The 144,179-nt window shown below is 43.8% G+C and overlaps 1 protein-coding gene across 2 annotated transcripts; it reads left to right on the top strand.

The window, feature by feature from the left end:
- The first annotated feature begins 57,309 nt into the window (after positions 1-57,309).
- Positions 57,310-125,347, top strand: LOC146867563 (spondin-1-like). 2 transcript variants are annotated; one of them, XR_014961788.1, is made up of 5 exons: positions 57,310-57,704; positions 96,498-96,712; positions 96,808-97,321; positions 106,663-107,691; positions 123,202-123,750. XR_014961788.1 is itself a non-coding variant. In XM_085606317.1 (5 exons), exons 1-5 carry the CDS (start codon positions 57,512-57,514, stop codon positions 123,252-123,254), a joined length of 1,980 nt encoding a protein of 659 aa, XP_085462443.1. In that variant the 5' UTR covers positions 57,310-57,511; the 3' UTR covers positions 123,255-125,347. The 2 variants fall into 2 exon arrangements, 1 of the variants encoding a protein (XP_085462443.1); XM_085606317.1 differs by having other exon boundaries at positions 96,808-97,297; positions 123,202-125,347.
- The last annotated feature ends 18,832 nt before the right edge of the window (positions 125,348-144,179 follow it).

Genomic DNA, 144,179 nt, shown 5'->3' with positions numbered 1-144,179 from the left:
TTTTATGAAAAAGGGAATGAGTAGGTGATATGATAGATTCTGTTTTGATACAGCCTTCTTCAAATTGTAAGATAACAATTTGCATGGAGTTTCCAGGATTTAATTTTGTCTTTAAGAAGATATGAATTAGCAATTTCTGTTGAGTTTTTGTTAAAAGTAAACAGAAATTAAATAAAAAATAACAGTTCGAGGGTTAAGACCAGGAGTTTCCTTTTCAATAAATGAGGCAGTTGCAAAGTTTTCAAAGCGTTCAGTGAAATTTGCATCTAAAAGAAGGAAATTGTTAAATCTCCATCTCTTGTTCCCAGGGATATGAGGAATAAGGTCTAAATCTAATGTAAATGGGGCATGATCAGAGATTCATTATAGAGCTAATTTCAGATTGTAAAATATGTTGTGCAAGGGGTTGTGAAACAAATAAATAATCAACTCTAGATTGGGAAAAATGAGCAGGCAAAAATAAGTATATTCTTGTAGAATAAGATTACAAATTCTCCAAGCATCAATTCACACTCTTTGAGGAATAGTAGAAGTAAACTTTGAGTCTGTGGGTAAGGGATAAACTTGGTCTTAGACTTATGGTCAACAAAGGGATCCATAACCATGTTGCAGTCACCCTCAAAAATAAGATAATTTTCTGTAAGATTTATTAGTGTGTGTGAGAAGTTGGCCTGGCATATGCTGTCTCCTAGTTATAGGGGACACCTTACACCAGTCCAATTCGACTCTTATTGATGATAGGTTTAAGACAACCTTTAAAGAAAGCTATCCTAGTGGTAGCTGTGGAGAGCAGCCTTCAGGCTAAGTCTTAAAGGAGTGTTAGGCTTATTGTTTTACCATAGATAACCTCTTGAATGACCAAATGAAAGAGTAGCCCACACAGGTATATATATAAAATATATGTATTTCTTCTAGACAGAATCCCACAGTCTCTTTATGAGGCTAGTGGCAAAGTTACAATTCAAACAAGCATTTATAAACACAATAAATAGCACTGGAATCACAGGGCCCCAGGGGGGACCAAACCATATATTAAAAAAGTGGTATAAGAACCACGACAATTCTACAGACAATGCTCAGACAGATTACCAAGGCCTGCTATAGGGGTGACCTATGAGAGTATATGTGTTGTAATGGGGTGGGATATAGGGTACCTATATCCCTGTAAGGGGTGCTAGCACCACCTTACCCAGACTACAGTAGTGGTCTGGTGGTGTCAGTTTGTATGGCTGTCCCAGGGTGGCACAATAAGTGCTGCAGCCCTGGTAGGCCTACTGAGGGACCCATGCCCTGGGTACCTAGGGTACCATCTACAAGGGACTGCCAGGGTATCCTCAGTATCCAATTGGCTTGTACCTAGGGTACTCACATCGTTTTATGGAGAAAGCAGATAGGCTGGGGTCCTGGATAGCAGGATCCCAGCCAGACTAGTCAAAAACCACTCAAATACCAGGCAAAAAGTTGGGGGCAACCATTAGTCAGATTCCACCTTCCTACAGTGTGGATAAAATTTCAGGCCACAAAGATCTATCTAACTGTGCGGGCACATAGATATTCGAAATTGCTGCAGGTATTCTGTTAATAGTGAGGGAAACAGCAATCCATCTGCCCAGAGAGTCTGACTCTTGAGAAATAATTTGAATGTCTAGGTTTTTATTACAGAGAATAGCTACCCCATTCCATTTTTTTGCACTGGAGAAGAAAAAATATGTCCAATCCATTGCTTTTTAAGCCTAACAATTTCTGTTTCTTCTAAATGAGTCTCTGGCAACAAAAGAATATCACCTGTTACTTTAGAACGGTATGTTAATACTCTTTGATGTTTTATAGGAGAAACTGAACCTTTGATATTCCAATAAATTATTCTTAAAGTTATTTAAGATGTATAGAGAAATCTATAACACAATGTATATAATAACAGTGCTTAAAAATGAACAATGCAGATGCAATAAGGATGTTGAAACAGATAGTAATAATGCAAAAAAATATAAGGATAGTATAAGAAAAATTAGAGGAAATAGAAAGGAAAAAGGTGAAATGGAAAAATAGTTGAAGGTGAAGAAATAGAAGGAATCAAGACATAGTGACAAACAAACTACATAGATTAACAAAAAGAAACATACCTATACAACAAACAAATACTTGAGGGCCGTGGAACCACAAAAAGGGATGACATAACCAAAATTCCAAAGCAGTCAACATAGGAGAGAAGACCAGAACCATAAAGCGCAATAAATAAATTCTTCTAGACACAAGGAACATGCCTAAAACGGAGAAAAACAAACATATTAACACTCATTTGGTAAACATAGCATATATAACATGACAGCTGTTAAGGGAAAGAATAATAACAACTTGATGGAACAGGTATAATAAAATAGCAATTAACAAAATTCAGGCGAATCAAGTAGCGCATAACCTGGAAATGTCCATTTCCTCTCCTCTGCAACTATCAATACATTTCTGGAAAAGTAGAGGATCTTCATAAGTATCAGTCTTATTTTTCTATCACTTTGAATAAACAAGGCTGGAAAAGGCAGACTCTAGCATTGAGAGAGCTTAAAGCCGGTCGCATATCGAGACATTTGTTTTACCTTCCCCCCGTAGATTTGGCAAAGTCTTTTGCAAAGACCAGATTGGATCCAGACCATGAAATATGACCTCTGGCTTTAGCAGCTTTAATGATTTTGGGAAGATCCAGATATTCTAAAAAATAATTGATTAATCCTCTGGGTTTTTGTGAAGATGAAGGCAAGTGGGAAGGATGACCAAGTCTGTGTGCCCTTGGTATATTCTAGAAAGGTGAGAAAGGTAGAAGTAAAACTTTGGGAAGATAGGATTGGAAAAACAATGCAGGATCTGAGCTCTCCAATCCTTCAACCAGGCCACATATGCGTAGATTATTTGGTCTACAGCATGCTTTTTAATTATGCTACTTCAAAGTGTAACATTTTAACAGTCAGCGCAGACACTTCGAGAACCTCCGTCCTCCATTCCACCTGAATATCTCTGTGCTCCACATGTGACCATTTATCATGTAGAATTTGAAGTTGTTTGTTAGTTCCCCCAATGTATGGCTCAAACCCCCATATTTCCTCAAGGAGCAAGTCCATTGATATTGCAGTAGCAGATTTTCCAGGCGATGGAGGATCCTCCGTAACTCTCTTATTAGCAGAAATATTAGAGGATGCAGCTGGCTTGGATGGCAGTTTGATAGTAGCGGATGAGCAAGAGCTCAGCAAACTGGAGGAAGAAGAGGTAGAATTCTGACCTGCACCCCCTGTTTCCTCCATGTCTGCCATAACAGAAAACACATTTGTGGAGGTGGCTTTATTAATAGCTTTATTAACCAGAGGTGTATTGATGGTGAGCTGAATATTTCTGGATCTACCCATATAGAATTAATCAAATCAGTTAATTAAGCAAATGAAAACAGCATTGCAGTTAAGTTAGAAGGGAAATATGGACTTCTTGAAAAGGTGTTAAAAAATCCCAATATTTTGACACAAGAACTGCCTTTTATATAAGAATGACACACTTTTGAACCTTCCTTGAGGATTAAATAAGTACCTTTGTCTATGTCAGGCAGTAATGACCTCTAAAAACTGACACACTACACTGTGAGGAGAAAAGTAAACCAAACAAAATGGCGGGTGTGACCCTTTCTTCAGTGCCTGCCGAGATTCAGTACCAGAAAATCATTAAAAAAACGAACGCTCCTGAAAACAAACCTGCGGATCCTAGAGCTGCTTTGTTGTCATTGCTGCTTTATAGAAAGGGGAACGTGTCCATTCAAAGGCACTTCGGCCCGTTTTCCTGCCGCGACCGCCACGGAGCTCAGAAAGTGGCAGTCATCCCAGAATGGCGCCAAGCCACTCCCCCCCTCCCCCCGAGCTCTAATCCTAACGTTCCCACTAGACTCTATTGTTTGATGATGGCAAGTCATTTCATCTCTTTGGGGTTTGTTGAGAGGTGGAAGGTAACAGGCCATCTGATAAAAAATGCTTATGGTACCTCTGCATAGCTCTCCATTCCCAAACCTCAATTAGAAGTGGGGAAGTACTGTGTTTGTGACAGCAGAGTCGCAGTTGTCTCTGCCATATGAAACACTGGCATAGGCTCTGGACCACCTGTTGGCATGTGTCAGAAGGCCTGCCCTGGTTAGGGTTGGCCTTGCTATAGCAATTGTATTACATGTGTATAGCGCTTTATACTCATTGCAAGGTGCAGAAGCACATTGCTACTAGGCCTGGGCAGAGTTCGCGGAGTTCCGCTACGCAGAACTCTCCAAAGAAACCCAAAAACTTTTTTGCACCACGCAGGGTCTGCAAGAGACGGAGTGCATTATGCTGCGCTGTGCGCATGGATTTTTAGCTCCGGGTGTTTGTTTCGCGCTGTAAAATCCACACAAACGTAACCACGCGGAGCGCAAGAGGGTTTGCTTGGTTGCACATTTTGCTGGTATCATTGTTTCTCTGAGTCCAGTCTGGGACAAAAATATGTTCTGATCTGCTATGGTTACCAACTGTGAAGACAGTTGTTTTATTAGGATTGCCCAGAGAGGTGTGCACTTCATCCAAGACCTGATCTGAATACAGTTGGCCATTGAGGTGCACAATTGTGATAGTTTCTGTGTTTTTTTCCTGGAAATAGCCTAGCACTATAAATTCTAGTTGAGAGTGCAGTGTTTTATTCTATGCTTATCTAAGAATGTAGCTTGCATACAGTGCAGACCTTTGCCTTGAACAGCTCGGTCGGCAATGAAAAATGCCTTTGAGGCAGAGTTTGGATATTGGGAGTCAGTGCATGAAGCACTAGTGTCATGTGTTCCCTTGTATGGAGGTTTAGTAACAGTCTTGCTGCAGTGTTGTGGATCATATGCAATTTGCAAAGTAAGAAGCAGGGAGTTCCCAGATACAGGCAGGCAGTGTCTCGGTGTATGAAGGGTGAGGGAAGGTGTGCTGCGGTTTCCATATAGTGTAGAAGGCCATCCTTGTGGCTTCTCTCACATGTGGGATCAGGATCGTGTTGGTTGGAATCTATAGCCACACACACATTTATCGCCTCAGTTGATGAGATTGTTGGAGTATTCATTTCCTTGGGCCTGATGATGCTGGCTGGTAGTTATCCCATATCTTTTCGACAATCAGTTTTTGCAATTCACTTTTTACTATGGATTTGTCTGTCTGGTTAGTCGCTAATGGATTATTAAACAAATCTCTTCTGCTGATTAGATAAAGATCTTTTCTAATGTGAGTTAGCCAATAAACCCTGTCCAATTTAATGCAGTCAGTAATTACAACTTGTGTCATGGCTGCTTCTGGCCTGGACCACACCAATAACCATAATAGGGTATGTGCCAACCTCAATGTGTCTCCTTGATATTGGACGAGAAAGTAAAAGACACACAAATGATGAACAGAATACGGAGCAAATCAAACATCCACCCCCAGTCAAGAGATCTGGGTTAAATTCATTATTCTTTTGCTCACCATGTCACCTCAGTTTAGACCCAGTCATATGCAAATCAGTCTTGACCCTGCTCCTTTTGGGAAGAGTCCAGCCCAAACAGTCAAGTTAGGTCTTCCCTGGACCAGAAGCAAGCATCCTGGGACCCGTTTCGGGCTATCACTCTTCATCAGCAAGGCTAGCTTGAATCCAGTGGAACAGTGAGCCTGGGACCTATGTCTGGGCATACACGGTGCACGTAGGGCGAGAAAGCAAGAGACACACAAATGATGGACAGAATGTGGAACATATCAAACATTCACCCCCAGTCAAGAGATCTGGGTTAAATTCATCGTTCTTTTGCTCACAATGCCATCCCAGTTTAAACCCAGCCATATGCAAATCATTCTTGACCCTGCTCCTCAGGGGAACAAACAGCCTGGACTGCCAAGTCAGGTCCTCCCTGAATCAGAAACAAGCCTCCACAGACCGGTTTTGGGATATCACCCATCATCAGCCAGGCTAGCTTGAATCCAGTGGCATAATGAGCCTGGGACCCACTTCTGGGCATACCCGGTGCAATTAGGGCGATAAAGCAAAAGACACACAAATGATGGACGGATTGCATAACAAACCGAACATTCACCCCCCCCCCCCCCCCCCCCGTCAAGAGATCTGAGTTAAATCCATCGTTCCTTTGCTCACAATGCCACCCCAGTTTAGACCCAGCCATATGTAAATCAGTCTTGACCCTACTCCTATGGGAACAGTCCAGTCCAAACTACCAGACCAGGTCCTCCCTGGATCAGAAGCAAGCATCCTGGGACCAGTATCAGGGTATCACCTAAAATGTTAGATTTTCCTTGTAAAGGTCTACATGGACCCCATCTGGGCCAGATACCTTCCTGCTCGAGCACCTGCTCATGGCTGAGGTGACATCCTTACCAGTGATTGCTAGCTGCTCAGAATCCTCCAGGCTGGCTATGCCACTTATGGGTCTGCTCTCACTACAGACTGGTTCGTCAAGTCATAAAGGCTGATAAAGAGGCTAACGCACAAATGTTCGGGAATATTTACGTCAGTAGTAGCGGAGATCATTAGTAAGTAGTAAACACTCCACCAAATTCAGAAAATTCTGGCAATCAGTAATCCTAATATCTCTTTTCAAACTGCATTTTTTTTAAAAAACCTTATTTTTCCACTCACTCTTCCTGGTTCCCCCACGCCTTTACTGAGATCCCTGATGTAAGTATTTAGCAAGAGACTTGTAAGCAAATTAAATGTTCCAATCAGTTGTAAGTCAATTTTACCATGTTTTAGGTAGTGAGCACAAGCACTTTAGCATTGGCTAGCAAAGGTAAAGTGCACGGAGTCCTAATGCCACCAAAACCGAATTCAGAAAATATGAAGGGTAAAGGCAAAAGGTTTGGGACAAGAAACAAAATTTAATTAATGCACGGTGTGTATATTGAAAATTGTCAATTAATCTTAATTTTATTGGCTTTTCATATGTCTGATATTCAACCCATTTCATTGTAGGCTGCTTGTTTGTTTGTGCATTTATGTCATTCATTGACCTGCACCATCCTGGGATTTACTGTTCGTCCTGCAAGCCTTGCAGAGTCTACCTTTTGAGTCATGACATAAAGTGACCTTAATTTTCTTTCATAACTTCCACAAAAGTTGTATTTTTTGTTGTGATTTGTTCTGGGAGGAGAATTGGCGACATTGGAGACATTTTGATTTACAAACTTTTTCTATGTTTTTTTCCCCGAACAACTGTTTTGAGACCTAGACCAGCCTTAAATGCTAAAGTTCCACCCACTTTGGATTGTACGCTGGATCTGGTATTACCAAGTTTTCCCATGTCACACTTCTGCAGCAGACACTTGCCTTCAGAATCACAACAGTCACAGAGCATTATCCAGCTCTTTGGCTAAGATGGCTTCTTTCAGGAAAGTGGACTTTTTGTTTTGGGCCATCAGATTAGAAATTTCGACCTTCTAATGCAAATTTGAGTTGATGGTTGAAACAAGCAATCATAATCTTTCATGAGAAGATAGGGAAAGATCTCTCAAACCCAGGTCAAGGTAGATCAACCAAAGGAATGTTAACATCATGAGAAGGAAGTTTCAATAAGCAACACCACATGCATGGGATCTATCATCTGAATTCGGTACATGTGTTTTGGATTCAGAAAATGTTCACTGATAACATATTTATTTTCATAAATAAAGCACAAACTGTTGCAACTATATTGTGTGTTGGCATGGGTATTTCGACTGTTTTGTCTCATGGTCGCCATATGCCTTCTGCTTGGGTGCAGGCTCAAAAGGTATGGATTGTGATGAGGAAGACAGGCAAGGAGGTAATGGCCGATAGACGTACCTGTAATCTTCATTAACCAGAGTCTTGGTTGTCCTCGTCATAGTCTAAATTTCCCACCTTCCCATCCCAGTGTTGGTTTTCATTCGGTCCCCAACTGACTGTTTTTTGTTGGCAGTGCAGGAAGAGGTGTGGGATGGCTTCATCCTTTTTTAGGCCAGGCATGGTTTCTACCTAAAGGAGCAGCCATATTGGAAGATGGGATGTTTGAAGTTTTGATAGGTGGACAGAGTCTGAAGAAAGTGACAAATTGTTCAAAAGGCACAGAATGTGACAAGAAAGACCTGAACTTGGACTCATGAAGACTAATCCTTTTGACAGCATGACCATGGTTAGAAGCATAGAACGCATACAGGCTTTTTTCTGTCAATATTTACATTGTGACAGAAAAGCACATGTTTGGATCAACCCATTAATTAACCTGCCATCAGCTAATTAATTGCAGCTTATTACTTGCCCACAGAATCGTAGCCTTATTTGAGAAATATTTTTCTTTCTATGTTGATGGAGCATAGCATTCTGCTGGACAGTCACTTAACAGCAAACGGCAAACCTCCAGGGGTTAAATATGCGCAGCGAGATAAGTTCTCAGCAGGAAGGAGCTTGGAGGCATGCAGAGATAGCACAGCTCATTAGTAGTCTCTTCACAAGCTCATTCGTTTTCATTAGTTGTACCACTATTACATATTGTTGGCCTATTATCTGTTCCATAATTACCCCTCTGTTACCATATTAATCACTCTCTCAGCTCAGCATTGTCCCCTAACAGCCACTAATTGCTCTCTAGTTAGATCCCTGCAGTCAAATTACCCACTGAAAGGAGAGAGTGGTGCAGCGGAGAGTAGCAAACCCATCAGAAGAACAGGCTGGACCCAAATGGAACGAACACTTGTGGGAAGGAGGGGAATAGAAGATCAACATACTTATGGGAAGGAGTGACTGTGGTAGATGAGAGCAAGAACTGCATGGGAAATAGGGGCTTAAGAAACCAAAGTTCCAATGGGCAGAATAGATTTGGTTCCTAGTGGATTAAAATACCAATGAGAAGCAGACACTGGTGCTTAAGGGATCAAAGCACCAATAGAAAGGGGAGAATGGCTCATAAGGGAACAAATGACCAATATTAAGGAGCGACTGTGGCCTAAGGGATCAACGCACCATGTGTGATAAACTACAAATGGGAAGAAGAGACTAGAGCCTAGGGGAACAAAGCACTTTCTGCCAGAGAAACTTGCGTATGAGGGTTCAAAGCACCCATGAGGAGTACAAACTGAAGCCTACAAGATCAAATCACCTTGGGGAAAGAGACGGTGGACCTAGGGGAACACATCACTCTTGGTAACAAGAGACTGGCACCTAGGGAAATCAAAGCACCAAGAGTAAGGAAAGAGTTTATCCTAGGGGATCAAATCACCCATGAAAAGTAGAGACTGGAGCCTTAGGTATCAAAGCAACCACAGGAAAGGAAGACTAGAGACTAGGGGCCATATGTAGGAAGCCAAATTGCGATCGCAAATGCTGAAATTCGCAGAATTTCAGCGTTTGCGATCGCATTTTGGGCAGTGTGCTATGTAGCACACAAAAACCCACACGCAAAATAAGGAATTGCAAAATTTGAGATTCCTTATTTTGCAAATGCATTTAAGGATTCCCAAATTGCGATTCCTTAAATGCAATGTAGGAAGCACCCAAGTTGTGCGATTTTGGCTTAAGGAATCGCAAATTACCACCAACTTCAGGTTGGTGGTAATTTGCGATTTCTTTGAAAAATGCCCTTTTTTGTATTTTTCAAAGTGCCATGTGGCGCACATACATTCCCTTAGCGCATGTATGTGCGCCACATGTGCACACATGTTTATTTCAGGGGTGCAAAAGGGTGTCCTATTGACACCCTTGCAACCTTGAAATTGCATTCTCAATTTGCGATTCTCTAATTGAGAATCGCAAATTGAGAATGTCTTTCTATTCATTCCTATGGGTATTCCTTATTTGCGAATCTCAATTTGCAATTCGCAAATAAGGAATAGGTGGGATTCGCAAAATATTTTGCTAATCCTACCTACATTGCATTTTGCGATTCTCTAATTGCGATTCCCTAAAAATCGAAAATTGAGAATCGCAAAACACGTTATACCTACATATGGCCCTAGGTGATCTAAGCACTCAGGTTAAGAGACTGGAACCTAGGCAATCAAAGAACCAACGGGAAGGAGAGACTGGAGCCTAGGGGCTCAAAGCACCCAAGTAAGGTAGGGATGGGTGCCCAGCAGAATTATACTGGTAGGGGCACCATACTTCGAATCTCTCAATGGGATAGGGGCAGGAGCACTTACGCTGTCACAGAGGTGTGAACCGCTTGCAGTAGGCCAGAACCTACCTCCTCTTTGAGTGGGTGAGATAAAACTACATATCAACTTGTCAGATTTTTAAAGGCAATAAAAACTTAAATCCAAACAGAGCGTGCAGCTAAACCTCGCCATGCTCCCTCCACATGCTCCTACACCCCTTGACTGCCAGCCTAGGTGTGTGAGTGCAAGCTGAGCAGCATTCCTCCAGGTAAGAGGCAGATTCTGTGCCGCCGACTCCTGCTTTTTGTCAAAAGTGACATGAGATCACCGTGAAATATTTACTGTAAGAAATTCATAGCATAATGCGATTGTTCAAAGGTCAATATTTCACTTTGGAATGTGTTTCTTGTCGCCTGTTTTTCTCTCTAGGGTTAAATCTCTCTTGTTATAAGTTATAATTTCCTCTTAAACCCTGTCAGAGTGAGCTGTTGCACATGATAGCCTGAGAATTCTCCCAGCAAGGTGCGTGGAGCTTTTCTGTGTTTGTTACCGTGTTCCCACTGAAATGCAATGCACCATGTACTTACTATAAGTGAGTGTTTAGCCTTCAGGCACTCAGGAAACCAGAGTGGTAGTGGTTTTCAGTAAATTAGGACGGGCCGTGACGCCTCTGGCTATGTAAATACAAGCGCGAGAGCTTCCTTTCTGTAAACCTCTGTTATAAACAGTGAACACGCTCGGCTCTTAAAAGCACATCAGCAGGGGCTCGACGGAGAGGGGGGTGAGAAGGCCGGGCTGCCTTTCCATTCGTTGTTTAGCCCGCATTAGCTCTGGGAGTTTCACAGATGGGTCATCACCTGGCAGCGTCAACTTCTGAGACCATCTCAAAGTCAATGCTCTCTGATGGAACACTTTGTGAAGTCTGAAATCGAAAGGGACTGTTTTCCTTTGTGCTTTTGGTGTTTTATTTAACTTGGTGTGTGACAGAACCCTGTACAGCGGGCCACGGTGCAAGCAGGGGTTACTGGGCCCAACCATTGGGGTTTGAGGTCTTTTACTCCTGAAGTCCCAGGGCCCGACCCTAAGGATCCTGAGCAAGTGAGTCCACTAACCCTTCAGCAGTTGACTCTCAGGGTTAGCGTGGTTCGCGCAGTGGAAGGCTCCCTGGGGCGGGAGGGTGGGGGTATACATACAAGGGGTGAACACAAGCTCACAACTCAAAAAAGTTCCAGCGGGGCCCGACTGACCTGAATTTAGTCTTACACACATCTGCAGAGTTTGTGCATCCTAAGTTTGTGAGAGTGCCCTTTCTGCGGGCGCTGGAGCGGGAGCAGCTAGTTTAGGGGAGTTCAGGGCATGTGGGCCACGCCGGCTGCTCTTGATGATCCCTGAGTTCTTCACACACGGTTGTGCAACTGCATTGACCGGATGTTCCTTGTGGATTCGCCTGTTAAGGTACGTCTTTGTTCCATCCCACAGGAAGGGCGGCTGGAGGGGAGCAGTGTGAAGGTCCTGATACTGATCCCTCATCTTGGTACAGGTGCGTAGGGGTTCCAACGGTGGCCTCACTCCTCCTGTGACAATCCTGCTCAGGTCACACTTCTTGATAGTCTCAGTGACTCCCTCTGGCATATGGGGCTCGCCAACATTTTCCTGCACAGGGGCAATGACCCGATCGCTGCAGCAGCCATCTCCCCACACCTTATAAAGGGAGTCCACTCTACAGGATTCCCCACTGGACTTTGCTCCTTTCAAAGCACTCCTCTTCCTCACAGGGCACACTGGTCTTAGCAAGCAGGCAGGAGCTGGTGCTCGAGGCTTCAGGGCAGACGGTCTAGATTCCCTGGGCGATGTACCCTCATACAGCAGGGAGACTAGCAGGCCTTGACCCCCAGTCCTGGTCACAGGCAGAAGGTCTGCAGAGCTTGTCCTCCTTGCACAGCCTGACAGGCTGCTTGACAGTTGACCATTTTTGGGGTCTTAATCTCCCCTTCTCATAGTCCATTTCCAGAAACAAAATGTAATTTTGAGTCAGAGTCTTTGAAGTTTATGTTGGGGATCTGTTTACCTTTAAATTGCCCACTCCACTGCCCTCTCTTCCTCTTGAAAGCAGTCTGTCACAGCAGAACCTACTTCAAAGCTCCTAGCCCCACAGCACAGGCCACAGGAGTGACTTTAGTTCACACCTGGATGTAAGCCACAGTGATATGTGCATCAAAAGGTTAGCCGAGGGCCACTGTCTGATTCTTTATGAATCTTATATCAGCCCTATCTACTTCCTGAGATGTGCCCGGACACCTTCCTTGTGACCTCTTTCTGAATCAAAGAGCACACTTTGAAGTGTGCTGGGGAAGCCTGACACCCCTTTTCCAGTGTGTTCCACCCAGCTTACCGGAATGCAGCAATACACAAATCTGTCTGGGGGGATTCTTCTGCCTCCTCTCCTCATGGTTCACCACGTAAGCCTGGGTCTCCCAAAATGGAACAGAGAGTCTGCCATGTATTGGCCTTTCACAGGTACACATACACCCTGCACATGTATTCAATAAAAACGCACTGCCCAGCACTGTATCCTCCATGTATTGTACCACTCACAGGCGAGGGCGGAGGCCATGCCCCTCTGTGAGGCCACACCCCCCGACGCCGCCTCTCCACCCCCATAAATAATGTGCTTCTTTCAGACGCGCAGCGGACGAGCGCAGCGGGCGCGCCGATGGAAGGCGCCCTAAAGGAAAGCCCGTCTGCGCCCATCCGCGCCAGACCGGGCATCAGGGCTTGTCACGCTGGCCATTCCATCTCATACTCTTCTCAGTCTCTCAGAGAGCTACAGTATCTTGCCCCCCTGTTATCTCCTAACACCAACCGCCGTATTCATATAGCCGGCCTTATGCACCCCGCTCTACACTCCCCATGTGCACGCACACCACCAATCAACCCATCCAGGAACACAACGCCCATCAGGTTGTCATATTTGAACACCCGCTCGCTAGTAAAGCACTATGCAGATATTTTCATCCTGTTAACTGACAGCAGCCCCGACATACTCCTGCTCACGGAAACATGGTTAACATCAGAGTCTCTCCCAGACATTCTGGCGGCCCTCCCCCCCGATTATAATATTCTTCATGCCGACCGTCCCGGCGACTGGCCCGGGGGTGGGGTGGCAGCCATCATATCCAAACGTCTGAAATCACTCTCCTCTTTTTCCCTTCCACTTCCTGAGGTGGATAACTTACTCATCAGCTTGGAGACTGTTACCGGTGTCCTTACCTTCCTCCTCCTGTACCGGCCCCCACACTCTATGCCATCTTTCCCAACCACCCTGAGCGAACAACTTTCCAATCTACTCACGCAGCACCCCAGTTTCGCCCTTTTCGGCGACCTAAACTATTGGTTTAATTATACTAACGCTGGTCCCCATGCTACAGAGCTCTTCGAGACTCTCAAGAGCTTGAACCTCAATCAACAGGTTACCCAACCCACACACACCAAGGGCCACATTCTGGACCAGATTTGGACCTACAATCTGGCTCTGACCCAGCCAGCCATATCCCCCTGTGTCTGGTCAGACCATTACTTGGTAGACACTACCATCACTGTCGTCGGCCAAACTCTTGCTCCTTTGATGGCTGGCGGCTCCTCTCGAAAATGGAATACACACGACTCTCAGGGCTTCCTCACCACTCTGGCGAACACCCGCCCAGTCCTCAATCCCTCTGACAACGTCGAATGAATAGAACACGACATTGGTTCCTGGCTGAAGTCGGCCAGTGACCTCTTTGCCCTCCTGATCAAATTCCTCCGCACTAGGCATCACAACTCCCACAGGTGGTTTTCTGATGACCTTAAACAGCAAAAACTAAAAATACGCCAGTTGGAGCGTACCTGGAGACGTGATTATTCCAACACAGCCAGGCAGTCTTACATGTCTGCGCGCAGAGTATACAAAGCCGCCATCACCCTAGCTAAAAGGGAACACTTTTCCAACAGGATTTCGTCTGCGCCCAATAAATCTAAGGAGGTATTCAAAGTGATGAACGAGCTCACCACTGACGATAGAACCCTCCCCGCCCAGACCCCTACTCAAGAGGCATGTGACACCCTCAACCTCTTTTTTGTGGAAAAGATCACAAAAATCAAAAACTCTATACCTCCCCTACCCCAGTTATACCCATTGGACACCTTCACCCACAATACCTTTACCTTGTCCACTTTCCCCACCCTGAACCCCATCTCATTAGCGGAACTCGCCACTCGCGTGAAATCCGGCTCCCCTAACGATTGCTGTCCGCCATCTGTTCTGCGGAGTATCTGCATCAATCTACCTGACTGTATTCTTCCCCTGCTGAATGGCTCACTCAGCAGCGGCATCGTCCCTAGCTCTCTCAAGGAGGCGATTCTTGTGCCCCTCCTCAAGAAACCTGGCGCCGACCCCCTGGAACCGTCGAACTATCGCCCCATTTCCCTCCTTCCCTATTTTTCGAAATTAATGGAGGCCCACGTCACCCGATGTCTGTCAAATTTTATTGAATCCTCCTGTCACCTCAAACCCAACCAAGCCGGCTTCAGACCTGCCCACTCCACTGAGGCCGTCATTTTGGCAGTCCTGGACACACTTAGGAGGAATGCGGACGCGGGGTCTCCCCAAGCCCTCGTGCTCCTGGATCTGTCGGCCGCGTTCGACACGGTGGACCATAACATTCTTCTCCACCGTGTCGGACAGGCAGGCATCCAGGGTCCTGCTCTCAAGTGGATTGAGTCCTTCCTAACAGGCAGAACTCAGGCTGTTTGTCTAGGCCCCTACACTGCAGCAAAAACCCCCACGACCTGTGGAGTCCCCCAGGGCTCCTCCCTCTCACCGCTTCTATTCAACTTATATCTCCAGCCCTTGATCCACTCTCTCCAGAAATGGGACATCATCGTTTATAACTACGCCGATGACTTACAGCTTATCCTCCCGCTCAATTCACCCCTTGCCATCAAAACTTTTCACGCAGTTATGATCCATATCCAGCATTGGATGAACCAAAACCAACTGAAGTTAAACCCCGGGAAAACCGAGCTCCTCCTTCCTGGACTCAGTCATGCCCATTGGGGCCCGCAGTTCTGGCCCGCGGAGCTCGGCCCCCCCCAGTCCCGGTCAAATCAGTGAAAAGTCTGGGAGTGATTATTGACGCCGAACTGTCCCTTAAAACCCAAGTGGGTGCGGTAATCTCACCCTGCATGTACCAGCTCCGGAAAATTCGCAAAGTCCGCCATCTACTTCCGTCCGCCGCACTTACCCAAGTTGTCATCGCACTTGTGCTTTCCCGGCTGGACTTCTCCAACTCCCTCTACTACGGTCTCCCACAATCCCTGTTACACCGCCTTCAGGTAGTCCAGAACCAAGCGGCCCGACTCATTCACGAAACCCCCAGATGGCAATCGGCCAAACCTTTACTTCACCGATTACACTGGCTCCCAATAGGCCAAAGGGCAGCTTTTAAAGTGGCCTGCCCCACATTCAAGGCCCTTTACTGTCCCGGCCCTGCATTTCTCAAATCTTTAATTACTCCTCATCAACCAACGCACAATCTTCGATCAGCCCACCGTCATCTACTGGTCACCCCCAAAGCCAAAACCAAGAAATTCGGTGGCCGCCGTTTCTCCCACCTGGCTCCAGGGCTTTGAAATCTCCTCCCCCTTTCCATCAAATCCACCCCCTCTCTCCTTAACTTCAGGAAATTGCTTAAAACCCACCTCTTCCCTCCTCTTGGTTAAAACCTTGCCATTCACGCTTTCTCTTTCACTCACCCTGTCTCAAAGTGCCAGGAAGCCTTCGGTGTCAGTGCGCTCTATAAATTGCACTTAACATAACATAACATAACATAACATAACATAACCTGTATTGCACTCTTTCCAGCCACACATGCACTCAACGCAGGTACACCACTCATACACTGTGCATCACTCCACACCAAACCAATGTGAACCAAGGAGTGAGTAAAGCACACAGCAGCAGAACTTTGAATGAGTAAGCCTGTAGGCCTTACTTCAGTTACACAGGTGGAAAAGGACCTGTTCACTCCTACTGATCACTACACGGTATGCTGCCACCACTGTGCTCATGCTGCTTACCTCCTGGTAGATGCCGCATCCTTTCACCTCTATGAGGGGAGCGCTTTGGGTGCTATTCTCTGTCCAACAAAACCCCAATCCATGAGCCAAACCTTTGTCATGGTGCACATGCCTGATCCGTGCTCTCCAATGATAACAAAAATCAGCATTAGGGACCCAGATATCAGTTCTGTTGGTGCACTCAGGACAGGGGTGCACACCCGTTTTAATATTGAGGACTTTTTCCTCTGAACAGTGCAGCTGTCAAGTGGCCAATGTTATGTGGTACATTTTTAGATAATCTTGTATTTTTGACCAGTAGCATTATGCTTACTTCATAATGTTGAAAGTAAAGCTAGATATCCCAAAATGCGACATGTTGTGGTGGAAGGTGTCATACCTGGTGAGGGGATACTTAGCCCTTAAAACCATATGTGTCTTCTCGTGTTTGACCTAAAAAAACATGCTGAACCTCTTGAAAAACATTCGGAATAAATGCATAAATAACAGCAATGGCAAGAACCACAGCAACAATAACTATGAGGATGATGATGGTGTGCAAGGGCTGGGATACGTGATTGCCAGCCTCCTTTTTGGACTAGGGTCAAAACGTATACAAGGATCTGAACGGCTGAAGAGTGCCAGAAAGCTGGCAGAACACCTGCTGGATCAAGGGGATACTATACTGCATCCCCTCAGAGGGGCATCGTCTCTAAGAGTCACCAGTGAAAGGAGCTATGCCGTTATGGGTTGCTGAGCTCTGCTAGAAGTGCTTCTCAACTCTGTCATGGAGATGGAAGCCTACTACTAGAGAAGGGACTACCAACAGTGTAGCCCTGAGGGATGGAAAGCTGTCCTGGAGAGGAGATCCCAGCCCTGTGGCCTTCTGTCTGAGCAAGCTGTGCAGAGGGCACAAGGAATATGCCTGCAAATAATATCACTCAAAATCCTATTGGAGGACCAACCTGTCAAGAAACTGTAATAATCTCTTCCATTCTTGAAAAACTCAGTCTGTACCCCTGGTTGCCCCTAACAGGATCTTGATTTTTCTTGGTCCTAATATACCTGTCCTGGGATCGCGTGGTGGTGTTGCCAGTGAAGCTGTAAGCTTTCAACTTGGCAAACAGTATTCAAAACTGCCCAGGAGTTGCTGAGACATTTGGACTTAGAGCTTTACCCCTTGGGAGCCTTTGTGTGCCTTCTTGTGAGCAGCATTTAAGGAAATAAAATGCTAACTCTTTACTTGCCTGGTTTGCCACATGAACCCCCGTCAAAGCTCGTAGGCAGGGGTGGTTTATTGTGAAAGCCTGTTGCTTAAAACATGATGCAGTAAGCCTTGACTATGAAATCCTTTGGTCAAAGCCAAAAGACAATGGCTTATTGGCTGCAGCAGCCTGTTGGCAATGTCTACAAATGGTGGCTCATTATGAAAATCTTTTGTCACAGTCAATAGGTAGATATCTATTTATTGTCTAAAGTCTGTGTTGCATTGCATGTTGTTTCTCAATGTTGATTTTACATTTTCACACGCAGTATTTTGCCATGTGTAGAATTAATAAATTCTTGCTTATAATACAAAAGGGCAGGCTGAATTGATAGTGAATGTTATTGTTTCTGCTGAGTTGTGACCATCTAACTCACCCCTCCCCCATGAGGAAACCTTGGGCTTCTCTGCCTAGTTACTGTGAGGGTGAAGTGCTAAAGGGTTGCTTTCTGCTCAGTTTTGGATCCAACATTAAGTTTGTCCTCGGACACCAGAGGCAAAAGGCTCCAACTAGCACACTCGAATCACAGGAACCCCTCAGTGCCCTTTTCCCACAATTATTGCAAGTAAATCAGTCACATTTTATCTACTTTTCTAGATAAGATTTTGAACATGTTTACCATTTTCCTTTCTAAAGTATTTTAACTTTCATTTTCTTTAAATGGGACATTTACAGCTCAATTGAATGACTCTGTGGCAAAATCAGGTCTCCCTCACATTATTTTAAGTTGTCCATAGGTAAGAGAGGACTTTATTTTGATAGGCTTTCTGCTTTCTTCCTTGAAGATTCAGAAGGCAGGGAAAGATTTGTAAAATAGAGTGAAAATTGATCGAGATTGACCCAGCAATCATGGGGACGAATCAAGTGTGAGGGACACGATAAATCTGTGTTGTTTCTCCAACTGCTTAACTGCAAATCCAGGAGATAAATATTGAGGGCTTTATTATGAGTCTGGCGGTCCACGGACCACCAGACTCGTGGGGCACAGTGGTGGCGGTCTTCCGACCCCCCCATTGCGACCAGGGTGGTCAGGCCACCCTGGGACCCCCGCTAGGGATCAGAGATCTTTGGTGGTGGCGCAGTGGAATTGAGGCCGCAATATGCTTGGCGGGGCCGCTGCAGCTCCGCCAAGCATATTAAGAGTTTCCTCACTACCACACTTTTCATGGCGGTGCAACCCCCATGAAAAGTGTGGTGGTGAGGAAACAAAGGGAGCCCTACAGGGCCCCCTTTTGCCACACGCCATGTGGATGCACACAGGGGACACACACCATGTGCCCCCTGTGTGCAGGTACTGCCTTTGATGTTCCCATTGCAGTACCTATTTTATAGGCACCACCCTGGGAAAGCCAAAGAACCACCCGCCAGGCAGGAGAAAATTATTGATCTGGCGGGCGGTTCCTACATGGTTTGGCAGTGAAGGAGTGGGCGGTCCCTCTCCCTTACTGCCAAACTATTAATAAGGCCCTTAGCTAAGTGACAAACTTTGTATAGTGTCTCCCTCCTGCCTAAAACCAGTAAAAAGGGAACATATCCATACTACAATTACAATAATTTCTAAAACTTCATAAGAGGACAAGCAATAAAACACCTTTATAATGACAAACAGTTACAGCTAAAAGATGAGCTGCATGTGACACTACAAGTTGTGCATATATGTTGAAATGTCCCCAAGGGTGTACCAAAAGCTTAGGGGGCCTCCAGCAAACATTGCTTATGGGGCCCTTTCTATACCCGTACGGTGGCAGTTGCCACCCACTCTGTAGAAGTACTTCTCCTCTGCCTCCCACATTCACTGGGCATCAGCAGGAGTTTATGTGCATACGTTTAGCAGAGAGAACACTTAACTACGTGTGATAAAAATGCTTTGCATCAGCACACATTAAAAACCAAGTTGTGATTATATAGCTATACTAATAATTATTATTTTTAGTTACAAAATTGGATTTTAGAGGCTGACTGTATGTGCCTGCCACCAATGCTTAAATAAATGATCCCTCCTCTAGAAAAAAGGGTTCGTTGGGGTATCTTTGTAAGAGATGTGCTGGTGCAAATGGAATTGATCCACCAAAAGGTGAATACTAAGGGGCGTCATTTATAGTTTTGGTAGAGCGAGCTGCCTCGTCATAAATTGTTGGAACTTCAGCTGTGCCAAACTGGTGATGGCCCTGCCAATTTAAGACCCAATTCTGAGTGCTCTGGTGAAGCACCTGGTAACTCAGTCTCCCAGAGTTACTGATACCAGGGGTAACGAAAAAGCTGAGGACTGAGCTAGCAGATAGGGCCCAGGGTGTAATTATTGTTTTTCGTGAAACAAACTTATAAAGTTCAATAAGGGATTTCCATTAAGTGTGAGATGTGATGTTTCTCGTTCAATGCATCTGCGTAGATTTACATAATTCCGACGTATCAGCATCACACTTTAATGTACACAAATATAATATCAGCCAACCAATGTTTTTGATATTAGAAACAGTGGAATCCAAAAGACATGGCTTTGGATCAATAAAAAACGAAAACAAAAAGGGCTTAAAAATAAGGCATCTCGCAAGTTTTTGGGAAAGAGGTCCACAAAGAAAACAGTATTAACTATGCCCAGCAAGTTCAGCTCATAAGAATCCTAAACTGAGGTTTGTGCCACATTAAGGGGAGGCAATAACTAGAAACCCCAGCCCACTGGGAAGCTTTTTAAACACAAGCATGGAAATTATCCAACAGTAAAGTAGTTCATTTACAGGACTAATATAGATGAAAGACCCCATCGCAGCATTACAAGAACTATTATATATTGGGTAATATATGAATGTCCTCCATTTTTATTCCAACTATGAATCATTTTCTATTATTCACATGATAAGCCTCACACTCATACATATCAACATGACTGCGTATAGTAAAAAAAAAAACAGCTAACATAGATAAGGGATTGGTTTTTCTGTCACAGCGAGATGCATATTTAGATGGAGCCAGAGTAAGTGTCTTCACTCAATGGAGATGGAGAAATTGATATATCTTTGGGCTCATAATAATGTTCTAATTTAACATTTTAATTCCTTATCTTGACCTTCAGGGCAAGCATACACCATCCCATTTCTAGACTTGTGTTAGAAATGGGCGTCTCTAGTTGGCAGTACACCTGTCCAAATAGGAACCTCTATTCTAATCAGAGTAAGGAGATTACACAGTTAAGAAAACCCCTTCTCGCCCCCTTGGTAGCTTGGCATGAGCAGTCAGCCTTATCTCAGAGGCAATAAAACATTTGTACAAACACACACAGTAACACACTGAAAACACTACAAAAGGACACCAGTTTAGAAAAATAACCAACATTTATCTGAATAAAACAAGATGAAAACAACAAACATCCAACATACACAAGTCAATATATCACTTTTAAAAGGTTCTAAAAAGTTCGGTCTATAGGAAACTATAAATGTCTTACTTTTATCACAAAGTACCTGGGATGCGCCAAAATCAAAAACGAAAACAGGCGGAGGGGAGGTGTGGCTCGGGAAAAGCAAAGTGATGTCTCTGTTCCTTACTCCCATTAGAAGTGATGCATCGGTTTCTTACTGCCAGGGGAAGTGATGCGTTGGTTCCTTACCACCAGGACAGGTGATGCATCTGTTCCTTACTGTGAGGAGAGGTGATGCCTCGATCTTTCAAGCGGCGGCCTCGGTTCCTTACTGCTGGGCAATGTCGATGAAGAACTTGGCACACAGGGACGATGCGTTGAAAATCTGGATGTGCTTGGTTGATGCAGCGGAACAGGCACTGCGTTGATTTCCCAGTCGTGAAGCAGGTGATGTGTTGCTTTCGTCAGCATCGGAGTCGGAACGCGCACCACGGACGTCAGTGACACGGTGCTCGGGACTCGAGTTGCGGCACTCTTTCAGCTGCTAGGCAGGCGATGCTTTGATTCTTCGGCAACACCACAGCGATGAGATGGTTTTTCAACCGCACGGCGGTGCTGCGTCAGAAAAACAGGTGCTGAGAGTCGATGTATGTATTTTCTTGGTTCTTAGAAGCAAAATCACCTCCAAGGGCTCAGAAATTGAATTTGTACCACTTGGCAGGTCTGAACTCCCAGCAGAGGAATTCAGGGGCTGAAAATGAAGTCTTTGATGGCTCTGAGACTTCTTAAGAGGGGGAAAGCACACACAAGCCCATGGAGAACCTTGGAAGCAGGATATAGAGAGCAAAGACCATTTCTTCCACTCCCAGGACTGAAACAGCAAGCAGCAGGCCAGCACAACAAAGCAACAAGCAGAGTGGCAGTTCCCATCCTACAGCTTCCAGCTCTTCTTCCTGGCAGACTGTCCTCTTAATCTAGAAGTATTCTGATTTTGGAGTGTCAGAGGTCCAATACTTATACCCCTTTCTGCCTTTAAAGTAGGCAAACTTCAAAGGAAAGTCTTTGTAGTGCACAAGACCCTGCCTTTACATGACCTGGCTCCGACACACTGCAAGGGGGTAGAGACAGCTTTGTGTGAGGACAGGCACAGCCCTATTCAGGTGTCAGTGACAACTCCTTCCACCACTCTAGCTCAGTAAGACCAATCAGCCTGATGATCAGGCTATGCAGGGCACACCTCAGCTCACTTTGTGTGACTGTCTAGAGTGAATGCACAAACTGTCACCCTCCCTCAGACGTGTATTCCACAGACAGGTAGAGGCACAGAATGGTAAAGCAAGAAAATACCCACTTTCTAAAAGTGGCATTTTCAAACACGCAATTTAAAAAACAACTTCACCAAAATATATATTTTTAAATTGTGAGTTCAGGGACCCCAAACTCCAAATCTCTATATCTTCCCATTCAGAAGTTACACTCGTAAGAGGGTACAAGGCAGCTCCAATGATAACCTATGGGAGAGATAGTCCTTGCAGAAGTAAATATCCTACCATTTAAATACACTGTACCCTGCCCATGGGGCTTCTTTGGGCCTACCTTAGGGGTGCCTTAGATGCAGTAAAAGGGAAGGTTTGGGCCTGGCAAGTGGGTGCACTTGCCAGATCAAAATGGCAGCTCAAAACTGCACACTCAGACACTGCAGTGGCAGGTCTCAGACATGGGTGTATGGCTACTCATGTGGGTGGCATAGTCAGTGCTACAGGCCCACTAGCAGCATTTGATTTACAGGCCCTGGACACACACAGTGCACTTTGCTAGGGACTTACCAGTAAACAAAATATGCCAATCATGGATAACCAATTACAGATTCTATTTCACACAGGGAGTACTTGCAATTTACCACTGGTCAGCAGTGGTAAAGTGCCCAGAGTTCTAAAACCAGCAAAAACGAAATGCAGCACACAGTCAAAAACAGGAGGTCAGAAGAAAAAAAAGACAGGGGAAAAACACGCCAAAGATACCCGGTCTAACTACTGATAACTTTAAGTTGTTTCCATTTTATACCAGGGATAGGATATCGCACAGGTCCATTTACGAGAAGTAACTATATAATAAGGAATTAAAAAAGATAGACAAAGAAAAGAACCAGGAGTCCCCTCAATAGTGAATCAGACATGAGGCAAGACATATAGTCACTGCATATGTTAAATAGTTTTCATGATGTCACAGCAATGCATTATAATGACTTTAACTAAATTGTGAATATGTATGCATTTAACTAAAGTTGGGTTTGATATATTTCTTGGTATAGGTTCTGTTTTAGTCCACAGAAAATCATGAAAAGTTACCCACTGAAGAAGGGCTTTGAGTATGCATTGAGTAGACAATAATAAGGGCTACGTGGCATGTAAGTGGAATCCTGGGGTGGACAATTTGCGTCCGTCTGAGAATTCCATTCCATGACAGTTGCTGTGTGTCCCCTCTACAGATAAGAGCTAACTGTACGAGCTCAATAAAATACTGTATTATTACCCACCTGTTGTCAGGAGATACTTATTTACAATACTGGTGATGACCAACTAACGGAAATTGGAGCAGTGAAGGTTGGATCATCTCTGAGGAGAAGAAGACCAATCATAAAGCATAGAGAGTCAATGGAAACTGAGGCCATCAGGTTTGGATTGCTACAGGGTAAAAGATGATCTTGGCTTGCATGACACCTAAACTTATCTTGATACTGAGAACATAAATGTGCACTTTGCACACATCTAGGAAATGACACTGAAGCTGAGAAAAATTGATGAACAGTAGGATTGCCTGATATCATTAACAGAGATGTCATGACAACTAACAAGAAGCTTAGCATTTCTATTGATTTCATTGCAGAGTGCCATAACAAACTTGACATTGGTGCACATTGTTTATGCAGTTACATGCCTGAAACTTTCAGTATAAGTGCCTAACATTATAAAGAACATTTATTAGAAGAATTTCTTTTATTTTAAAGATTTTTAGAAATAGTTCACATGTTGCTACTTTTTTAGATTTTGGTAGTAGGCCACCATTAAAGTTGAACATTTCTGTGCAATAATCACTGATAATCTTATAAAATGCTCATATATGATATGTTTGATTTATTTTGTAATGTTTGAACTTAATTTAGAGTTAATTTCACAAAATAAGAGATGCTAACTCAACAGTGCCTTTAAATAGATTTTTCCTTATGCTGCATTATTGCATAGCCTTGTGCAATGGACTTGATGCGTTTTTCTTCACATGTTGCTTTATTTGTCCCTCTTCATGAGACATTCCTTAAGTGACAAAGACTTTCTTACAAGCCATCTTTGTGCATGAATGGTGGGAACTCAAACGTTGGACTATATCCATGGAGAGCAACAAAGTAAATAACCTCTTTGTCAACTGACCTGTGAGTACAGAAGAGACAGTTGATTCTCATGCTGGAGTATTGATTTGTACCTGGAAAGCCAGAAGATTGATCACATGATGATCAGACCACTGTGGACCGACCATTGATGTCATAGTGACAGATATGTATTATAAAAACTGCCTTTACTTGGAGGAGGCAACTGCTTTATTCCCACTTTCCTTGCCTCCTGCCTACCTGCCAGACTTACTTTTATGCCCATTACCTTCTGCCCTTGCTGATTAACTTGTCTGTTGGACATTTTGGAGCAGTTTGGTGAGAAGACAGACTTTATCTTTCCTGATTTATGCTCCATTTCCACTTGCCCATGTCCATGGACTTTTTCCCCTAATGGACTTTAACTTGATCCCTTTACCCATGCTAAGAGAACTCTTGTGAACCATCCTGCTACCTTTGTTGGTGGTATAAATTATTGATTCTAAACCATCCTCTTTATGGATAGATTTATTTGACTAGATGTGTGGTTTTATATTTCAAACTGTTATGTTTATGACCGAGATTCTTAAAATGTTACTTACATGCATTGATTTTGGATCTTCAATACAATAATAAAATTATCTATATTTGTCTGCCTTACTGTGTATAATGTTCTTCCTGCAGAAACTGTGCTTATTTTAAATGTGTAACAGAGATAGTCATAGATTATTTTCAGAACATCAGGTTCTTTGGCTCTGGTTCAGTCTAGTCACAGCAGAGCTTTTGATTTGCATGATTCTTGTCAGACTAAACTCCTTTAGGAGGTTGGATCTACCATTTGCAATACTTTATTTTTACAGCATGGTTTTGAGAGTAATATAGTTGAACCTGATCACCACTTTGTGAGTTGTGTACCAATTAATGGTCCTCATTGGGTTGCTGACAGTTGGACATCCTGATTTCTCGCCTTTCACTACAACATAGAAAGGTCCATCGCCTCTGAGGTGAAGTATTGAATCTGAGTGAAAATCCTACCCATATGGCCCCAGTAGGAGTGTTAAAGTTAATTTCGAAATGTATTGCAACAGGGTTATCTTAGGAGCAAATATAACCAGAGTGGATTAGGTTAGGGTCATCTCAGGAGCAGAGATGACCAGCTGCAAACAGCTATATAGGCTACTTCAACAAATCGTAGGCCAGGCTGTGGTGGAGGAAGGCACTATTTTGAAAGTAGGAACGCTCGCACAATGGCATACACACACATTTAATTAAGCCTGACATCTGCATCAGAGCTCTAGGTTACGCTGACACCCAAGAACAGTTTTCTATATGTAATGTTTGGACGCTGTGTTATGTTACATGCATACCACCATTTTGGAAGGATTATAGCCAGAACATTTCAGTGATACACACACTGATTATCACAACACAACGGGCAAAGAAAGAAACTGTGTACCAAAATACTGTTTATTTGAGTCATCTGCAGTAAGCAGACCACCATTCAAAACTTGCAACAAATTGAAATAATTAGGACTCATATAGGTATTGTGAATTTCAGTGCATGTGACCATGGCGGCAATGCACAAACCATAAGACAATAAGCTAATGCACACACCATATTAAATGCATTCAAATTTATATGGTGCACATTATTCACAAAATGTAGTATTTACTTAAAATAAAGGAAAAATGGAAGGTGCCCCATTACCATTTTTGCAATATCCAGGAAATCCAACTTTGCAATGTTCTCAATGGTTTGAAGGCTTTTAAGCTTATGCTGAAGCTGTATAAGGTAAAGTTTACATTGACAAATGAAAGTTACCAATGCTTAAACATTGTCTGATTGCAGAAGGTCTCAGGCTTTCGAAGGATTTATCTCTTTTATTGCTGAATGATGAGTATGAAGAATTAGATCCATTTGATACTCCAGTAAAGCAACTGGAATTCAATTTTCAAAAGAAAATAAATTACATTTTTTCTAGGCATATGTTTTTGAGGTGGAGGCAATTACCCAATAAATCGGGCATTCGTATATCAATGAACTGAGAGTATTCGCAGCCAAATGTGAATTTCAGGCTTTTCAGAATCAAATGATTCTAAACATGTTGTCTTAATATACAACAAAGAATGGAAGGTTACAGCAAAAACAATTATCAGTTGATGACGTCACACTAGATGTGGCTATATCCCTAGCACACCAATTTGAGGAGATGGCCGTAGGCAGAAACGTTTCAGCACATAAAGAAAATGCTAATATTCAGGTGGTTAAGTCACAGAAAGGGCATAAACAAATGAGAGAAAAGTAGAACAGGATCATTGCAGCAATGATGACGAAGAAACTATGTAGGGAAAATATATTTGTTTTGATTCAGGGTAATTTTGCTGTTGGTAAGTCATGTACAGCAATAGGTTAATCTTATAGAGTGTGTAGGTCAAGTGATAACTATGCCTGAATGCCCATATGCCCTTAGATGCAGGAGTAGAAATAAGGGATACAGGGGTGTCAAGAAAAGTAGATATAGTTATAAATATGACAGTAATCAAATCAGGGTGGTATATCCTAATGATAAGAGAGTAGCGGAAGTATATGTTTGAGAAATCTTTGAAGTTGGAAAACGGATGCTCCTGTCTGTACAATAATTTTTTTTCGGTAAGTCATATCAATAATCACAGACTCTGGAGCTAGATATACATTACCTAGTGATGAACTATTGCAAAAAAAGTCCTTATACATCTAAAACCTCCTGCTATAAGATTGGTAGTATATTGCAATAACCAATTGATTATAGTTGGGCTATTTTACAACCTCATTAGAATTTAAGGGAAGGGAAAGACAATGGAACACAAAGTGTTTTTTTTGAGAGAAGGCTCATGTTTACTGGGATGGCCACGGTAGTGGGAACTGATGATTTAATTGAATACTGATCACCGTGATCAGGTATTGAGTTACAGCGACCTTATTGCTGATGCACATTTTGATAGGGTGGAGGAGCAATTGAACAGAATATCTCCAAGAGTGTTTTCAACCACGTTGAGTATATTGGAAGGTTTTCCCGCAGAATTATGTTGTGTGTGGACCGAAAAAAGTGAATGTGTGTAGACTGGACCCCGTTAGCTGACATTGAGGGAATGTCTCTAAAGGTGCCACTATTTCCACCACACTAGTTCTCATGTCTGCCTATCATCAGGTCGTTCTTCATGAAGATTCCAAGCCACTCAAATGTTTCATCAGTCCAGGAGGTACTCATAGATACAAAAGAATGCCATTTGGGTTCATTTCAGTTTTTCAATTAACCATACCCAAGCTTTTTAAGGCTCTGGGTTCATTTGACATGAGGTACAAATCAATAATTCTAACTGTTGCTTGCAATATTGAAATCAGGGCTGTATTGCTGCATGCTGCATGAGCAAAGGAAAAAAACCCATTACCAGTAGTGTCTGCATCCGGGCCATTGAGAGGTGCAGAGTTTAACTACTCCACGTTAGAAAAAAGACACATTAGTATGTAGGTGGGGAACTGTTTATTCCCGAACATTTGTGTATGGCACAAAATTTGTGATTAGGTCAGATCATTAACCATTGGTAGAGTCATTTGCTATTTAAGGATGTAGAAATTCTACTTTAAGAGTGGTGAAATGGCAGTATAGATTGCAGGAATTTCACTCCAAAGTAGAATATGTTTCAAGAGTGAGAAATGTATTGCCAGTTTGTTTATCCACATTACCTGTGGTGGAGGTGGCTAATTGTGATGAAGTCATTCAATGTGAAGAAAGGATGGTGTCGGTGAAGTGACTAATGGGTACATTTCTAAGGAAGAATGGGAGTCTACTGTTGCAGGTGATGTTACATTTCATTTATTAGTGAATTAAGTTGGTTCAGGTTGGCCACATAAAATCATTCAGGGGAAGAATTATTACCTTTTTACCACATGTCCAAGGGGGGAATAGAATTGAGAATGTTTGAGAGAAAATATTTTGGTATTGTCATATGTGGGTCATCCTGGCATGAGCTGCATCAAATGGAAAATAATTGTAGCTTTTGGTTGTTAGGTGTATATAGACATGTGGAAAATAGGGTCTGATCATGCCTGGAATGTGCCATAAGTGATAAATCTCAAAGGGTGGTGCAACAACCTAGGGAAGAGTTCTCTAGACCAATAATGTATGGGAAAGATTAGTGTTAGATGTTGCTTGTCTCATGTGCCTTACTGGAATTCCTCACTTTTTGTTTTGATTGATCACTTTTTATAAATGGCTGAAAATTAAAATGGTGGAGCATGTGACTTCTCACGTGTAATAATATGTTTATGCAGGCATTTGAGAAAGTTGGATTTTCCAAATCAATTTTTACCAGTAATGGTGCACAACTGACCTCTATTAAGATGAAATCATTTTTGGTAAGCTATACCAACCATTGATCATTGGTTTGTTATGCCCAAAGCATAGAGAAGTGGATTTATTTTCCTAACGATGATATTCAGTTGGCTGTGGCCAGGATGAAGAATTGCAAAGATTCTAAAAATGGAGTTATCACACCACTCCCAGGAACGTTAGAGATACATCTTCATTTGAAAAGATGATAGACATAGTGGCAAGTTGTAATTTCATACAGTCTTGAATGGTAGATTTCTTAATGAAAACTGTTAGTATTGGAAAAAAACTTGAGAGATAAAGTGGATGTTCAGATCGGCAGAAATGACAACAGATTAAGGCCTCTGAAAAATCAAAAAGGAAAGAAAATTGGAGAGCTACAAATTAGAGATCTTATCAGAGTTAAGAAAGTCAGAAAAAAACATTCTGGATAGTGCAAATTTGCTAGACCGTTGACTGTGGTTAGAGTGGATAGTTATGTGCTGTAACTTCCAGATGAACATTTATGGAATATATGCAAACACATGAGAGTGCCAGGAGTTGTCATTCAAAGACAGGGTGATATTCTTGATATGAGTAATGTAAAATATGGTGTGAGTGAGAGAGTGAATAACAGACACTGTTGTTGATGCCCTGTTGGTGGAATGATTTTGAGATGGAAGAATGTGTTAACAGACTTGTTAATTTATACATCCTTTTGATAGATGCACCATTTATATCTGTGTAATTATCCTGTAGTTACAATATTCCTGCTACTTATTACTTGTAAATGCGTGTTGTGTTCTCAATTATTCTTATATATATGTTTGCTTGCTTCTTTGATGCATTATTTTCATATTACTATTATAGATGGGGTGAGTCGCTTCTTACTGGAATCATGGAGTGCAGAATTCTATGCGCTATGAAGGTTTTCTTCACTCTGGGAATTCTATTCCATGACATTTGATGCGGGTTCCCCCTACCAATAGGAGCTAACTGTATGAGCTCAATGAAATGCTCTATTATTACCCACCTGGGGCCATATTACAGAAATGCCTCGGCGGTGCAATGGGCATGTGTGCTGATAGCACTGTACTCTAAGTGCACCCCTAATGTGCCATCTGGAGGGGGGAAAAGAGGGTCTCATGGACTCCCAGACATCCCCCTACAGGCGGGTGCAGTCACTTATTGTATCCGCCTGCAAAAGAATCTCTAATCTCTCCTCAAAGTACAAGGAGGTTGTCGCCTGCATAGTAAAATAGAAAGTGACTTGAAGCAACCGCACTGTATTTCACTATAATACGCTGCCCAAGGACAGCACGAGTTTGTGGCTGCCCTGAGGGCAGTGCATTCTCTGAAATAGAGTGCACTTTCATTGTTTTCACACAGCGCACCTATTTGAAAATGTGCCTCTCAGCAAACAGAAAAAGTGCGCCCTATGTGTAATAAAGGTCCTGGTGTTTGAAATACTTCTCTGCAATAGTTTCACATATAATGTTTTTATGGATTACAGATTATAAATAAATAAGACATTATGGAAAACTAGTGCTGCATGGATAAGTATTTTTCTATTGAAAAAGGTGGATAGACACAATAGAATTACACGAAACACATTTGTCACAAACCATTGAATGGGTGGTGCATGACTCATTTTAGGATAAGGGCTCCATAACCAGTGAAGCCCACCCAAAGATGCATCCAAAGTAGCGTAAATAAGGTGACAATGAATTAAGTAACAAAAAATGCTGTGTGCCAACAAACGGGTGGTCATTCAAAAATAGTGTCTTCTGTGTTGAGACAGAAAAGTAGTCTATTACTATTTAAAGTGGCACGCCTGAATGCTTTCATCTGAACATGGACTCACCACCTATCTGTAAAGATCAGCTATAAAAGCAAGTTTGTCAGGAGGAGACTTCATCAAGACACCCTTGAATTAGATCTATCTGTCTGAACCTGGACAGATGTGCACTGTCTGTCCCAAAGATTCTGTTGAGACTAGGGTCTTGCAAGAAATTGGAATATTAATTGTGGTGGGTGACTGCCCACCTCAAGGAATAATCACAGCCCCTGTCAGGGTGAACCATTAAAGTCACTAAATTAACCTGAGCCTATAACCCTGGTAGCTATGGCACAGAGCAGACAGGGCAGTATGCAAAGCATTTATGCAGTACCAAAACAGTAATAAAGTTAAAACATTGAGGAATCAAAATCCCAAACCAAATTAGAAAATAAGAGTACATTCTAATAAATAAAATGACACTGAACTGACAAAAATCCAATAAGAGGTACCGGAGATAGGAATTTTTAAAGTTTGAAGTGAAAATAGTGTCAAAAGCACTATGTGCCAATGTGAGTAAACTGGTCGTGGTAGATCGGGACTCAGGCTAGATTTTTGGACTGACCGTGATGGAGTGCAAGCTGGATAAACCAACCAGGTTCAAAGTAGGGGGTTTTACCTCAGGAACTTAGGGGCTCATTATGATGGTGGGTGGACGGGTGCATTCTGGCCTTTTAACAGTGTGGACGGTGCTGCTGGCTGCAGCACCGTCCGCAATGTCAAAAGAGCATGCACAGCATTTCCCTGCACCACGTGGCAGGCAACAAGTGGTGCCTGCAACTTGGTGCATTGAACTGCAGGGGGGTACCATGGGTACCCCTGGTGCACCCCCCAACCCCCTCCCACAGAGGGGGCCCGCAAAGGGCCCCCAAAGCTAGTCTCCGCCTGTCTTTTTGCGGCAGGATGTCTGCAGCAAAAAGACAGGCGGCAGGGCATATCAAAATCCCTATGGCGGTGCCTCCACGGCAGAACCGTGCGGAACCATGGCATATGGGAACCAATGTGATTCCCACCGCCATCCTAATTTGGTGGTGGGTAAATCTCATTCTGATGGCGGGAAGATCGCCACCGCCGGCGGTGGCGGTCCTCTCGCCACCAGAATGAGCCCCTTAGTCTAAAAATGAAAGTTAAAATTCTTCAGTGGAGAAAGGCAGCAGGCTGTGTCTGAGGAGCGTTCCTCGACATCGGATAGCCATTGGATGAGGTCCTGGTGAAACTATTGGTTTACATGAAAAGCTCTGTGAGGGAATATTTGAATTTCATGCTCAGGGATCGTGTTTTCTATGTTTGGACTAAGTCTCTTTTTTAGTGTTAGGAATCCTCCAGCAGCACAAGGCAGCACTCTCTATCAGATGAGGGCTCCACGAGGCCAGATACCTTCTCTCTGAGGTCCCCATGAATCAGATTTGATGTTAAGTAGAAGCTCCAAGCAGGATAAACCTGTTTTTTTCAGCCCAGTGGCAATGCACATTGGGCGGATCTGCTTAGCAAGTCCCAGTCCTCCAGAGGACTTCAAGTCGAAAATGTTTTTACGTCTCAGATTTTTAACGTTGGTAAGAGTAGTTCAGTGAAACACAGCCAAGGGTCCAAGACCCCTAGGATCAGAACTTGGTGGTCCCACCCCCATTGTAATGGCTGGCGGTCGGGGAGCCCGTCGGTCCGTTTGAGGGACTTGTATTCTCTACATAGTGGCTGTGCCTTCCAGGCACCAATGTAGGGATTACAAGGTCCCTTTCCGCCTCCCTTTTCATGGTGGAAAGGTACATTGGGGGCCCTTAGCGGGCCCCCCTTCACCCCTGGCCCTCCGACATGGGCCCTGGCACCCTACTTATCCCTGCATCATGTACCTACCACATAGTGCAGGGATATGAGAAAGGTGTATTATTTGTACTGCAGCAGGTGCTCTAGCCCGCAGCACATGATGCAATACAATATATACACTTTGCAACCGCCTTGAAGGTGGTCGCATTGTAATTATCTTGGCGGGACTGCCGACAGCTAGTCAGATGGTCCCGTCCCCGACATGATGTCCGACCGCCATCATAATGAGGCCCTTAATTTCCAGGCCCTGGGTACATTTCACACCACATACTAGGGAGTTATAGGAAAGTTTAATATATTGTATTGTATTGTAATTGCATTTACATAGCGCTTACTACCCCTGACGAGGCGTTGAAGTGAGGAATAGGAACTTTTTTACTGGTTAGCAGGGGTAAAGTGCACAGACCTCTTAAGCCATCAAAACAGATATGGATCAAATCTGGGGGGACATCAAGCAAAACATGGTCCTTTTCTACAGATCTCAAAAGCTGGAGCATCCATGGCAGGTGTTATCTGACAAGGTATCTTTGAGTCTCCAAATATCATTGGGACAAATGCTTCTAGTCCTTCAGAACATGTGTTTGCTCCTGTATAGAAGGAGGAGCTCTCCAGGGCCTGAATTACATATGAGGCACACTGTCCCTGTTTGCTCTGCCATACACGCTGTGGAGATCAGGACAGTTTGCCCAATTACAAACTGATTTGAGATGTACTCAAGCACAGGCATAATCTCTGACAATTCTTATGTTCAGTGAGGGGAATGCAGTAGTGAAAGTCAGGTCTGCAGTTTCAAGCCACTTCTCTGTCTTTCATTGGTGGCAAACCGGTCTCTCTTTATGGAGGGAAATGTTATCTCACTGCAGTGTGGTGCAGGGGTGTGGGAGTTCCTGTGACTCCTACGTGTGTTCTCAAAGGTGCACAGACATTGAGCCACCTCTGTGTGGCACACAATCGGTGTAACTTCTAACGTTTTTTTATCCCCGCATCTGTAATACAACCTGTGTACAAAGGCAAGGTGTTACATCACATGCATTGGGCTACACCCCAATTCACACAAATAAATATTTACTCAAGATTGTGTAACACAATCCATATTGTAGAATGGACCCAGCAAGCATGTGCAGCCCTCTCAGTAATACCTGACCCTGTTTACATATGACCCTCATGTAGACCTGGTCTTACTGAGCATCAATGGTATGCATTATTTTGTGTTGTTTAAAAATCTAATCTGCCTATTAGAGGTCCTCCATCATGCTTTTATAATCTATGTAAAAAACGAATCACTATTTCTAATTGTCTCAAAGTATATTGTAAAGAAGTCTCTCAATGACAAATCTGTGTTCATCAGTCTTTATATGAATATATAGGATGAACTTCTGCGTTTAATATCCTACCTCATGCTATGGGTGTACTTTAGCTCATACTGCAATAGTAGCCGTTGAGGACTTGTTCTTTGTTCGGTGATTTGTAGTTGTGTACTCCAGAATGAGCCCTGTACCGTATGAGTTTCTAAATTATAATTGTAGGTATCCACTGAGGAATATCTCCATTCAGTTACTCAAATGGGAGCTCAGAGCAATGCTGTATTCTAAGCAGTGCCATTTCAAACATTGGGCCCTATTCATAAAGGTGCATATTCATGTGCAGTTTTACTCATGTGAATATTTACAAATTTACAACAACACCTAGGTGTAAATCTACACTTTTTACACTTTTTTGTTATTTTCACCTAAATATAGACTGACATGTCACATCTCCACTCCCCAGTAGAACCCCCCGCAACAGGATTTACAAGTGTAAATGTGTTACAAGTAACTTGTATAGGTGGAGATAGCTGTTACTAAGGCTAAGATCTCTTTATGGCAATGTATAGGGAATATATTATAGTTAATTAATCATTAAATTGCAATTCATCAAAACATTTTAATCTGAAATATATACACAATTCTTTTTTTATATATTTATTAGTAACCTACTACTAATAAAATGAAATGTTACAGCATATTAACTCATCATCATAATAAATGTATATCAAATAATTATTTTATACACATATTTTATTTTTTAAAGCATACATAATATTTACTAAAGAACAATTTTTTAAAATCCTATTCACAGTAACACTTTTATGTTTATTTAACGTCTTTTTTTGCCAAATGTTATGTGTTGAATTAATTGAAATTGTGTTTTAATTTTGTAACAAAAGTTTAAGAATAATTTAATTTTTATCTTAAATGATTTTATTATTACATTTTACAACAATAAACTAATTATTTAATAACACTTTTTTAAACATTAAAAACAATGTATAGTTTAAAAGTCCAAAAAAAGTTGTGGATTGTAATTGTCTCACTCATTTGTGGGTGGGTGCTTGAGGAAGGTTGTTCCTCTCTAAAATCTACCTTAAATTTGCCTAAATACCTACCATTTTGTCGTAAGTATTTCCCAGTGTCAAGCCACTCTCCATTGTTCCTGCCACATTTATTTAAGTAATGCAGGTGACGGAAATCTCTTCATCAAAAAGATAGGGGAGTCAGAGTGATGTCTCAGCATGTAGGTCTGTGAACTGCATTTTGGAGTGTGTGAGTACTACTACAAGAGTACCATTAAACATACTACAACATGCAGTTTGTGACCTGGGTCCATTATAAATTAGTCAAAGAAAGACAATTAGCAATATGCTCAACAATCAAATTTGCCTTTCTTCTTGTTACAGAATCTTCCAAGTGATGTAAACGTTTTGGCATAATAGATCTGAGAGAGCATTCTAGCGTGTTAGCTTTAATCTGTAATTTTTTTATATGCTGCAAAACCAAGATGTCCAATAATTCTCTATGGATTACTTTGTAAGAAATCACAAGATGGCTGACTGATTGTAATTGTATTTATATAGTGCTTACTACCCCTGACATTGCGTCAAAGCGCTTTTTTTGCAAGTAGCATGCTACTCTGGAACCCAAAAGATTAGTGGTGGATTAGTTTAGGGAAATATGAATATAGTATTAGTATACGGATATACGAGTTAATTTGAGCAGAGGAAATGTGAGTCTGTTAGCTGGATGGAATTGAGTAATGGAAGGATAGAAGAGGGAAGAACACCAGAAGTGTTAATTGGGCTATCATAGTAGTAAGTGGAGGTCTGGGATGAGTAAAGGAGATATGGAGTAGGGAAGAGCTTGTAGAAAGGGATTAGTAAGAAAGAAAATCTGTAGAAAAATGAGGTTTGGGATGAGTCGGAGAGAAAACATGAGGGAGAATTTAGTAAGATTATTTGGGAGATAATAGTAGTAAACTGATATTTGGGGTGAGTCAGGAGGTGTAGAGAAGGGAAGGGTCTATGAAGGGTTATTTTCGGGATCATAGTAGTAGAAAAGGTTTGGGATGAGAGAGAGTGAAGATAGAGGATAAATTGATTGTTAGATTTGATCACTGGGATAGGTAATGTGTGTGGTGGAGTGGCGTGTAAGGATTGGATGGTTGTGTATAGTTGGTAAAAAGAGGAGGTGGGTGTTGGTGTGATGAAAGGCTGAGTACAGGTTTTGTTATGATGAAGGTGGATCTATTAGGAGCAAGTAAAGGATAGAGCTGGTGTTTTGTTTGAACAGGGAGTGTGTGTCTGAGCACATTAAAGTTATGTATAATGTGGCTTTGTGTTTTGTTGGTGATGTGTTAGTGGTATAGGACAGAGATGTGTTTTGTGGGAGAATGCTGGTGCCACAGTTTTGTAGTTGGGGTAGAAATCTGTGTAGGTGTGGTTTTGTAGTGGTTCAATACACAGTGAAATCAGTATGAGGTTTGTTTGTGGTGCATTAGTAGAAAACCTTTGCTGATATTGTGTTTGGATGTTAGCGGATGTAGAGGGCTTAAGGTTGTAGCTTATAAGTGAGCACTGGTCAGCATTTCTGGCCCCAGGCCCGAACAAAACAGGCAACTGCCTTTGTCCTCTCCGTCCAGCCCAAACAGGCAACTGCTCTGGTCCTTTCCGCCCTTAACCTTGGCGCCCGGACTGAGACGCCCGGGGCCCTAAGCTTACAATTGCCATTTTGGCCAATAGAATCCTAGCCCTAACCAATCAGAACCCTAACCCTAAAACTAATGGCAGACCTGGCCCTATTAACCAATCGTCACCCTAGCACTAACAGCCAATCGAAGCCAAAGCCCCAATACCCGAGTCCAATAGGAAACCCTAGTTGCCAATCAGAACCCTAGCCCAAACAGCCTATGTAGCAACTCCTCTGAAAAGAAGAAACACATGCAACAACACTCAGCACTTGTAGACCACTCAGCAGCAAGCTTTTAGTTGACACCCACAAAATTATTACACTACATCCATGTCATTTGAAAACACTAATAAGCACATCAGACCAGAAGTTGAATAGTAGGAAAGTAATTACACTACTAGGACTTTGGGACCTACCCTGCTACTTACCCAAAGCATCAAAGATCATTAAGCTGTGCATTGAGAGAGGTCTACTTTCTATGTATACAGATGGAGAGTGTATACAGGGAAGGACTTCACTCTAAACCCTGTAGGTTGCCCTCCCATGCTAGACGTCACAAGAAAGATTGTATGGGAGGTTGTCCAGCCACTCCTTCATAAAGGCTATACCTTTTATGTGGACAACTACTACACAGGAGCTGTTCCATGACCTGTATAAAGCTGCCACTGCAGCATGCAGTACAGTCCGTTGTCTCCGCAAAGAATTCCCGCAGGAGCTTGTCTCTAAGAAGGTCCAAAAAACCCCAGCGCACCACGTTGCGTTAAAATGAACAGCTCGCAATCACGTTCTGATAGGTGTGATGTGTACGTGCTCAGTACAATTCATGATAACAGCACTTTCCCCATCATGGTTTGGGGTCAGATGGCCGAAGTTCACAAGCCCACCTGTATACTCGATTACAACAAGTAGATAGGTGGAGTGGATGAGAATGATCAGGTTCTTGAGCCATACAATGAGCATCATAAAACTCACAATTGGTATAGGATGCTGTTTACTCACCTCACCCAGATGGCAAAATACAGTGCATCTGTTCTTTTTTCAACAAACCGCTATGGGAAGACTTATGTTTTTCCTTGACTTTCAGTGACAGTCATGGTGGAGGGATCAAGCTGGGTTTGCGAAGTCAGAGACTTTGCTGACTCCACTGTCAGACCTGGCAGGCCGTCCACCACACTGCTGTTATATCAGAGTGGCAGTTTTTCCACCTTACTTAGAATGGATCTATAGCCACTGATTATTTCTTTCCAGTGCTTCCATATGAGACATGGCATACCAGGAGCGAAAATATAACAAGCATTAGTAAAGACAATAAGTCTCACCTTTGGGACCAACTGGCTTTGCCAATGCCTTTTGGTGATGCTCTACAGAGCCTGACTTTTATCTGATGCTGTGCAGCATCGTAAATATAAACAAAAAAATGAAAAGATGTGCAAATGCTGATGGTGGTCACGTCATTCCACCAGTGTGCAAAATCTTTATTGTTGATGAATACATGAGCATGTGTGGGATCCTTTGGGCCATCTGCTATAGGGCTGAAACATGTCGACTAGTAATTATGGTAGTTGGACTTTTATATCCTAAACACCCCTCCCCACTTTTCTTTCATTGAACATTTTAACCTTACCCAAACCACCACAAGTAAAGGGATACCTTGGTAGGCTTGAGGTCATCTTATTATATCCTGAGGACCCTGCTTCACCTTGTCTAAAGTGCTCCCTGAAATACTGTTGCGCCCATCCTGGTTTTTAGGGACCAAAATGAGACCAAATGATGAAGCATGCCACTAATAGAGTGGGTGACGGTCTAACAAAAAGAACAAGCCTTTATCTGAAGGCAGGGTGACTACCAGAGGACGAGAAGAAACCTTGTTATATATCAGGCAGGGGATACTTTTGTGTGTTGAGCTAATTTCGCTGGGGAGAGTGTACTTCCTATATCTCAAAATTCTCTCTTCCCTTGCCTAAAGTAAGTTTTTTTTATCCTTCTCTGCGTTTTTTTCTGTTTGAGCTTTTTGTTGATCCCAACATAAAGTGTGTTACCGTAGTTCAGCTTGCTTGTGACCAGAGCTTGTGTGACAGTTCTCCAGGTGTTGACCGGGAGGCATTTGTAAATCTTGCTCAGCATCTTCAGGGTATGGAAACGTGAAGCAGCGACAGCATTGATGTTGGAGGTCCATTTTTTTCAATCTTGATCAATCTTTTTAACCCCCATAAGCTTGTTCAACTTTGTTGCAGAATAGTGTTATGACTTCTGGGACTGTATCATGAAAGTGTGCATTAGTGCTATGCACAGCTTTGACTGTTTTTATGCGACTGCACTTTTTAAAGTGCATACTTTTAACTCAGAATTTCGTAAAGTTAGTTCATGCACGCCTGACAGCACAGTTCGGAAACCATGAGTGGCAATTGCCTCTCTCTGTTTCTGGAATGTGCTGTCTGCAGCACATACACTAACTCAGAGGAATTCCGAGTTAAATATGTGCACTTTAGAAGGTGTAATCGCTTACGCGTAAAAACAGCCGCTCAGTTAGTCCTGCTCAAATGCACACCTACATGTCAAGGATCCCTAAATACTATGAACCTGATTCAAAGAAGGTCAGAATTACAAGTGAAGACTGCCGGCCAGTATGCCAGCACAGAATGTTAGCTATTACAAGTTAAACTCCTGAGAATGGTCAATAACTGGTGAAGAAGTACTGTGCAGAATTCATGTGGGGTTTCATGCAAACATTTATCACCTGCTTTGATCAGGTGGTAAATGTGTGGGGTGAGTGAGTGATTTGGGCGAGGTAAGAGGGCCAAGAGGGTGGGGGAGTGAAAGAGAAGCATGGTGATTGCAGGGGAGCATTGTATGCGCCCCCCTTGCCATAGAAAATGGTTGGCACCCACCAGTGGATGAAGCATGGCTGATGTTGCTGCCCAAGCCTGTAAAGTGAATTTACTGAACGGCTTCTTCAGCGGGTTAAATCAGGTCTGCTGGTTCAGCACCAGGGAAAGATGAGCATGAAAACTCTAGGCCACTTGTGATCTGATGCAGCAGAATTCCACATAGTAATTCCCCTCCATCTGACACATAATCACGTCACATGGCCACCAGGAAAATGAGATGCTAAGGTAGGCACCTTACATGACTGCTGCATTATTTTTTTCCCTTTTTTACCTGTTTACCTTTTCCATTTTGAACATCTAGTAGGTAAAGCATACTGACGAGCTTTCAGCAAATGTACTGCCGTAAAGAAAGAGAAACGTTTTTGCTCTTAAATTGTCAAAAATGACACTTTGAAAAGACGTCCAAAATTGTGCACAACAGTTGCACAAAGCAGAGCAGACACACTGCAAAGTCCCTTTCACTTACCAATTAGATTCAGCTGAAGCTTTCGGAAAGTCTCTCCAAGTCTTAACTTTAATGGATATAAAGGAAGAGGCAATCAGATATGTAAGAACATCTTGAGCAAGGTAAGGCACTCCCTTGAGAGCCCCAGTAGCAGCTGGCACGGATCGGGAGTGACGGGGAGGGGAAAGGGAGGATCAGGGGATGTAAAAAATGAAAAAACGTACCAGCTTGCCGCCCTCCTGCTCTCTCCCGCATCTCAGTCTCTCCTCTCTAGGGCCGGAACAGGAAGTAGCCAGGCTCCCTCCCCTAAGCCAATCACAAAGCTGCAATGCAGCGTTGTGATTGGTCTGAGCACTGTGGATCAGCGCTCAGCCAGGGAATGCGCACCTGGGCATGTTGTCCATGCAGGCTGTAATGCAACCTGCATGGAGAACATGCGAAGTGCGCATGACTGTTTTGGACAGCCCCAGATTATCGACCAAACAGTCATTGCGCACTTGGAGTGGGCAAACCACTCCTCCCCTGCTCTGAGAGCAGAGCAGCCCCGCCCGCCGCACTGAGCGGCACAGTAGGAACAAATACAATGATAATAACCTCGAGTTATTTTCATTGTATTTGTTCTTTCTTTCACTGCTTTGTAGCAGTGGAGCGACGCTCCTCTACAGTAGCGGAGGAGCCACCTGTTCCTTCCTCGAGGGTCTGAATGAGAATTTACTTCTCCTGCCTTTGCCTTTTCTTTTCAGGGGAGAATTGATGTGTCCTATAGTGCATCCTTCATACAGAATAAAATGTGCTGACAGATCTGACAGCAGGGAACACTCCCAATTAGCAAAAGTAATTAACCCTATTAATGTTGTTACTTTATGTGTGCTTGCCGTTGCTTGTGTTATTGATTACCATCTATGGTAGCTCTGATGTCTCCATAACCTAACCAGTTTAACAACCCTGTCAATCATGGCTGTGGAATACTTCTGGAAATGGACACACGTCTGATTCGTATTATGCAAATTACTTTTTGTGTCTGAGCGCATGATTGTCACTTTAAAATGTGGCATAACTGTTCTCTAAATGATGTTCTGTAATGAGATCTCCCAGTGTGGATGTTAAAACTCAGGGTCTGATTTAGACGTTGGCGGGCATGCACTCAGGGACATCTTAAGGATTGTGGAGGCCCTTGGCCAAACGTATTTTGCGGGCCCCTCTTCGGAACAGCTTTGAATTTATGATCCAATTTCAGCTTTTTCATGCCGTTTTTGACCAGGTCACTGACACTGCACAGGAACACTTGTCCAAATTCTAAATGTGTTTATATCTAATATTGAGGAATAATGGCATGTGTTTTCTATATTGTACCACAGCAGCAGCTCATTAATATTACTGCAAATAATATCTGTGACTCCCTCCCATTTCTCATATATGAGGTCCTGTTTTGATCTAAAGGAAACTTTTTTTATGGCTTGAAACATAAACAACATTTCTCTGCAAAATATCTATAATAGACTCTACATATCACTCGCATTAAAAAATAAATTAAGGGAAAACGATATTTAAAACAGTCTGTCTAAGAATTATTCAAGGTCATCAGGGCAAGACTCTCTCCAGAGCAGAGCTGACTCTATCAGGGGGGTCCCCATAAAGGCTGGGGCCCTGGGCCAGAGTGGTTTGGAACTAGGAACAGAAGAGCGCACACTCCTGTAGAATGATCCGTGTAATTGAAAGTAAGAAGGTAGGTGGTGCAGTAGGGTTGATCCTCCTGAGTATGAGGAATGAATGAGCAATCGAAAAAGCACTCTCCTTGGGACAAGAAGAGCATCTCCCTTGTGCACTCAATACAATGTTCGATTCTTTATTCCACTGGTAATAAACAATTTTCTTTTTTGAGACTTTGGGTGCAGTTAATTATTTATTTATCCTTTGTTTTCAAGTTATTCAAGTTACTCTTTAGATATTCATCAATTCCGTTATTATTACATTATAATAACTGTAGTTATCCTGAGATTTCACCGACCTTCTGTCGATATTTCTTAAGCACAGGAGCCGACTATGATAATCACTGTATAGCCCCTGAAGAAGGGCATCTGTGCCCGAAATGCATTGGGCATAAAGATTTGTTTGGTTTACCACTACAGTTATTTGAAAAGAAAGGATAAATAAATAATTGACTGCACCCAAAGTCTCAAAAAAGAAAAGTGTTTCTTACCAATGGAATAAAGAATTGAACATTGTGTTGAGTGCACAAGGGAGACGCTCTTCTTGTCCCAAGGAGAGTGCTTTTTCGATTGCCCTAGGCCAGAGCCCACTTAGCCCATGCCTTTAAACGTCTCTGCGTGCACTCTGCCAAAAAAGTGACAGATATCCCATCTGCTTTATTGCAAATGTGCATCATATCCTAGTGCACTTGTAACAAGGAGGGCGGGATATGCTTCATGTTTGTAACGATGAAGCTGTCCAACAAACTCTAAATTAGGCCCTCAATCTCTAAATACATCCACAGCTGTCATTCTTCATCTTGTGTTCTTCTTTCTGCTCCATCCTTCATCATTATAAAGCATATTCTTTCTACTCTCCCAACACCTATCACCCTGCTAAATCCCTCTCCCGTGAACTTAATTACTCATACATCACCCAGCCATTGACTTGTTCTCACATCCACAACCACACACTCACTCAGATTGGTAACCAAAGAAGAACCCCTGTTATCAAAAAGTCAAGACTTACTGCCTTTGCAACTGAGAGTGTTTTTTATGTGATGGCAAAAAAAAGGTAACTCACTATTAATCAATTTGTCAGTCACAAGACTAATGCAGGCTTAGTTCCCTTGCAGAACAGATCATGCTAGGGCATGCTGCATACGCAAACAACCTCCACCTTCTTGGAAGCCTGCTCTCACCTCAGCACTAGGCCGTCCAGCTTCCCCAGCCCCCATCCCTCCCGTGGCATTCTGTCTGGCTCAGCCCTACTCCAAACCCGCTAAGCTTTTGGCTCACCATTCTCTCAATGACTCGACGCCCTGAAGAGGAGCACGAGCACAGGAGCAGGATTAATGCTAGCGGATATTGCAGTGGCAAAACATCAAACTATGCATAGGACACAGATGGGAGAAGAGGATTGGGATTGAGTGACAGGGAATATGATGACACAGACACTAGGTAATGGGCTGGTAAAGGAGGCACTAATTGGGTCTCAGCCCTGTGGGGAGGCGGGAGACTCAATTAGATGGAGGAGATCAGACAGGAGGTGAGGGGCAAGGGGTCAGAACTCAAGGGAGCAGAACAGGACGTGATAGCACACATTACTAGTCACATTCTGTCAATGTCCATATGTGTCACCAGAGGAACTTGAAATCACACTTCTGACCTGGTACAGCTCCACGCTGAGTGTCAGTAAATGGACTGTCAGCCATTTTACAACAGTTCACCTGGGGTGCCTCCTCGATTATGACGGAGGATCGTCGCCCCTCCTGCTGTGAGTGCAGCAGACACACACGTTAATTAAATAGTGTTAAATACCATTTGATCAATGTGCCCAAGGCTCAGCGCAATGGCAGGGGGGTGGGGCTGATCAGTGCAATTGCACTAGTAATGCAGCCCCCTGCCAGTGCACAGGTCTGATTGGCTGGCTGCCTACAGCCGACCAATGTCACATGCACACTTCAAAGCCTGCAATCCCAAGGCTGAGAAACAGCTGAGGGATTGCAGCCGCAGGCCCCCAGCCTCAAAATGAGCCCTGGGCTAGCCTGCTCCAGCCAATGGCTGGTTTCGCGTTTTAGGCTCGGAAGTTGTTCCCTTTCTGCCCAAGCCGAGGAGAGGGCCAGGGGGAAGGAGACTGCACCCAGAGACTGCAGCAGCAAGGACACAGAAAAGAGCATCAGCTACAGGTAAGTTCTCTATATTTTATTTTTTGTTTATATTGGTGTCTGTTTCGCCCCTCCGCCTCACACTCCGACCCCACACCAGCCGTTAGTTTGGCCCCAATATGCCCTGGAAGTAGGGAAGTTTGAAAATGTTTCTAAGTCCCAATCTGAAAAGGAACTTTGCTGTTTTTCTGAGGAAAAACCTCTTCTCCACTTGGGACAAACCTGAAAGTCAATCTAACGCAGTGAAACTGCCAGTCAGATACTTTTTGCAGTCAGTCCCCTTGAAGTTATGGAGCACTAGAGAAAAAGTTTTAGAAAAGCTCCTGTACTTCTTTAGTGACCAAACAACCACAGGGCTACACTTCCAATGTCCCCAGGACCTCGGGGGGAGAGGGTGGTGCACCTAAAGACTCTCAGGGTGGCAGGCAGAGGACTACAGCTAACACCAGCCCAAACAGGGAGTCTTCAAAGCTGGCATGCACCACTGAAATAACCTTTGGAGCTTTTTATGTTCCTGGAGCCACACAGCGGACCAGCCTTATTATCCCTGGATATCTTTCTGTCCTTGGATTCCAAGTGCAAGGGGGTCCAACCTCTTTGGGCCCTTCTTACAGGTCATAGAGCAGCAAGTTCAGTCTGCTTGGTAAACTTTCACAGTTCCAGCAGTGTTCTGAGGAGAGCTGGGTGAGTGTTCAGCAGTATGTGGTTAGGGGGGACACCCTAAGACTCTCATGGTCCCTCTCTGACCAATGGAGTAATTCTTACCAATGCTGTGTTCATATCAAGAGTGCCCACTGGCAGCTCTAAGTTGCTGTATGTATATGTGGCTTGTATGCACTTCATTGTTTTATCAATCATTAAAAAAAAACTATATTATGTTGATCACAATATAAGCAACAAAAATATAGAGCAGATATGGTGAAGTTCCTCTTTCTCCTAATTAGGGGTAGATACTGACACTCTTATCTGGGGTGTTCCCCTACAAGCTAAACGCCAATTATTGGGTCAATCGAATGAGGCTGAAAAAAGCTTTGTCTGCAAATGCAGGTAGAATCCTATGACACTGTTGAAACCATGATTAAGTAGTGTAACTGTTTTGGTTTGTTTTTAAAATTAATTAAAGTAATAAAATTGTGAAAAAATAAATGAATCCACCCTCACTAAGAAAATCTGATAGGCCTTTTGATTACAAAACGTATGGAGCCTCTCGTGATCAACAAGCGCTACAAAAATGTTCAGTCAAAGAATACCCACTTAAAAATATAAAGAATGTCTGCGAGTTATATTTATTGTTAATATAAAGTTATTATGCTAGATAGCTAAATTCATCATTCTGCATAGGAAATATTGGGCCCGGTTCACAGAACTAACTTAAGACAAAATCCTAAACTTACTACCATTTTGGTATTCACAGAAGGCACTTACTCATTTTGGTATTACCAGAAGGCACTTACTCATTTTGGTATTCACAGAAGGCACTTACTCATCAATGAGTAAGTGCCTTCTGTGAATACCAAAATGGTCGTAAGTTTAGGATTTTGTCTTGTTAGTTCTGTGAATCTGGCCCATTGTTGCGATGTTGACAAGGGATTCTGTGATATTTAAGTGCAACACTCTCCATGTGTGCTCCTGTGATAAGGTGATAAGGGATTGCGTTGTACCTCTGTGCATTTTTTCTTTTGTTGCACGTGTCATAAGAAGCACAGAATGAAATATGTAAAACGGCTACTGTGGGTCATGTGCTACAAGAGCAGTAAACCAGCCTTTACCTACGTACCTGTCGCTCTAGGCTTCCCCATCAGTAGTTTTTGCCATGAAAGGTTTCTTAATGTCTGGGATCCAATGTAAACATTGGAACCAAGATGCTTTAAATCAGAAGGAATAGTTTACATTTGTATATATTTTAATATTGATATCTAGTGCACTAGTGTTTTATTTATTTTCGTTGATTTTTGGATTTGGATTTGTGATACATTTTTAAAATTGATATGAGGTAAAATAAGTGACCAGGAAGAGAGCTATATAATTAAATGTATTTTCATAGGACATTTATAACGGTGAAAAAACAAATAAATCATGAACAATACATATATTTCAAAAGAACTTTCTGCACAACATAGCTTACCTGAAACTCCCAACATAAAAACATATTGTTTCTCGTTGCACCTGTCTCAGATGATCTACCATATATTTTAATATTTGCAGTTGTATATCTTTATTTTTTATCCACTCATATTTTCAGACTTAGCTTTATCAAGTGAAGCGGCAGTACTCAGATGCCCATGTGTACTGTCTGTTACTGTAAATGCTCACAGTAACCAGTTTTCTTAGCACTCGGACACATACACATAACATAATAAGAGCAAACCCCTTCTTTGGGGGTTTGTTGTAGCAGAGCAAAACACTTTGCCAAGTGGGAGCATCCAACGCGGTCTGCATTCAGCAAAGTGAGGTGCCTTCTTTGGAGCCACAACACAGATGCTCCACTGAAGCAACAGACATCCCTGAAAAACCTGATGCACATATCGAAGTTTGGCGGGCTCTCCTCCTTAAGGGGAGTGGAGGCCATGGCGTCCACTGACCTGGTGGGCTGGCAGGCCGGCTGCCAGGGTCTACAGGAGGCCCTCACTTTGAAGGGTGCTAAGATGCAACAGTTGGTGCTAAACTGAAAGATGGGCATTTCTTACAAGAAGGAGAAGAGCAAATCCCATTTAAGTTAATTACAAAGTGAGAAATATTTTTCTTTAGAAGGTCAAAAGCTTCACTTTTAATCCAAAAGTTGCAACATCGTTAAACTTTGATAAAGAATACAGGAGAAACTTATCCAAAAAGCAACATTAGAGGCTTTAGCTTCTGTTCCTGGTCTTTGATCTGAACTGCAACATTTTCTATATTTTGTGGTGCATTGTGTAACTCTAGCAACTTGGCCACTGTGGAGGAATGAAGAGCTGTGATAGTTCAAATTCCAAATGAATGTGCACAAGCTTTAAATAACTCTGCTTCAAACTAGTGGAAAAGTAAAGAGGGCATTTATTAGGGACTCTTCACAAGCCATTGCCATGGATCAGTTTAAGCCAATGTAAGGCGATGCTGATGCACACCGTTTACACATAATGTGACGTCCTACTATCACATTTTCTCACTCTATGGAGTGAAAACCCATGATTTCATACTGCGGCTGTCCTATATTAAATATTTGCTCATTCTTATTATGGCAACGAAAACAAACAGAGCTTCATATGGGGTCAGTCTCCATAATGCATGTAACACAACCCAAAAGATCCTATTCCCCCCAGCCTGAAAAAAACTATGATAAATACCACAGGGTGCCCTCACCACCAACCCACAAACCTTAATCTGTGAGAAATACCATAGTCTGCCACTTGTCTCCATGAGAACTGACCTACTCCTTTTTTATTGAGGGCATATCTTCCTGAACTGATACGCTATTGTTTCTTATTGGTCTCAAAGAACACAAAATCCCTTAAGTTTTCCTTGTCTAAGATTATCACAACCACAAATATAAGCCATTCATCACCTTATATGGAAATGGGAAGGTTGTGATCTAATGACCGAATATCAATCTCCATATCTTTGACACCTTGTTTGATGCCCTGTAGGACCTAAAAGTATCTTTGGTGGCAAGGGATGTTAATGTTGATAATATGCCAGTAATTTTACCAATCTCGATGACTATACCACTAGATCACTCTTCTCTTTCCCCTGTCTCCCAGGATTCAACCACACACCCCTGAGGGAATGAAATCAGAAGGCATACACTGTGGTAGTCCATGGCAGTCTGGACCACAGTTTGGAACAAAGCTAACCCTACAATGATACATATTGAAATATTGCAAAGGACAAAATCCAGAACTCACCCAGTAGCCACCATCACCATTTTCACCACTTGACAGAGCATTCATCTGCAAACAAACCTCCCAATCCAGTCCAGCTGCATCAAAACAAAAGTATATAACCTGGAGGAAGACTTGACCACCCTTTTTGCATGACTTACATGAGAGGCGGAATACATTTAATCAAGCTCTCTTACAGTCTCTTACCACAGACCGCTGAACATATCACTTAACCAATTGCTAAATTGAGCATCTTCAGATCAAAGCCTACCTGGATCACTTGCAGAAGATAATATAAAGTCTGCAAACCATGCTCTCCATCTCTCTCACACAAACATTCTCCTACCTGTAACAGCTCTCAGATCACCACTCCCCTATATTAACCTCTTGTGACACATCTACTTATGAAGAGCCCAACACATACCCACCACAGTGCTCCAGGGCATTCTTCAACAGCATTATTTATATTGCATCCCACACACTCAAATATTTTGAGACCTTAGATCCCACAACACATTCTATTACCACAATCTTCAGAGATAAACACCCAAAGCAAATTCAATGGCCAGTCTGCCCAAGCAATCTTAGAAGAGTCATGTCCTCTCATTTCAGTGACCCATCTCCCATACATCACAGCATGCCCTTCTGAACTGAAGGCTTGCGTTCTCTTATTCAACTTTCATATCTATCCACATCAAAGACTGTGTCGGGGAAATAATTCATGCACGGGGATCTGCTTCTGTTCACCCTCAGAACCACTATCTTTCAACTAGCACACAATATCTTCCACCTCAGAGTTTCAGAAATAAAGAGTGGAGAAGTTGTCTTGATCCACAAAGAAGCATTTGAATGGAATATTATCAGCCCAATAAACTCATCCTTGTTCCAATCTCTCACTGTGGAGATTACAAACACGACACCTACACCTCTGCAGCGGAACATTCTAGATGTCTCACCTGGCAGCAAAAAGATTTTTCTTAATGGTTTCTTCTAAAATAGCACTCATCAAGTACCCTCCTCTTGTGATCACATTGATAGGCTTCACACAGTCAAGCCCCGTGAGTTTAAACCTCAGTTACTTCCTCATCTCCTTCCTGGTCCTATTCCTAACACGAGGATGAGTGGCCCGCCTCTTCCAGACCGGCACCCCATACAAAATATCTCTTTTTTACACTACTCCCCTGAAAAAGGAGCTTTACCTCCCTCCTTTAATGTGCCTTTCGTGGCCCTCAAAAAGGGATCAGTGCACATAACACTCCCATTTTCTAAGGCCATGTACACAAGCGATAGGTTATGGTTTTGCACTGCAACAAATAGGCACAGTTCAGCAGTTGGGCCAAACTTTTTACTTCAGAACTATTGCCTGTAAGTCACTTTCTTTAGATGCAAGGGAGAGTTCTTCCCTTGTATTAGTTCTCTTCTTATGATAAATTATAAATCAGACTAGGATAAGGCCAGCACCTTCCTTCTTCAGGGAGATGTTTACATGTCTTAAATCAACTTTTGGCAGTCACATCCACTCCTTAGTTTTTCCCATAGTTGTTTTTCGGGTTTCCTCTGCATGGAGTCTTAGAACTTGAATCCATACTCCTCTGATTTGGTGCTAATTTTTGTCACTTTTTCCTCTTACACAGAATTCTGCAAGGGTAATGTCTTACTCATAGAAGATTGAGACTACACAGAAGGTTACATTGAGTCCAATGTGTGTTCGCCCTCTAGCTTCCTGCTGTGAATGGTGAGTTCTATTTTTTGTGGCTTCCTTTCAGGGAGTACCTCAACTAATGCCTCTGTTTCTTTGGGGCGCTATTCAAGTGAATACAATTTTCAGGATCATGGTACTCTGGGTAAACTCTTTTTTATTAAACTGTTTTGTTTTTTTAGGAATTATTTGCTTGTGGTGCCAGGAGGATTTGGCCGATTTCTAGAGGCCTGGTTTTTTTTGTCTGCCTCACGAGTTTCTCTCTTGTAGCATTTGACAAGGGTTCCTATTTCATTTTCTCCTCTGTCTTTCTTTCCTTCTTCGTTATTATCACCTGCCCACTCTTTGGGCAAGATAAAGTCCGTTTTGAGCATATTTCTAGTCCTCATAAGATAGTATTGAGCCCAGAATTTGGTCTAATAATTAACGCTTCCTTGCTTGTGGTTGGACATTATTTCCTTCTTTTTATTTCTACCCTTCCACATTATTTTAAACTTGTTTTTACACCTTCAGAAAGTAGTTTGAGTTGGACGACTCTTTCTAAACAGTAGGTCATAATTTTTACGGTATGATATATTATTTTCTATTTCGTTTTCAGAGGGGTCTCAAAATCTCTTTTTTGGCTTTAGAACATTGGATAAATTCTGGAAACTATTTGGATAATTAAGCTGGTCTGCCCTTTCCTGGTATCGTTCTCAAGCCATACACCTTTGTGAGCTCAGTGGCGATGTCTCCATGGTCAGCTTCCACTAAAGTTTTGATTTGGTTGTGGTCTACTGAAAATGTAGTTGCTGTATTATGGCTTTTTGTTTACCATGGACTGCCTTTACTGCCTGTAATGCAGTAACAGAAGCCTGGTATTGCATTTCTTTGATTTTCTGTGTGTCGTATGATCAGAATGGTTGAATGCAGCAAAGGCTTGGGTGTATCTTCATCAGCTGAGGAATGGGACGAGGAAGGAGATAAAGAAGTAATATTTAAATTACTTACCTGTAACCTTCTTTACTCCTATTCTTCCTTCCTTGTTGCAATACTTACCACGCACTGCCCCCCCAGGGGTGAGACTTTGTTGGTGATCATTAACTTTTAGCTTGGTATAAACATGAAGTGTTATGTGCACCAAGCCCTTTTAAAGGGCCACCTAAGGCATGTTAAGGGAGAGTGGTAAAATTCCCTTTTCAAGGGAGCATGGTAAAAAAGAAAGCTTCTGTATGTGGTGCCGGGTTGAGGGAGGCGGGCCTCTCCTCATCATCTAACTACTGGGACGATAAAGGAAGAATCAGAGTGATGAAGATTACTGATAAGTAATCTAAACATTATACCCCAACCTTCAGGACTATATAATTTGCAGCTTTATATTAGTCAAAATAAATAAGCTTGCTAATTCTACTCCTCAATAAGCTATAAAGTTACTGCTAGGCACAGGTCTTAAACATGTCTGCGAGACCACTCCTATCCAGTTCTCCACTTAAATAGTTGTGGAATCCGATATGGGTTTTATTTGGGCAAGGAACTCTTTGCCAGCTCAGGCCAGGGATAGCTTCAGTGGCAGGGATGGCATCGGTGCTAAAGAGACCGTATGCAGGGCTCGGCGGGTTACAGGCTATTCACATGCTGAGAACAAGTAGATTCCAAAGAGACACTGGTTGAAAACCAATGTTGACCTTTCATCAATTTTAAAAGTATAATCTTGTAACGTGAGTGACACCTTACATGTTTACCTATCTGAGATTCTACAGCTCCCTGAGTCTTTTCACTGTTCTTTAACAATAGTTATATTAGCTCAGGAGAGCCCATGCATAACATCTTAAATAGAGGAGTAATAATATTCATGTTTGGAGTGCTCTGTAGAATCATTTTTATAAATATTCTCAACTCTCATACCACCCACACTTTTAGATAAGTTAGGACATTTCAGATCTGGGCTGAATCACTCTGTCTGGTCAGTAAAGATATTTAAAACAAAACTATTTTACTGACCAGACAGAGAGTAACTTAGAGGAAGAGAGGAAGTGACCTTCTATGGTGGTTAGCACTTACTGTCTAATATGCCACAAAAAAAGAACATAATAAGTCCTTGAGCCCAACGTTTTTCATAGGTGCCCATTGCAGCAGACTGCTGAATGTGAAGGTAGTCTAAAGAACAGTATGTTCAAATGTACTTTATTTCATACTTGTTTGTATTGTTAATAAACAGCGCTCCAACAGTCAGGCAATTGTGAAGTAGTGAGTCTGGTTGCTCAATTGGTGCAGCACAGGTCACGAAACGTATACAGAGTCGAAACAGTAACCTTGGCAGAAGAGACGTCTATCGAGCTCTCTGGAGTCCTTTTCAAGGCGAAGAATAAAGCAAAACAGCGAGAATAGGGAATTCCAGAAGGTTTAACCCTGGGAGTGTAGGAAGCCCTCCCACTGACCACTTTAAAACATTTCAAGCATAGGGACAGATGTTTCCAGGAGGCGTTTTGTCAGGTGGCAAAATAGTTGCAGTTAGGAGAGGTACTCCAGTATGCCATTGTCCAGGTCGCTGTGTAACTCCACCTGGAGCAGGCCCTCGCACATGCTACCCCTGCTGCGGCACAAACAACTGTTCATACTTCTGTGCACTCTCCTGACCCCGCTGCCTGCTCCCACCACCTCTGGGCTCGGTGCTTGACCACTGACTGCCTTCTGCAGCTGTTTTGCGCCTCCCTGATAGGCTACCTTAGTTGCTATTCTGAGTAAGTGCCTTCTGTATCACCTTGATTTTGTCACCCGTTTATCTTGGTAAGTGCCTCTTTTTTGCCCGTTTGTCTCTCGAGTAAATGCCTCTCAGGTTACTGCTATTTTGCCCTTATATTTCTTTTTTTACCAATTACCTGTTTGTAACATCTGGTGTTGTATTTCTGTTTGCCAATATATCTTTTTGTCGCCTCTTTGTTCTTCCTCTTGTTGGGCCTTGCCACTCTCACGCCATTTCTTTTCCAGCCACTCTTCTCCTCCACTTCCTGCCTTCCTCACCCTCCGCCTCAGCACTGCTCCCTACTCCTAGGACCTACTTAATCTAAGCCACAGCATGGCCATGAAGGGACACGCACAGCAGGCACACCGCTGCTGCACTAAAAACACACCAAGGGCAAGCCCCGTCAGCGTCTGGACCGCATCCAGCGCCAGGAACCCTGGTTCTTCCACCCCAAGCAGCTATACTACCGCAGACTTCTGAACCCTGAATCTTGGGCGCATCGACAACTGCAACTGCTGCCACACATCTCCATGCACCACCAGAAGACCATTCTCCTGCCAGCACTTCTGTTTCACCTGCTTGACCCCGAACATGGAGAATCTCAACTTCCAACTTCACACAAATGGAAAAAGCACCATCAGAGGCACCCTCATCTACAGACTACCAAAACCATGTCCCAGTTTCGGCAATGCCATCCCTGGCCTCATTGCCCCGATCACCATTGACTCCGAGGACTACATCTTGGTAGGGGATCTCAACTTTCACCTTGATGAACCCAGTGACACCAAACTCAACCGACCTCATGGAAAAAATTAACAACATCGCCCTCAAGCAACTTGTTACCGACCCTACCCACATCGTAGGACACACGCTCGACCCCATCTTCACATCTAGTGACAGACACCCCCCAGCTCCACATGCAGAAACAGGAAACATATATCAAAAGGCCAGTGGAACAACACTCCCACCTTCCAGACACAACATCCAACCCAGAACAGGCTGCAAAGAACATCTCCCTGTGGGTCACAGAATGCGCCGACACAATCGACCTCGCCAAGCCCGCCACATCCAAAAGACCTGCCAGCTGATTCACCGCAGAGCTGAAATACAGCAAATACAACTGCCGGCAATTAGAAAGGATGTGGCACACCAGCAAAGAAACAAGAGACCATACTTCCTTCAAGACAGCACTCAACCAGTATCACTGCCTCCTGAAAGAAACAAAGAAGAATGCCCTAGCAGACCACATAGAAACCACTACAAACCGCAGCAAGGAGCTCTTTGCCATCATGAAGGAGTTCTCTAACTCCACACCCCCGACAACCATGTAACCCCCTCCTGAGATCTGTGTGATGCTGTGGCAGACTTTTTCCACAACAAGATCTCAGTCATCTATGAAAACCTCAAACCTCAACCGCCCACTGCCAACAGCATCAGCCTGCTCACACTCTCGAACACAAACCTGAAACACCTACTCTCCCACTGGGACCCTCTCACAACTCAAGCGACTATCGTCATCATGAACCTCATGTACTCAAGAAGGAAATCAACCAGCAACTCTCCAAACACCTGGAACACAACAACTTCCTGGACCCCTCTCAATCCGGATTCCAAGCCAACTACAGCACCAGACCAGCCCTAATTGCAGCCACTGAGGACATCAGGGCCTTCCTGGACTGCGGCGAAATGGCATCCCTCATCTTCCTTGACCTGCCAGCCACCTTCAACACCATCTCCGATCACATCTTTATCAACAACTCCACCACATTGGAATCCAGGGAGATGCCCTCAAAGTGATCGCCTCGTTCCTCACCGGAATAACCCAGAAAGTCCATCTCTCACCTTTCATCTCGGAACCCAAGAAGATAATCTGCAGCTTCCCCCAGGGATTGTCCCTCCGCCCCACGCTCTTCAACATGTACAAAGCCCCCCTGGTCAACACCGTCAGATTGCACGGATTCAAAATCATCTCCTACACTGACGACACCCAACTCATCCTTTCTCTGTCAGAATACCCCTTCACCACCAGAGCCAACTTCCACAGATGTATGATGAACATCACTGACTGGATGAAGGACAATTGTCTCAAGCTCAACACGTACAAGATGGAAGACCTCATCTTTGGAAACACCTTACCATGGAATGACGCTTGGTGGCCTGCTGAAGTCAGCCCATCCCCGTCCCAACAGACCACCGCCACAACCTTGGCATCATCATGGACGGCAAGCTATCTATGAAGAAACATGTAAACACAGTCTCATTAGCCTGCTTCCACACCCTACGCATGCTCTGTAAGGTCTTCAGGTGGCTCGAGTCAACACCGGAAGGACCGTCACACAGGCCCTAGTTACCAGCAGGCTGGACTACGTAGGAATCTCCTCACACCTCCTGAAGAGTCTACAGACAATACAAAAGAGAGAGGAGAGGAGTTGGCCTAATGGCTAGGGCGCGCGACCTCGGACCTGGGGAACTGTGTTCGAGTCTCAGTAACGACACTAAACCTCCTGTGATTCTGGGCAAATCACTTAATCTCCCCGTGCCTACAAAAAAAAAATGAATGTTATGTAACGTAACTGGTGCTATGTAAAGCGCTCTGATACCTGATTGGATTTGGGTCAAGTTCGCACTATATAAAACTCTGCTAAAAGAAAAAAAAACAACAAAAAAAAACACAGCAGCAAGACTCATCCTCGACCTCCCCAGACGTACCCACATCACACCGTACTTCAAGAAGCTACACTGGCTCCCGATCCAGAAGAGATGCCAGTTCCACATGTTGACCCATGCATACAATGCCCTGCACAACGAAGGACCAGCATACGTCAACAAACACATGACCTTCCACCAACAGACCAGACATCTATGATCTGTCTTCCCCTTCCTCACAGACAGCCCCCAGATCCGCCAAAGCAACAATGGTGGGCGCTCCTTCTCACACCTGCCGGCCAAAACTTGGAACCACTTCCCCCTGCACCTCAGGACCGCCTCATTGCTCGGGGCGTTCAGGAGGGAATTCAAAACCTGGCTATTCGAATTAACAGATCATGACAAACCAGTTAGCAGCTCCAGCACCCTGAGACCCTCACAGGTGATCTTCTGTGCTATACAAATCCCTCACTGACTGATTGAACTCCATGCTTGACCATCAGCTAGCTGAGAGACATCAGGGCAGGCATGATGTGATCCGATCTTCAAAGAGGATGATTGAGGGAGCAAAGGTCAGGGCTTCTTTGAGTTTGCCTGTTATTTGCTAACTTAATATGTGTAACGATAAGTTAAACTGCTATCATGGCAAATTTGTAGCTGGAGGCATAAGGATGGTACACAGGCTGATCAGGGACAGTCACGTCTTCTTCAGATACTTTTGGGGTCCCTATCTTTGTTTCATGGGGCAGACATCTTGTGTTGATTGTTTTATATGAAACATATCTACCTTGAAGGCATTTGTACTTGTTTGGGTATGCAAGCTGAGACGTCTGACTGAGTGTCAGATGGTGTGTGGTATGGCCTCATGGCCTCATTCAGCATGTATGCGGTTGATATTAGTTATATGAGTGTGAGGCAGTGAGTGATTTAGTTTACGGATCATTTCAGTCCTGAAATCGCTGCCACGGAAAAGCAAATGATTACATGGTCTTACCGACAGAGGGCGTGATACTCAGTGACACTAGTATTACAGGCCTGAGAAAAGAGCAAATTGAGATGTGATGTTTATAGTGCGAGAAGATGCTGATTTATGAAAACCCGGTTCATCCATGCCATTCACCAGTGTAGAAAAATCAGGATCGCCTTCTTATTTTTTAAAGCTATCTAGGATTAGGCTGTGGTTTGAGCAAGGCATAATAGAGAACACCTTCACGCATTTCAAGGGACTGTGGCAATAATAATTGGTCAATTATATCTGTCAGGTGAAAGAACTAGGACTGCTGACACTTTCAGCAGCCTTCGGCCTCCCACACACTGTACATAATATGTGGGAGGCCCAACATAACAAACAGTATATTATGTTTGGGGGTGGGGGGCAGTGGATGCTGCAAAGCCTGGGAGTGTGTCCTCTCCATATGGATGTTAAATACATGCCTGCATTGCCCTCTTTGGTGTGACTTTACTAACACCGCATTTCAAAAACAGTATCCTACCAAATTTAGGATAAATTTCAACTCACTTGAAAATTCACGTGACCCTGATCTCAGGCAAATACATTTGCATGGGCCGACCTAGGGGTCTGATTTGCTCCTGCGTGCTATAAAAATAAATATGCGAAATTAAAAATCAGGGGATGCCACTTAGAAAAAGGGTGTGTGGCAATGAGCCGGAAGGCAAAGAATGGATTGTCAAAAATCACAGGAAAAACCAAAAACAGCTCAAATGCAGGTAAATGATGAAGAGAGAAGCTAGAGAACCAAAGGAACAAAAATATATGAAAGGAAGAAATGAGAGCATAGCAATAGCTAGAAACAGACGTGAGGCAGAAGAAGGAGAAGCAGTGAGAGAGACAAGAAGACACAGGTGAGTCGAAGTCACACCGAGAGCACAATGGTCGCCATCCCAGAGAACGAGGAAGGGCAGCAGAAGGCAGCAAAAGGCGGAAGTGACCCACAGGTGAGTCGGAAGAAAATAAAGACAAGATAAGAAACACGACAGTGCACGAGAACTGGAAGCATCGAAATAGAAACTAAGCGCTCTGGAGAACTGCCCTGGAAACATGAAATGAGTATTCTGTTCTCCACACAAGGCCGTTCAGGGCCTCTTCTCAGTTGAAACAATTAGGTACAGTGCGCGCATGCTGTGCCCGTCTGGGCAGAAACAACCTTGAACTGCGAATTTCAATGTAGTCCTTTGTGTTCTGTCACCAAAGGAAAACAGACATGAATGTAAAACGTACATGAAATGTGGTTCCAAAAGTATCCACCTCTAAGTTTTTAAGCTGTTTCTCGAGTGTCGATTGCTTTTGTTAAATTGTTAGTTAATAAGAACTGCTCTGTTAATGCTGAAAAATAACATTCAGCCCTGATAAGCTTCTTGCAAATGAAAAGAACAATTTACACGAGTGGAAAAACATGGACATTTTCTTCAAATCAAAAACACTTTTCTGTTGTGCATTAGGACATATTTTACAGCATAGGTAATTCTGCTTGAAACTGATATTCAAATCCACATACCTTTAAAAAATAGCTGCTCCCTGGGTCACTTCGCTAGGCGAGCCAGGATAATCATATTAAAATGGAACATTAAAGCAATGATCGATATTTTCCCTAAGAGTTAAGGCAACAGTCCAGTAGGTCAGAGGGCATAACAATTTTTGAAGGGAAAATGCAATCAAAACTTGAATAGAAAATATGAAATTCGACGTTTTGAAGGAAGATTATGTGCTTCTTTCAACGGCCCCAGGATGGCTCACCGCCCTTTATTTTAAGGTTTACAGGCAATAGAGACTGTAACCTCCTTGCACATGGCGACGCTACAAGTGAAAAACAGTCTGACATGGGAACTTCCAGAGACATCATGTGCGAGTCTGGCGTTACCCTTTGAAGCCTGACAAACAGCAAGCTTTTCCAAGAAGTGCATGGCTCACTGCCCCATGCAGGAAATTGATTTTTGTCAATTGTTAACTCAGAGGACAACTGGGTGAGCCTTTTAGTGATTGGCCTTTCAGAAAGAGAGAGAACCGCAACCAAAGAGCGCTGGACAGGAAGGCTGAAGACAGGTGAATAATAAAAAGGGACTTAAGTGAGGAAACCAGAGGAAGGATATGTTGGAACATGGCGAGATGAAGTAAGATTAGAAGCAGAAAACATTTGATCAACCTGCCCTGGATTGCAGCTCCTGGAATCGTCACTGATGGCTTCCAAAAGGCTACCAGTAACCCTGATCCTGAGCTTCTGTGTTCCCTTTGTTCACAGTGGCGGCAGCTCTTGTGGTGCGAGTGGACCCGCCAACTTCTCAGTTTCCTTCTCAGCAGAATGGAGCCCCAGCTCCTTCCCCAAGCACTATCCCACCCACAGGCCGCCGGCGCAATGGTCCAGTCTTTTCGGTGAGTTCCTCCTTGTATATCGCGCATTGAAGCGATTATTTGAGTGATTCTTTGTATGTAATTAAATGTAGTATGGAATATCGAGGCGGGAATATCAAGGAGGGAATATTGAGGTCACACAATATTGTGACAAGAATATCGAGGGCCAAAATATCGAGACGGTAAGTGCACAGAGGGAGGAACAGATCTACTATTCTTAATTGTGCCTCTAAGTATCTTGACGATACATATAACTTCAAGGTATGTAGATGCGGAGTTAGGTTTAGAAATTATATACATGCTTACTTGTCTATATTTTGGTCGTCAATATTCTGGTCACAATATTGTGTGACCTCGATATTCCCTCCTCAATATTCCGAAGCCCCACCATGTAATTGTTTGCATTGATACAGTATGAAACAAAGTTTAGTTATACAGGGTGATAGAATTCTGGAACACAGGAAAAAATACTTCTTGCTCAGAACTGTGCATCCAAAGACCACCTGCCCAGTGTTTTATTTGAAAAAGAATAATTGCCAGGGCCCAAAGCTTTGCTCAGAATGCTGCGGCTGGCGCTATTGAATGTCACAGTGTTGAATACCGAGGCTGCATAGTCTTGATTCCAGTTTGTGCCTCTTTAATCCAACATCAGACACTTCCTGTCTCTTTATCGCTCTCTTGCAGGTTCTTTTTCATTCCTGCTTTCTTTCTTTGTCACTGTTTTTCTGTCTTTCTCTTCCTTCTTATTTACTCCTTTTGTGTGTTTCTCTCTTGTTTTGGACCAAAGTTTGAGGAGAAATAAGTGCTGGTCCTCAGACACCAGTGCCAGTAGGTCCCACCTGTAATCAACGGCTCAAGTTAGGCACTGCACCCCCCTCAAGGTTATCATGGACACCGTTTCCAGTCCTGGGTGTTTAGACAATAGCCCTATTGCAATCTTCATTTGCTTCCATTACAAGTGTTTTGTACCCTATTGACTTGTCATACGGTGGACGGTACAAACATCACTTTTGAGACAAAGTATCTCATCTGTCAAACACTATATAAGGTCCTATATTTGTAATGCCCCTTTTTAAAAACAAAAATCCACATTTAAAGTTCAGACAATGTATAAGCAGCATACTATTTATATGCATGATTTAAGTGCAACTGAATGGCAAATAAAATTCATACTGAGGGGTATCCACATTTTGCATAATATAGTTGCTATGGTGGACATTTATAATGCCTTGTGAACACTGGCTGCTTCAGATTGTCTTTTATTAACATTTTAGTTTACTGGCATCTTACGATCAAATGTATAGCTGCTAGCATATGGAGTAAGTTTTTGATAATACCGTTATTGGATTCCTTTTGTCCCTTCTCAGTGCTTAATTTGTAAAATGTTAAGAGGCAAATTGATAAAATTGCAATGCAATGCAGCGCAGCAAGTCACCTTGCTGCGCAGCACTGCACAGCAGCATAGGGAAAGGACAGGAATGCGTCGTATTTATTACAATATGGCATATTCCTATCCTTTCATCACTGCTGGTGCACAATGGGCTGCCTAGCTACAATACACGGATATAGACAGCGGTACGTCGATGGAGCAGTGCCCATGTATTCTCTAGATGAATGCTAGACTTTGAACAACCAGGACAACCAGGATTGTTCTGCGAGGGGCTATATTTACTTAATTTGCATGCACCTTGAAACAGTAGTAACTATCCAGTAGCTTTCTCTCCGATATCGGATAGATAATTTTTAATGGATTTAACTACAAATTGAAATCCCTCATGTAATTTTCTAAGGGTCATTCAACATTCGAATTTACCGTCCTGAAGATGGTCTAACAGATGCCTTCACCATATAGACCGAAACGTCGACAACTACACCTATTTCCCTTGTCAATTACTTTCTTAAAGGATTTGTTTTCTGTTTGAACAGTTACATCTTCCTTCTATACATATTGTTTGGAATAGGTGTCCACACTAGTGACAATGAGGTGTTTGTAACAACTAATCATTTGTAAACCTGAGTCACTGTGTGTTGTTTTATATTGACATATGTATCCGTTTTTTGTACCCTCTGAAAATATTTTTTTTTCATTATAAAATTTGCGTCTTGAAAAATGTACACCCGTGTAGATCATTTGTAGCAGATTTGTTCTAATTGAAATGAGTTAATTCAATTTTTAAATAATCTAATGTGAGCTACTAGATAGAGCTTGCGACCATCTTTTGCATATTGAATGCGGAATTGAGTTTAAGTAAGGAAATCCCTTGAAGGCATATTTACCTGCTAATATATTGATTACCCAAGCCTAAAAGGGTGTATTGGGTTTCCCACTTTTTCTTGTACTAGCTGCAATACAGGCTCCTTTGCACCATGGCGCATGGGTCTCTGTATTGCATGCAGGATTGTTTTTGTGCAGGAAAGGGCACTTTCCTGAGCAAAAACAATCCTGAGAGGCATATTCCTCTGTCTATATGTGCTGCAGAATGCAGCACACACAGAAAGAGTAAGTAATGGTATGCCGCTCCTGAGACTGTGAATCTTTTTGGCGCATTCCCAGGTCTACCAGTGATGGTATATCTGGGAAAGCATCAAAATTCATGGGAGTTTTATGGGAACAGCCACGCAATGCCCATGGAGCACCTTTCTAGGGCAGACTGGCAGAGTAACGCAATGCAGCGATTTGTGCTGCGTTACGTTACTCCAGATTTATGAATCCACTCAGAGCCCCACAAGGTGGCCTTGCGTGGCTTCATAAATGGCCTTTTGGGTTTGCATTGTGCTTGCACCACGTTGTGTGGTGCAAGAATTACGCAATGTAAATATGCCCCTTTGTGCCAGGGCCCAAAGTTTTTTCTCAACAGCCGTCCGCCAGCGCTGCTGAATGTCATAGTTGTAAATAACAAGGCTATCTGGTCCTGATTCCAACTCATGCCTCTTTCATCCACCACCATGCATTTTTGCTCTCTTATTTCTCTCTTGCGGGTTCTTTTTCATCCCTTCTTTTTCCCTTTGTTACAGTCTTCCTTTATTCACTTCATCCATTTTTCTCCCATTTCTGCTTTACTCACTTTTACTCTGGGTCAAACTCCCCCCCAAAAAAATATATTCTGGTCCCCGAAAATAAGTGACGGAGGGCTCCACCTGCAAATACTGGTTTGAATTAAGCGCCACATACACTCAAAGAGTGGATGTACCACTTTGCCCATGGCCATCACGAATTTGCTACTTTCCTTAACCCTTTACATACAAGGAAAGTAGAACATTCTTCCAATCAAGGTGGGAGGCAATTCCATTTTCCTAATTCAGTTACCAGCATTACCCGTTACACTGATGCTTATTATGATGATTTGTATAATTGTTTTCAAGCATTTTCGTAAATAATTGGATTGTGATTAGTAAACTTTTAGCACTTTTGAAACATTTCGGGCAATAACAGCATACAAAAGCTGCCTTTAGAAACAACTCTTGTTTAAGTATGACGAGCAGGGTTAGATAGTGATGCCCCCAGTTGCTGACAACCATGGGCTCACAGATAAGTGGAAACATAGTCTATTTATGCTAACAAAGTCTGTCGTCCTTCATGGTTGTGTGAGCGCTGGTTCTAGATTACCTGTTAAAATGCTGCTAGTTGTTAATTGACGGTGGGTAATCTTTTCTGAGTGACTGCCTCAGTGTTTGTGGCAGTGAGTCCGCATGAATTGCCTTAATCTACCCCAGGCAATGCAAACGTGTGCCGATATGGACAGCTGGACAACACATGCCCTGGTGATGCACTCTGCACAGCTCTGGATACATCCGAGCTACAGTGGCTGGAGTGACACAGGCAAGCTCTGACAGTGGAGCACAAATGCCACAGCTCTTATCTGACTGACACTAGTCCCAGGGCACTAAACTCGCTCTTAGTGCTGGTTTGCACCTCACCCTGCAGATCTACCCTGGCACACTACATGCACTGGTACCTTGGCAGCCTGCACAGACCCCCTATCACCAGACTGGTACTCCTCCTGCACGTGATTCCTCATGCACCGTCCACTGCCCCACCTGTACCATTTCTTGCTTGCACCCTGTACTGCCCCATCCCTTTAATTGTGTGCTGCTCTCTGTTGTACCATGCACGGTGTCTCGCTGTACCCTGTTTTGCTCCCCCTGAATTGCTGCCCCTTTGCCCCCTGCTCTCAGCTTTTCCTTGCACCTTCCGGAGTTGCCTCTAGCATTCACTGTTGATCCACCTACAACCAGTGCTGCTCCTCTTGCATCCTACTCTTGTCCTGATACACTCATTACATTTTTTGCAGTTCGTACCATACCGTTGTACCTTGTATTGATTAACCTGGCACCACGTACTTCTACAAACTTAGAACAATTTGCTGCTCCCTTTCACACCATTTGATGCCCCCGCTGCAGCTTGCACTGTTGTCCATGCACACAGCATTATTCCCTTTGCACCCTGAAGTTTTCTCAATTTACCCACTTTGTGGCTCCCCTTCAGTCCTACGCATGCATCCTAGTAAAAAGGTGCTTACCATGCTTCATAATCATATGAAAGAGAAAGAACAGAGGGTTGAAGCAGTGCATGTTTGAATACCTATTCATCCACCCAGCACCCCTCCCTCCTTCCAGGACCTATTTAATTGAGACCGCAGCATGGCCTCACAGCTGGAGCGCCAAAGGCACGCCAAATGAAAAACTCATCTGCGCCCGTCCATACCTGGACTGGGCCCAGTGCCAGAAATCCTGGATCTCTAACCCTCGCACCTACACCACCACCAAACTTTGTGGCCTCAACACGGGACATCACAACAACAACTGCTGCTGCACAGCGCCCCTTTCTTTCTCCTGCCTACACTGCCTCTCCTCCTGCAGTACCTAAGCTGCTGCCACTGCATCTACCACCCCCCACTGACCAAGCATCACAGCACTCATGCACCAGTACATCTCGGCTGCCTCCTCCTCAACATGCAATCACTCTGCAACCACACCACCGAAATCTAGGACATAATCACCAGACCAGACGATGTCATCTTCTTCACCGAAACCTGGCTCATGGCTGCATCCACTCGCAACATCGCTTCAGCAACACCCAACGGCTACAAGATAGCACACCAGGACCAGGTCATCAAACATGAAGGTGGAATCACCATCATTCACAGAGAGACCATCCGTTGCTCCACCACCACAGACAATGCCACCTCAACGATGGAACCCCTCAGTTTCAAACTCCAAACAGATGGAAAATCTACCATCAGAGGCACACTCACTTACAGACTTCAGACCGGCGTCCCAGCTTTTGCAACGCCATCCCGGACTTCATAGCCCCGCTCGCCAAATTCTCCAAAGACTACATCTTCCTCAGAGATCTTAACTTCCACTGTGAAAACTTCAACAATGCCAACCCCACCAACCTCCTCAAAAGCATGTACCACATCAGACTCACCCAACTGATCAATAGCGCTACTCACATCCCAGGAGACATGCTTGAGCCTATCTTCACTTCGAGCAAGAGTTAAGTTCAGCCACATCTCGAACCTCACTTGGACAGACGACACCATCCACCACTTCAGCATCACCAGCCCCACCACTACCACCCCCCAGCTTTCCAGCACCCCTCACCGCAGCTGGAGCAAAGTATCAGAGAGCCAGTGGTCCAACACCCTCAGCACTTCCCACCCGTAAACGGCATCCAAACTAGATAGGCTGTCAAAAACTATACCACCACGTTCACCAACTGCGCCGACATCATCGCCCCCAAAACACCCAGCAAACACAGGAAATCCACCAAACATGCCAGATGGTACAACAAAGATCTGAGAGCTTCAATATGCGATTGTAAGCAACTAGAAAGGAAATGGCTCACCAGTAAGGATACTGCAGACAGGACCACCTCCAAGATGGCCCTCAACCACTACCACCAACTACTGAGAGAAACCAGAAAGAACACCCTTGCGTAACGCATGGAAGCCAGCTCCAACTCCTGCAAAGAACTCTTATACATTGTTAGAGAGTTCTCCAACCCCACCGCCACCGAAAACAGCATCACCTCATCACAAGAACTTTGTGACACACTGGCAGACTTCTTTCACAGCAAGATCTCCACAATCTACAAAAACTTCGAACCCCACCCCTCCGACTTCTTCCACCATGCACCCACAGAAGCCACTCCTCATCACCTGTACACCAGTTGGGACCAGCTCAGCCCATAGGACACCACAGATATCATGAACTCGGTCCACTCTGGAGACGCCACAAACCCCGATCTACACCACATCTTCAAGCTCAGAAGCAACAGTATCAGCAGTGAGCTCACTACCATCTTCAATGCCTCTCTCATCTCGGCCACTTTCCCCGAAGGATGGAAACAAGCAGAAGTAAAACCCCTTCTCAAGAAACCTACCATCGACCCCAGTGACCTCAGAACCTACTATCCCATCTCCCTGCTCCCCTCCCCCGCCAAAGTCCTGGAAAAGGCCATCAATAACCAACTCACGCAACACCTGGAAAAGAACCATCTTCTCAACACCTCCCTATCTGGATTCAACTCCAACTACAGCATTAAAACTGCCTTGATTGCAGCCACTGACAACATCAGAACCCTCCTCGACTGAGGAGAAACAGCGATTTTGATGCTCTTTGAGCTCTCAGCAGCGTTGAACACTGTATCCCACAACAACCTGATCAAGAGGCTACATCACACCGGGAAACAAGGAAATTCACTCAAGTGGATCACCTCCTTCCTTACTGAAAGAACACAGAGAGTCTGTCTGACACTGTTCACCTCCGAGCCCAAATACATCATTTGCAGCAATCCTCAGGGCTCATTTTTATTCCTGATGAAAAGTGGTCCTCTTCCATGCCTTGCTTTGTGGATGATACAAAGCAACTTGAAGAGGGATCTTCTGCCAACTGGTAACCAATGTAGGGCACTCAAGGCAGCGGAGCTGTGGGGTTGAGATATTGCATGTAAGAGTAGTCTGACAGCAGAGTTCTGAATTTGTTGTAGTCTTTTCATAGTTGATAAAGATGATCCGTGGTAAAGGCCATTGGTGTAATCAAGTTTAGACAGTATAAGAGATATAGGGCTTGGACACTGTGTGTGATTCCTTGGTGGGGGAAATGCGTCACAGAGGTTTCATAGCAATGAAGCTTGATCTTTCTAGTTTAGCCACTTGGGCATTCATTGATAGCTTGGAGTCCATGGTAATTCCAAGGTTTCTTACTTTCTTGGATTCTTTAGGAGATGGTCCCAAATCGTCAATGCAGGCACAGAGTGGATCATAATTTTTCTAATCGCCGCATGTGGGTATTTCAGGTTTGGGCGCATTCAATTTGAGATGGCTCCATGTCATCCACTGATCAATGGCTCAGAGACAACTGCAGATTTTTGAGGTAGCAATGTCTTTGGGAGTTTCCAGTTTAAGAGAAGAATTTGTGTGTCATCTGCGTAGTTATAGCATGCAAGCTGAAATATATTGATTATCGCCGATAATAACTTCATGTAGATGTTGAAAAGCATAGGTAAGATGATACAGCCTTGAGGGACCCCTGCTTTTGTGAAGTGCTGTTTGGATGAGAAAGGGGTAGTATGGGTGACATTTGTTCTGTTTTGAAGGTAGGATGTGATCCAGTTGAGAGCAGTCCCCTCTATGCCGGGTTTGTGGAGCATTTGGATTAGAGTGTCAAGATCAACTGTGTCGAAGGCAGCTGAAACGTCCAAGAGAAGTAGAGCGGTGATCCTGTTCTGGTCTACTGTGTTTTTAAGATCACCTCAGATGTCGATGAGGGCAGATTCTGTGCCTCTTCCTAGATGGAATCATGTTTGGAAGATGGAAAGTTTGGCTTTATGTTCAATGAATTGTGACATCTTGGTGAATGTTGCACTTTCTTTCACTTTGCACAGGAAAGGTCCATTTGCAATTGGTCTGTGGTTACTTGGGTCATGTGGGTCCCAGATTGTTTTCTTTAATAATGGGTTTATGTATGCCTTTTTTAAGTCTTCTGAAAAGACTCCTGTTGTTAAAAAGTTATTGATGGGGAGGAGCCTAGCACGCATCCAAGATGGTCGCGTGAGCACAGGGCTCCCCGGACCCTCGCTGCTCCTCGGAACTTATCCTGACTTTATCCTGACTTGATTGACGGATTCTGGAAGATGAACGTTGGCTGAACCCTAAACTCTTTTCAGAAACCAAATCGGACCTGGGAGACCTGATCTATGGTGGTTTGAACTTTTGAGGCCCAACTGATGGCTGTGCCCGGTGCGAAGGTGAACTGTGGAGCCGGGGCATAGTTGAACAACAACGGCATTGGGGCTGTGCCAGCGGCCGTCTCATCACTTTCGGTTTCACTTTTGGATCTCTGAGTGGCTGGACAGCGGAGTTGCTTTGTGCGGCTGGGTTTTCACTCGGCCTTCGCTTCGTGCCTTTGCCTCCGCCTGAAACCAGTGTGCCCATTGACTTTGATCCTCTCGCACCGCCACATTGCGGTCCCTGGTACGGCTCGTGTCGGCTTCGCCTGTGCCACTTTGACGCTTGCTCGGTGGTCCCCTTCGGCGAGCGTGGTTCCACATGGGAGGCAGAGGGGATCCCGAGAGGCGTAAGACCAAGACATCCCTACGTGGGGGACCGGTCCAGACCAACAACATGGACCGCTACACTCATGGTAAAGGGTCCCCTGAGGCGGCCGGTGTTCTCCCGGATGACGCTGGGGGTGTTCCGTCCGCCCCTCCGGATTTGTCACTGCAGGACATCATGGGCGCCATTAACGGCATCAAGGAGACCATCGCTCAGCAGTACGAGGCCTTGGCCCGTAAAATCGACACGGTGGCCATTGATGTTACGCTAATTCGGGCGGATCTCTCTAAGACCAATGAGAGGGTTCAATCGCTGGATTTGCGGACGTCCACCCTTGGTACGGATGTGTCGGACCTGCAGACTGCTCTCGGTGACCTTAAGTCGGCCAACGACCTGATGGCCCGGCGGCTGGAGGACTTCGAGGGACGGGCTCGACGCAATAACATCCGCGTCATAGGTGTTCCGGAGACCTCCGACGATCGCCCGGTGGATCTTATGGTTGAGGAACTCATCCTCACACAGCTTGCCCCCGCTGGCCTGAGTAAGTTCTTTGCCGTGGAGCGGGCCCATCGAGTCCCGGGCGGTCGGCCGCGACCGGGAGCTCCCCCGAGGCCTATTGTCGCAAAACTTTTTCACTACAGAGACCGAGATGCGATTCTCCAGGCCTCACGGGTACATGGCCCGATCCGATATGAGAACTCATCCGTTAACTTTTTCCCGGACTTCACCCAACTTGTCCAGAAACAGCGGATGGGTTTCCAGGGGGTGAAGCGCCGTCTCCGGGACCTGGGTTTTAAGTACTCGATGCTTTTTCCTGCCAGGCTCCGAGTGGAATACGAAGACCGGACTACCTTTTTTGACTGTCCTGCGGCCGTGGGTGACTGGCTGGATTCTCTGCCGGACCGGGGTGACCGGCCTGGGCCTTCTGGTGGTACCGAGGGTGGCGGGCCTCCTTTGGAGTGACTTTTGGTCCTTGACTTTGATATTTTGTTTTGTTCGGCTGGGTTCTACTTCTTTTGTACATTTTGTTTAATTATGATCTGTGTTGGGGGCGGGCGGGGACGGGTCCCTTTCCTCCTCCGGGGTCTTTTCGTAGAATGGGGTTTTTAGGGCGACAGGCACACTGCAAGTTGGGGTGGTTTTCTGGACCGCAGGGGTGCAGGGTGGGGGAGTTGAATTTGGGGGGGGGGTTGGTGGGTGGGAGGGGTTGTTTGGTTTTGTGTTTTTTGTTTTCAAGGCGAGGTATTGGCTCTGTTTCAGTTTCAGGTGTCGCGCTATTTGATGGGGGACCCTTGATCTACTGGAGGGGATGGGGGGGGACGGGTTGAGACTGATGTCTTGGAACGTCAACGGATTGGGGGATCGTATCAAACGGGGTGTTGTGCTGCAGTATTTGCGTCGTTTGACTCCTGATGTGGTATTCTTACAGGAGACGCATCTGGTTGGTAATGTTTGTCATGCCATGAACAGGGGGGGATACCGACTCGTGGCCCATTCCGGTTTCACCACTGGCTCTAGAGGGGTGGGCATTCTCCTACGATCTTCACTTCCGCTAGAGATCACCAGGGTTGTCCTAGACGATAGAGGGCGCTATGTGGCTCTGACTGGGAGGTGGGAGGGACAGTCCCTTTCCTTGGTTTCGGTTTATGTTCCCCCGGGCCTCCAGAACTCCACTTTCTCAGACTTGGGTCGTATGCTGCTTGAGCTTCCTGACAGTCTTTTGCTTATAGGTGGGGATTTTAATTCGGTTGTTTCGGGTGATTTGGATCGCCACCCGCCCAGGGCCCTCCCTGCTGCCCAGGCGTGGCTCGGCGGCCTCTTGGATACCTTCGGTCTGGTGGATTGTTGGAGGTTAATGCATCCGACACAGTGTCAGTACACATTTCACTCTGGGGCCCATGGGAGTCTCTCCAGATTGAATTATTTTCTTATGCCCGCAGCCCAGACTGCCCGGATTCGAGAGGTAAAGCACTTGGCCCGGGGTATCTCTGATCATTCCCCACTGTGGTTGCTTTTCGACACCGGGATGCGGTCCGCTGGACGGATCGCCCCTATTAACCCTTGGTACTTGCGAGACCCCAAGATTCGTGATAGCCTTGTTAAGTCGATTGATCAGTATTTTCTCGAGAATGAGGGGTCGGTGTTGTCCTCAGTGTCCCTGTGGGAAGCCTTCAAAGCAGTGCTCCGCGGGCATGCCCTATCCCGGATAGTGGAGGCTAAGAGGGTTAAGAATGAGGCAGTGGTGAAGCTGGAGACTGAAATATCGGGGCTGGAGGCGGCTTTGGAGACGGGTGTCACTCAGGATGGGCTTCATGCCCTCAGCTTGAAGCAGTTTGAATATAAGTCTCTTTTCACTGACGCTGCCAAGATCATGTATAGGGAGCAACAGGGTAGGTTGTATGATGCCGGGGACAAGGCGGGTAAACTGATCGCTTGGTTGGATAAGAAGGAGAGAGTGAATCGTGTGGTCCCGGAGCTTCGGGTTTCGGATGGAGTGTGTGTGACTGACCCTGGTGAGATTGTGGAGTGTTTTGCTGACCACCTCCGGGCGGTGTACTCCCCGGTGTCTGATAGAGATGAGGATGACTCTCGTCTCTTGCTGCGGGATATTGCCTTGCCCGGCCTATCCGTCGAGGACCGTGAGCAGATGGATGCCTCCCTGTCTGTCGACGAGATTGCTACCGCGATTCGTTCCCTTCGCTCGGGCAAGGCTATGGGCCCCAACGGACTGCCTATTGAACTGTATAAACTACGCCCGGATAAAATCGCGCCCTTCCTCCGTCGTATGTTTCTGGAGTCGCTCGAGCGGGGTTCCCTTCCCGACGACCAGCGTCTGGCTACCATAGTTGTGATTCCCAAGGATGGTAAGCCACGAGACCGCTGTGCCTCATATAGGCCTATTTCCCTACTAAATGCCGAACCGAAAATCCTTGCCAAGGTCCTCGCTAATCGCTTGCTGAAAGTTATATGTGATTTGATACATCCGGATCAATGTGGCTTTATCCCTCATCGTAATACCGCTCTCAACTTGCGGCGTCTACATGGCGTCCTCGCTAGGGCGGAGTACTTCTCTGAACCGGCCATATTGGTTTCCTTAGACGCCACGATGGCCTTTGATACCATCGAGTGGCCATTCCTTTGGGCCGTATTGGCGAAGTTTGGCTTTGGGGAGGGATTTATTAGTTGGGTGAAGCTCCTCTATGCTGGTCCAATGGCTCAGGTTGTTGTCAATGGGCGGGTTTCTCGGCCCTTCGCCATCGGGAGGGGTACTAGGCAGGGGTGCCCGTTGTCCCCTCTGCTCTTTGCTCTCGCCTTGGAACCGCTCGCTGCCTGGCTCCGCTGGGAGCCCTCGATCAGAGGGATCCGGTGGGCCCCGGGTTTCGAGGATCGGGTCTCGTTGTACGCAGATAATATTCTTCTGTACCTCACCTCGCCGCGGAAGTCGCTCAATGTGCTTTTTGATGTCCTTACTTCCTTCGGGAGAAATTCGGGTTTGATAATTAACTGGTCCAAATCTTGCGTGTATCCTATCTCCGGTGGCCTTCCTCTCTTGCCGCCTCGGCTTCCGATCCAAACATCTCAATCCGGCTTTAAATACTTGGGGGTATACGTTTCGTTGGATCCGGCGGTCCGCTACGAGCAGAATCTCCTGTCTCCCCTCCGGCGTTTGAGGGCGGATACGGCTCGGTGGTGTAAGTTGCCCTTGTCTCCACTTGGTCGCGCAGCACTGTTTAAAAAGATGTCCCTTCCCAGATTTCTTTACGCACTCCAGAACTCCTTCGATACCATTCCGGCGGCCTACTTTAGGGAAGTGGAGAGTTTGCAGAGGAGACTGGTTTGGGACGGTCGTGCGCGTATCGCTTTGGCAAAGCTGACTCTTCCCTGGTATGACGGGGGCATCGCGCTTCCTGACATTAGAAGGTACTATTGGGCCTCCCAGCTGTCTGCCATTAACCATGCTACGTACGCTCCTGGCTCGAACCCGGCATATGAGATGGATAAATTCCTGCTTCCCGGCGGTAACTATAACAGAGCGCTCTACTCTCGATCTGCCGGAAGGACTCTCACGGGCCCTACTAGGATTGCGGTACGTATGTGGAAGGCGGCGAATGTAGCTGTGGGCTGGAGTGAGCGGTTAACGTGTGCTACTCCTCTATTCGCCTCAGAGCGCTTGGGAAGCCTCTGGACAACGAAAGGCTTTGAGCACTGGGATACGATCGGCATTAGCAGAGTGGGGGACCTATGGGTTAAAGGCGCGGTTAAATCCTTCGCGGCGCTTCAGAGCGAGTACGAGCTTAGTGAAAGGGAGTTCTTCCGCTATGCCCAGGTTCGGCACGCCCTACTCTCGGTCTTTGGGGAGGGGACCACGGTCCCTGTTTCTTCGCCTCTCGAGGACCATATACTCGACGGACACGTCCCCGACAGTACTATCTCCCTGATTTATAAAAAACTAATAAATAATCGGGCTGATCTCTTGGTGCGTCTTCGGGAGGCATGGACGGGAGATGGGGTTGAGTTGGACGACGAGGACTGGCAGTCTGCGCTGTCATCCCCTAAGGAGGTTGCCATCCCGGCCCGTCTCCGTCTGGTCCAGCTTAAGATTCTCCATCGTGTCTATGTGACGGGTCCCCGTTTGGTCTCGATGGGGTTTTCTGACGACGGGCTCTGTAAGCGTGGCTGCGGGCTCAGTGCCACCTTTCTCCACATCCTCTGGGAGTGCCGCGAGGTGGCGGAATATTGGCGCCAGGTGCATGATGTTATGAAACGAGTCACTGGGGTCGCTCTGTTGCCGGAGGTGCGCCGATGTGTTCTGAATGTGTGGGAGCCCAATCACTATAATGCGGCCCAGGCTCGGTGGGCGGCCCTTGGGAACATGATCGCAAAGAGAGATATTGCGCAGCTTTGGGGTTCCCAACGGCCTCCCACCGTGTCCGTATGGAAGGAGAACATGGACTGGTGCATGTTCAGGGAGAAGACGGTGTATGTGGCTCGTGGTAAACCGGGGGCGTGGGGTAGAATCTGGGGTCAGTGGAATGTGTATCGAGGGACTATCTGTTCTCCCCCCCTGGTGGATACGTCTGATGTTGCCTTGTCCCCCTGATCCTTGAGGGTTCCTTGCTTAATTTGTTCATCTGAGTATAGATTTGGTTTTCCCGTGGCCCCCCCCTCCCTCTCAGACCCCCTTTTTATTGATCACCCTAGGGTGGTCCTATGTGGAGTTCCTCTGCTGTGGTTAGACGCCCTTTTAATGTTTTTCGCCTTGCTTTTTGTTTTTCTTTACTTTTGTTGATAGTTATGTAAAATAGGGTGTATCCTGACTTCCCTTATGTGCAGCCTGATCTCCTGTCATTTAGCGGAGCCCCTGCGGGCCAGTCATTGTTTTTGAACTGCTTGAACATTTCTGAATACTAGCGGCCGGCCCAGGTGGTTGTAGGCCCGTGCTTGTACCCTTTTTCTCTGCACAATAAAATTTTTACAAAAAAAAAAAGTTATTGATGATTGTTCTGGCCGGTGTGGCAACAGCGGTAGTTAAAAGAATGTTCTTGAAGATTTGTGGTGGACATGGGTCAGAAGGGCAGCCAGCTGGTCTGCTTGTTTTAACAAGGTGCATAAATTCAGATTCTGATAGTTGTTTGAAGGAATGGTGATGCTGCATTAGCCTAACCTTGGAGGGGAGTGGTGGAAAAAGGATAGCTCTGGTGGTTTCCCTTTGTTTTAAATAGGAATCCAACATGTCTGCTTTGGTTGTATTATGATTTGCCAGTTTTCAGTAAATTCTTGAAAAAATGAGATGAGTTCCTTCTGTGCATTTAGGTTTACAAAATTCTGTGCAGTTGAGCCAGCGTTGCTGCAAGTTACTGTGTCACAAGGATATTTGTGAAGGTTTTACAGTACATAGGTGTCCTCCAGTGGTAGCTCCTCTGCTAAGGTGGAGGAGTGTCGCCCCTCTGCTTTTCCCAGTGTAAAAAAGGGAAAATAAAATGATAATAACTTGATGTTATTAGCATTTTATTTGTTCCTGCTGTGGTGTCTTGTAGGGGCGGGGAAGATCTGCTCTGCTCTCAGAGCAGGGGGAGGAGTGGTGGGCACTCTGTGAGTGCACAATAACTTATTGTCTGACCCTCTTGGGCCGGTCAAACAGTAATGCGTGCTGTAATGCAGTCTGGGTGGAGGACATGCCCGTGCTCCCATTCCCTGACGGAGCACCGAACTTTGGCGCTCAGCCCAATCACAACCCTTCATTGCAGCGTTGTGATTGGCTATGGGGAGCCTGGGTGCTTCCTACTCCCTGTTTGCACAGTAGAAGCCAGGAAGAGGACGGAGGAGAGGTGGCGGCCAGCCATCCGACCGGCCGGCAGATAAGTGAATTTGATTTAAACCCTCTCCTCCTCCCCGCCCCACTGCTGCTTCCCGGGAGCAGTCACCACTGGTGTCCTCTTATGATTTGAGCATATTTAGGACATTCCCCAAAATCTCAAAGAATGCACACCTTAATATATGGAAAGCGCATATTATGTGAATACAGCTAATCCTACACCTACAGCATTTCTGTCAGATTGAAATCCGCCTGCTTACTGTTATTTGTAAAAAGGCGCATGCACCTTAAGTTTCTTTTTTCTCATTGTGAAAATGGATCTCCAACTAGAAATCCCACCTTTTGCTATTCCCTCTGTAAATATTGGGATTCTGAGAATTTATCACAGTCCATTAACCCAGTTACTTAATTCTTTAGGCAAGCAAATGGGATAGAAATCTATTGAAATACCCCAAAAACTCTGTTCTTTAAACTATGTGACACATTTTAATCGGTCAAAATTTTCCTGGAACTATCCCTTGGGAACATATCAATTGCTATATTTAAGAATACAGTAATGTAATTAAAATAGTTTGTGCAGCTTATTAGGGGGCAAAATATACATTTTGGTATGATCACCAAAAATTTGGCAATGAAAAGTTAAAGAAAAGAAAAATATAAACACAAGAGGTGTATTTTCAATAGAGAACAGAGGCTCACAAAGAGTAGAACGGTTGGAATACAATTTAAAGAGTGAATAGAAGTGAACAGGTGTCAAGGATAGTGGTCAATACCGCAAGTCCACAATTTCCAACAGACATGAGAGAAATGGAAGACGAAAGATAAAGTAGAACTTTTGGGGGAATATTTCGGTAGGATGTGGCTTGCTGAAAGGAATTAGGAAAGGTGCAGTGCAAAGGGGTAAATGAAAGGTAGCAGCTAAATATTGAAGAGAAACGGTAGGCAGGTGGGATCAGAAAGGTAATTAGAGCATTGGTTAATACAGCAGTGGAATAATATTGGTGGAGAAATACTGCTCTACTTAGTCTGAAGAAGATCAAGACATAACCATGGGAAGGTCAAGTTGAATATGGCACATTAGATTAGGAAAAGAAAGACTACAGGGATTGTTTGAGAGGTTAAGAAATTAGCAGAGGCAGAAGATAGGATGATAGTTTGAGTCGAGGGTTGGACGAAGGAGATCTTTGATAGTTTAAATCAACTGACAAGATAGAGATGAAAGCAAAGGAATGAGAAGCAAGCTTTGCAGAAGTTTGGGAGTCTTTTGAGTGATCTACTTTAAGAAGGAAATTACAACAAGCATTAAGACCTGGGGTTGGGCCTATTGATTCTTCTCTGAATGCATAAAAAAAGAAAAATGAGCAAATGGGTTGGAAAAGTCTAATTCTGATTCCCAATCAACTCAAGTGACAATAGCCTATATTTTACAGCAAGTTCTTGACTTGCTTTGCCACAAACTATAATCATGTAAATATACCCTGCACAAATGGCAGAAGGTGTCACACCATTTGACATCAAGAGTGTGTGTACTCTGCCAGGCTTATATAAATATCAATACCAAAGTAAATTTGGAGCTATTTTTACAATTGATTTTAAAGAACAAGTATGGCCACAGATGGATCTAGATTTCAATAGACAACATTTACTTCATTAAAATATCACAACAGTAAATGAGACTACAGTGGGACCATTTGGGTGAAAGAATTATGGCATCACAATAAAAAGATGGGTTACTGGAAAAATGTAAATACATAGTGAGTCAGAACTCCAAGTACAACATCAAAGCTTTTGCCATTAATTCAATTCAGAAATTAGCAGAATGGCCTTAAACAGCAGATAATAAATTAAGAAGTCCGTTAGTAAATGTTGAGAATATAGGATATATTAATGGACCCTGTAAAGCTAAACATTTTAACCAAAGGCAGACCAACTTTTCTTTTGTTCTTTCGAGGATGTACAGCTATATCATTTGGTCAAGAATGAATTGCAAGATGTCAGATTACAAGCGCTATATTAGATTTGTATATAAAACCTTAGTGTGTTGTAGACTGACAATTATTCTTTTTGTTGACATTTTTCCTTTTATTGATTTCTGATGTAATGATTAAAAAAAATGAAAATGGTTAAATTATTAAAAATGAAAAACTAATGCAAGATTAGAAAATCGGAGTTATTGATTACACTGTAAGAACCTGTTTGGCCAACAGTCTTCAGTGTTAATTAAAATATGGCAACATTGCCACAGAAATAAATATTGGATCAATAAATCATGTATATTCATTTATTTGTGCTATATAATGTACACAGAAATAGCTTTGAAAGTCTTAGAGCACAGTTCATAGGGCAAGACGGGAGTAATAAATAATAATAAAGGAATAGGTTTTTTGGGGACGTTTCACAGATCTGTTAGAAAAGCAGGGGAGGGGAGGGGAGGCGAGGAAGAACAGTGAGTCAGAGAGAAAGAGGTACTTGAAACAAGTTGAATGAGTCACACAAGTTCAGTGAGCATTTACACCAAATTTTCCATTAAGTGACAACGTTTTTGAACTTTCAAACCAATATGTCTCCCATTAATTCAATCAGTGCGGTGTCTTATCTCCCTTATGTATGAATTGTACCACTTCTGAGATTTGCACTCTTATTTGAGAGGTTCTATGTCTGTCGAATGACTATATATTTTTCACACATACTTTAGGTTTGTGCTCTTTTCAATTGTTTTCAGCTTCCTAGTAGTCTAACCAACATACAGACGACCATATAAAATGTGAGCCCGAAACTCAGAGTCTCAAATGTCAAAATCTCTCAAAGCAATCAATGAGCTATGTGTTGCAATGTTAGCAGTTAAGACAAGGGAAATGTCACTTCTGAAATATGCGGAAAGTTCTCAGTTTAGCACCTGTAATACAGCCATTCTCACAAACATGTCACTTAAATCTGGTGACTATTTTTAAAGAAATGCAGCTTTTCTAATACAAAGTTTGGAAATGTCAAGGTCTATTTCCAAATAATCATTACAATTTTGCCAGATTAAGAACAGCAAGTGGTAGACTATTACCTCAATGGATTCCTGGATCATAGAGCCTAATAGTTCTGTTCTTTTGGTGAGTCAGCAGGGGCTAACTATCTCTCCAAACAATAATGATCATAAACTCAATGTTAGAGATTAGCTATCATTCAGTAGGGTGGTAGAAGAAAGAGGCATGAGGTGGACCTGAATTAAGACAAAGGAGCTTTGTTACCAGGTAACACCTGCATTATGCAGCACAGGGGGTGGCCTTGTTAGAAAAAGATGGGCCCGGCCCATAATTATTTGCACATTAAGCACTAGTCAGGCCACATTCTAAATTGCCTTAACAACTGGTTATCAGGTAAATGTGTTTGTTTCCCTGTGGTCCTTCATACTAATCAATTTAAATGAACCCTGCTAAGTTAATGTCACCTTTAACTTAAAAAAGAAGCATTCTTAAATTGACGATTGCCACAGTAAACTGAGAGTAATCTGGTAGCTGATTGTAGTAAGCAGCTAGCAGATTACTCTCAATTGTACAAAAAGGTCCATTTGCTTATGGCCAACCACCATCACTTCCACTAGGCCCCTAAAGTTGTTATCAAACCTTTGCCAGCTTTTGCGAATTTGACAAACTCAGCAAAGTTTAGAAACATGAAACAGAAAACAGAAACCTCTGCAAAGGTCTGAAGCTTGTGTTACAGGGAATAGAGCTAATTTTATTTGTACTGTTATGACCATGGTTGAATCTGGTTTTAAACAACTTTACTGTTGTTGATGGGACTAAGTTTGAGATGATATTAGTTTAGTTATTTTTTCATTCCAGAAGCAGAAAAAATAGTCCAAAATGTAAATGTGTTTTTAATAGTATAGAATTTCTTTGTTAACATTTAAAACACTTATAATCAATGCATGTGGTTTTGCAATCCACTTTTCCAGTTTTGCCGAAGAGCCAAAGACAGTACAGAAGAGTTTGTTTTATCCATTTTGGATTTCACTGCAGCAAAAAATGCTGCAAAAAGGTGAACCCTTATTTTTTTCAGTAAAGCAAAGTATATGTAATGTGACCCAAGAAGTCTCTTAAAGAGGACATCAAGTGTAGAGAAAAACAGTTCACAATACCCACTCCTGCATTGCTAACAATCACTAAAAAGAGGTGTCTGCAGCATGTTCTTCTCTTTGATGATATCAGGTTAGGGTTTAAGATGTAATGATAGCCCCTCTAAAACAAGATAAAATATCTAGCTCATGACAGACCATTTTGATCCAATCACAGAGCCCAATGGACCATCATGAGTTCTCTATAAAATAGTACAAAACGAGAAAAACATGTTCAATATAATAGTTTATTATTCCAATTAACAAACTTTAGTTCACTTTATTCACTCCTGACCACTCCATAATGCTGCTTACATGAAATTATGTCCCTTTTGAGAATGCAACCTTCTCTTACACCTGTAATGATCAGGAAATTCTGTGTACTTCCCCCTTAGGCCCTTAATATACCCGAGCTGTTGTGTCCTTCAGTAAACTTTGCAAAGCTATTAACAAATACTGATCCAATTCCTGCTGCTCCAATACCTGTCATTACAATTCTCTATTAACTAGTTCAAAGGCCGACTTAAGATCAATAAACATCAAATAAAGAAGTACTCCCCTGTCCCTTTCATATTTTGTGCAACTCAAATATAGGCACATGGCCTGAGCAATCATTCCAATGCCCCTCCTAAAGCCTGCTTAGTTGTCCACTAATATTCTTCCAGTTTCAACCAAATCTTGCATACGATTAGAAAGGACTCTTTCATAAATCTTAACCGCACCATCCAATAATGATATTGGAACGTATTTCAAGGGTTCAGTTCTAATAACTTTCTTAAATATATTGGGAAAATTGTTGCCATATGGCATGATCTATGGGTATTTTTAGATCCTTAGACTGCATTTCGAACCCAATTGAGGACTGGGACCCATGATGATAGATTAGCCTTGTAGAGGTCCACAGTTAGTACCTGAGTTTTATTTGAGTTTTGTCGTAGGTTGGCCTCGAATACCCCTGCATTTAAGAGATCTCATCCATCCATTAATATAGAAAATTAAAAAGACATTGTTAGAAAATGTTTAGGTCTACCTCCAGGCATATCAGTGGCATAGAGCATCATAAAGTGGAATACCCACTCATGAGCCTCTATACATGTGCCCTGATTGACCCTGGATTAATTGCACCCCCATGTAATAGCCAAACATTCCAGAATTTTCTCGCTAGCCGCTTGCCTCACCTTTTCCCATATCATATGGAGCATTGCTAAAAACAATTCCTGGATTCCTGGATTGCTTTGTCTTAGACTAATAAAGGTCTAATATGAGGTAATGGTCTCATGCCGCCTCACCAAGGCATGTTGCAATTCCTCCACATTTGTAATCATATCAGTTACCATTTTGGTTATTGCTACTCAAACAATAAGTGCTCTTGGTGGTAGTCAGAAAGGGGGATGTCTTAGCAATAATTTGTTTAAATAAATTTAGCATATTATCGTAATCAGCCTCATCGGGTGCTGTCATCCATTATAGATATATACTAGGCTGGATTGTAGACCTCGTTTTCTGGACACAATAATTATATATTTTCAGGATTCCATCTCACAGCCCTTCTAATGCCTTGCTGGAATATTAAGGAATGCTTTTCATAACATCTTTGTCATGTATAAAATCCTTCAACGTTTTCCCAACAAGAAAAAGTGCAACGAGAGGATATGTTCACTATCTGGGCTACGTACTACAGCATATCCCACACCATTACCCAGGATTCATGTTTACAAAAATGATATTGATGAGAAATAAAACCTTATTTCCTCAGTAAGACATATTTTTCAGGTCATCAGATGGAGTACAGCCATTAAAATGTCTTAATCCACAAGTCAGCATCACAGCCCTAAAACCTTCCCTTAGGGACTTTCTTCACCAACTAAATCTAATAACAGCTTCAAGTACTCTCAATTAGAAGTCTTCCTTGGGAGTATGCTCCCTTGTATGTGACACCCCGAGGAGGTATTAAAATCTCCACAGACAACTATACTGTGCTGTAGTATTATACTACCTTCAGTTTTAATCATTAGAATGAGTTCTTCAAGGGCACTATAGGCTTATCTCTATCCTTCCTCCGGTTGGAACATAAGCATTCAATATGTCCATGTTCCCCTCCATAGGCAATTCACATACAATCTAATAAGAAAAATATTAGTATGCCTACTTGAAACAGCCATAGCACTCCTAAATGTTGACAATTGACACCTAAATCACTAGGCCACCCGGTGGGTGACCCATTTTCTACTTGGTTGCTGGGATATAATAATGAGTGATATAGCCCTCCATGGTCATTTCTGATATGGTCCATGTTTCACGAAAACTGCAAATATCATTCTCCATGATAAATGGTTGCAACTTTGAATCCTGTATTTTGACAGATAAACCAAAAACATTCCGACTGACAATTTTTCAAGGTGTTTGCCCCATCCCTCAGTAGCTTCACTCATATGTCTACTCTTGTTCTCAAATAGATTGACTAAGGATCATTGCTAAACCTTCCCACTGCTTTCTGGAGTAGTAGTCGCCCTGATTGCATTTGTTAGAACCACCGGTAGCCCAAGCCCAAGTATTGTTTCCAGACTGTCAGAATTGGATTGTTGGTTCGGAGTGTTTGAGCCCTTTTCAAGCCACAGCCACAATCCTTGAACCACAAAAGTCACTAAATTAACCTAATCTGAACCCTCTGGTAGTTTGGCACAAAAACAGTCAAGCTTAACTTGGAGAGAGAGTGAACACAAGCACTTTAGCACTGGTTAGCGGGGGTAACGTGCGCAGAGCCCTGAAGCCAACAAAAATGAATTCAGAAAAACAAGAGGGCAGAAGTAAAGAAAAATGGGGTGACCCTGCAGAGAGGGCCAGGTCCAACAAGACCTTCCTTCAGACTAGCCAGGTTAGACTAAGAAATACATTGATGGATTCCCAGTTCAGGTGATAGAACGTGGATAATGGCCCTCTACTGCAGAGGCGCTTGTTGGTTCTATGCCCCTCTAAACTCAGTTGGATTCCTCTGCCACTTGTCTGATCCACGGGGAACCCTTCTCCTCACTTGTGGACCCCATCAGTGAAGCTTCTAACCTTAACTTGCTCACAGATGCATTCCATTAGGTAGTGATGTGGCCTGTTCGGCCCTTGGATCAGACTTTTGTCATCAACCCAAAGAAAATTCGGCCTATAAAGAAAACATCCATCAGAGGCTACTGACAGCTGTGACTGTCAATAGCAAGACCTCAGGCCATCCAGAGTACTCTGAACTCTGCAGTTTCTCAGTGTGGGGGACAACAGCCCCAAGTGTCAGGCACCCTTCTTTCACTCTTCTTTCCACCAGTTCAGTAGTGGTAGCCTTAGACTGGCCAATCAGCCAAGGGTCTGTACCCAGAGGCTGGATAGGTTTCTAGTAAGCCAGCTCTTTCACTACTGGTGGCAACTCATTCCCAGAATGCAGTCAATGGGCGTCTGGAGACTAGCTATGACCCTCCTCAGGGCCACTTCCCCACCCCAGTCTAGGAGTACCAGAGCCATGGGGCAGACAAAGTCCACCTCAAGGCCCTGACTCACCCTACACATCTGTCCTATGTACTGATCTGGCAAAACCAACCTTTCCAACCCTATGGTATGGCTGGCATTGGTATCCCCCAGAACAGTGACAGAGATCCTATTCACTGTGATCAGTTTAAAGTGATGACTCCCCCCTCAGGTATCACAAGCCTACCTTCTGAGTCTATCTCCCAAATAAGGGAGATTGGGGCATATCATACCATCTGCCTTTGGGGAGTACTTCCCCCTATGGCCACATTGGCCACCTCTGTAGAGTTCCCACCAGTGTAGGGTTTCTTAGGACAGACTGAGTTCCCCTGCTTGTGTCCTAACTGGGAATGCTCAAAGCAACAGGGTTGGAAATGGGGCACCCTGGGCCTCTGACCACTAGAACCTCCCTCCTGTTTTTCAGAAGGGACATGGGAACCCTTTTTCCCTACCTTACTATGGGACTTGTCTTTGTCTCCCTGGGCATCCCTCTCATTCTGCTAGGGGGAAACTGAACTGCCATTCTTGGGGGTTACTCCCAGGTACCTTTTTGTGAACCATAGTGCTGAGTCAGTGGTTCGGCTCCTTAGTAAGGTTCACTAGGTGTTGGCTCAGCTCTCGAAAACAGTTGCTCAACATGTGCTCCCTGGCAAAAAATTGTACAGCCCTTGGCAATCCTTCACATGACTGCCCTTCACCCAACCATCCTTTGCCTTACAAAACTAATCCACATAATCCACCCAGGAATGCTGGGGCAGCTTATGGCAGTCCTTAAACCTCTGCCTATACTTTTTGGGGGTAAGCCCCATACTTCCGATAAGGATGTTCTTCATTGGGGGGGTGTTATCCTGTCCCCTTTTTCTAGAGCCAGCAGGGCATTCCTCCCCTCACTATGTATGTGCCTTCAGAGACTGACACCCTAATCCTCTTCATAGACCCTGTGTATCTCCAGGGAACCTCATAGATTTTGAACTACTTATTTATGTCATCCCCACAAACAAAGTTAGGCACCAGATCCTTAGGAATGCAGACCCTCTTGACTCCAGTGGTCACTGTAGGTATGCTGTCACAATTGTTGCTGGACTCTACCTGTTTAGTACTGATGACCAGCTCTGTGAGACTTAGCCTTTGGGCCATTCGCCTTTCATCTATGGCTTTCTTCCTCTCCTCTAGTGCCAGCTTCTTTTCCTCAAGGTCCGTGGGGCCTCCTCTGCTGCCCTTTGTGAAGCAGCCTCCTCCTGGGCTGCTTCTAATCTCAGTTTGGCCAGCTGGAGCCTGGTCTCCCATTCAGCCCTTCTGTCCTCCAGGTCCTCTGTGGACAGACCATTGGAAGACACAAAGCTTCCCATCCTAGCAGGGGGCTCCTCCTCTCCAGGGTGCTGCAGCCCACGAACTGTGCCCAAGTCTTCTTCCTTCTCCTCAAAAGCCTCTTCCGCCTCTTCTGTGTCTAGCAGCTAGTGGCCTCCTCATAAGTCATTTGTGCCTTCTGAAGATCCTCCTTTTTGGAGCTCCTTTTAGCTGGAAACCCCCTCTCCATGCAGAATCCTCTGAGCTCAGCTGTTGTGTAGCTCTCCGGGATGCTGAGCTCAAATTCTATACTTACAGGTAGGGTCTCAGGCACAGACAGTCAGGTAGGATAGGAGTGAATTTGGAAAAAGCAAAAATGGCCAATTAGAGAGAATTTAAAAAGAGGTTGAATCTGGTATCAAATTATTTGTAGTGGGATTTTAGTGTTATACCAATCATGGTATGGCACTGCTTGAACACAAGTACTGAATCCCATCACTGCCACTGATGTGAGAAATTTGGTTGTTGGTTGGGGGGCTGTGAGCCCTTCTAAAGCAACAGCCACAATCCTTTTCTGGCTGAACCACAAAAGTCACTAAATTAACCTATGTGTATCCCTTTGTTAGCTTGGCACACACGCAGTCAGGATTAACTTAGAGGCAATGTGCAAAGTATTTATACAGCACTCAAACAGTAATCAAGTGAAAAAAACAACACAAGAACAATTCCACACCAATTTAGAGAAATTGAGTAAAATGTGATAATTTATTTGCCATAAAAACTACAAAATTCCAATCAGTAGAACCGGAGATATACCATTTCAAAGGTTTAAGGTAAGTCTAGCACTTAAGAGCACAAAGCGCCACTTGCAGGTATCTGGTCATGCAGGAATGGGTAGAAATCACAAATTCAGGCTGACCACGATGGAGATAGGGTCGGGAACAAGGACCAGGCTAGTCTTGAAGAAAAAGTTACCTTTTAAAGTCCAGTGTCGCAATGGGGAGTCTGCAAGGAGCAGGGAGAGCATTGCGGATGGTCGTCGCTGTGGAGTGAAGGGCAGGCCAGGCGTCGCAGCCAGTCTTCTCTGTAGTCACGAATGGTCATTACTGGAGCTTCGCATTGGTGGTCACAAAGGGCTTTTGATGCTATAGCGCAAAGTGCATATCTCATGTTGGTGGTCACTGTAACGTGAAGAGTCGGGTTCACCAGAGCTTAGCATTGGTGGTCAGCTCTGATGGCAAGATCTTAGCACGAATGGGCCCATTCGCGAAGAGCCCAGAACTTTAGGATTTCTCCTTTTCTATTAGGAGGTGCTCAACAGATGCCATCCCAATGGTCCAGTACCTGAGAGGAACATTCTCATGCAGATGCCAGCAGAGCTCAGGCAGGTCCAGGTTCAGACAGGCCTAGTACAGCAAGTCATCGGGGCAGTTGTAGAAAGGATTTTGGAGCCTGTCATGTCATGTAGCACAAAACAGGAGGTCAGTCAACTGACCCTTGTAGTCAATTCAGCCTGGGGTAAAGGATGCATGTCCAATCTTTCTTCTCAGGCAGCATGGCAGACCTCAGGCGGCAGAGTAGCCCTCTGGTAGCAGGGCAGTCCTTCTTCTGTAGCATACACAGGTTCAAGAAGTGTACTGAAGAGTGGGTCTGAGGGAACCCTTTTTATACCTGGTACCAAGTTTGCAGTCGAAGAAATAGCTGGAGTTTACCCCCCCTACCACCACAGCAGAAGTGTCTGGAATTTCCTGTCTCCCTGCCCAGGTCCCAGGTTGTCTGGGGGCACAATAGGCTAAGGTGAAGTCCTTTGTGTGTGAGCTGAGGCAGTGTGAAATGTGACAGGTGACAAGTCCGCCCCCTCGTCAAGTCAGGATGGCCCATCCTGCCAACATCTAGACCCTCCATTGTGTGGCTGTCAGGGAGGAATACACAAAGACCAACTGCCAACTACACCTAGTCATCAAGAATAGGCTGCAGACAACAAATGGTTAGGGCAAGAAAAAGCCAACTTTATATAATTGCTATTTTCGGCATTGTGACTTAATATCCGACTTTACCATTAAAGAGACTTTTACATTACAATTCCTCTGACACCAAACATGACATCTCAACCTGCTCCAAACCATAAGTTATCCATTATTAAATGTAATAAGGTAATCCAATATTATCCTAAGAGAGAGGTGGGCCTTGCAATAGTGAAAAACTAATTAGAGAGTTTTACAGTACCAGGATATGTAAATCCTAAAAGTATGTGTCTAACTTTTTAAATACAACACACCCTACCATATGGGCTGTTTAAGGTTTAAGGCCTATCCTAGTGGTGACCTATGCATTAAAAAGGAAGGTTTTGGCCTGCTAAAAGGTTTCTTTTGCCAGGTTGAAATGGAAGTTTAAAACTGCACACACAGGCTGCCATGGCAGGCCTGAGAGATTTTTTGAAAGGCTATTTAAGTGGGTGGCACAATCAGTGCTACAGGCTCACTAGAGGCATTTAATTTACAAATCCTGGGTACAAATAGTACTACGTTATTAGGGACTTATAAGTATATTAAATGTGCCAGTTGGGTGTAAGCCAATTTTACCATGTATAAAGGAGAGAGCACAATCACTTTAGCAATGGATACCAGTGGTTCAGAGTCGTAAAGACAACAGAAATGAATTCAGCAAAACAGGGGGGATGAAGGAAAAAGTGTGGGGTGACCATGCAGAGCGGGCCTGGCCCATCGCAGAGGAATCATACATGTTTCATCTATCATTTCCTATACCTTCTAGATCAATCATAAACTACGTCTATATTCCTCATGGGCAAAGAAAGTATCATATTTTCCACCCTGGATCACAGGATTCACAAAAATCAAGTTACTTGAAGGTGTGCAATGGTAGTGGCTGGATCAAATAGAAAATATTTAATAGATGTGATCTGTTTAGAGGTAAACTAGTAGATGCATCTGAAAATATCTAGGTTAAATGCAGAAAAGAAGATTCGTAGGTCAGTTCTTCCTCTGAACTGTCACCAACCAGAAAGGACCTTTCAAGGTCTTCCTCGCAGAGCGTTAATTCATTTTGTCTAGATGAATGGAATGACTCTGCCAACAGATTTAAAGTAGCCGATGATAGTGCAGCCACCGTGGTAGGGATCGGGGAGATAATGAAGGTAGAAGAGGAAGAAGAGGTAGGGCAAATGGAATCTGTTATTCTTTCAAACATGTTGTAGCTGGTCATCCAGTGGTGGCTCCTCCGCCATGGCGGAGGAGCTTCGCCCAACTGCCTGGCTCAGAGCCAGTCAATGAAAATTAAATTGATGGCATTGTTTTATTTTTAATCTGCCAGCTCTGAGCCAGCTTGCGAAGGGAGGAGGAGTACTATGTACACTTCTTAAGGGTGCATATGTGTTTGGCCAGCCATCCCCAGCCGTCCAAAACACACATGCACACTTAGGTTTCTCCAGCCCGGCTGCATTGAGCAGCCAGCCTGGAGAAACCCCACAGACTCCCTGGTCTGAGCAGGGCAGCTTTCCTGCCCTTTCAGACCAATCCCCGCACTGCTCTCCCATGAGAGCAGTGCGAGGATTGCAAGGAGTCCGTGACGTGGCCCCAGTGCTTGCTGGGACCAGGAAGGACAATGCCGAGTGCGACGCGGAAGGCAGCTCCAGTTTTTCTTTTTAATTTATTTTTTGTTATAACTCCCCGACCGTGCGACCCCTCCACCCACCCCACCACCTCTTTATTGTGGCAGCCATGAATGTGGTCATCACCTGCTCAGGTTAGGCCCATTCCCATAATCCCATCACTCTTATTATCCGATTTTTCCTGCATACAGTCAAACCTCACCCTGCGCTTCCCTTTCTTGTAGATTCATCTCTGCTTTTCCTTTTTTCCTTTTGATGATGTTATTGTTAGTTAACCCACTTGCAGTAGATTCATTCTTAGAAGAAAATATAGGACACAACTCTACCACTGTAGAGTCAGATAAGGTAGTACTTGAGGATCTCTGCAGGAGGTGCCCAACTCATCTTTTACTGTAGAATTCCCTTCCTGCTCTTTAAATAGTTGTTTCAGTGAGTAGACTGAATCAATCATGTTCTTACTCATTTTGATCCCCTTAGAGCCTTGAGGAAGTCACGGATGTGATGAAACACGTGTTGGCTGTTCTCGTGTTCGGTTACAAGGACAGACTCACGTTACTACTATTCAAGGAATGTTATTCCACCATTACTTGTTTGAATTTGTAGTGTACTCAGTCCTGTTAAATACTGTCATTGAAATGCTTTTAGCTGAATTGGAAAAACATTTGTATGAAATAAATCAAGAAATATTTATATGTACAAATCTTTTCATGTAATAAAGCAGACTTCTATTTCATTAATGCTGCCTTATTAAGGCTATATATTTGCAACTCAAATATTAGGAGTGCCGGGGTATATTTTGTTGTATACTGCTCTTTAAATACTTGTTCAGTGAGTAGACTGCATCACTCATGTTCTTACTCATTTTGATCCCCTTAGATTTCCTGCATTTTTTTCTCTCTGTAATAGAGCTTTTAAGTCTAAGGGCCCGATTCCGATGCGGTTAGGAAGGCCACCTAAAGGCATTTGCTCACCTGAATCATATCGGGAACGTGTCTTTCCAACCGAATCTGAAAGGTTTCCGACTGACCGAGTACAATGTGAGTTAAGCGTTAGTAATATCCCAATCAGAATCCGGCGGCATTCGGAATGACCAAGCTGTACGGAGCAGAATCTTTACGAGCTGCATTTCCGAATGACCGATTACGATGCTGGATTCAGACAGCCTTTCCGAATCGTGCCGTCCGGCTCGAATCAGCAGTCAGATTGAGACTTTGGGGGCCCATAACGGGCCCCCCTGCACCCGGAGCCTTCCCAGTCAGGCTGTGGGGGTACCCATGGGTCCCCCCTTACCAGCCATGCACTGTGCGGCAGGCACCAGGTGGTGCCTGCCACAGGGTATAACGGAGGGCATTAGTATTGATTCTTTAATGCCCAGCTGGATCAATTAACATGCATAGATTAGAAATAAATTCTTAAAGATATCTTTGTCACTCTAATCCCGACTATTGCTTGTAAGGAAAGATGCTTTACTTGATTTGCCACTCCGATTTATTTGCGCACATTGTCAAGAAATAAACCATTATGGTTCCTTGTAAAGTTAAGCACAGGGCAGAGTAGGGGCCTGTTTCAAAGCCTGTTTTGAAATACTAATGTTGCTGAGCACCTACCGTACAATAGCCCTGGTGCACACACGTACACAATGACAGATGCTCTCTCTCTCTCTCTCTCTCTCTCTCTCTCTCTCTCTCTCAAACACACACACACACACACACACACAGCACAACAGCACACTCCCTCTATTTCTCCTCTCATTTTTTTCTCTTTATTACACTCCTATGACAGACAGTCCATTAGTGATTTGTAAATAGGGCAGCACCATTCTCACTTTGTTTACTGAACACTAATGGGCTGTCAAAAACAGTCCTGATCCCCTATATCAGTGCCGGTGAGGTTCACCGGCATGCAACAGCCTAAATCAACCACTACAAATAAGAATGCAAGCACCATGGGTAGCTAGATCCTGGGTAGCCTTCTTAATAAATGGTATCTCTTCCACCGTGGCTACTGTATTCAAGGGTTTTAGCAATACATCATTCGACCTCTTACCTTCATCAACATAGTATCGAATTTTGTTTTGAAATTATTTGATTTATAAGTACCTCTCAGAAGATGCATATGATTATTCTCTCATGTAACTCTAACAGCTGACCATTTCCCCACTAGGTGATTTTGTCAAGGTGGTGGGCTGGTCCCATCAATCTGTATTGCCTTTAGTTATGATTCCTTCATAGTCTCCTTGTTGATCGTTTTTAAAGGTGTTTCCCATCCATGTTTAATATAGACTCCTAATAGTGCCCTGTTCCTAGATATTTCCAATAATAGCTCCAACCCCCCTACCCCGGCGACTCAGGAGTATGATCACCTGAAGACCTGACAGGTTATATTCCACCATTAAGGCATTATACCATGGGTGTTTTAGCTTGGAGTAAATCAACAATATCACTCCTTGACCATTTCCATGTACTTATGTTCATTTTCAGGGCATCCCATGCTACACATTTAGGAGGTTATTTTTTGGCACAAATGTGGCCCAAACTGTTATTATAATAGATAAGAATTAATGCATACAAAGAGGTTAGTGGGGAATTCAAGTAGTTATATCAGGAAAATATAAACTACAAATATAGATTGTTGATCTGATTTTTCTATATTTGGTTGTTCACACAAACAATCAATTCAATTTCATTCATCAATCCATCCATTTACATGTACAAATCAATAAACAGAGGCACTAAATCAGCCAACAAACTGTCACAGTTCAAAGGCTCAAAACAGTCATTTCGAGCCTTTGAGACCATACCCTCTTTATATCCATTTAACTTTTGTCAGTAGGAAAAACTGACTTCAGTGGGTGAGGGTGCAGGGCCATCTCCCAGTTTATCCAGTCTCTATTGTGTAAGAATTAATGTAGTTAACCTTATCTGCATTAGCGTCTTGTGACACCACTCATCACAACTATTATCTGATCTAATATTCCCATTGTTAATATATGACTACAGTGAAGGGCTGGAATTGTAATACTAGCCAATAGCATGAAGGACTGCCCATTATTCGTAACACATTGAACATTATTGTATCTGCCCAGAATTATTTCAGGTACGTAGTTTAACCTTGTATAAATCAATATCAACCGCACAGTAACTAGTCTAGCACTTTTCCCTTCTATGGATATTTTCCATAAGGTCACTTAATCATGGTCATAATCGGTGTTAAAACACACTAGTGTGAATAACTTTGGCATCGGGTATCTGGTATGTTTATACATCTGGCCAATGGTATATAGTGGAGAGTAACGTGAACACACAGTTTTTGCACTGGTCGGGACACATTAATGTCCCTTGCACACGTTTGCCTGGGCAACTCGCTGCAGTTACAAGTTGATGATAATGGCAGGTACAAAGCCCAGGGCAATTTCATTTTCAACTAATCTCTTAATGGGAAGGAATTTTCAAGAAGGCACAAATTATATGGCCACAAATGTTAACATTTAGACACCTGTCTAAATTAGCCCATTAATACATTTTTCCAAAATGACAATTAGTCTTCAATTCTGAACTGAACCCTGTAAATTCCTTTAGGAAATCCTTCTTCCATTTGTCTTTCTGTAGTAATCTCTCTTTCAGTCTGTCTGGAACCTGTGAGGTCACATTCTTTCCCAAACCTTTTTATTCATCATCTTAATGATGCCCAGTTATTTTCTCCTCTTAACATCACTCTCTAGTTCAGCCTGTTAATATACTGTCATTTCTTGTACACGCCAATATGTGTCAGTGCCATTCCTTTCGCTTTTAACTTCCTCTGATCATATCTGTGTGGAGTGTTGAAGAATTGCACTTCCCTAGGGACCAGATGTGGAATATGCCTCTTTTTTAACACCATTAGACTGTGTTCTCCTCAAGGAAGGATGCACTTAGAAATTTCCTTAGTTTTTAATATTATGATCAAGTAATTCCCAACCACCATTTGAGGGTACTCCTGAATGCAACATTATCAATTAATAGACCTGACTATGATTCATATCAATCCCACGTCTGAAGTTATTGCCAGACTGGGCAAGTTCAGTAGATCATCAAATGTTTCCATCCCACCCATTCAAAGTAGATTCTGTATCATTTATTATGGCTAGAAATCTCATGATTGAAAAATAAAAAAATACACAACTCTTCACAATCTGCTCAACACTTTGATCTAGTAAAATACCTAACAGTTGGGGGTTTGGCTTATAGTGATCTTGACCAATAAGGGTTCTCCTAAACCTTCGACCAAAGTGCTGAAGACATCTAAAACAAAAACAACATTGTGAAAAAAAAACACATCAAAGCCATACACAGCAAAACCAATAAAAACAAGAAGATCACCATATAGCCCTGCTTTCATGCAGAGCTAAATAAAAGAGACTAAGAGCAAGATACATAAAGTTAAAAACCTTATTGGAGTAAGACTCAATAAAGCAATTAGTTGGGTAAATAAGCAAGATCTAGCCAAACACAAAGTAATGTTCAAAGTACAAGAATATTTAAGACCTTTCATAGGGAAGAAAATCTCTAGAATCTGAGCAGTTCTGAACTGAATTATGTATGTCCCACTGAGAAAAAATAACCCAAAAGAATTGTGGATCCTTTGAGGGAAAAGACTGAGTATGTGCAGGCACTCCAATAGTGGAAAAAGAATGGACAGATTATCCCTCCAATTTATGTAAGCTAGTAACCACTGTGTAAGTTTATCATCATGTGGGACAACTAAATAAAACCAAACAGTAAGTTTTGATAAGTAGAAATTTAAATTGAACATAGACTCTAGTTCGATCGACAGAACAAATTAGCACAAAATCCTGCAGTAAAATAACTAAGGATCCGGGCGCAGATGGGTTTGGATTTCCTGCTTCCCTCCTACCACGACCTGTTTTGACTTGCTGAACCTTTTTCCAGCCTGTCATTCCTGTATTCCAAGGAGCAACCATCCCAATGTTGGGAAAGGGAGTATCATAATACTGACTCCAAAAAAGAAGGGATCATACAGACCCAAATAATTATAGAATGATAGCTCGTTTGGACTGCCATGATGTTCACCTAACATGAGAGCCCACCATAGTGAAGATGGAGACTGCAGCTATTTAAATACTTTGTATGGCTCTAACGTGCCTTGGTGTGGCATTTAGGTAGTTTTCTGCATTCGCGAAGACAGTCTACTTTGGCAAACACGCATCTCCATGCTACTCATTCAAGTTGGCACTGCAGACTTAACATTTATTCACCCCAAAATAACTGTACTTTGTAAATAAGCAGCTATTCAATTTGATTGATTTTAGTGGTTACATTCTGGTTCATAGCACAGTAAAATGAATATGCAGTATACTCACCTACATACTTATACATTATTCCCTTCACTGTCAAGGTTGGGAACGTCACACCCCGGACTATCAAAAGGTGCTGTGCTTCCTCCGAAATGGCAGATTGCATGCTAATCAAGTGCTAAGTAACAATAATATTAATAACAAACTCATATAGATTATCGACTTTCTTACAGAAATGACTATCTTTCGATTCTACAGTTCTTGCTAAATTATTTCCTTTAGAGGTAACATTTTCACCTTTTTAAACTGCCTCAACAGAGTGCAATAAAGCTCTATTTAAGTTATCCTTTCCCCCAAACATATTGACTCACATACATACCTCCAATATTATGATTTAGCAGTGTTTTGACGCTGGGATTCAATCTGCTTTAATGAAACTCTTATTTGGGGCTGTGCAAAATTTGTGCAAATTGCTTTTATGTAATTACGTGAAATTTCAGAAGGATTATATATAATTATGTGTGATTATGCAAGATGCGAATCGCACATTTGCTGCTAAATGTTAACTCAAAATGTGTCCTCATGTCAATTTGTTATACATATTGTGCTAAAAAGTTGAAGTAAAAAAAAGCATCCTGTAGTATCCAGATACACTCCTACACACGGGGTAAATCTTTAGTAGTACAACAGGGTCCAGGTGAACCGATCAACTGACTTTACATTCAAGTGACAACTCATGAATTCCAAAGCAGAATGAACACACAACCAATCATATATTAGTGGAACCTATACATCGTTGTAGTGCATCATTCATACATAGAAAGGCAAGACAGAGAGACCCTGCAAGATGACAACATGCAGGATGCCACACATCCCGAACAATAGTCACTCATGTTCTGTTTTTCTGTGCATTCACAGCATTATTATTATTTGCCCTATGCAAAATGGCGCAGTGGAGTCATTTGGGAAATTTTGCATAACAAGTGTAACTCAAAATTACACAAATTACATTGGCACAATTTAAATTTCGCCCAAGCCAACTCTTATTCTCGTGTGCTGGATTGATTTGCTTATTATTTGTTTTGGGTATTTGGTGTACTATAAACCTTACAGATACAGACACATTCCTCCAATTCTATGGATGACCATACTTCTTACTGTACCTCAAACAATGATATAAGCTTGAGTGAGTTCAGGATTGTCAGTGACTCTGAACTCAACACAATTCTAGATAACAGAAAACCAGCTTCTCCCTTCACAGATCTGAACCCATCCACTTTAACAAGAATGGTCAGCATCCACATTGCTCCATACTAAACCCACTTAATCAACTAATCCATGGTGAAGTTCCAGAGTGTCTGAAAACAGGATAGGTTACCAATGTTTGAAAAAAACTGATCCTGATCCAGGAGACCTGAACAACTTCTGCCCAATCACCACATTGCGTTTATCTGGCAAACTTCCTTGAAAGTAGTGTCTCTACCTATCTGGAGCAATTCATAGAAGACCACAAACCTACTCTATGACTATGAATCAGGATTTAGACCTGGCGAGTAGAACAGAAAAGCCATGGTACAGATTCTGAACAACACTGTCTGTCTCCTTGGTAAAGGAGACTTCTGCCTACTAGTATTCCTGGACTTCCTGGTCAGTCACAATGTCCTGCTTCACACACTTAAATAAATAATTGGAATAAGCAAAACAGTCTTAAACTGGTTCTACTCCTATCTTGATTACCACTCTCATCAAATGAATTGACCTGCTCCCTATCTGATCCTATTCCTGTATTGCACAAGGTCCCACAATGATCCACACTATCTTCAACCGCCTTCAACCTATACCTTCAATCATTGACAACAATTCTAAAAAACTCCAATCTCTTCTACCATATTTAAGCTGATGATATACAACCATAACTGAAAGCATAATCTCTACAACTGGATCATATCGTAAAAGACATTCAATCCTGGTTATATTTCGACCACTTGAATCTAAACACTCTGAAGACAAAATTCTTCCTCATCGCGCTCCCCTTCCCCCACACAACTTGACTCAGGTTCAGATTGGCTTGACTCTCTCAATGTTCTGAATTGTAAACCAGAAACCATTGACTGCACCAAATCAAAAGAAATCACCCTTCATAGGAATCTGAATCTTTAATACCACGCCTTAGGTTCGGCTGTCTCGGATCGGGAGCAGATCCTTTCAAATGGCAGCCTCTCGGTTATGGAACACTCTACCTCTCGGTCTCAGACAGGTGCATGACCTCCTCACGTTTAGGCGGAAATTAAAGACCTGGCTCTTTCAACCGTAAGTTTTTGGCCAGCTATACGCACGTCGGTGTTTTTCTTTTTGTTAGCTGTAATGAGGTCTCTTGCTTCAGCGCCGGGACACTCCTGGGAGTAGCCGTGCGCTTAATAAGTGCCATATAACATAACATAACATAAACACCTCTAATAGAAATGTTCAATACCATCTCAAACTTCTCAAAAACCATCAAACCTTTAGTTCTACAACCAGACTTTAAATAGTCGTCTCTAGATCAGACTATGCAAAGACGTTACAGGAATCCCCAAAATTCATCTAGTGCCTATGAAAGCCACACTGAATGCAGTAGTTCAATTGGTGGCACGAAGAAAGTGTTTTCTTATCACGCAGGTTCTGATCAGCCTCAAATAACTCCCAATAGAAGCAAGAAGCTTCTTCAAATTAGCCTGTATCATACACAAAGCCCTGCACTGTCGCACACCGAAATATCTAGCACAAAATGAGCCCTATATGGGGGCAGCCATTGTCTTGTAAGTGCTGAATCACTTCTCTTGGAACTACGAAGATTAAAAAAACAAAGAACTATCTCCTGTGCCTTCTTGGAAAAATGGTCCCAAAGTCTGGAACTCAATCCCTCCCCTAAAATACGCACTGATCCCATGTTCGAAACATTCAAGAAATTCTTAAAACATCTGTTAATTGAAACAATAGCTACTAAATTAATCCTCCCTTAAATACTTTTTGTTTAAGTTTTAATGATTCAGCGTTATTTGTTTTCAGTTTGCTGTTCACTGACCAATTTTGCTCGCTTGTTACGACCTTGCCGTTACTATATCTCCTATTGTTCATTGACAAAGCACTTTGAAACTTTTGGGCCTTGTTCACACTATATAGAACTACACATTATTGGCCACTACATGACACAGAATGGATGCTAGCACTTGAATCCCCTCATACTATCTACAGAAATGCACGATTTAGGAACATACAGTTTATGATTCTTCATAGGGCTTATGTCACACCTTCTTGAATAAATTGTATGTGCTCATCAGCTGAACGTGCCTGCCCTAAAAGCTGAGTGCTGTTGGCTGACCGTAGGCACATGCTTTGGGCATGCCCGGATAGTGCCAGAATCTGGAAATCAGTACACGTCCTATTAGCTACCGTTACAGAGCTAACAACACTCAACTCATGGGAAGCTACAGTGCTGGGTATTTTTTCCTATGCGTTGGCGTGCACAACAGCCCCCAACCTTTCTCCAATGATGTCGAGCTATGCTTCGTTGGAGTGAAGCAGAAAGTACTACGCTGCATTGTGAGGAAGCCTGAAAAATAAGAAACCGTCTCATAGCAGCAGCCTGGCACACTATGCTAATACAATTCAGAGAGCATATAGCAGAGTACCCCTCACATCCGTCTACTGCTCCAGTGTCCTCCTCTGATAGAGAATAACAAGGCACATGGTTGATCTGGGCCAACATTAGGATCTGGCCTCACACTACTTACTCATGGCCCCCTAACTAGCACCCCCTCTATTCCCTCATTTGTCTATATATGTTGTTCGCTCGTATATTCCTCTTTCCTCCACCCCTTCCAAGATGGACTTCCCCAAGACAAACCCAACTAGTTAATACCAAATGTTATCTTTTTTTTTTAAGTTTAAAGATGCTCAATGAATCTCTCATTAATGTATGTGGTGCAAAAAAGCTTGTTGTATTATATTACTGCATTCAATATTTTTTTTAAAGCCTCATAAAAATAATTGAACCATAGAACTACAGCTTATTAAATACATATAAATACTGGCTCACAAAGTACTTTACTTGTGGGTACGGTAGGTCAGAGCAATATATTTGCATTGATATTTTACAAAAGTAATAAGCAAGATTATGGACTAGGTCATTTGTTTATATATGGACAGATGTGAGAAAACGGAGGTTTGCACCTGGGTAGACATAGCATATGCAGCAATGTATAGTCAGCCCTTAGTCGCCAAGAGTCAGGTGTAAGGACATGTTTGGCAGCAGTTGCCACCCAACAGTCGTTCAAGGTGCAGCACTATATGTGATGATCAATAAAGAAGAGCATTTTCAATAATTCTCCAAATATCATCAAAGAGGGCTTGAGATGCAGATTGGGGGTTCAGAACTTCAAGCATCTAAGCTGATGACAATGCTTGAATCAAGGTCTGGGATTTCTAGTCTCCTGTGATTTCAATCGAATCCAGATATTTGCCTATTTGCGTACTGGTCAATGGAGCTTTTGGTAATACCCAGTCCTATAGCAAGGCAAGGAGGATACTGGAGTATAACGGTTTCATAGGTCCGGCAGTTCAGTGTGTACTTAATTCAAGCCTCCAGTCACAGTCAGTGCAGGGACTGCAGTCAGGGTGGACTTTTGGAATGGGCCCGGGGTGCCTATCTTCAGAGGGGGCGCAAAGCTCTCTGCTTTGAAGTTCTCCAAACAGCAGCATCCCTTTCACTTGGCTCCAATGATTCAGACTAAACTGCTTTTAATATACATTTTATTTTATTTAACTTGTGCAGATGCTGTTTTGAATGCCCCTTTAACCTATTCGCTTTCTCTCCCATCTCCCTTTCACCAAGTGCCGCCACTCACCAACAACTGGATCCACCACACCAACATCTTGGCACAGCATGATGGCACTAAGCTTTGAGCGAATCAGAGTTGGGAGAGGTGTTGGGATGTTTGTGCTCAGAGGACAGTCACTGGTTTGATGTATTCATCCAGGGACTGACTTGTGAACACAAGATGAGCGCCATGATTCCGCATTTTATTCACCAGCAGAAGCGAGGGCGCCAAATTTCTTTCTGTCCAGGGCGCTATTTGAGCAAGGGCAGCTCTGACTACACCATTGTTGTTACATCGTTCAGTTCTGAATATAGTACAATTTGTAAAATGAGGAGTGTACATTTTGAGATCGCTGCATGTATTGCCTGTCCTCTATGTGTGACAGAATGTATTTAGGGGGTTTGAATGAATCATGAAGAAGAAAGTACTTTCTGAAGAGATCAGACTGACATTGGTGCATTACTATTTACTTGGAGTCACTGGCAGTGCCATCTAGTTCTGAAACATGGAAAGAAAGTTCTTCAGTCTGTAGACCTCACTCTCAGAAGAGACCTTTAGGTGTAGCAGGATAGTGTCAGCTTCCTGGCGTATGCAGATCCCATAGTAAGTGGCAAGAATCGACATTCATAATTGTCTCTATATATACATTAAAGTTAGTGGGGACAGGCTGCTAAATACCCGGGAAAGAGATTGTGTGGCAGCAACCTGAGCATATAGGGTGTGGATTGAAAGGAATTAGAAAAACCTTTTCTCCTAGACCTAAACAAGAAGAAAATATGGAGAAGGGATGACTGCACTAACGGACAGGTGTTATCAATGGATGTTCATATACAGTTGTAGCCGGTGCAGGTAAGAGTGGTCGGGAGGTGGGGTGGGGCGGGGTGGTGAGTCAACTGACGACGATGGAAAATAAAATTATCAAAAAACAAAACCACTTACCTTGCGCTCGCCGCATTGTGAGCACAAGTTAAGTGGTTTTCTTTTTTAAAAGTTGTATTCTCCCTCGGGTCGTCTGTTGACTCACACCCAGCCGCCCGCCCCGCCCCTTCCGCCCCCCTCCCGCTCCTACCTGCACCGGCAGGGACTGGCCATATAGGAATTAAGAATTGCAATATTGTCTTGTATGACCCAAGCTTTTGTGGGAATTTTATGGATTCCAGTTTCTTATTACAAGTTCATATATAACTATCTTGAGTGCCATTGCCGCTTATCGTCAAGATATTTTCAATCAAGAATGACACCTATTTTTGTCTCATAGGTTGCACCCATAAATCAGATTTTGTGCTTTGGGCTAATGGCTCTTTGGTCTCACCTGGTGTCAGGGTGTTTGTTGAAAATGGAAAACCACAGCTGCTGATCGAAGAACTGGAGGTAGTCGAAGACAAAGTATGGAGCTGGTTCCAGGCTGCCAAAATTCCATCTGGAGAAGGAAATACCACCACCATAATAACCATTGACCCATCACACCATTTTGTGAGTACAGACTGGCAGTCACAATTGGTATTTTATTTTTTCACTTTGCACTTTTGTAAAATGTAACACTTATAATGTTTTAATTTTATGCCTAGGTTTCAATCATTGTGAGGATTGTTCCAAGTCCTGATTGGTTTGTTGGTGTGAGTTCTCTTAATTTATGTGAAAACGGCAAATGGAGGACCAGAAAGCTGTTTGACCTCTTTCCATGGGATGCTGGGACAGACAGTGGGTTCACATTTTCATCCCCGAATTTTGAAACCCAACCTCAAGAGGCAGTTTCCCAGATCACAGCCATGACCCCTTCACACCCAGCTAACTCCTTCTATTATCCAAGGATTAAAAAGCTGCCTAGGTTAGGCTTCTTGGAATTCAGTCTTTTAGCTACAGAAACAAACAAAGCAACACAGAATGGAACAGAGAGTCCACCTGTAAACAGTGAACAAATACTTGAAGAATGCATTCTGGATGGAGACGCCACACATCATAAAAATGACACAGAATCAAGGCAACAAAAAGGAAATAACACCGAAGAAGAGTTTGACAGTTCAGAGAGTTCCACGCTAAAGCAACACTGTGGAAAAAGTACTACTCACTTAATTTATTGAGGTGCCACATTATACAATCATGTTATTAAAATATATGTTATTGCTCTGGTAAGATTTAGCTATGCAAATGCTATGTAATGTTTTATTAACTCACTCTGTTGAGTTCAAATGGTGTTAAAACTGAAATCTTTTGAAGTAGCAGAGAGCCTGGTTTGTCATACCTTGAAATCCAATGTGGTTTCTTGAGTTATGTCAATGTTGTTACAATTGTTGAATGTATTTATAGAATGAATGTTCCTGGAACAGGGATTGCACTGATCACCAATGGTCTGTTACAACATATGAAATACGTAAGGTTATTCAGCACACATTCTTGTGGCAATTAACCACTTTGGATGCATTAGTATTTATTAAGTGCCAGATGAGCTGAAGATTGGCGCCCTGGGCCTATTCCAAAAAGTCAGCCCTGGCTGCAGTTTCCTGTACTGACTGTGACTGGAGGCTTGGAGTATATGCACAATGAACTGCAGGACCGTTTTACTCAGTAACCTCCTTGATTTGCTATAGCAATAGGTATCCCCGAACGCCCTCATGGCCAGTTTGCAAATGCAGGAAATATCAAACGTAAATTGATATCTTAAGAGAGTAGAAATCCCTGACCTTGATTTAAGCATTACCAGATGAGGTGGAAATCAACGGAGTACAATACAAAGTAGGGGGTAAGGAATGATGGAGGTTTGTGTTCGAGTGGGGAAGAGGCTCAGTTGCAGTTGGGCTCTGGGGCTGGGATGGCTATGAGTTTCCTTATAATCAGTGGCCAGGGTGATCTGTGAACAGACGTGCTTCTCTCCAATACGCAGAAGCCAAGAATTGCACCAATAATGTGGTAGAACGAGCCTAAGTAGACACATTGGTCATTTCTTGGCACTTGTTGAGTCTGGCAATGTCATGCCTTTGAGTGTTTTGTTGGTCTCCTGAGATGATCAGTTTATGAGACAGATAGGTGGTGGGTTAAAAAACACAGAATGGGTTGAAGATTATGGAAGTTATGAGTGGTAGTTAGTGAAATGTCTTCGAGCACAGTGTCAGGTGGTTACATTTCTTTTGGCCTTTCAAGAGTCAGATGGTGGCATGCAGGACACTCATTATTGAAGAAAGGGGAATATCACTGCCGTCAGAACACTTGAAAAACGAAGTGCCTGGTGGATTATTCTCAGGTCAAAAACCACTAACTGCAATAAGTGTAATGTTGTTGGGCCTGAGAATATTTTTGCACTGAGACAAATGTACAAATCTATCACATCTCAAAAATTATAGTTCAGTAGAATTCGCAGAATCTGGTTCCTTTAACAGCAATGAGATATGATTTAGTTTGTAAATCCTACAACTATGTCAGCAAATGAATGGATGAAGGCATGAGAAGGATAGCAGACCTACATTCCTGCATTCCAAATTGTAAAAGGCACAGGAGCTGTAATCAACCCGGCAAGCAGTGGCAAATTCTTTAGGTCTAGCCCTGGGAAGCTGGTGAGATTACTATAGATAAAAAAACACTTATTTGAAGTATGTGCTAGAAAATAAATAGAAGCAAGTAAACAGAAGTAAAAAGAAAAAAGATCCTGCTGTCTAAATGTTGTGACCAGATGCTTTATTTCAACAAATGTAAAGTAAAAAACAAATTAACCAGTGCATATAACTTTAATAGAACAGTGTGGGTGCTTCCTAGCAAACAGGTGAATTTAGAACAGGTTTTTCCATAAATTAGTGTAAACACCATTTGCTCCTACCTTTCAATTCCGTGTAGGGCACGAAATGACCATCTACAAAGTCAAAAACCCCTTAAACCTGTTTTTTCTTGCTTTGATAGACAACTCTGGACGACTCTAATGGGACTAATTCCATTAGGCACCAACTCTCATCTCTCCTTGAACAATGCACTAAAGGGCTAGGTGTTCTGAAACCTTCAACTGTAGATTCAGTGATCTCCTTCATCTTCTTTACTCTACAACACCTTTCTCATGTTTGCCCATTGCTCTTACTTGTTATTGTTATCTTTATGTAAGTAGCTGCCTAAATAAAACATGGATAGATACAAATTAAATAAATGCTTAAACAAACCTTTAATGAACTGGACACTGTAAAAACTAAAGGGCCTATTTAAAGTTTGGAAGTCAGGGTATCAGTGACAAATGCGATGGAGTACCTTGTCCTCCAAACTCTTAGCCACCCTGCCTCATTTAGTGACAGGCGGGCCATAACTATTGGCTCAGTCAACTGAAAGCTTACTACAATGGCCCAAAAGGGTTGGACCATAGGAGTAAAACCACAACACACCACCAGCAAAAAAAATAACATTGACTCCCACTCCCAAGGAGAAAACTCCCAGGTGTGGGGGTCATTTCTTTTTCAGAAACAAACTCCTACTTTGAGAGTTTGTCTCTAAAAAAGTTTAGTGAACAGCCATCAAAACAAACAGTGGCCATCCACCAAACATTTAGCACCTTGAAGTGAACCGCTGTGATGGTGGTTCCTTTCAAGGGTCACAGATGACACTGGACCGACAGTTACCTCTAATTTTGTCAGATGGATCACCATCAGGATGGCGGAGGAAATGTGCTCCGACATCCTGGTGGACTATATTCCATCCATCATATTATAAATTAGGCCCTCATGTGAATACCCTGCGGGGCGCAGCCCGTCAAAATGAAATATGTGAATGTTGTGGGCATCGATTACCTCCCTGCGGTATGCATAGTGTGGATTTGAGAAAGATATGGGCAAGTGAACGAATGTTGGTGATCTTATGTGGTGGAATCTGTAGACATAATCATTAAGCTAAGTTTGATAAGATATTGAAGTAATCCTGTAAAGAAACAGCTCACTGAGCACTAAGAATTGTCTCTGAAAAACAATGTAATTTCTTCCTGTGAGGAGGAAAGGGCCATATATTATCAGTGTTGGGCAGCATTAGAAAACATTCAAAATAATTATTGCACTATGGGGACAAATACATTGGCAATATCATTAGTTAAGAGGGAAAAATATGCTAATTTCTGAGAACCGGATGGTACCTGACTGCCAGGGGCTATTTATAAGTTAAATGAGTGTTTTCACAAGAATCATAACAACAATTTAACATGAACAACATCTGTGCCAGCAGAGATCCTATATCAGTTCCCCATGTGGTATGGCATATTTCGGGTACAAGAGGTTAGTCTGAGTTTCCACTACGTGATCGCACTGTGCAAGCAGCTTTAGGCTTAACAGCTATCACCAGAGACGATCCCTTACAATTTGTGAGCTATATTCATTTTACTTTTTTAAATACTTACAAATAGTTGTGTCTTCTTTTGATAACTTTTTGCACATCTTACTAGGTCATTTAAACCAGATCATAAGTGCTAGAAGAGGAGCAAATGGTACCTGCAGTTTTTTGTGTGCAGTTGTGCTCATTAGGACATGAGCATACATTTTCATTTTTTTTAGTCTGCATGGGCAGTTAGGCAACTACCTCAAGTTTACAACTGATGGTAATTGCCATGCAAACATGTATGCGGTTAATAATAGCATGCTTGCCCAATATTAATCTCAACTGTCATTTGACATAAAATTGTGATCATCATAGATTGAAGAGAGCCCATAACAAAACAATTCAAAACTTTATCCTGAAGCCCTGGCTGGTACTCAGCATCTTCCAGGCAAGCATCTTCAGCCTAGAAACTTCGTAGTCCGCCGTGTTTTTCGTCTAGGATTAAATAAACTTATTATTTGTCTGAGCAAAAACTGTTGGAATTCTTGCACCCACAGGCACAGATACTGCTATGTACATGTGGAGGTAGGCTGGTCAGTGGCTACCCAGAGGGATACATGATGATGGCCAATCCCCAATGCAGCCGGAAATGGCCCGTCACTTCTCAGACACCTTGCAGCAACATGGCAGCATCCTGAGAGGGTCACTGGCCCGAGAAGATAAAAGACCACATGGCTAATCTCAAAGAGTCTCTTGAGAAAGCCACAGACCCATGTAAGCAGGCTATTTGCTTTATCCCACTCAAAATAATTGCTGGATCCACTGATTCGGTCCTTATTGGTGCTGGAAGTTCCATGAAATAGCCTTTGCATTTCTGTAGTCAAGCACACACCCTGGATAATCAGTGTGATGTCAAGGGCACCCTCTGATCAAAGAAACCAATTAAAACTCAGAGCCTGTCCTATTTTTATATGCATTGCAGTGACAGGTTTATGAAACAAGGTATACTTGAGGCTTATCCCTGGCTCAATCGAGCTCTTATAACCACCACAGCCCGCATTTCATAAATACCCAACGGTCCAAATTCTAATCTGAGTGCCTGTATTGGAATAGCTGGCCTCACTGTGCAATAACTGTGAATAATCTACACCTCCACCTTATCCCAAAAAAGATAGAAGCCTCTGGGATAGATATTCAGCTCAATAAAGAAGGGGTGGAACTTTTGTCTTAGAAACATTCAGTATAAGGAGGAAATAACTAGTACCCCACATGTCTGTAAAGTGATTGAACAACACCTCTGCATTCCTTCATCTTGGATATTAGGTATTTTATGTGTGGACTGTCATGTAAGTTGTGTGAGAGAATCATTCCCAAGTAGAGATATGTTGTGTCTTGTACAGTTTTTCTTCCCCAAAGGCCAGTTATAGGAAAAAAGATTATATCCATCATTAATAAAGAATTAAGAGTTTGGTGGACAAGGTACTCCACCATAAATGTGACTGAGTACCCTGCCTGCCAAAATCATGGTCATTCGGCTCCTTTCTGAATTGGCGGACAGTCAGTTTTTCGATGGCAGTGCCACCATTGGATCCATCATCCGAAAGCTTACTCCGAAGGACCAACAGAGTATGGACCATCAGAATAAGAACATCATACCACCCACCCTATTAACAGCAGATGGCCTGATATCTTTTTCTCAGTCCGTCAGCCCCAGGAAAAACCTGGCGGTCTCAGAAAGATAAAAAATAAAGACCTCACACCCTGAGAGAAAACTCATTATTTGTTCAATTTTTCAGTAACAATCTTTTTTTTTTTTTTTAACACCTTTATTGAAGGGTTGTACGGTACAGTGTGATAAAAACCATCCTATCATATTATACATCGGAACACATGCATAGAACACCTTCCCGTACCAGCATAAACATGGTTATAACTTCCCCCCCCAATAATGTCGATGCAGGCAAGAATCTCATTATGTAGTCCGATATTTGGCAGTCCAGCATATCAACATATGATGCAGTCCACTGTTTACCACAGAATGAACGAGTGCTAAACGTTATGCTATACACAGGTATCCCAGGCATTACAACTCCCCAGTCATACCGCCTCAACTCCACCCCTGACATACATGTTAGGAGGGTTCAAACCTCATTTCCAGTGTCTCCACCCCGGCCCCACAAAGAACTCCCACTCAATTTCCCTCCCGCAAGGTATAGGACCGGGATGTAGACATCGCCTCATTGCCAGTCTCCAGAGCATCCGCACCTTCTACCTCGCTGCCCCCTGCCGCCTGTTCAAGCAGATATGAAGTTAATGGGCCCTAAATGTCTTTCGGACGCGACCTAATGGGTAAAAGTTCTGCGTAGCCGTGCATGTTTTCTTGCCAAGTAGTCATTGAATGAATCCACTCTTTAAACTTGGGAGCACGGCCTCTCCCCCATCGACATGCCACATGCTCTTTTGCTAACAGCAGTCCCATTGCTAGGAATTTTTTGTATCTTGTGATAACCGTTTGTGTCAGTCCCAGGAGGGCTAGGAGTGGGCATGGTAGCACTCGAACACCTATCATGGTCGAGATGCCATCGAACACTTGCGTCCAGTATTCCACCACCGGAGGGCAGCCCCAGGACAGGTGAAAGAAATCTGCCCCTTCCTGCCTACAGCGCACACAAAAATCATTCTCCCTGAGTTTGAACCTGTAAAGTTGAGCAGGAGAATAATATAATCGATGCAAACATTTTAAGTGTATAAGTCGTAGTCTACTGTTGCCTGCATAGGCCTCTGTCTGTGTTCAGCTAAGTTCCCACTATTTCTCTGTCAATGGGATAACCAAATCTCTATGCCACTCAGTTTGGGCTCGAATAGAGTAGGTTAGCTTTGCTTGTTGCGTGTGTTTATATAGGAGAGATATAGCGTGCTGGGGGAGTGTGCTATCTGTAAGAATGCATGAAAAGGAGCTAATGTAATGGGCTCTGCGGGAAAATCCGGGGTCACCGCCTTAACACTTTGGCGGAGCCGCGTATACAGAAATGTATCCATAACAGAGGGCGTGCATGTTCCAAAGAACTGCTCCTTTTAGCGGAACTGCCCGCTATATAATGGTCACCTCACGTGGAGTACTTGAGGCTAGCAAGCAGCTTACGACATATTCCCTAATCCGTGACTCGCAACAAGGGATTTCGCAACAGGGGCATTTTGGGAGAATATAACATAGGATTCCCCAACTTGCGAGCTATTCGATGCCAGGCCAGTATAGTACAGTCCGAGCTCGTTCCCTAACTGCTGTAAAAAGGTAACCTGACGGAGGGGTTGGGGCCATATATCCATCTTCTACCGCCAGATGGGCCATGAAAGGCGGCGGATGGAACCAATAAGTTGCGAAATGGGCCTGTGCACAGTAGTAATAAAATTCAAAATCTCGAACCTCAAACCCCCCCTGGTGATAGGGCAGCATGAGCGTGGTTAGGTTAAGGCGCGCCTGTTTCCCTCCCCATATAAGTCTCGTGAGTTGCGCCCTAAGTGTACTAAAAAAGAAGGTCTCTTTTCAGAAACAAACTTTCACAATCAAAAATGTAGTCACTAGCTGCCTAGTAGGTGGTGGCCGTCTGCCAAAATTGTAGTGCCTTCAGAGCTGCCATGATGCACTTCTTTTAAAGGCAAAGAGATCACCAGTGGACCGGCGGTGATCTGTAACTATGACAGTCTTCTGTCTATCAGGGTTACAGACATAATGTTCTCCACCACCCTGAAGGACAGAGTAAAGATTGCCATACTTTAAATCACACCACAAAACTTTACTTTTTATTAATCTTTAAATATCGATGATTAGAATAATCAAAAAGCCCATCCAGTGCGTTCTGCAGCCCTTCGGGGTTAGATTAAACATAATTAAGTTAATTAGGTTATTGGCATATACTAGAATATGCATGTAATTACTTTCTGTGAATGGAGTGGTGTATTAGTAAGGTCAAACATTCTAGGAGAAGCATAAACGATAGCAATGAGGGTAAAATGCAACCTTGTTCAACCCATTTTGAATGAATGAATAAAATAATATTTGTAAAGCACTATTGCTACCCATAGAGTTTCCTGATGCTAAAGATTCCAATCTATGATAAAGGTGATGGAACTTCCCGACTGCCAAGACATTTGAAAGAAACAGATTTTAATGTATTTCTTGAAAACATTGTAATTGGAGGTGTTGCACATAGGCAGAAGGAAGTAGTTCCAAAGCTTGGATTGAAATGAAAAAGATCTGCTTCTTCATGTAGATAGCCTGATGTTGGGGATTGTCAACTTCTGGCCGGCAGATGATCTCAGATGCTGAATAGGAAGATAGCGCAAAATGTTCTTGATAGAAAGCAGCCCAAATTATGTACTGCTCTCTAGGTAAAGCAGAGGAGCTTTAGAGGTGATACATTTGCACATCAGCAGCAAATGCATAGCTTTAAGATGTGCTTTAATTGAATATCTTCTAGAGATGTTCCGTATGACCTGAGCAGCAGAATTTTGAACTTTCTATAGGTGCTGCAAGTGAGGATTGGAAATGCGTAAGTATAAACAGTTACCTACGTCCGGTCTGGATGAAATAAAAGCCTGGAACACAATTTTCCAGGATAATACTTTGTGAAGTACCCAAAGTGTGTGGAAACAGGTAGTTGTCACACAAGAGATGTGTGTGGAAAAAGAAAGTTGATTATCAAAATAAAAACCAGGATATTTGGCAGAGTTTGTGGATTTTGGAGGGATGCTCCACCTTTTGTGTGTTTGGGTGCTAAGATCCTCCCTTCACCCTTGTGTGTCCCTTGTGTATTTTTGTGGAAGATGGTGATCCTGCTTTCATACCCCATACAGTTCTAGACAATGTTGGCTCATCCAAGATGCCACTACTTAGTACACTTTAGATTCAGTGGAACCCAAATTCTTGGAGATAGCCACTATATGATCTGTGTGTCATCTACGTATGAAATTATGTTAAAGCTAAATGATCTAAGTAAAGGTGCTAAATGGGATTAATAGATATTAAAACGTCTTGGGCTTAAAGAAGAGCCTTGTAGGACCCCACACTACAGAGAAAAGGGGTCTGATTGACTTGGAGGACATTTAATAGTTTGAGTTCTGTCTATCTATTTTGTACTCTTTCGGTTCATACAAGGGTCCCTGATCCTTACATACATTCAAAACATGCCTGGTTTTGTCACAAAGTCAAGGATGCTTTGTATATTTTATCATTGTGTACACACTGCTGAGCCATGCACTCAATTGTACACTCTGTTGGACCATGCTTGCTTCCAATCCAGTGCTGTTTTCCATACTGTCAAACTATACATGCTTCGTTTACAATACATTGTGCAGACACTGCTGAACCATGTGTGCCTCGTATCAAGTCCAAAAGCATGAGTACAAATGCTCACTCATAGACCTTGCCACCTTCTTTTCCAGTGCAGTGGTGCACACACTTATGAGCATCACTTGGGTCCTATAAGTTAAATGAAAGTGCCGTTGTACACACCATGTACACTTTCTATACAGCATAAATGTGCTTGCACACACACTGTGGCATCTTGCTCACATTCTATACACTGAATTTGTTCAAACTGCTGAGTCATACATCCTTCCAGTATGTTCCAACCATGTTTGCTTCATATACATTTTTAATTCCCTGCATATTACCGCACTCTCTTCAGCTGATTTCAAAGGAGACTGATAGTCTTTGCAGGAGAGGAGGGAAAGAGGGAGAGAAATATATGAACCGCAAGATAGCGTTGTGATCTTTTCCAAGGTTGCAGATATATTGTTTTAACTCAGTGCATATCAAATTGCAAAATGTCACTTTGCATATAAATATTAAGTATATATGGCGGGCCTAAATTGACAATAAGGGACGTAATAAATGTTAATCATTCTCTTCAGCTCTAAAACATGCATCTTCGATGTAGATGTTTATTTATTCATATATTACCTGTGCATCCATTGATTCCCATGCTTCCACCTCTCCTTCTAGCCATCTCATCATACATCCATTCCTTCATTGTACAATCAGATATTTATCTTGGTGTTTCTGCCATCATATGTACAAAGTGACCCTTTGTTATTCTATATGGCGCTGCTGTCGCAGAGGTATAATAAAAATGTTATCATCTTTTTTTAAGGCCAAACAACCACGCCTCTAGACTGTGAAGTGTCCCAGTGGTCGTCGTGGGGACTTTGTAGCCATTTCTGTGGAAATGGCAGCAGACAAAGAACACGATATATCACCCTTAAACCCGCTAATGGTGGAGACCCATGTCCCACACTCATGGAAAAGGAGCCATGTCAGGAGGCCCCCTGCCCGACTGACTCACCCACCACCAGCGAAAGGCCTAGTACAACACCAGCGCCAAGCAAGAAGATCACCACGCCTCTAGACTGTGAAGTGTCCCAGTGGTCGTTATGGGGACTTTGCAGCCATTTCTGTGGCAATGGTGTCAGACAAAGAACAAGATATATCACCCTTCAACCCGCTAATGGTGGAGACCCGTGTCCCACACTCATGGAAAAGGAGCCCTGTCACGTGGCCCCCTGCTCTACTGACTCACCTGCCACTAGCGAGAGGCCTAGTACAACACCGGTGCCAAGCAAGAACATAACCACGCCTCTAGACTGTGAAGTGTCCCAGTGGTCGTCGTGGGGACTTTGCAGCCATTTCTGTGGCAATGGTGTCAGACAAAGAACAAGGTATATCACCTTTCAACCTGCTAATGATAGAGACCCGTGTGCAACACTCATGGAAAAGGAGCCCTGTCACGTGGCCCCCTGCTCTACTGACACACCTGCCACTAGCGAGAGGCCTAGTACAACACCGGTGCCAAGCAAGAACATAACCACGCCTCTGGACTGTGAAGTGTCCCAGTGGTTGTCGTGGGGACTTTGCAGCCATTTCTGTGGAAATGGTATCAGACAAAGAACAAGATATATCACTCTTCAACCGGCTAATGGTGGAGACCCGTGTCCCACACTCATGGAAAAGGAGCCCTGTCATGAGGCCCCCTGTTCGACTGACTCTCCCACCAGCAGCAAGATGCCTAGTACAACACCAGCACCAAGCAAGAAGATATTCAACTTGAAGTGGATTCCCAGCCAGGAAACTCGTGGTGCTCTGTGGAAAAGTATCTATCACAGGCTGCTGAGTCGCACTAAAGGTACCTACTTAACTACTTTAAGGAGAATAAGTATGCAGTAGCGATTTATCAATTTAAAAATTATATAAGTATGATCATTGAGATGCTTCTCATGGATATCATGGAGAGGTGATACAAGATGTGTAAATTCCCATCTGATCTGTAAGACGTTGATGACCGTGCTCATCCCTGATATGTCTCAGTTTCCATTTCCATCTTTATTTTCTGTAAATTGTTTTTATTTCAAGGGTACTAGTTCACAGTTTCAGTCCTTAATCTCATAACACTTTATTAAACATGCATTGTCTCTCTTCCACCACATATAGGCAGAATGTCTAAATGTACATTTAGGCACACATGGTCTTACAGGGCACAGAATAGAGATCTAAAGGTCAACAGTGTCAAAAGTATCCTTCTCGGCCACTTGCTGCAGGCGGGTTATCTGGCACTCCTCAAGTGAAGTTGCTCTTAGTCTAAATTACCAAAAATCTCTTTGAGGGGCATTCAGAAATTAAAATTGCTGTGGATGAGGTTAGCAGTGCCTGATCATTCTCTTACCAAGATTAAAGCTGATACATGAATCTATTATCTGGGCCTGCAGGCAGTAGGTATATCTGGATCATGGTCAGGCTACTTCAAATGTAGAGGCCTGGCTGCCATTTCAGGACCTGAAGGACTATTACTCAGGCAGAGTCACTTTGACTTTGTGAAAGATTCTCCCATTGTGTGTCACAAAGCACTTCATAGTGAAGAGGGTGAGACAAATGTTTACCAAGTAATTAGGCAACTATTGGATGGTGGTGTTAACATGTCACAAGGAGGCCATAGTGATTCAGCAGTGTTTGAGGGGCTGCTGTCAGAAATAATCCTACATGGTTTTTCTTGGCAAAAGTGTTACAAAATATGTTAAAACCGACCAAGTTAGGGAAATGTGAGATTGAACAACTTAAAGGAAAAAAGGCCCAATACTCCTCATTGTCTGTTGGTATCTGTTATACCTGCTGCTCAGCCAGTGTGACTGTGGTGAGAGAATGTTGATCAGTGGAATGTTGGTGAGTGGTTGAGTCAGTTGGTGGATGGGCTGAGCAGCAGGAAGGCTGCTCCTGGTGGGGCTCTGTGCTGTAACATCTTACCTTGAATAAACTAACATGGAAACTACTTGGACCAGACCTGCTTTTATTCACTACATTTTGGCAACAATTTTATTGGCAAGAACCTGAGTTTGCTACCTGAAAGGACTTTAAGCATCAAGATTTGAGTAACTGGAAATTAAAGAAGCGGGAATTTGGGAAGCATTTCTTGTACAGCAGCCTGGCAACCCTGAGCCCCACCAGTGACCTTGACATCGGTCGCGCCCAACCCAAGTGTGCCAGTTCTTGCTGTATCTGCTTCAAGTGTACTGGAGCTGCAGTGACTGTCCTGATGTTCAAATTACCCCCATGACAGCACTCTATCCAGGTTTCTTTTCACTGGGAAGCTCTGTGGCACACAACAAGCACTTCGGAGTGCTGATGGAGTCTGAGGTGCGTGTGTCAGTTACGTGTTATGGAGTTACAATGCAGCCAGCAGCAGTGACTGTCAGGACGTGAACCTGTCGCTTACAGAGACTCACAAGTCACCAAAGTAGCATTGTACTTGAACAGGCGCTCCATGAATTGAGGCTGTGCTAATGTGGAGTAAACCATCGGTTCCTTGCTGTGTGTGCTTCATGAAATGAAGAGAGTTTGTCAATGTTTTGGGAGGTGCTTGTTTGTGAGCAGCCAGAAGCTGCATCAAGTTTTAACTTTGACTCTATCTTAGGCTTCGGAAGCCGTTTGGATAATATTTAGCGGCAAATAGAATCCCCACCATTGCATTTTGTCGAGTCTGCAACTGTTATCTGTGGTTTGAAGTCCGTTTGCCATCACCCTGTTCCACATTTGAATGGGCTGCTCACCGCGAGCCTAACGTAAGTACCAGTACGCGCACTGTTGCAGGGATTCTGCTCATGCACAGAACTATGCGCAGGAAACCAGGACCTCAGTGAATTGTGGTGTACCAAAAACTCACCTCAGTACCCAGAACCCATATCCGACCAGCATCAGTGTCCCATTCGTTATCCATATTCTCTCAGAGGTCCCAATGTATAGACAACCCAGAACAAGCGACTTAGAGTACTCTCAGGAATGGTGGGAATCAGAAATACCTGTTCGTTACTATTCTCATATCAGTCCACAACAAGAGTAATCAGTGACACGGTAAAGTTTAAAAGGTTTATTTTATAAACTATGGGTCCTAAGATGCAGTGCTTTGGCTAACATAAGCAGACAAATGATTATAATTAAAACCATCAGCATTTTTACAATACCATAGAAAATGAAGGGAGAAATCATATTACAAATGACAGTGGAATACAGCCACCTTCCCTTCGCTAGTAGGCTAGTATTATTATACTAATAGAAGGTCTCTAGGCTTGAATGGGGAACCCCATACTGTAAAGATCTGCTTAGGTGAATCACATCACAGGATCAGCTGTGCTCTGCGCCTGGAAATGTTCTTCGCCAGAATGTATTTCTAACGCATGCAAACAGTAATATTAAAGGCTCTCGACACCCAGGTATTTGCAGCTGTGTGCGTATTATGGCTAGAGAGTGGGCCGATCAACCTGAACTCAAAAACATACATTGTCTTGCGGCTCAGAATGTTTTCCGCATAATGTTCAGACCAAGGTCGCAGTGCACGTCTAGGGATGTGAACAACAGACAGTTCTCATGCGAAGAAAAGGCAAGCAAACAGTTTTCAAATAATAACATGTCTCTGCAGTGTCGTGTGCAAAAGCAGCAAAAGTGGCAAGATGGCTTTCTAACATCTAACGCGCTTATGCTAACATACACCCCCCCTTGATCGGACCACGAACAAATAGGGAGACAAAAAGGAACGCAGAGTTCAAGTTCGACAGAGCGGAACCAAGTGCATGTATTGGAAATCCAAATAAAGAGGAGTGAAAGTTCGAAAAAAAAACGTTAAAAAAAACCAAAATAAAGGGGAAAAAAGAAAAAGGTAAGTCAATACATCATGCAAAGGCTCAACGAGCCCAGATGTAAGAACACACAAAAAGTGTGTTGTTTGTGCAAGGGAAGCTGGACGATATTGAAATTAATCCATCAATGTGTAAGCACAGTACGTAGCGACAGCTTCCAAAAGGAAGTCATTGGAACAAGTTGCAAAAGTGTCCGCCATCCAGTCTAATAAGGTAAACGAACATACATGTTCTTCGACCACTGGAGCCTCTAGCACGTTCAGAGGAAAACTGGCATGTTCTTCCAGATAACTTTGTGCCAAGAAGTCATACGCTGCCGTTCCGATGTCCCAATTCCCTAGGACTCCATGTGCTGCACCACAAGCCATAATCCTAACACCAGAGCAGTCCAACTCATGAGCCACTAGTGGACTCATCAGTCGATCATAATCCGGGGCAGGAGACACCGAGTTTGACAAGCACAGATACAGAGCCCATTCGAAAGGACAATCTAGGCAATGAAAAACAGGTTGTATGCATGTAAAGTAGGCAAACCGGAAGGATAATCCATAGGCTATGCTCAGGGTAGCCAGTGGTAAAGTTCCATAGTATTCAAGCATCCGGTTACGAAGATGGAGCAGCCGGGACAGGCTGTCGCTTGACACAAAGTGTGCAGCCATTGCGCGGTACGCAGACCAACAGTAGCACGCCAGCCGTGAGGGCGAGAATCAACGGGAGCCCTCCAAAGACGCTGGAAAAAATAGAATGGAAAAAGGCCGGTATCACACCAAAAATAGTTTGGAAGGAGGTCAGGAGGCCGGAGCCCACAATTTTGAAAAAATGCGCCAAGCCAGTTGTTGACGAGGCATTAAATATAGTTTGAATCAGGGCACCAAAATGAAGAGGGAGATCAGTATTTAAAAGCGCCTGCACCTCGGTACGGGTGTTGGCTATGTGAAGGACAAATGTTTCACGGGACGAAGTCAGAGCGACTTCTTTTTGAGACAATAGAGCCCTTATTCTGCTCATCTTGTTGAACTCTGCTTTCAAGGTTGGAATGGAAGGCCAGATGGATACATCCAGCCGCTCATGCGGGGGTGGGAAAAGGACATTTTTACAGCAGACTACTCTCTGTGATACAGTCACAATGTAGGGAATTCCCACTAGCATCCCCCAGCATGCCTCGTTATTCAAAAGCAAATAACTACCGTTAGCTAGCAAAGTGAAAGAAGGTGTAATAGCTGGCACTGGAATCCCTTTCAGGACGCATGCTAAATTAGGCACTTGCACATTGCACGCGCCATGCAATTGGATGTGTCTACAAACTAAAAAGTGATCAGGTGTGGAAGAACATTCCTCACCCTTCAAATAAACTTCTTTACCCTCTCTCATGCACCTGTATGTAAATGGGAGTGACCATACTTCATGCAGGAAAGCAGTACCCAACGGTTCATATCTGCCACACAGCTGAGTTCAATTCGGCCACAGAGAAAGGCAAAGGTTCTAACTTTTCAATATGCAGTAATGAATATGTTTCATCTTTCATGGACATGAATTGTTGTTTCGCAGTTAGATTAAAAGGGAGGAATAACGATGAAATATTCAAGTAGTCCCAGGGGACTTTCCCAGCTTTTAACGTTTGCAAAGTCCATGCAAACTGCATTATAGAACGCAATTGATTCTGACCATGATACAAAACAGACACATCATCCTGCACAATATCAACAACAGATGAAACAATATTATCTAATGTGTAAATTCTGGAAGAAAGGGTGTTAATGCTATTATCTATAACAGCTAGCACTTTCTCCATATTGGCTTGATCAATAGCTCTCAATCTGGAAGCTGCTTCAATTTCTGATAACTTCCAAACCTCGTTATAAATAGCATACACCCATCTTTTGGACCTGCCACCCACAGGACCTTTACCAAAATCATTCAAATCTATTTTGTCATGTAATTTAGATAAATGAACCTTAACAGATGCCAAGGTGGAATGTTGCAGCCAAGACTGGCATAACTTCCCAACTGAGTAGGTAGTAACAGAATGAGAAGATTCAAAGCGGGGGTCTACACGAACCTGCGTATAACCAGGCTGCAGACCCAAAAAACGATGTTGACATGAATGTGAACTCGTCTGCCAAGTCAACCATCCTTCCGAATTTAATTTGGAAATATTGAATGATGTGTTAGTAATGAATGACTGCAACGCATCAAGGGACAGATCTGTATGATTATCCCAATGTGGATAAGCACCCAGATCTGGAATAGAGGGGGAATTCAGTTTTTTAGAAGTAGCCAATCCAAAACGGGTGGTCTGAAAAATAGTCGAATTCAAAAAATAATATGTGGTTCTGGATGAGGCAGGCACGATGCAAAGCTTCTGTTCCTTATACCTGCCATGGTTTAAAACCCCAAACAGATTTAAGATCAATAGTATCTTTCCACAGAGCATAACCCCTGACCGCTTAATCATCCATAAAGGATTTGGAATACAATAATTTAGTGTGTGTCAGCCTAACTTTCGAGGCAGATTCAGTTGCCATTTTAAAATAAAAGGCGGCAGGTTTTGAAACACTGAAATCAGTAAAATAGGCAAATTTGTTCAACAAAGTGTTGGAGCTGCCTAACATTGGCGTTGGACAATGTTCCCATTGTGTATAATTCACAAAATTACGATACGTATTGACTTTATGTAGGAAATGATTGCCATAATGTTGATAACAAAACAACTCCCCGTAGTTAGCAGTGTCTAAATACAAATCTTCAGCATCAAAAGCGGCATAATATTTCAAATCAGAAAACAGTGCTTCTATGGCCTGAACGTCCCAATCATCAGAGCGGATGTTTTGTTTAACCACATCACCCATAGAAACACTAAATACATTTGGTACATTGATAACCTCAGTTGGACCATGAATTTGAAATTTAACAGCATCCCACACAATCCCATCTAACACAGGCCAGGCAGTAATATTCACAAAAGTCTGGTCTCTCTTCATGATGTGTGATGAGGAGTGGGGGGCCAAAGTTCCATCAATTAGTCTAATTGTAGATCTTTCTTTTAGGTAGTGTCCATTCACAAGATGAAAAAATACCACCACAAATCCGATCGACATAAATAAAAAAATACATATGAGCATTAGCCAAATGTAAGTCCAAGGGGGAATCAAAAAATGTCTTTTAAACCAAACAGCAAAAATAGAAACTTTAAATGGGGCCCTGGAAGTCATAGAATTAGTATCAAAGGAGAAACGTGACTGGGTAACTGCGGTTGATTGTAAAACAGGTAATGTTACATCTACAGGATAAGCATACTCAGTATCTTCAGGTAGACCACCAGCCGGTGGTAGAAACAAAGGATCAGTAACTGTATGCATCTCGATGGCAACGTCAGGCATGGTGGTTGGAGCCGGAGCCAAAACAGAATTTCTCAGCATCGCAGGGCAAGAGACCGCTGGAGTCATACTAAGAAGAATCGGCCACTCGCTGTAGTTTGACATTGTCAATGGAGATGTACCTGTTATCCTTGCGACCAGGAAGTGGAGGTAAAATTACTGTTCTTGTACCCTGTACGCCAAGCATTGGAACCGGGGCACGATAAGAGGGGCCGAACTCCTTATTGTTCTCCACCTTCTCACGGACCAGGTCACCAACTCGAGGTAGCCAGCCGACTACCGGAATCTGAAGTTCAGCATCAGATGTGGAGGGCAAGTGTTCCTTCGCGAGACTATCTCTGGTCTCTTGTAGACTCTGTTACACAGCACAGTGATCATCTACGTCAAAGGGTGCGGCAGATGCCCCCTGTCTAGACCATCAAGGTCCGGGAAAAACATTTTTATGCCAAAGAGCATCATGTATGGGGTCCGCCCACCCAGAGACCTTCTAGGGAGATTATTAAGTGCACGTTGGACGTTATACAGATGGGCTAACCAGTTCCGACCAGTGCCTAAAACCCTAGCTGTCAAAGATTGCTTTAAGTCACGGTTCATCCGCTCCACTACACTATTACCCTCAGGTCGGTATGGAGACGAAAATTTGACTTGGACCCCCACATTTTTCATGGCTTCTTTGTACGCCTTAGAGGCGAACGCAGGGCCCTGATCAGAATGAAAGGTACCACACGCAAAACTTCCCACAAAGACACGCAAATCCCTGATGACAGTACGGGCATCAGCACTCCTTTGTGGCCATACCCACAGAAAACGTGTGCACGAATCCACTGCAACTAAGATATACTTGTACGCAGTATCAGAGGAGAATGGACCGCAGTGATCCAGATAAACACACCCAAGAGGTTTATTGGATATGTACAACTGAGTTTGTGGTGGACGCGCAGCAGTTGAAGGTTTAATCTGCTGGCAAATGTCACAATCAAGAACATAAGTGCGAGCCTGTTTATATAACCCGCGCCACCAGTAACGTTGTTGTAACAGAGAAACAGTTGCTGCCATGCCGGCATGGGCAGACGCCATACCCTCGTGAGCCGCTGATATCAAAGATGGTCTGCAGTCCGCGTTGGGAATCAACCTGTCACCAACGTGGTTTATTCTGACTAATGGGACGTTATCAGGACTTAAGTGATAATGGTAACGAGAAGGGAATCCTCTCGGGTAATTACTTCCCTTCTCTGTAGCAGCAATAGCTGTCAAAATGTCATCATCGATCTTACTTTTGGATCTTGTAACTGCTGCTACTAAATATGTCGCCACTGCTGTTTTTTCTGCTTCGTCAGCTAAGCTCTTACCGACAGCATGGACACCAACTCACTGTTGCCCAAGAGTGTGAATTACATTCACGAGAGGCAGATGGTCTTTAAGTTCTGCCACTCGAACCCAAAGCATTTTATGCTTAATTGTGCTACCTTTGGAATCACGATATTCATTTTGAGAGCAAAAGAATAGATTGTCGTTGAAGGACTGAACACAGTAAAACGAGTGACTTACTATAAGAGTAGTGACTCGAGGATCAGCAAACTCCAGTGCAAGCACCAGAGCACGGAGCTCCGCTAACTGTGCGGTACAATCACCCAATGACTGCCTATGCACGACATCAGATTGGAATTCACCATTTACGAAAGTACCTTGGAACAATTGCGCAAGCTGCCGAATAGGCATGCTTTGATTCCGTCGCCGGTTGTGCCGAACCGTCAGTATAAATGACACAAACGTAATCTTCGAGCGGGCGCAAAGACAGAGGAGCTGGCTGAACGAATTCATATTGCAAGTACTCCTGCATCTGTAATGAGGCATCAAAGATATAAGTGACATCTGGCGATGTCAGAGAAGTGGCCCATTGTATCCAACGTGGATGCAAAGCTTTTGAATTGGGTACACTGGCTTTCGTCACTGCTTCTAGGGCAGGATACGGTGTGACCACCAACATGCGTTTTCCTTGCGACAGCGCTCGTTCTTTAAGAATCGCCATCTGCCCCGCAGTCAAAACTTTTTCGACAGAGGAAAAGCGCAGTTCAGCCGAAGTGTACAGGTGTGATATGTATGCAATGGGGACGGTATCGCCCTCATTGAACGTTAAGTACGTGAAACCCACTGCGCCTGGCACAATTCTTATTACCAGGTTTGTGTGGTTATCACGTGTCAGTAAGTATTTTGAAGCAAGAAGATCAGCCTGCAAAGATTGCAAAATAGCTGAATGCTCTGGCAGCCAGCTCGATTTGGAAAAAGTTGGTTGTAAGCAGCTTGATACGCTGGGCATAGTCGGGAATGTACGTACGACCGAAATTCAGAAAGCCCAGCAAAGATTGTAATTTTTTCAATGTTGTAGGAGCACGCAGACATGCGCACTTCTCCAGAAAGTGAGGAGCTAATCCTCGACCCTCATTGTTGAGCTCGTAGCCCAAAAACAACACTGTACATTCTGCAATGTGAGACTTCGCAAAATTGAATTTGTAACCGAAGTCTGCAAACATAACAATAATGCGATCAATGCGACACAGATGCGGCCACAACTCGTCATCTGTGAGATAGATATCATCAACATACGAGTGCGCATCTGGGTCAATGCTCTCTAACAGAGAGACTACACGTGCGGCAAAGACACCGGGGCTGCTTTTATAGCCCATGGCCAATCTTTTAAATTGTTTTTGCTTGCCGCCAGAAGTTAACGCTGTCCACTGACTACTAATAGAGGACAGGTTATGGCTGTAAAAGCCATTGGATATGTCAAGTGTGGTTTTAAACCTTTTACGCACAAGACTATCAATGAGGGCAGAACTGTGGGTATTCTGTACCGCACACGTCCGTCAATGAGAGTTTAAATGCCAGTAATCTAAAACTAGGCGGTACGACCCATCAGGCTTCGTTACAGTGAATAAAGGATTATTCATTGGTGACACACGTTTCAATAACTCCCTGATATTCCAATTGCTCAAGGATGCCCGCCACGTGAGATCTAGCTTCGCGACGCATGGGATATTGGGGTTGTGGTTGAGGCATAGACCGCAAGGGAATCTCATGGCTGGGGAACAATTTATCCCAGCCCACCTGAGTACGATACAAAGCCGGTGCAAGCACCTGAGCCCACTATTCGGCAAACCTTACAGCATGCTCCTTTGGCACGGTGTGCGCAAAGGACGGGAGGATTACCTCCTCCCCTCTAGGAGCATCTAAAATGAAAGCCGGGGGCCAGTCCGCCTCTGCCAAGAGAATGTCATAGGAAGAGGTCAGATTATCCCAAAAAATCCCTTGTATTGTGTGTTGTATGTCACCTTCAATTAGAAGGACTATGTCATATAGTCTGTCTGGGGGAGTCACTCTAGTGTCAGCAGTTTCTACAGTATTGAACGTGTCAGTTGCTGTCGCCTCCAGAAATGGACGCAGTGCTTGCCGCACTACTGTAACCTCCGCTGCGCTGTCGAGCAGCGTTAGGGCCCATGTCAGGTTCCGAAGCTGCGTCCGCACTATCTGTGGCATACCTCGCTGTTAGCGCAGCAACCTTCTTCTTCTGAAACGGGGGACGTTGACGTGCAAACTCGTCTTTCTTGCCTTTACCGTCAGCCTGACGGGATTGCTCACGTCCTTGTTGGGCACCCCGACCTTTGCAACGTTCTCCGCCACCGGACTGTGAAGCCGATGTTTCCTGTGAAGAATGAGTAGAGCATTGTTCAGTAACCTGAAATCTATCAGGTGACCTAATACTAGTGCGATCGCGCAAATCGTATGTGGGTTCACTAGTCGGCTGTACGGGAGACGCAGGACGAGACCCCTGTTTCTGTTGCTGCTTTCCCTGTTTCTTTGTCTGCCAATTCTCCTTTGGAAAAGTTGGACGATCGTCTTTAACAGACGAGCTCACTTTAGTTTGTTGTATCAAGTCAGGAATGACTATAGTTGGTTTAACCCCTAAACTACTGCGGCCAATAGTTCTATAAGCCTCCGCAATAATTTTAGGTAACTCTTTGGGCTTATCGAGTTCATCGACGCGGGTTAAGCCATTAGCCACTTGGAATTGGACCGCATCTCCCTTGAGATTACCAAGGACAAGAGAGGCAACTACGTCGAATACTCCGACAAGTCGCATTCCCAACTCTACAGCCGCCTCCAGACCGTGGTTATCTTGAACACGTTTAATGACGGAGGGAAGCACAGCCATAGACGGAGTGCCAAAGTACTTCGAGTAGACCGCGGCAAAAACCTTACCCCAGTTGTCACAATCGGACACTTCTGGGACTAAGTCTTTCGGCAAACTAATGTTGAGGATTCTGTGTTTTTCCACAGCGGTAGAGTGTGGAAGCACTGCTTCCAGTTAGTCAAATTTCTTGGCAAGCCAATAAGGCAAATCGTCCTTATTCTGGGGGTGCTTGCCCATCACCGAATTAACTATGACAGGGCTAATAACAACCGCAGGGTGACCTGCTGGTAGTCCCGCAACAGCAGGTGCCCCCATCTGCACATTGCGCGAAACGTATTGCACCAAAGCCCTATATACTGTAATGAGGGCTGTATGAAGTGTACGCAATTCATCCACCGCAATAGTCAAATATCGGGGGTGAGGCGTAAATCCGGCCAGCACCGGCCATATGGCCCCTGGAATCGACAAAGGGCCAAGTCTAGCCGGTGCAACCGCATGTGGAAGGGCGCCATTAAACTAAATGCTATGCTGCCAGGCTGAAAGGGGAATCTCCAGCATCCTGTATGGCGTATAATTTGCTGGGACCCGTGTGTGAGTATACGAGTGAAACGTCTTATCATCCGCATTCACTGCCGGCAGCGTCACCCAAGAATAAAACAACTCGTAAGGGTGGGACGCGTCCGCACTCACCACAAAAATAACGGCCATCCCATCGTCTGGTACCCCATACTGCGTCAAATGATGCCGCAAAGGAGTACGACTATGTGCTGCAATTTCGACCGCCATAAGGACACAGAGAAGAACAACAATGGATTTTAAAGTAGCACAAGGGCTCAGAAACAGAAACCTTTTTAATGTTCAAGCTTGAGGGAACCTATCGTACTAACAGGTAGGTTAAATCCGTCACTCCCGCTATCCGGAAACAAGAGTGAGGGTGTCGTGGACTACTAAGGCGTTTCAAATCAAAAGACCAAACGTTAGGTGCGCCATGTTGCAGGGATTCTGCTCATGCACAGAACTATGCGCAGGAAACCAGGACCTCAGTGAATTGTGGTGTACCAAAAACTCACCTCGGTACCCAGAACCCCTATCCGACCAGCACCAGTGTCCCATTCGTTATCAGTATTCTCTCGGAGGTCCCAATGTATAGACAACCCAGAACAAGCGACTTAGAGTACTCTCAGGAATGGTGGGAATCAGAAATACCTGTTCGTTATTATTCTCACATCAGTCCACAACAAGAGTAATCAGAGACACGGTAAAGTTTAAAAGGTTTATTTTATAAACTACGTGTCCTAAGATGCAGTACTTTGGCTAACATAAGCAGACAAATGATTATAATTAAAACCATCAGCATTGTTACAATACCATAGAAAAGGAAGGGAGAAATCATATTACAAATGACAGTGGAATACAGCCACCTTCTCTTCGCTAGTAGACTAGGCTTGAATGGGGAACCCCATACCGTAAAGATCAGCTTAGGTGAATCACATCACAGGATCAGCTTTGCTCTGTGCCTGGAAATATTCTTCTCCAGAATGTGTTTCTAACGCATGCAAACAGTAATATTAAAGGCTCTCGACACCCAGGTATTTTGCAGCTGTGTGCATATTATGGCTAGAGAGTGGGCCGACCAACCTGAACTCAAAAACATACATTGTCTGGCAGCTCAGAGTGTTTTGCACACAATGTTCAGACCAAGGTCGCAGTGCACGTCTAGGGAAGGGAACAACAGACAGTTCTCATGCGAAGAAAAGGCAAGCAAGAAGTTTTCAAATAATAACATGTCTCTGCAGTGTCGTGTGCAAAAGCAGCAAAAGTGGCAAGATGGCTTTCTAACATCTAACGCGCTTATGCTGACATAGCAATGTATGCATCTAAATCGCTGCCTTCACTACAGCACACCTTACCTTCCAGATGCCGCGTGAAGTTCTGATGCAATTATCAGCTACCACTGTTGTGCTGTCCTGCATAGTTTGGGGAGCACGCTCCTGCCGTGAGCCACCCGATGCTTGCTCTACTTTGCGTGCCACCATGTTGAAGTTATTGGCAACTTCCTAGCATTGAACTGACGTTGTAGGAAGTCTTCAGTTTGCCAATGAAACGCAATCTCACCTGCTTCACTGGGTCACACGGTGTTGTTGTGAGTTGACTTGAAGCATTTCTTTGACGCTGGACGTGTGGCGCATGCACGCGCCTAGAGCCTTCCTGCACTCCATAGGCCTGCATTTTGTACTTGGAACTTTAAGCTCTGGCTATTTCCCTGACTCCAGAGTCAGGCGTTCCGACTTTCTCCTCAGTGTCGGAGAAATTAAGTGCTTAATTGGCGGAAACTGTGCTATATCCTCGAGGGTCTTGTCATTTTTCTTGAGCTTTAGGTCAGGTGTTTGACATTCCGTTTTTTTTCTCTTCTTATTTGCTGTTGTCATTTTGCTTATTTGTTCAGCCCAAGATGACTGTGCCTGGTGAGTGTTTGGCACTTTGTGACACCTTCAGCTGCATTTACACTCACCCTTATGATGTGACGCAGATGGCTCTGTACCAATATTGCAGTCCTGCGCTGTGTTGGATACCTGTTTGTTGCTTTGGGTCTGCCATAAGGACTGATGACCTCAAAGCACCTTATGGTAGTTATGAAAGTCTTCAGTGAGGAGTCGCTCACCGGAGATTTCCACGTGTCCTTGCTTAGTGTTGCATAATTCTTTCGTTAAATTGCCTATTTTGGCCAGCAGTGGTTGTTTTAATTTTATTTGATGCATGTTTCTCTTAGGTTAAATGCTTTACTGTTGGTATGTCGCAAAGGTTTTGAGTGTGCTTCTCGTGTGCCTATTTATGTTGTGTGGTCTGTTTATGCAGTCATGGGTTGAGGTGTTTTCTTCATGAGTACTTGTATCATTATTTTGTTTAACAGTGAGATTATTGTTGGATGATGCAGTATTACCACACTTTCTTTTGATTGTATTAGTGTCTCCCACTTTTACGTGGTTAGGGGTTGGTGCTGTATTACCACCTATCGTAGTGCAGATTTCGAAGAGTGACTGTTTTCTTTCCTTCTGATTGCTGTTTTTCGTACATTTTTGCTGGATGTTGATAGGGTGCATTTTATTATTTTCCATCTGGATCGCCTTTCCACACGTACCACCCTAACTTCGGGTTTGGGTGAAGGGCTAAGTTGAAGCCGTATATTGATCAGTGTGTCTTCTTGCTAGTGATCGCTATTTTTCCTTACTACGTTTTTCGCTGTAGTGCTGTGCACTATTACAGACTTCGTGTGGAGTGTTTTTACACACATACCACCCAAACTTTGGGTTTGGCTGAAGGGCAGTGTTCAAGCCATTTGCAAAGAGTGTGCGTTTTGCTAGTGTGTGCTATTAGCTGTGTGCTAGTGATTGGTGTTCTTTTCTGGGTTCGTGTGGACTTGTTTTCCACAGTTACCACCCATGCTTGGGGCTTGGGTGAAGGACCGTTTTGATGTTGTTGGTTCCTTGTGGAGCACCTTTCCACCCCTGCTTAAGTGTTGTATTTCTGTTGTTCTTGTTTGATGGTTTTCTTCTACACCTTGTGGTTGACACCCTATTTACTTTACTCATGTTTGCCTGGCCAGCTAGCATGTTGTAGGTTTCTGGGTTTGTTTGTGGTTTGCAGTGGTAGAATGGGAGATGGTGCAAGAGTGTATCTTTATTATAGTACTTGTGTTCCTTTTTCTCTTTCTTTTTATTTCTTGAAGCATTATATTTTCCTTCTATTATCTTACAGTGACTTTTCAAATCGTTGCTATTTTGCTTATGTGTGGCAATGGTTCTGTTGTCATTCTGTTGCATGCTATTGTTTCTATGCCATCCTTTGCTTGCATCAGATTTCATTGTTTTTCCATATAGAGTCTTTCTCTAATTATTATAAAGAGTGGAGATGTGTTATACCTGCTGCTCAGCCAGTATGACTGTGGTGAGAGAATGTTGGTGAGTGGAATGTTGGTGAGTTGTTGAGTCAGTTGGTGGAAGGGCTGAGCAGCAGGAAGGCTGCTCCTGGTGGGGCTCTACGCTGTAACATCTTACTTTGAATAAACATACATGGAAACTACTTGGACCAGCCCTGCTTTTATTCACTATAGTATCCTTCAGCACAGAAATCACTGTCACGTATTCATAATAAGCCTTGTCTATTTCAGAAAGCACTATGGATTGTGTAAATATATGTGTTGTAGTCTTTATTTATTTTTCCTCCCTTGTACCTCAAAGATTACCTTTTATTCACCACACCTGCTCGTCAGTGATACTAGTCCTGGAGCCCCAGTTATGTTCAACAAGTCTCCTTGAGTGTAACTAGAAAGGTAGCAGATACTGAGTTATTGGTTATTTTCCAAAATTAATTGAAGGCTCCTGAGTACTAAGTACTGAAAATGCTATAAAAACAGGCCTGTTTGCTTGTCTTTAATCAGATGTTACCACTGATTGATAGATTCAAAGAGCTGGCACATTCCTGCAGGCTTCTCTATCTGTCTAACCAACACACAAAAGACAATGGAAAACATGCTTGCAACTAGCCCAACCCTCTGGCTACCACTATGGTCTAATCTTTGTGTTTCACCCTGGATTTGCTTGTCTTCCTTTCTAGAAGAGACCTTGCCTGCAATTCTGGGATGGAATGCTCCCATGAGCAGCAGGGTCAGTACTGATCTGCATAAGGCGGGCCTCTGTCTAGGGTGGCAAAGTGGAAGAAAAACAATAGGCTGGCGTGCTACCCAGGGTGATTGACAGTGGTTTAGACAATTTACAAGCATCAATCCCATCACCTTTTAAGTGTTTGATCATTATGTGTCACTGCTGCACTTAGCTTTGTGCAGATTAAATTAGAAATGGGTGGATTGTGTAAAGATTCTAAAAGTATGGCATAAAAGATTGCTCAAAGTCCTAAGCCTTCCCACTAACTTCTATTATATTTCATAGGATTTAAGAATACAACAACATACCTACATTCAGTACCTACACATTCAACTTGAAGAAACCATCACCTCTTCCGAGGAGGCATTTTGAATTATTGAACTGGACCTTCGGATTTAGCCACTGAAGACAAGCAGTAAACATCTTCCAAAGTTGTACAAATGTAATGCTTCAATTTATGACATGCAGTAAACATTTTCCAAAGTTGTACGAATGTAATGCTTCAATTGAAGACAAGCAGTAAACATCTTCCAAAGTTGTACCAATGTAATGCTTCAATTGATGACAAGCAGTAAACATCTTCCAAAGTTGTACAAATGTAATGCTTCAATTGAAAACAGCCAGTAAACATCTTCAAGAGTTGGACAAATGTAATTCTTCAATTTAAAAGATTCTCACAATATTTTGTTTTTGGTTTGTCTTACTGTCAGTAGTGCTCAGCTTTATTTAATGTAACAGTAATAAAAGTGTTGTGAGTTTTTGTGTTCTTAGAACACACACTATGTGCATGTTTCATTCTGATATTATTTGTTCAAAATTAAAGTGACTGTACACAAAGCATCCATTATTCTACTCTTAACTTAATATTGAGGTCTACCAGATACTCAGGTTCCACAATCTGCAGTGCATACGTCAATGCTACTGCATATTTTGTACATTTAATTTATATCTAGAAATGTGGTAGAACTGAAGCTGTAGACTGCATAATAATGCTTTCTGGAGTAGAACCTTACATATATGAAATGTGTCTGCCCTGATAGAATTTAATAGATGTGCACTATTACAAAACCATCTGAGTCGGGGTATGAATGTCCTTCTCCTGCATGATGGGGAGCATCTGGTACTTTGATGGACTACAGACAAAGTTTGTATGCAACTTAACCTTCTGACTGCTTGGTGAACAGTCATAGATTCTCTCTGTAGATCCCTTCTATGCTCAATTAGACACAGATACTCGTGGTTTGTACTTTCTGTCACTTGTTCTACACCAGTGGTATTCTTCTTTAGCGGCATAATTGCACAAAGGCAGAAAGCAATCAAGACATCTGCACATGCATCAATTTTCTCCATGAGTTCTTTAAATTCCTTAAAAAATAAGGCACATCATGGTGTCCAGTCCTCCATTACTATGTTCAAAGAATAACTAATAAGCCTTCCTTGAGAAGACTTTCAGAGTGCAGTTAATGGAGTAAATGTTTAAACTTACCCAGCAAAATAATAGCAATTTTATCCCAGTTTAAATTTGTGCTGGTTATAATTATTTATGAACACATCTCCACTAGGGTAGCTGGACAGACAATACGCTTGACACAATAATCACTAAACTTGTTTATTGTGTGTGTATGCACACAATGAGACTGCAAATGCATCTCATCTCCTGATAAAACTGCATAAAGACTGGAAAACACTAAACTTGTGGCAAAGAAACATCCATTGTCAAATGGAAGCTCATGCACACAAACAGCGGTAGATGGTTTACATGAAATGCATACTCTGCATGCACTCACTTGAGCATTGTAAAACCTGCCACGCTTGGCTATTGCTAAGTGAGATGACATACCAAAACTGTTAATTTTAACAAAAATTGCATTGGCCAAATAGCTCTAGGTGAGAATTCTGTTATTAGTCTTTAAGAAGCAGATGCTAAATTTCTATTTAATAGCAATTGGTGTGCAAACTGCATTAGAATTTATATCACTGGCTACCTTGTATTGTACTTAAAATTATAGTCCTAAGGATGGTCAATTATTTGGGAATTTCCATAGTGGTTTAACAACTGTGATTTTAGAAGTGGCAAGGGCCAGGATTTAGAATGAATTCCTCTTTACCTAAGACTGTGTCTATTGTGCAACAGAAAGATCAAATCTAGAAGTTATAAAATGTTTTGATATGTCTGTCTACTAGGCATGAGAAGTATGTTGTTAACGTCCATACTTGTCAATCATCGGCAAAAAGGAAAATGCTAAGACAATATTGCTTAATGTCAGTGATAAAATTATTATTCTGAAAATCAATTAATTTACAAAGCATTTGAATTTAAGGTCACGATTTAAATGTAATCTTTTATGTAAATGTTATAGAATGCATGGTCATGTGATTTTGAAAGTGGAATGGTTTTTTAAACCGCAATAAACATATTTTTCAATAACAACCGTACATCACGTAATCCTGTTAAATGCAACCACAAATAAACAATCTATTTATGGTGTGTCAGTGCAAGATCTGACCTGCAGCTCCTCTTTCTCCTACTACATGTATAGGTGAGCATTTTCAACGAAAATAAAAGCACCTCTCTGGTCAATCAAGCAAGACAGCAAAACACTTCCCCAGAGGCCATACTAAAATGAAACATTCTTGTGTGTGTGTGTGTGTGTGTGTGAATACAATATAACAGAATACAAGAGATAGCTGCTAGAAGATCAAATTAAAATAACCAAGATAAATACATGTTGGTTCACACGGAGGAGGAGGGACTGTCCCGAACACTCACAAGCATTGTTTGCTTGCTCACACACCTCACTGGAGGAATTATGTACCGCAAAAGGTGTGTTGCTGCCAATACACATTTTTTTTTTTAAACATATTTTTATTGGCATTTCAAGGTTTCATTAACAGGATACATTTGCAAATATGTGTATCAAGCAACATCGTATAGCCCTCGGTAACAATCCGATCAGAAGCCTCCATTCATGGAAAATAGTCCTGACATACAATAATCCTTGCGCACACGCATCCATTGTTGCCCGATGACGCGCAGGCGGTACTACCCACATGTACCGCAAATCCTTGCAGTGTACCACCCACCAGTTCCGCCCTCATGCTTCCTTATCAAGGTAAAAGATGGCATCATGAATAACAGTACAGACATGCAGAAGCTCCATCTCGTAATCAAGGAAAAGAGCAACAAACCTAACATCTCTACCAAACTAACTCCCCTCCTCCCTCCCTCCTCCCCCTCCCCCACAACTCCCCCGGCATGACTTATTGGTTGAATACATAACAAGGCACTCAGTTCTTTACTCAGAATAGCAGCTCCTACCACTACGAGTTACACCCTGGACTTTCCTAACACAGGACCGCTAACAGCCTAACTGGGATAACGTCTACCCTCGCAACTCTTTTCTAACCAGACCCAGGGGAAGGCGGGTCTTGCGTTTCGCTCCTTCCTGAGCCCACATCAGTATCAGAGTCTGTGGGTTTCAGTAATTCTGTCAAAGCTCCCCAGGCTCGGGCTGAGTCCATTGCCCTATCACTATGAGCTCGGGTAGCCGCCTGCAGCCGGAGAACCGATTCGCACCCCGCCCACCGAATGAATTCCGCCCTCCACTTCTGTAACCTCGGCCCACGCTGAGCCTTCCAATTAGCAGAAATGTCCCGCTTGGCCAGTACCAGCCCCAAATCTATCAATTTACTAGTTATTTTTGTCTTCGAGGTGTGGGGAAACCAGTGTAACAAGCACAGACCTATACCAAACTCAATCTCCCTTTCCGTAACATCGCATAGCAACATCCACACCTCCCGCTAGTAAGCCCCGTTCCGAGGACAGCTCCACAACATATGGCGGAAGTCCGCCCCTCTTCGTGACACCGGGGGCAAGGCGCCGCGAGTGTGTGAAAATAGCGTTGGATTCTAACTGGAGTAAGATAAGCCCTGTGCAAAATAAAAAATTGGATCTGTTGGAAACAAGCATTCCCAGGGACGTTCAAGCAATTCAGCCCATATTTTATCAGGTATTTCCCCTTCAATATCCTCCTTTCACCGCTGCTTCAGCCTTATAAGGGGGGCCAGTTTTTCACAAGTCATCCGTCGGTATAAACAAGCAACAGCTTTAGTGGTTCCAGCCGCCAGCACCACATACTGACAAGCCATGGATGTCTTAGGCTCAGATAGCCCTCCCTTCCACCGTCGTTGTATAGCCGACACCAAGCCCGCATGCAGGAGATAGTCCCCGCGAGGGAGATCGAATCGCTCACGAATGGACTCATAAGGCAACAAAACATTGTCTTCGTACAGATCTCCCACCGCCGTCAAACCCAAATCACACCACCCCTCAAGCGCCGACCAGTTGCCCCCATGGGGCAACTGCCGACACATTAACAGTGGGATCGCCGGCGCGTACGGGCAGGCGATCCGCGCCCTCTGCTGGCTCCTATTCCAGCACAACCGCAAGGTCTGCACCCCGCTAGAGATACCCCCAAGGCGCATCGGCTGTTGTAAAATAATCCTAGATAGCAGGTAGGCAGGAATCCGCCCCCCATCCCGGCCCCCACCCCTCTGAACTCTCGAGCCACCGCCTGGGTCAACCACTGCAGCTGAGCGGCTAAATAATAGGTTTCCAAGTCCGGAACTGCTAACCCTCCCTCCCCTCGCGGTCGCATCAACGCATGCAAAGCTACCCGACGTCTGCCAGCAACCCAAAGAAACCCCGTTATCATCTGTTGGAGTTTCTTAAACGTCAACGCAGGGATCCAAACAGAGAGCGTCCGAAAGTAGTACAGCAACCTGGGGAGTGCCACCATCTTAAGAAGCGCTACCCTCCCCATCGGGGACAGCGGCAGCGACTGACAAAAGTCCACACTGCCCGAAGACCTCGCACAGCTCTGCCAATATTACCCTCCACCAGGTCTTTATTGTCATGGTAAATACGTGTCCCCAAGTATGTTACACAGGTGTATTCCCACTGTACCTCCTCCGTATATCGAGGACCCTCAGCTAACTTGGAGGTGGGGAAAAGACATGATTTTGACCAATTCATTTTCAGCCCCGCCAATTCTTCGATGCATTGAAGCAGTCGCTTAGCTCCTATCAACTCCCCCTGGGTATCCGCCAAACACAGAAGGAGATCATCCGCGTAAAGGGCTATGTAATGGGTATCATCGTGCACCTGGAGCCCCCTAAACCATCTTCCTGTTCGGGCTTGGGCCGCCAGCGGTTCTATGGCCAACGCAAACAACAGCGGGGATAAGGGGCACCTCTGGCGCGTCCCCCTACCCACCGCACAGGGGGGTGATATCAGACCTCCTGACTTAGTTCTAGCCGTGGAGTCTCTGTACAGCAGAGCCGTCCAAGCCACAAAGCGTTCCCCCAGCCCAAAGGTACGCAAGACCTGGAACAAATAAGGCCACTCCAAACTGTCAAAGGCCTTTTCTATGTCAACCGAGAACACAGCAGCGGTGCGTGATGCATACGTTTCGGCCTCCAACACCCGGAGCAGGCGCCGAACATTACCAGCTGTATTGCGTTTGGGTATAAACCCCGCCTGATCTACATGGACAAGTCGAGTCATATACGGCAGGAGGCACGAGGCCAGTATCGGACTCAGGATCTTATAGTCAGTAGTGAGCATGGATAGCAGACGGTAGGAGGTCATGTCAGTGGGAGGCTTCCCTGACTTCAATAGCGGAATTATAAGCGCCTCACGCATCATGGCTGGAAGCCGGCCCACCCTCCGCGACTCTTTGTAGAGGGTCACCAGCCTAGAAGCCAACAACTCCACGTATGATGCATAAAATTAAATCGGTAGCCCATCCACCCCTGGAGTCTTCTTCCGCGCCATATGTTTGATTGCACCCCGTACTTCCCCCAGAGTGATGTCGTGACCCAGCTCATCTGCCGCCGCTTTGGGAAGGGCCGGCAAGCCTCCCCAGCCAAGAATCCCCCCAGTCGATCCTCATCCAAGTCCACCCTACCAGCATATAGCCCCTCGCAGTAGCTGGCAAAAAGATGATTAATACCCTGCTGGGTGCGACACGTATCCCCCTCTGGGTCGCTTATCGCCAATATGGGGGCCGCCTGTTTCAGTGGACTCGCAAGCCACGCCAACAATGCCCCTGCCTTATCGCGCTCCGCATTGGCCCGTATCAAATACTGCTTGTAATCGTAACACCGTAGCTTCTCAACCCCCACCGCGACCTCCTCCCAGGCCGCCAACTCTTCTCCCTGTCCCTCCGGACGCTCTGGGCGAGCCCTCTCTAACACACGCAATCGCTGGTCTGCCGTATCTATGTCCTGAAGGAGAACTCTACGCACACCAATCTTATGAGCTATACATAGGCCCCTCACCACCACTTTAAAAGCGTCCCATTCCACAGCCAACGAGGAGGCTGAGCCTGTGTTCTCTTGAAAGTATTGGGTCACCCCCTCACTTATCGCCTCTCGGAATACCGAGTCCTCCAGCAGCTCCGGGTTTAAACGCCATAGCGGGATCTCTGAGCGCTGGGGGACCCAACAAAGCCTCAGCAGCAGGGGGTTATGATCCGAGATTGTTCTGGTCAAATATTCACTGAGCTGAACCACCATGTGTATATCAGGTGAGCAGAGAATGGCATCTAATCTAACGTGTAACTCATGAAGTGAAGAGAAAAAGGAATAGTCCCTCTCACCTGGGTGCTGCTCCCTCCAAGTATCCAACAACCCCCAATTCAGTTGCCATGCCCCTCGAGCCCTGGCAGCCGCAGCAGATGGCGCAGTCTGAAGTGGCGGATGGGACCTGTCAAGAGCGGTGTCCGTCACTGAGTTAAAGTCACCCCCAAGCATGATTGGGCCAGATAGGTAGGATGACAACTTACGGGACAGTAAAGTAAAAAAGGCCTGCTGCTCAGTATTCGGGGCATAAATACTGCCCAGTGTGACATCTCTCCCATTCAATCTACCTTGCACTAGTACATACCGCCCTTCTGGATCCACAATCTGATGCACCAGTTGAAAGGGGACCCCAGCTCTAATCCACACCAATACTCCTCGCGCAAATGCGGAATACGAAGTATGGTAAACCTGGCCCCTCCACCTGCGCCCGCAGCGCCAGACCCTCTGACCCCGTAATGTGAGTCTCCTGGAGGAGCGCTACTTGTATCCCCCTCCGCACAAGGTAGGCGTGGACCTTATGTCGGCGGCTCATGGCGTGCAGTCCCCTGACATTCCACGTTATACACTTCAAATCACTCAGTGCCCCCATGGTGTATGATACTTCCATCGCCTCATCTATAAATCACAATTGTCATGCCAGAGACCCCAGTGAACGTTCCCCAACTCCCAATCCCCCCTCCCAAGGACAGTTACCTTAAAACTAGTACCCATCCAAACAAAGTACCAACTTAACAATAAAGAAAAGTCCTCTGACTACTTCAGAGGCAAGGGTGAACACAGCTGACCCGGGGCCGGCTCCGCAACCCAATTATGTGTCACCAACCACAGATAAACAGACTACCTTCCAATTGCATTCACATTGTGCACCCAATCATTTCCCTGCAGTGAAGCCCCCAATAGATTCCAACCTCCCCACCATAGGGTCATATTATCTCATCCACACTTTGGGGTGTAACCACCGGAAGTTTTGTGCTGCTACCCACAGAATTGTCCGTTCCACTCTCCGTAGAGTCCTCAGCAGCCCCCCCTCTCCAACCAACAGAGGTGGACTAGCAGAGCCCGACACAGACTCCACCGCCCGTAGGGCAGCCGCCCTCTCCAGCCCTGTCTGAACAGTGGAGGGCCTCGTCCGGGACCCCCGCCGCAGCCGCCGCGGTCCAATTCCGCCGGTCGATCGACTACGGGGCGCCGACCTCTCGCGTCTGTCCGTGGCCGCCCGCCCACCTGTATACCTTTCCAGCCACTCCTAGGCCTCCGCAGGAGAATCAAAGAAATGGGATGCACCCTCAAAAGTAACTCGTCGCCGCGCTGGGAACAAGAGGGAATACTGCAAGTTCTCCTTCCTCAGCGCCTTTTTAACCTCCAAGTAAGAAGCCCTCCGTCGTTGGACCTCCAGGGTATAGTCCAGGAACAGCGTGACTCTACTGTTATCCACGATAGAGGGGCCCATCGTTCTCGCCCTTTGCAATAGCAGGTCCCGGTAATGGAGGAGGTGAGCAATCACCGGTCTCGGCGGCCTGCCCGGCTCAAGCGGCCTATCCGGGACCCTATGGGCCCGCTCCAGCGTATAGAAAACGGAGAGACCCTCCGGAGCTACCACAGTTTTAAGCCATGTCTCTAAATACCCCACCGTGTCAGCTCCCTCCACTCCTTCCGGGAGCCCCACTACTCGGACGTTGTTCCTCCGATTTCTGCCTTCAGCATCGTCCGCCCTGCGTTCCAAAGTGTTTACTCTCACCGCGAGTGCGGTCAGCTGGTGGGCCGTATCTTTGCTAGCCGGGAACAATTCCGCTATGCTGGTTTCAGCTTCTTTGACTCTCCCCGCCAACTTCTTATGTTCGTCACGCAGCAGGCCCAGCCCAACCGCCACCGTGGTGATGTCCTGGTGGAGGGTAGCTTTAGTGTCTGTAATTGCTGCCAGGATTTCTCGGAGCTGTCGCTGTATAGGGTCTCCCGCATCCACCTGCGACAAGTCTGTCGCCGCCTCCTCGGACTCTCTGCCCATGTCAGTGTTCCTGGGCCTAGGCTTACCCAAAGCGGCGGACCAGCATTCCAAACTCTACTCTAGAAGCCACTCGTCCGCAGGCCAAGAATCCTCAGGCCGGAAAGGCTCCGCCACACCCCTCTCCGCTCGCCTCTCAACGCCGACAAAGAGGCCCCAGCGGCAAGAGTTCACAGGTTCCCTCACGACCTCCCAGTCCACACTCCTCACTGTCCGATGTCAGAGGGGGGGCCCCCGCCTCGCCCGCGGACCACAGCCAGGCCGCAGCAATCTTCGACCCACAGTTAGGGCCAACCAGCGTGGGGCCACAAGGAGCTCCGGTTTAGGGTAACTGCAGTGCCAGCACCTTCATATCCCCCAGTTCCGCCGATCCAGCGAACCGCTCATCGAACCACTGAGCGCCGTCACCAAACTCAGGCCCCAGCACCAACCAATCAGAGCCCAGGAATGGCCACACCAGCGGTATCCCCCTTGGACCCCTCAGTGCCACAGAGAATTGTGCTCCCTCTCCGCTCAGCGGCGGCGGGCCGCTCCAGGCCAACGATGGACTCCCCGCGGCGCACTTCAGCCAGCGAACCGTCCACAGCAACGATCGTCAATGATGCCAGGGGGATGCAGTAAGTGGCCTGATCACTTCGTGGGCCCGCAGGACGAACGCCCAAGTCCGTGGTTTCAGTGCCCGGCGTGCAAAGGCACCACTCCCTTCAACTGCAGGTAAGCCCGTCCGGCAGCGTCCGCAGCGCGGCCCCCATCGAGGCGCCGCACACACCACAGCCTTCAGCGCTCCACGTGAAGCCCAAGATCCACCGCCGTGGACTGCCGCCGCACCCCAGTGCCGGCCAACGGCAGGGCGCGACAGCCCCAATCTCCGTCCTCCAAGTGCGTGCTCCCCCTGTATCACTCACAGCCTGAGCAAATGTCGCGCGCACCCCCCCCGGGGGCCGGGGCCGCTACATCCGCTGTCTCCGCGATGCCTCCAGTGCCGCAGGCAGATCGTCACAGCGCAGTGCCGGGCTCACGGCCCCCCAAGCCACCGGGCACCGGCAGAAGCCCCCACACAGCAATCGAGGGCAGCCACTCGCCACGTCAGGGGGCAGTTGCGGGCAGCGCCTCCAGATGCAGCTCCCAGCAGGGGTCCTATCGGTGCAGCCTCACCTCCTCGCCGAGGATACGTCTCCCGGCGCCACCCCCCAGACAGGGGCCCGCACGCCTCGTGGGCCCACCGACCTCTCCCAGTGGCGCACGCCCAGTCGCGGCTCCAGGGGAAATAGCCAGCACCGCGGCGGCAACTCGCCAAAGGTAGAACTCCGGCGCCGCTCGCCTCGCGCAGCCCAGGATCGCAGCGAGGGTGGTAAAGGTTGTTAACTCCTTGTAGCGGGAGTTTGGCAGGATCAGTATCGGTTAGTCAGGAGAAATTAGCGGATGACTGAGCCAAGCTGCAGGAGCCTCACCACAGCGCGGCCATCTTGTTCGTGCGCCACCTAGCGCCACCCTGCCAATACACATTTATGAGAGCACTGATGACCAATTGTACAAAAGAATCGTACAGCATGTAATTTCCCTCAAATGCTTGGGGCTGGTGTAGTATTGAACAGAAAACACTTTCTCCAAGGTTTTGACTGGAGATAGAGCTCTTGATTATAAACAGAGCTGTGGTTTTGGGTACCTACCTGGTCCTTGAAGGGGCATAATGCTTATATTTGTCTACACAGTTGTACTTTGTGAGGGATTTACCCATTCAGCAGACGTTTCAGCAGGAAAGTGTGTGGTTTAATAAGCAACCACCTGCTTGGCGGTAAAGGGGTAGGGGTGGCTCCAAATCCTTTCAAAACGCTCATTGGAAATGGGTTATGAACCCAGTAAATACCAAAAAAGCAAAACAACGCATGACATCAGACTTTAGTGTACATGTGATGTGTTGTCCAACAAAAAAACATACCTGGCCCACATCTATTGAGCAGACTGGGTCGTTTCCCCTGATTTTTGTGTGAATGGAATAAATCAATTTGCACCTCTTGTCCTCCATCCTTATTGTGATATGGAGAAAATATTTTGTCTGATGGACATTACCCAAGCACAGCCACACACACAGAACGAACTTGCACGCTGAAGTGTCAAGTTTGTTGCACGCTGAAGTGTCAAGTTTGTTGAACTCTTTAGGCCTCAACACGCACAAAATCTCAACACTAATAGATGAAACTGCTCCCAACACCCTTCTTTAATTCATGTACCTCAGAACCATTGAACAGATGGTCTGCTTTGGGGGTTCACAAAAGGTAGGGAAACGCTACTTAAATGCTGAATTACAGTACATTCTAGTGTTTGCCATTTTCTTTAGTACACAACGTTGTGTACTGGGACAATCGTGCTCCAAGCAGCAGCGAGATACGACTTTGATCTAAAATCTCAATTGTAAACTGACAGCATTTGTTGAACGCTAAGAAGTAGATTTTGTTGGTTAAATGCGTCAATTTCCAAGAAAAAGAGCATCCCGGAAAGACGTATCGGAATCTGCTACAGATGTATCAGGATCAGCGCATTCTCGAGTGGCTGAAGAGGCGAAGACCTTGCAGTGCAAACATTTGCAAAAGTCCTTGAGCTGAAAGGCAACAAAAGCGCATGTGTTGAGGTAATTAGGCTGCTGACTACATTGTTGCATTACATTGTACAGTAAATAAGTTGGGCCCTAGCAGCCTGTGACCAGTTAGTGGTTGCTACAAATTCGACTATTATCAGTTTAAGTGCACCTGTTTTTTATGTATGTTCTTCATTTGTTTTTCGATCCTATTTCACACTTTTCATTAGGTTTGAAAACTGTTGAGTAAGTGTGCAATTAGTGTGGGAAAAATCCCCGAACACTCTTATAAATCTGTGGGGCTTATGGAAAGGGACTACGCCACGTAAAAAGATGGTTTCCATATGGGTAAGAAATTAGATCTAAAAAATATGTGTAAATGCACTTTTCTCCCAAATCTAACTGCACCTTGTCCACCAGCAGGCAATCCATAGGGGTAAGCAAGGCTTAATTTGAAAAAGGATGAGTGCCGGTGCCTACGTTCTGCTGAAATGCCCTTGGCAGACACCCAAAAATATTAAACATCTAAACAAATAAATACGTTCACTGTTTATGTTTGCCTGTTCACACATCTAGTTGAAACATGCTAAGGACTGTATTCTTACCTTACCAGTTATCATTGTACTTGCAGAGATCTGGACTCTATAATGCCCTCAGTCCAGACCTAAGATCAGACGCTACCTACATGAGTTTCCAACAACTTTTGAAAACTCTGCTATTCGAACTTGCATTCTAATGAGCTCAACGCAGTATGAGGGTGGGGATCAAAAAATGTCAGACACTTATAACTACCCATTGCCTGGAACTAATTTCACCCCCATCATGTCACTCTGCTTACGGTCTCTCATCTGTCAAGTGCTCAGAAGCATCTGAAAAAAAACACAGAGCACTTTATAAAACACAAAAAAATAAGTGTAATCTTTGCATTTGCCTGTTCACACATGAATATAAATTAATTAAAACGCACTTTACCAACACTACAGTTATTAAGAGTAATTTATATTTTGGGGGTCGTATATCAGTGATGGAAGGGAGACTATTATTAACTAACATTTGGTGCAAATATCGATGTTTGATCTTTCAGGCTCGAATATGACGTATGCAATTGTGTTTAGAAGCGCTGGCAGGTGCAGTTACAGGAGGTAATTGAGAATGCATGTCCTGTAAGTGTGGTGATAGGCTGTACTGAGAGTCCAGGCTGATGGATTTGGAAAAAGAGAATGGGGCACCATGTGAAGCTACAGGTTGGGCAAAGGTAGGAGAATGGAACAGATCATATAACTATTTAAATTAGAAGTAAACTCTCAATAAGTTAGTTGTTTTATGGTGTGTGGAATAAATATCATGTGCCAAGTACGTTTTAGGAGGTTTTCTTAGTGATCTATTGACTGATTTGAACCACTTTACAAAAAGGGGAGATCCTACTTAATCTCACTAACATTACAGAGTGATTCAGGTTTTCAGCAAGTGTTCTGAAGCACTATCAAAAATGCATGTTATCCTCCTTCACGAAGATTCTCTTGTGTTGTCCTGGGCGAGCTGCATAATGAACTGCTTACCCGCCCGCTGATCTATTCTCTATGATGACATCAACGAAATGTCTTGGTGTGTTTCTTACTGTGGTGAAAGAAGACATGCCATTTGGCATTGTCGGATCTTAACCCCAATAATCGTCTGAACTCCAATATTTTATACACCCTGCCTTTTACCTTGGGCAGTTCAGCTCCAGAATTTAGCAGAGTAAAAATCAGAATAAAACTTAGGACCATTTAAAAACTGAGGCCCTCATTTATGTGGTTTTGACTTAGGGTAGGAATGCATGTATTTATCCAATACAGTGCATTACTGTTTTTTCCCCTGTGCTCACGCCCTCTCAGCAGCCTAGTGCCAATACAGGCATCCTTGCACCATCATGCAAGGCAGCCTGTGTTGTCGGCAGGATTGTTTAAGTGCTGGAAGGGGCACCTTCCTGCAGAAAAACAATCCATAGAGGTGTTTTCCTCTTTCAATGTGCGCTGCAGAATGCAGCCGACATAGAAAGAGGAAAAAACGAAGAGAAAACAGATATTTCTCCTCGTTATGCCTGCTCAGGGGAGGCGTAAGACTTTGACGCATTCCCAAGTTTACAAGTCCTAATAAATCTGGTAATGCCCATGGAACACCTTCCTTGCACAGAGTAAGGCAACACAGCGATTTGTGCTGCGTTGCCTCACTCAAGATTTATGAGGCCACTCAAATCCATGCAGTGTGGCTTTGCATAGCTTCATAATCAGACTCAGAGTCTTGCGTCACGCATGCACCACTTTCTGCGGTGCAAACGAGACGCAAGGCTCTTATAAATATACTCCTCAGTGTCAAACTCATAAAGAGTACTGACAGCAACCTAAAACAGGAAAAGAAAGTCTCAAAATAATTAGACAGAGTTTTGGGACGAAAATGGGAAGCCCTCCACGAACCCTCCAAAGCAGGTTTTTTTATACACAAGTTATGCATAATAAATCAATTGCAAATTCAGCATGGAATGATCATGGTTAGGTCACATTGGCAAATGAAAAATGACAACGCAGTTATTAAAGTTTCTTAGCCCTAACCCATTTCTTCAGGTAAGAGAAATCCTCCGCTTAATTCCTCAGCAACTGCACTCCGGAGCTATACAACATATTATAAAACATTTTCAAACAATAGCTCATAGAATTATGTTCTTCTGCACGCCTGCATTGGAACTTCCATTTAAATCCTTTAAGATGATACTGCAGGTACATGGTGGAAATCTTCATTCACAATGCATGCTTTCTAATTCAATCGCCCCTTTTACGTCAATACATTCTGTGCTCCACAGAAACTGTGAGAAGAGATGGCTTGCAGTGAGATTCTGATTGGAAGGGGTAGGAATTGCATTAAAAAAATACAATTTAAATAGTGTTTCGCACAAACATGTGGCATAACTAGAGTACAGTATTAATTACACTTCTAAACAAAACAATCAAATTGTTTCAAGTGCAACCAATTGATTGGTTACAACTATATGCATCATTAAATTTAATTAATTCTCACAAGTAATTTGTCACCCATAATTGCACATCAGAAAAAGCTTTGACAGTAGCATTTTTTTAGATCATTAATTGCTCTTTTTTCCCAAGTCGTAAAAAATCTCAGATCCAAGCCCCTGATCCTGTAGAACTACAACAAACCAAATCTGGTCCCTAGAAAAAGGACTGTCAATAGAAATGCAATGGGTACAGAACTACATAAATGATGCAAAAACATCTTCTGATGCCTGATGAACAGGATTATTTGGGAGATCTTGAAAGATATATGGAAAATAAATGATCAACTACTTCAGCTCCTGACACTCACCCTGTCTAATACAGATGAATTTTGATGATTGAATTATAACAAATATGATGATTTTGGTTTGATTACAATATTTAGAAGTTTCCTTAGGTGTACTGTAACTCAAAATGATTTCCATATGTAGTTCTCTGCTTCTTGGCCATCTGCCTCATAGTTCACAGCAAGCTTCTCATGGCACAGCTTTGTAGGCAGCAACCCTAGACGCAGGAAGCAATAACAGAATGGGAAACAACCTTTACAACGCAGTCATTACAACGCACTACCTTTACAACGCAGTCATTACATCGCAACATCCTTTACATTGCATGCCATTACAACGCATGTCACTACAACGCATGCCATTACAATGCATACCATTACAACGTAGAGTTTTTACCCCTACACTATCCAACACTTACTCTACTATTGCACTCACTGGAGTGGGAATAGTAATTTTAACCCCTACACTATCCAACACTTACCCTACTGTTGCACTCTCTGGAGTGGGAATAGTAATTTTTACCCCTACACTATCCAACACTTACCCTACTGTTGCACTCACTGGAGTGGGAATAGTAATTTTTACCCCTACACTATCCAACAATTATGCGATGTAATGGTATGCGTTGTAATGGTATGCGTTGTAATGGCATGCGTTGTAAAAACATGCGTTGTAATGGATGTTGCGATGTAAAAATTGCGTTGTAAAGGCATGTATTGTAAATGTTTGCGTTGTTACATCATACATTCTAACAGAATACTCCATTTTCGAATAGGCAACAAAAGTCAGTGTATGGATTGCAGACCGAACCAGAGGCTATGTTAGATTTTCCCAGTTTTGTATACGATTTTCTTATAGCTGGGTGTCGGAACACTTGGTGTATTGAAATTGCTTGCGCCTATGATTCTCAGCCCTGCTCAGACACACATCACCTCAGCAATTTAATTGATTTCCGTTAGCAAAGATTCCTTGTATGGTAACCATGCTTAGCCAAGTGAGAAATCCACACAGTGTTTGGTGCACTCCACTGCAGGGTGCAGTGTGAGGAGCCATCTCGGTTCCCAGGTCATTGCTCCTCTTTACTTGAAGGTACCAACTAGCCCCAGAAGAGAAACATTATGGCTATCGACTCACATTGACTTGCTGTTGGTGGGATATTTGAGGCTTTTCAAGTTGTGGGTTGCATCCTTTGCAGAAACTACCCAGGATCAGTGAGGCAGCATGATGCTGGATCCTGTTTGTTTACACATGCACCAGCATCAACATACACTTGCAGATCAAAAAAGTAAAGATAATTATTTTTGTGTGAGTGGGCAAAGATCACATCTATTCAGCAACCACCGGATGAATAAGTGACTACTAAAGTCTTGCCCTTTAGAATTTTGAAAACAGCGGGTGATCATTGCCCTGGGCTGGGCAGGGGCAGTGGATGAACTAGGCAGAGAGGAATTTCTGAGCTTACCCTATGCTTGATAACCTGATGACGTCTTCCTTAACAGGAAGGAAATTGGACAGCCAGGAAAAAAGCTATTACATCTTCCTGCCTATTTAGAGTTTGACATGATGGTCTCCCATCTACACTGGTGTCAGAAGCATTAGCTCTGCCAAAGACAGCACACAAAATCTAGAGTGTGTCCCTAGTGCAGCACTCACAGTGATTCCTGGGACCGAGGAGGAGCATTTTCAGTGAATGCACACAATACTGGCCAGCCAGCCATGCTATGCTATGGCACCATGGCAGACCATATATCTTAAAAAGCAAAACCCTCAAAGCAGGGGAGTGTATTTGGAGAAGGTATATTCAATGCCCCTGATGCAGTGAGAGCTTTCTCAGACCATATGGGAGACATTGACAGTTTGTCCTGCTCAGGAAGGGATTCTGACATGAAAAAAACATGGGTGACATGGTGTCAGAAGGCCAGCCTTGACTAGGGTAGACATTAAAATGCCTTAGTAGCAGTGGGCCAGCAGCATAAAGGATTTTTCAGACATCAGTGCCAGCTGTGGCTTCACCATTAGAAACATATGACGTGTTTTTGGGTTGCACTTATTCGGCACATTCCTCACCAGAGTCTTAGTGGCATCTATATATACAGGCATTAATAACTGCAAAAAGAGACAAGGTATGGCACCATTGGAGGTCACTAACACATCTAGTTCTAGTGTTACAGATGCAGAGTTTACTTCTTTTCCTTCTGTGATCAAGTCCTCACAAGCAAGACTATTTTTGCAGGCCATCTTGTGGCAGTGATGTGTTGTTCGATCAATTCAGAACCCTTTAAATCTATATGGGATTATGTGAGCACTGATTGTAGCCAGGTAGAATAAGTTCAGGTTGCTTCCTCCCAAACAAGGTTACTCATATTTTAATAAACCTTGATAAGTCATCAAAACTGTAAAATTAAAGGATGAAAAATGAGTGGTGCCAGTTTATATATCTTTGTGTCTCCTGAAAGTGCTGTGCCTATTGTTGTTAGGGGTTTCATTTATGTTCTGCTCATCAGAGTTATAAAAGAGTACAATTAGCATTTTCCAATTGACCTTAAGTGGGCCCTTTGACTTTTAATACAGCAACAAACTAATAGCAATAAGTGAGGTATGTTTTCAATATAGGTGAGCTTGTTATTTTTCTGAGGGAGAAACTGTTCACATAAGTGAAATGATTAAGGTTGTTTCATCTGTTCTTATACATGTGGGTAAGTATCATGTTTCACCAACAGCCAGCTTTATAGCCACAGAAGCTTCAAAGGACATAGAAAGATGGGTGATACCTTTCCTGGAGAACTCCAATGGGCCTTTAACCAATTTCATCTGTTAAAGTTCAAGCAAAGGCAATAGAGAGGCTCCCATAATTTCTAGATGGAGGTGCTCCTCATGCGCTAAACCTTACTTTATATGAGGTGACATTCATGTTCCTATTATCCACATGATGGATAAACTATCCTAAAATCTTTTTGCTAAGAGCTGGAAACCAACAATGCCCTAAAATGCATGATTTCTTTTTATACCTGTAGCTCTATGAAGGTGAAACATCAAAATATGTGAAGGAATAACATATGACATTATATATGTCATCTATAGGTAATTGGTAAGTGTGGCTTATCCTACGTAGCCCAAATGATCAGAAGTTAAAAACTTGATTCTCAGTTCTGTGGTATCAAAACAGTTGAAGAAGAAACAACTTTGATTCAGCCTTGTGTGTAATAGAAGCATCAAGTGAGCATGATTAATTGCAATGACATTGAACTCTTTGGTATTAGACTCCCAATTTAAATGTAGAGGAGTCAGAGCAACTTGACCTCTAAGGAGACTCATATATGCCATGCTAAGGGCATGGGGGATAGGGTATCAGGAAAAGAGACAAATATTGTGTAGCACCCTCGCCTGGAACTGTGTGAATTATTTTCCTATCCTACGATTTATTATCTCAGGTCCTACAAGGAGTAAACAAGGCAACATTATGAAGAGATTCTCCTATAACACATAGCATTGTGGTTAGCATGGATCTTAAACCGTTCTATACTGTCAGAGTAGTATGCATGCAATATCTCTATATATGTCACCCAAACTACCTCATAGCAAAAGTAATCTCAAATGTAGCTCACACTATTGCTGTATGGACATCACCAATATTTTAGTTCAGAGTATTTCAGGAGAAAACGGTTGTTAAAGTCATGTAGTTCAACTCAACAAAAATGTCTTAAATAGATTGCATTCAGGAACACAATATCACCCATGTATGACTATCCATACCCTTTCAAAAAGTGTAGAAATATTTCTGGTTGAAAACAGTCATGGACAAAAATACATTAAAATCCAAGAGTAAATAACTTGGGAGACACTGATCCAGCAAGGATCGTAGAAAAAACTGACTTCAAGCAGAGTGAGTTATGAGCAGACGGAAATCAACTATCAGGACGCAAGGATCTGGTAAGTGACTACATATATTTAAGAATAAAAAATGAGAGCTTCTCACTCAGTTCACATTTGCTCTCATTTGAGAAGTAATATTTCATGTAGAGTAGGCCACCAACTTGAATTAGAAAAATATACGTCTCTCTATAAATAATATCCTACATTTTGTTTGGAAACATATATGAAAGAAAAGAGACACTCAGGGGGCTCATAACAGTCAAATACATGTTTAATGGAAGAAATTAGCTAGCAAAAAAATATTCGAAAAGTGATTTGCAATATTAATTGACCAGCGTTTTGCCTTTTGCACTGTTGGTGCATATTTTCATATGAATTCAAGCATATTTTTACTCTACGTTTATAAACGTTCTTCAATCCAGCAAGCAGAGAAAGGACACGTGATTGACTCAAATTCAAGAAAGACACTAACGAGGAGGTCTATAGACCTTTTCATTGGAAGAATGCAAGAAGACCTTGGGTTGAAGATATAGTGAGATGCAGTAGAAAGCTAACTCCACTAAATCTGCAGTTTGACTATGCCTACTTCAAAATGTTCAATAATTCAAGGCTTTGATAGTACTTTAAACAGTATAAAAACAATTTCACTTGTGTTTTTACAAGCAGATGAAATAAATTCTCGTATAGAATGTTACTGTCACTGCATAACGATATATATTGGAAAAATATATTCAAGGAATACATCAGGGATGAAAATATTTTTCATTTTATTTTATTTTAATTACAGTTTTTCTTAAGCGCTACTAACCACCCCAATTAGTGGTGTCAGGGTGTTATTACGGGTGCTAATGGATGAATGAGAGGAAATAATATATAGAATAGCTAGAGCCCTATCTAGAAAACTGTCTAATAGACCTACAGGAAGATGAGCAAAGCCTTCATTGTGAAGAAATTTGACACCGAGTGGAAAGTGTCGATTCGGCCATCGGTCGGAAAGTCGTGAATATGCTAACCAGTCACTACCCTTAAATCCTAAGGTGTATCCAAATGCCAGAGTGTGTTTTTAAGGATTTCCACACTTGTCACTCTGCCATTCCATAATATTTTGGATAGCACCCCTGGTATTAAGAAACCATGTTTTATTTCATGTCCGAGCCCTAGTGTGTCTATCTACCTTTACTGACCCTTGTAACAGTGACAGCAGGAGAGACACTGTGTTAGTGTCCCAGAGAGCTGGGTGTAATTAACACAGTGCAGGCAGTTCCTTACGAGAAAGAGAATAATTTAGAGGAATTAATTGTTGATTCTAAACCCCTGAGTGTCAATGAAGAAAAAAAAATGATACATTTTATAATACCAATTTACATAGGGAGACCGACAGGAAGGCTATTTCCTTTTTACTCATTTGATTTTTTTGTGTCTCAGTCATCAAGGGATTAAATGTCACCTGATTTGGTTGCCTCCCACTACTCCACCCCACGGATGCACTCTTTCTCCAAAAATAAGTAAATTAACATCATCCTCTTTATTTGAGACTTGGTTATACTTCAGTGGTGTATTGTATTTTGAAGATGAAGCTGTACACATTTACCATGAGATATCATCCCTGTAAGAAAGTGGAATATTGTGTTTGCATGGCTGCATGGTCTCACCATGTGATATTATCACAATACTCCAAAGATAGTCCTTAGATTCACACTAATAAATCCATATCTAAGTCCTGGTAGAGTGTCGAAGAGCAGTCAGGCTTTATCAGAGGAACGTATTAAGCATTTTACAGCACCATTATGGTTCATGAGTAATTGACACAAATCAATAGAAATCTGATACCAATTTATACAACTAAAGTATATTTTGATCTTAATTTAGACACCAAAGTAAACAAAATAGCATACATATAACCAGAGCTATGGATTTTCAAAGCAATATAAAATCAAGCAGTAAAATACAGTGAGACTTTATCATTGCGGTCAATGGCAAAAACTACTAGTGACAATCAATCATTTAGGGGTTGAATTGCCTTGTGCCCATGCAGGGTAAAGATGGCGTAGGTCCCAAGACCAGGCACCAACAGTCAGTTCAGTTTTACCCAGGCCGTGCAGTTCGGGTGCAAAGTTGTCCTGGCTGTCCGTGGTGCTGAACGGGACCAGCGATGCAGCTGCTTTTTCCACTGAGACGGTGCTGCTGAAAAGAAGATGCAAAAAACACAAGAGCGGGGTCATTGGAGATGTTGGTCACAGGTGTTGTAGAAGGCTCTCTTAATGCAGCGTCGAGTTAAGGGGTCAGTTACCAGACTGGTGACCAACAAACCTTGATAACTGTAAAAGTAGCGAAAAGTAACTTCGATGTCTGGCGTCCCAGGGTAGTGCTATAGTGGCTTGAAAATTCATGAAGACCGGACTACAACTCCCCCAATGCACTGCACCATCTGGATTTGGGCGATCCCTCATAGGGCTCAATTGCCAGTGGTTCTTTGGTTCCTGAGTGTCGTTTTATCTGCAGTTTGCAAGGCACTGATCCTAAAGTTCAAGGGAGTCTGAGGGTGCTGGTTGTGGAACAAAGGCAATAAGTATCACAGAAAGTTAAGACGTGTCATGATCACTTGTTTAGAGAGCCCCATTTTTTTTAACAAGAGCTCTGTATGTGTTTGTTTCTTTTCTACTAATCCAGACAATTTCTATATGTGACCAATTCAATAGTATCTTATTTTTATTCATTTTGAGAGATGCAGTGTCTCCGAAATTACCTGCAATGTTAAGCAAAATCTATTCAAATATTATTTGGCTGTTTGTAGATAATTTGGTGAATGTTTAATTACCTTTATGTCAAGTTGG

This window comes from Triturus cristatus, chromosome 1_2, assembly GCF_964204655.1.
Source record: "Triturus cristatus chromosome 1_2, aTriCri1.1, whole genome shotgun sequence".
NCBI classification, from domain to species: Eukaryota; Metazoa; Chordata; class Amphibia; order Caudata; family Salamandridae; genus Triturus; species Triturus cristatus.
Note: the sequence above shows the minus strand (reverse complement) of the source record. Positions and strands in the feature narration are given on the sequence as shown.

What these genes read in the sequence shown, in the direction of transcription:
- LOC146867563 (XM_085606317.1), top strand. Translation starts at nt 57,512, where the DNA reads ATGGCTTCCAAAAGGCTACCAGTAACCCTGATCCTGAGCTTCTGTGTT. An exon ending in TTGACCCATCACACCATTTT is followed by an intron (nt 96,713 to 96,807) that starts GTGAGTACAGAC and finishes TTTTATGCCTAG; the next exon opens with GTTTCAATCATTGTGAGGAT. An exon ending in AAAGCAACACTGTGGAAAAA is followed by an intron (nt 97,298 to 106,662) that starts GTACTACTCACT and finishes TCTTTTTTTAAG; the next exon opens with GCCAAACAACCACGCCTCTA.